At 32.3% G+C, this 144,179-nt stretch overlaps 25 protein-coding genes and 11 pseudogenes across 36 annotated transcripts in view, besides 13 other annotated features; 9 read left to right on the top strand and 27 right to left on the bottom strand.

Moving 5' to 3' along the window:
* TVAGG3_0728740 (UDENN domain-containing protein family) overlaps window positions 1-1,414 on the bottom strand; it is a gene marked incomplete at both ends in the record, with an annotated part of 1,804 nt that extends 390 nt beyond the window's left edge. The window contains one exon of the mRNA XM_001309831.1: window positions 1-1,404. This exon is cut by the window's left edge and continues 90 nt beyond it. Coding sequence (XP_001309832.1) covers window positions 1-1,404 — 1,404 coding nt within the window.
* Window positions 1,415-6,861: 5,447 nt separating this feature from the next.
* On the top strand, window positions 6,862-7,292 carry TVAGG3_0728730 (uncharacterized protein; the record flags this gene model as incomplete). The annotated part of the gene is made up of 1 exon (XM_001294328.2): window positions 6,864-7,292. A coding segment is annotated over one exon (429 nt), but the record flags the coding sequence as incomplete, so codon positions are not given.
* Window positions 7,293-11,888: 4,596 nt separating this feature from the next.
* Window positions 11,889-13,187: a mobile genetic element.
* Window positions 11,969-13,092, bottom strand: TVAGG3_0728720 (annotated as a pseudogene). The gene has a single exon. A coding segment is annotated over exon 1 (1,124 nt).
* A 7,210-nt stretch (window positions 13,188-20,397) lies between the features above and the next one.
* Window positions 20,398-21,699: a mobile genetic element.
* On the bottom strand, window positions 20,478-21,603 carry TVAGG3_0728700 (annotated as a pseudogene). Its single transcript has one exon. A coding segment is annotated over exon 1 (1,126 nt).
* Window positions 21,700-28,901: 7,202 nt separating the features above from the next.
* Window positions 28,902-30,201: a mobile genetic element.
* Window positions 28,982-30,106, bottom strand: TVAGG3_0728680 (annotated as a pseudogene). Its single transcript has one exon. A coding segment is annotated over exon 1 (1,125 nt).
* Window positions 30,202-37,412: 7,211 nt separating the features above from the next.
* Window positions 37,413-38,715: a mobile genetic element.
* Window positions 37,493-38,619, bottom strand: TVAGG3_0728660 (annotated as a pseudogene). The gene has a single exon. A coding segment is annotated over exon 1 (1,127 nt).
* Window positions 38,716-40,489: 1,774 nt separating the features above from the next.
* Window positions 40,490-41,344, top strand: TVAGG3_0728640 (synaptogyrin family; the record flags this gene model as incomplete). The annotated part of the gene is made up of 1 exon (XM_051244417.1): window positions 40,490-41,344. The coding sequence occupies one exon, from the start codon at window positions 40,490-40,492 to the stop codon at window positions 41,342-41,344; it is 855 nt and encodes a 284-aa protein (XP_051091004.1).
* A 1,723-nt stretch (window positions 41,345-43,067) lies between these two features.
* TVAGG3_0728630 (uncharacterized protein) lies at window positions 43,068-43,406 on the bottom strand (the record flags this gene model as incomplete). The annotated part of the gene is made up of 1 exon (XM_001294597.1): window positions 43,068-43,406. The coding sequence occupies one exon, from the start codon at window positions 43,404-43,406 to the stop codon at window positions 43,068-43,070; it is 339 nt and encodes a 112-aa protein (XP_001294598.1).
* A 209-nt stretch (window positions 43,407-43,615) lies between these two features.
* TVAGG3_0728620 (uncharacterized protein) lies at window positions 43,616-46,524 on the bottom strand (the record flags this gene model as incomplete). The annotated part of the gene is made up of 1 exon (XM_001291639.2): window positions 46,059-46,524. A coding segment is annotated over one exon (466 nt), but the record flags the coding sequence as incomplete, so codon positions are not given.
* A 2,091-nt stretch (window positions 46,525-48,615) lies between these two features.
* Window positions 48,616-60,030: a mobile genetic element.
* TVAGG3_0728610 lies at window positions 51,299-52,664 on the bottom strand (annotated as a pseudogene). Its single transcript has one exon. A coding segment is annotated over exon 1 (1,366 nt).
* TVAGG3_0728600 (uncharacterized protein) lies at window positions 55,088-55,648 on the bottom strand (the record flags this gene model as incomplete). Its single annotated transcript, XM_051244416.1, has 1 exon — window positions 55,088-55,648. A coding segment is annotated over one exon (561 nt), but the record flags the coding sequence as incomplete, so codon positions are not given.
* On the bottom strand, window positions 57,036-57,578 carry TVAGG3_0728590 (uncharacterized protein; the record flags this gene model as incomplete). Its single annotated transcript, XM_051244415.1, has 1 exon — window positions 57,036-57,578. A coding segment is annotated over one exon (543 nt), but the record flags the coding sequence as incomplete, so codon positions are not given.
* On the bottom strand, window positions 57,681-58,562 carry TVAGG3_0728580 (uncharacterized protein; the record flags this gene model as incomplete). Its single annotated transcript, XM_051244414.1, has 1 exon — window positions 57,681-58,562. A coding segment is annotated over one exon (882 nt), but the record flags the coding sequence as incomplete, so codon positions are not given.
* A 3,177-nt stretch (window positions 60,031-63,207) lies between the features above and the next one.
* TVAGG3_0728560 lies at window positions 63,208-64,061 on the top strand (annotated as a pseudogene). The gene has a single exon. A coding segment is annotated over exon 1 (854 nt).
* A 6,492-nt stretch (window positions 64,062-70,553) lies between these two features.
* Window positions 70,554-71,593: a mobile genetic element.
* A 1,475-nt stretch (window positions 71,594-73,068) lies between these two features.
* Window positions 73,069-74,222: a mobile genetic element.
* Window positions 74,223-97,370: a mobile genetic element.
* Window positions 74,870-75,106, bottom strand: TVAGG3_0728530 (uncharacterized protein; the record flags this gene model as incomplete). Its single annotated transcript, XM_051244413.1, has 1 exon — window positions 74,870-75,106. One exon carries the CDS (start codon window positions 75,104-75,106, stop codon window positions 74,870-74,872), a length of 237 nt encoding a protein of 78 aa, XP_051091000.1.
* On the top strand, window positions 77,696-77,908 carry TVAGG3_0728520 (uncharacterized protein; the record flags this gene model as incomplete). The annotated part of the gene is made up of 1 exon (XM_051244412.1): window positions 77,696-77,908. A coding segment is annotated over one exon (213 nt), but the record flags the coding sequence as incomplete, so codon positions are not given.
* Window positions 78,923-79,497, bottom strand: TVAGG3_0728510 (annotated as a pseudogene). The gene has a single exon. A coding segment is annotated over exon 1 (575 nt).
* TVAGG3_0728500 (organellar and viral DNA polymerase type B) lies at window positions 81,508-82,495 on the bottom strand (the record flags this gene model as incomplete). The annotated part of the gene is made up of 1 exon (XM_051244411.1): window positions 81,508-82,495. A coding segment is annotated over one exon (988 nt), but the record flags the coding sequence as incomplete, so codon positions are not given.
* Window positions 83,847-84,579, bottom strand: TVAGG3_0728490 (annotated as a pseudogene). The gene has a single exon. A coding segment is annotated over exon 1 (733 nt).
* On the top strand, window positions 84,687-85,061 carry TVAGG3_0728480 (uncharacterized protein; the record flags this gene model as incomplete). The annotated part of the gene is made up of 1 exon (XM_001579538.1): window positions 84,687-85,061. One exon carries the CDS (start codon window positions 84,687-84,689, stop codon window positions 85,059-85,061), a length of 375 nt encoding a protein of 124 aa, XP_001579588.1.
* TVAGG3_0728470 lies at window positions 86,018-86,574 on the bottom strand (annotated as a pseudogene). The gene has a single exon. A coding segment is annotated over exon 1 (557 nt).
* Window positions 86,630-86,982, bottom strand: TVAGG3_0728460 (organellar and viral DNA polymerase type B; the record flags this gene model as incomplete). Its single annotated transcript, XM_051244410.1, has 1 exon — window positions 86,630-86,982. A coding segment is annotated over one exon (353 nt), but the record flags the coding sequence as incomplete, so codon positions are not given.
* TVAGG3_0728450 (uncharacterized protein) lies at window positions 87,157-87,822 on the bottom strand (the record flags this gene model as incomplete). The annotated part of the gene is made up of 1 exon (XM_001304122.2): window positions 87,157-87,822. One exon carries the CDS (start codon window positions 87,820-87,822, stop codon window positions 87,157-87,159), a length of 666 nt encoding a protein of 221 aa, XP_001304123.2.
* Window positions 87,985-88,536, bottom strand: TVAGG3_0728440 (integrase core domain containing protein family; the record flags this gene model as incomplete). Its single annotated transcript, XM_051244409.1, has 1 exon — window positions 87,985-88,536. One exon carries the CDS (start codon window positions 88,534-88,536, stop codon window positions 87,985-87,987), a length of 552 nt encoding a protein of 183 aa, XP_051090996.1.
* Window positions 88,569-89,070, bottom strand: TVAGG3_0728430 (integrase core domain containing protein family; the record flags this gene model as incomplete). Its single annotated transcript, XM_051244408.1, has 1 exon — window positions 88,569-89,070. A coding segment is annotated over one exon (502 nt), but the record flags the coding sequence as incomplete, so codon positions are not given.
* On the bottom strand, window positions 90,977-91,825 carry TVAGG3_0728420 (annotated as a pseudogene). Its single transcript has one exon. A coding segment is annotated over exon 1 (849 nt).
* Window positions 93,482-93,780, bottom strand: TVAGG3_0728410 (uncharacterized protein; the record flags this gene model as incomplete). Its single annotated transcript, XM_051244407.1, has 1 exon — window positions 93,482-93,780. A coding segment is annotated over one exon (299 nt), but the record flags the coding sequence as incomplete, so codon positions are not given.
* Window positions 95,415-95,990, top strand: TVAGG3_0728400 (uncharacterized protein; the record flags this gene model as incomplete). The annotated part of the gene is made up of 1 exon (XM_001302736.1): window positions 95,415-95,990. The coding sequence occupies one exon, from the start codon at window positions 95,415-95,417 to the stop codon at window positions 95,988-95,990; it is 576 nt and encodes a 191-aa protein (XP_001302737.1).
* Window positions 97,370-97,418: a mobile genetic element.
* A 3,138-nt stretch (window positions 97,419-100,556) lies between these two features.
* TVAGG3_0728370 (uncharacterized protein) lies at window positions 100,557-102,378 on the bottom strand (the record flags this gene model as incomplete). Its single annotated transcript, XM_001302738.1, has 1 exon — window positions 101,092-102,090. One exon carries the CDS (start codon window positions 102,088-102,090, stop codon window positions 101,092-101,094), a length of 999 nt encoding a protein of 332 aa, XP_001302739.1.
* Window positions 102,379-105,173: 2,795 nt separating this feature from the next.
* On the top strand, window positions 105,174-106,385 carry TVAGG3_0728360 (epimerase-related family; the record flags this gene model as incomplete). Its single annotated transcript, XM_001302739.2, has 1 exon — window positions 105,187-106,260. One exon carries the CDS (start codon window positions 105,187-105,189, stop codon window positions 106,258-106,260), a length of 1,074 nt encoding a protein of 357 aa, XP_001302740.1.
* A 461-nt stretch (window positions 106,386-106,846) lies between these two features.
* TVAGG3_0728350 (transmembrane protein 53) lies at window positions 106,847-107,584 on the bottom strand (the record flags this gene model as incomplete). The annotated part of the gene is made up of 1 exon (XM_001302740.1): window positions 106,865-107,578. One exon carries the CDS (start codon window positions 107,576-107,578, stop codon window positions 106,865-106,867), a length of 714 nt encoding a protein of 237 aa, XP_001302741.1.
* A 1,003-nt stretch (window positions 107,585-108,587) lies between these two features.
* On the top strand, window positions 108,588-113,512 carry TVAGG3_0728340 (uncharacterized protein; the record flags this gene model as incomplete). Its single annotated transcript, XM_001302741.1, has 1 exon — window positions 108,608-113,512. One exon carries the CDS (start codon window positions 108,608-108,610, stop codon window positions 113,510-113,512), a length of 4,905 nt encoding a protein of 1,634 aa, XP_001302742.1.
* Window positions 113,513-114,084: 572 nt separating this feature from the next.
* Window positions 114,085-114,462, top strand: TVAGG3_0728330 (glycine-rich protein family; the record flags this gene model as incomplete). The annotated part of the gene is made up of 1 exon (XM_001302742.1): window positions 114,085-114,462. The coding sequence occupies one exon, from the start codon at window positions 114,085-114,087 to the stop codon at window positions 114,460-114,462; it is 378 nt and encodes a 125-aa protein (XP_001302743.1).
* A 14-nt stretch (window positions 114,463-114,476) lies between these two features.
* Window positions 114,477-115,399: a mobile genetic element.
* A 386-nt stretch (window positions 115,400-115,785) lies between these two features.
* Window positions 115,786-116,910, bottom strand: TVAGG3_0728310 (uncharacterized protein; the record flags this gene model as incomplete). The annotated part of the gene is made up of 1 exon (XM_001302743.1): window positions 115,786-116,910. The coding sequence occupies one exon, from the start codon at window positions 116,908-116,910 to the stop codon at window positions 115,786-115,788; it is 1,125 nt and encodes a 374-aa protein (XP_001302744.1).
* A 339-nt stretch (window positions 116,911-117,249) lies between these two features.
* Window positions 117,250-117,287: a mobile genetic element.
* Window positions 117,288-131,356: 14,069 nt separating this feature from the next.
* Window positions 131,357-131,578, bottom strand: TVAGG3_0728290 (uncharacterized protein; the record flags this gene model as incomplete). Its single annotated transcript, XM_051244406.1, has 1 exon — window positions 131,357-131,578. The coding sequence occupies one exon, from the start codon at window positions 131,576-131,578 to the stop codon at window positions 131,357-131,359; it is 222 nt and encodes a 73-aa protein (XP_051090993.1).
* A 181-nt stretch (window positions 131,579-131,759) lies between these two features.
* Window positions 131,760-132,680: a mobile genetic element.
* Window positions 132,681-140,447: 7,767 nt separating this feature from the next.
* Window positions 140,448-141,749: a mobile genetic element.
* On the bottom strand, window positions 140,528-141,654 carry TVAGG3_0728270 (annotated as a pseudogene). Its single transcript has one exon. A coding segment is annotated over exon 1 (1,127 nt).
* Window positions 141,750-144,179: the final 2,430 nt, after the last annotated feature.

Below are 144,179 nucleotides of genomic sequence, written 5' to 3'. Positions count from 1 at the left end.
GCACAGTTGTTCTCTTGCAGCAACGAAATACTGGGTTTCGTTCATTTTCTTCAAGAAAGGAAGATCTTCTTTGTCAAATACGGAATAAAACAGATCTGGAAGATACATCGTGCCCTCTGTATTCTTCTCATTAACCTTGGTGATCAATGCAGAGATAACTTGCTTCACAATCGTATCTATGATGAATTCCGAAATAATTCTAAGAATATTTTGAGCAATTCCAACATTCATTTGGCCAGCTTCATATATTGGGGCAAGCATATTCCGAAGGAACTTATGCTTTGGTAATTTAAGCATTGGTTCGTTCGGATACGAAATATGTTTTTTATCAATATCTATAATGACGTAATGCGATGGAATTAGTTTCCTAAATTTGCTATATATGCCGAGAATGGTAGGAACAGGTGAATCCAAGAGAGCTAAAAGATCTTTTGGAAGAATTGAAATAACAGGAGATGTCCAGAAGAAAGGAAGTATTAATTGAGGTAGTACTGTCGTAATTTTGCTGATTGCTTCGATATTTGTGCCAACAACTGCGAAATAATTCTCTAATAACAAAAATGAAAGTAAAGTAATTAAATCATCAAGAGAAATCCAGTCTAAAAGAGTACTTATTCCCCAACAAGCAAACTGTATGTCAATATCTTCTCTCTTTGGCATTCTCCAAAAAATAGGACGAGATCCGCTCATACATAAGCAAATTGTCTCTCCATACATTGGGAGAGAGGCCTGATAAAATGTTTCGAGGCATTCTTTTCGAAATTCAATAGTAGATTCTGGCCAAAAAACGATATCTGCTCCTTTTCCGCTTTTTCTGTAATATGATAGATGTGCTGCGCTGTTTAAGTTGTAAGATGAAATTCTGTATTTTGTTTCTATATCTAAAAGTAAATTAAGTATATGAAATAATAAAGAATGAAAAGGATGATAAGAAACTATACAAAACGCAAACATACATGATGGCATAACCTTTATCGATCTGTAAAAGTGCGCATCGTCTAGTAAATTTTCATTATTTACTGCCGGACGAGAAAAAGCTGATCCTCTGAAGCGAATACAGTATATATATGTTGTACGACCTGCTTCACCTCGAGTGATTACTATTTGCTCACGTTCGGGGTAATCACTTGAAAGTTCGATATCTGCTAAATGATCTGTAGAAATATCAATATTTCTGAAATTTTCACCGTCAACGAATAGAAATTTTGCTAAAGCATTGTGTTCAGTTTGAGAATCTTCCGGGAAATGATACAATACCTTAGGATGTGGATTTACAGCCAAATCTTCAGGGCCTAAAATCATAAATTCCTCAAATAAAGGTGCGTAAGCATGCCAACTTTCCCACTTGTCACCATCTTCTGCTGTAAAATTGAGAAGTTGGTTAGAAATTGACCCTTTTAACATTTTGTTGTCAAATCTGCTAAAAAATTTTTTGCATTGAATTGCATAAACTAATCACAGAAAAATTTCAAGTTATGTATCTTTGATTGTATATTAGGATTTTTTATTTTCAAATTCTGTCCCAAAAAAATTTCAATTGATGTTATCCCCAAGTTAACAATGCAAAAATAAAATATCTTCAACGGACATATTAGATATCACATTAGAAAATTGTAATTTATCCAAATTAAACCTAAAGGTTTACCATTGTTTCTTGTTCACAATAGTTCCTTCTTTTACCTCAAAATCCTATTCGTTTTTAATACTATTGCTTATTCTCAGGGTTTCGTTTTGCTAAAATTGTCACTTTTATAGCATATTTGTTTTTGGATGTTTTGCGAAACCAAAAAAAAAACTATGATATACAATGTGTGTGTAAAGAAAATACTTTATTTACTAGTTAAAAAATCATTTGGTATTGATCAAGTTATTTTTTCTGGATAAGATATTATATGGATAATTGGATAGAAAATACAATTATATAATCTTGTACCTGGTTTAATTAAGCTAATTGTCATCAGAAACTTGTAATTTTTATGAATTTCAGATTTTCTTTTCATTACTGCTTTTCTTAATAGGTCAAGTTCTTATTTACGTTATAAAGTATGATATTTACAAATATCAAGTTATCATGTTTTTTGAGAAATTATGAGAAACAAACAAAAATGAAATTGTCACTTTTATAGCAATGAATAGTGATGTGGGTATAGAAAATGTAAGAGATATGAATGCAAAGCAATCAGTATTTAGGATATTGACCATAGATTTCGAAAAAAAATGCTGCATATTGAGCGAAAACTATGATTATATTATAAGGCTGTCATTTAAAGCATAATGAAACTATTCCCTTTTCATTTTAATCGAATAAGATACCTCTACGTTCCCAACTCTGGAAAACGGTTTTTCACCCTTATGATCAGTTCAGACACTTTGGGAGTCTCCCAAACTTTGATATTTTGCATTATGATAGAGAAACGTGTCTAGTTTAACGCACAGTTGTTTTAAAAGGCAAATGATGATATCACATGAAATTATCAAATTATCAAATTTTGAAGTACCAGTCCAAAGGGTTAATTAGATCCTACACAGATGTGCGATAGTGAAACATATGTGTTCTTGATTTGAGAAGTCCTACTGATAGAGGTATGAATCTCACAGCTTTGTGTAGTGTGTCTGACACTTGTATAGAGTGGAATATGCGCCGACATATATTATATAATAACATGTAGTTGATAATTATGAAAAATAGAATTTGATGCGAATGATATTGAAAGTTGTTTTGTAATTTGATATTTTTCTTATATGTGTTAATATAGTAAATGGCTTGTTTGTTGTGATCGTACTGTGAAAAGAAAGGTATTTTAAATTAAAAAATTGAGATTTTGAGATATCTCTAGAATTAAAATTTATTATGTATTTGACTTTATATAACTATGTGTAAAGGATCTCGATGTCTATATGCTTTAAATTAAATAAAATGAGATAAAAAATTAAAATGGACAAGAGATATATGGAAATGTAATTTGTATTGTGTTGGTTGTTGGCAAAATGATTTTTAATACAGATTTAAGGATTTGGAATGGATTTGAAATTAAATGATTTTAATTCAAGGAGTAATAAGATTTTGAACTGGTTTTTATTTTGTGAATGTAAACTCCTTCCATAGGATATGTATTAGAAAGATCAATGTCAAACTTTTTGAAAGAATTGTTTTTTTGTTGAGTGATTTTCTCATATTTAATAATATATTTAAGTTGGTGTATCTTAAGCCCTTCCAAAAATATGTATTAGAAAGATAAATTTTAAACTTTTTGAAAGAATTGTTTTTTTGTTGAGTGATTTTCTCATATTTAATAATATATTTAAGTTGGCGTATCTTACGCCCTTCCAAAAATATGTATTAGAAAGATGACTTATAATTTCATAAATTATTTTGTCCGACGGTTTGAGCGGTTATCAGAATGGTTGCTTACACAATGCGTCAGCAAAATGTCGGTTGGGTGCCCTTCTTGGCCTCCTGAGTACTCACCAAGATACCCCAGCTCCCGCAAAACACCTCCCTTAGGTGCGCATTACCTGACGGCATTATTTTGCAATTATTTCAAATTTTTTAGATGTCTTTTGTTAAAGTTTGTTAACTAAAGACTTGAAAACAGCTTACCGCTTCAAGCTGCTCTCTTCCCGGTTCCTCTGCCGCAATCTTCTGTTTGATTGTGCGCAAAGCTCTCCTCCTTGTGAACTTTGCCTGACAGATACACCTGGAGACAGCATTCGGACATCTTACCGCTTCAAGCTGCTCTCTTCCCGGTTCCTCTGCCGCAATCTTATGTCTGATTGTGCGCAAAGCTCTCCTCCTTGTGAACCATGGCTGATAGAAAGAACTGAAAGACAGGATAGGAGGAACATGCCGGTTCAAGTTAACTTGCAATATGCTTCTGATTAGTGATTTTAGATGAAAGATTAGCGAAATCGCATTTAATTTGGATAGAAGGATTCAATTTTATGAAGCAGGCTCGTAGAAAATATGAATAGCACAATCTTCTGCAATCAGAATGTGGTTGCAAAACTTTGACCGACAAGAGTGCACAATACACTCTTGTCGGTCTGCATGTCTCATTCGGGAGACATTGTCACTGCATGTCTCCCAGAATGAGACAATCTTCCGCATTCATAACTTGAATGCGGAAGTTTGACCGACAAGAGTGCACAATACACTCTTGTCGATCTAAATGTATCTTACAATCAAAGACACTTTCATACAATCTTTTCGAAGTTAAAAAAAAAATTTAATTATTTCTTTCTTTTGTTTATTAAATCGCCTTACTCACGTACTAATCTCTTTTAGAGACTCTATCGAGCTATCCCCACATATAAACCTGTGACAATAATACATATTTACTCTCTTCATATTCTGATCTCATGACACATTATCGCAAAAACTATAATTATACAACACATCTCATAAAGTCTCATTTTAGCCCTATCTAAGCGTTCAAAACATATTTTCCACACGTAATCTGATTCTTCTGGCTCCGCTGATTCGATTTCTGCTGTCAGATCGTGAAAATATGCATCACATATAGAGATAAATGCAATTGCACAACTTAATATTTTCCTTAAAATTTCTCTTTCAGGTTCATACCTAAATAAGCTCTTTTTTTGAAAATTCAATTTTTTTCCAAAAATGTATGAATTCAAAAGTTCAGATTATATCTAGTCATTTTCCAACATTAATTTTGTGTTTTAGTTTTGAGATATTCATTTTATTATACGTATTATTCAGAAAATTAAAAGAATTTGTGAGGAAACGGAGGAGATAATAAATATGTAAAGATGGATGAATAGACAATTTGAAAAAAAAAGCAATAATTTTGAGTTGTGTTTATCTCTTTATGTGATGCATATTTTCACGATCTGACAGCAGAAATCGAATCAGCGGAGCCAGAAGAATCAGATTACGTGTGGAAAATATGTTTTGAACGCTTAGATAGGGCTAAAATGAGACTTTATGAGATGTGTTGTATAATTATAGTTTTTGCGATAATGTATCATGAGATCAGAATATGAAGAGAGTAAATATGTATTATTGTCACAGGTTTATATGTGGGGATAGCTCGATAGAGTCTCTAAAAGAGATTAGTACGTGAGTAAGGCGATTTAATAAACAAATGAAAGAAATAATTAAATTTTTTTTTAACTTCGAAAAGATTGTATGAAAGTGTCTTTGATTGTAAGATACATTTAGATCGACAAGAGTGTATTGTGCACTCTTGTCGGTCAAACTTCCGCGTTCAAGTTATGAATGCGGAAGATTGTCTCATTCTGGAAGACATGCAGTGACAATGTCTCCCGGAATGAGACATGCAGACCGACAAGAGTGCACAATACACTCTTGTCGGTCAAACTTGCATCAATTATGAATTGCGGAAGATTGTCTCATTCTGGGAGACATGCAGTGACAATGTCTCCCGGAATGAGACATGCAGACCGACAAGAGTGCACAATACACTCTTGTCGGTCAAACTTCCTAATACAAAATTTGATTCCCTTATTATCTTCTTAACAAAACTTAAGATTTCAATAATACATCATGAAAACATTCATTTACTACATTCACACTGTTATTCCTTTCTATAAATTAACTCATTTAATAGAATCTTGTTTTTATATCTTATTATTTTCTCATAATACTTCTAATTCCTCTATTTCCTCTTCCACATAAAATTTAATTTTGTAATGCTATCATATACACTTAATGTTTTCAAATTTTCAGATTTAAATTTAATCTTTATTTTCATCATCATTTATAATCTTGTTCCTATATAAAGTTATAATAAATTATCGTCAGATTCTAATATTTATGATTCTTACTACTCAATTCAATATAATTATGTTAGTCACTCATATTCAGGAGAATAATTTAAAAATCTATAGCTCATATTTTGATAGTTATATATTTAGATGATATATATTGCAATTCCGGTTTCAACACGATCAAATGCCAAACCAAGACAAAATATATATGAATTTTCAAAATATCGATTTACATTAGAATCTATATCTAATTTTATCAATACACAAGTAGGGAATGTTCAATACATCTTTGAGCAACGTGAATAGCACAATTTTATAGGATTATTTGTTGATTATATAAAATATAAGCCAAATCGAATCTGCTGTATAGTACTTTAGTTTATCATTGAATGTTAAATGTGTTCAGATAAATATTTGAGTCAGATATCGCATTTTCTAATTTCAAAATTTATCTCATGAAGTTAGAATTTATTTGATCATACAACATCATGTTAGTCAAACTAGAGTTCAATGGCGATTCTAAAATGGAACAAATGCTTGTTTTATCAAAATGTTAAAATATTAATCTAAAAAACTTAATATCTAACCAAACCATTCTAGAATTATTATATACAGGTATAGGCAATCTAAATGCACACGGAATTCGGAAAATTAAAAAGAATATTTATGAGATTATTAAATCTTATGTAATTCAATGAAAAGTAGATAATATGAATATCTATAGGCTATATATCAACATATGAGTTTTTGGTTTGACCAATACTATACTAATGTGATCAAATTAATCTGATTTCTTAGATTTTCATTTGAAGCATTTGCAGTAGTAGGGGTACCTTTATATATTAACATATTAAAAAATTGCGCTCCGATTCGCAGTTTCTTCATGATTTTGAGATTGCATTAGATTTCGCGATGCAGAAAAAAATCACTTTAGATTCCCGTCAAACTCTAAGTATAAGCATGTCTCTATATGTAGAAACTGTCTGCGCTATTTATTTCCCGGCTCAAAAAACCACGGTGTCTGTGTGAGGAAAATACCCATTTTAGGACCCTGGGTAGGGGGTCATGAAAATTTTCCAAGAGTTGGAAATATATGGTATTATATAGGACCACAAAGTAAGTCTAGGAGTCATATTTATTGTAAAAATAATAACAATGAATTATTACTATCAGAAGATTTAAAGGAATCAGAGATTTATTCATGTAGTCATACAAACTATATTAACATTTTATTAATTGACGGAAGGATCGAACTTTCTGATTTTAAATTTGATGATCCAAAGATATCAAATGAAGGCTATCCTCAGTATGATAATGGAAATTTGAAGCCATTATGGTTACCAAAAACACAAACATCGAATGAAACTTCAGGTACTGATAATCAGAAGAATAGTTCTAGTAATAAAGCTCCAGCTGGTGCAATTTCTGGAATCGTTATTGGTATTATTATTGAAATTGCAATATTTATTATTGCATTTATTGTTATCCGAAAATACAAATCATCAACAACAAATACTGATGTAGGTGAAGAAGTTTAAATTTTCTTATTGAATAAAAATTTACATTTGATTTTTCTATATGAACTTCTATAAAAAATATATTGTCTTACAGAAATCTCCAAATTTAAACCATTTCATATAGTTTGATTGTGCAAAACCTATATTCTTAATATAAAATCACTCCCATTTCACTTTATCAAGAATATTCTATTCAAAAGTTATTGCTCATATTGTAATTCAACTCCGCTGTTTTGCTGATAATATAGAATGATTCAAACATTCAAAATTAGTACTTGAAATTAATTTTAATTTTGAATTATAGGAAGGAAGTTCAATATGGTGTCACCCCCTTTCATTTTTAAAATTTAATTCGGGAGTCTTTTTGGCTCTAAACCAAGTTCAAATTAATTGCTTTTAGAAAACATGTTCATTGTGAGGAAGTTACAAATAGTATTTGGCGTCTTTATTATGAAGGAATTGATCCTCCTTCTTCAGTCATTACAGGTGAAGTTCAACAAGTCACTGCAACAGAAGACAAATGCTTTGCATACATCTGTAAATTTATCAACTTACAAGATAGAGCAGTTAAATTCAAAAATACAAATGATTACTCGATTTTACTTTGCGAAAACGTTTTTTCAAAAGGTCCAGGTACAGTATATATTGAAAATTCTAATAATACTGCCATTATTATTGATAAATTCTGTTCATTTGAAAGTAAATCTACTGTATATGGCCAATTTCTTCATTTCAAAGGAAAAATCAACAGTACAATCCTCCAAGGATCAATTTGTAATGGAGGATATAGTTCAGTATATTGTATGATTTGCCAGCAATATGGTTTTGGATCTCTTTCAAAAACAAACATTTCTAACTGTATTTCAGATCGATGTCCAGGTTTTGGTTATCAATATGTTAAATCAACAGTAAATGTTTCATTTTGTAATTTTGAGAATTTAAAAGCAACTGACGGATTGATTACTCATTTTTATCATTGTCCAGGAAGAATTGACCGATGTAATTATATAAATAATTCTCAAAAGTCAGAATATTATGGAATTGTTTCGACAACTGATAGACTTGATATTTTCGATTCATCTTTCCAAAACAATCCTCAGATTAACAAAGGAAAATTATTTAAAGCAGGTTGGGATGGGCAGATTTATATCCATCGATGTAGTATTGATTCTTATTCATCTATTGGACATGTTGATACATCAGAAAAAGGAGAAGTTTCATTTAAGAATATATTAAAATTCATTGATTTAAGTCCATGTGAAGGAAATCTTGAAATAATATTATTTGTACCAAAGAAAGAAAATAAAATTTGTTCTTCTTTTAAACTTATAAATTTTCTTTTTGGTAAATATCATATTTCTATTTTGTTTATTACTAAACGATAAAAATTAATAATTTTTCATATCTTCTGCATTTTTAAACAAATAACGAGAAAAATATAGAAATAATAATGATATCAATCGATCATAGTCAATGGTAACTTCATGTATAATGTTGTAAACCAAATAGAAATATTGTAAAAATTATTAAATTCTGTTTATAGTAGTCTTGGGAATTAATTCTAAATTAAAGGGATGATTTTGAAAGTCTGGCGTAGTTTGTATTTTAGAGATAAATCCAAAAATATCAATTCTTTCATAGGAGAAAAATATCTTCGGGTGTTAAGTTGTAAACTAATGCAGTGATCTTTTAACACATTATAATAAACTTTAAAATATTAAAAAAAATATTATGTTTTTAATCATACTCATTTTCATATGCACAAAATGATGACATTGGATCAACAATACCTTCATAAACTGTTTGATCGTCAATCATATCAACTTCGAAGTCTTTGCAGAACTTGTTGATCATTTCTGTGCAATCATCCAGATCGGATTTGATTTTATCGATTTCGTCACCGGATTCAAATTCAATCAAAAGTTCGTTCACTGCTCTTCGATGTTGTTTAAGTGCTTTAACAAGACATTCTGAGAACTTAGAAACGTTTTCTTCAAGAAGTTCTGGATACTTTTGTTTGATAAAACTCAAACAGTCACGTGCACAGTTAGGATGTTGCAATGTTGTATAAAGCATTTCTTTGTATCGACAAAGATCTTTTCCGAAAATAACCATTGGTGAATCCTTGAATGCACCAATGGGCATAGAAAGATATGGATCGAAGTCTTTCACAAGTTGATCAAGAGATGTGAATGCTCGGTTCAATGTATTAACACATAATTCTTTAACACGAACTTCCTGGATCTCGATCTTCTTGATAGAAACACCTTGATGATAAAATGGTAATTTTTCTGATGTTTCGATGTAAAGAGTTTTAATAGGATTCTTCAGTTCTTCAGATGATTTCTGTGATTGTTTATTGATAGAAACAACGGATCGGAACTTATCCCATGAATGAGGAGCTTCATCACCTTCGATTTTATCATCCGATGGCTCTAATTGGATCAAACAAATACCATCACCTTTGCATTCCTCATGATGATCGCAATAATCTGTTGGACAAACAATTCCTTCGCGATTCTTCAGTTGTTGAACAAAATGGATTGTTTCCGTCTTCTTGCAGCAGTATATTCGTTGATCTTTCTTGCCGCCTTGTCTTTTTCTACCATGAAGAATGACAATGGAACACTGACACCAACTGTGTTTCCTGTAGAAATACTAGACAAATAATTGGACAATTTAGAACAGATTTCTTTAGACCGGCCGTAATCGCGGTTCTGATAAAGAACACGTAATGCCATTGATGACAAACCGCGCAATGTATAATATAACTGTGCTTCTTCGCATAACCAAACAGATGAATTCAAATATTCAATCAAAAGATTTTCATTAAAATCAGACAACAAAATTTCGGCATCGGCATTCCTGCATCAACTTTAACTTTAGTTTCGACTTGAACTGAAGGAATGAAGAAGAATTCTTGATATGTTCTAGATCGGCCGTAATCATAGACATTGTTTGCCGTTCTGATTGGTTGTGTCGTTGATAAATGGAAACCGGGTGGTTTAGGCAATCGTTCGTTCTTCTTTTTATTTTCGAGTTTTTCATGTTTAGAACGATGTTCAACAACCGTAGCAATTAAACATGTACAATGTAATTGTGAAACAAACGCTGAGATATAATCACCGGATTCGATATTGATACGAACTAATTCACTCAACCACTTTAAGCGCATGTTTGGAAAGTCCATGTTTTCATCAGCCAATGACATTAATTGTTGACAACGAATGGACAATGCTTGTTTTGATGATTTCTGTTTTTCAACAATATCTGCAATGGATAAAGCAGAATCCATTCGATCACTAACTTTCTTTTTAAGTGATTTATTGTCTGGTGTAAGTTCTTTAATTATCAAAATATATTCTTTAAACATAGGAATCATTGAAACTTTGTTTTCTAAAAGAATTGTTGCGTATTCATCAATGAATGAAAGTGTGGAAACATTAACTTGTTCATATCGATTGTAATCTTGTTTGAAACTGTTAATAATCAATGCGGTACTCAATGCACGTGATTTTGCTTGTTTGTACATAATTAATTTAGTAGACATGATGATGAAATTACGTTCTAATGGATATGATTCGAATAATGAATCACAAAGTAAATACAAATACTTGTAGTTATCTGTTGGTTGGTATCGACACAACAAAACTTCAATTAACTGGATGACTTCGTTCATGCAAACACCTAATTCTGATTTGACGTCAAACAAAAATTTGATGTAAATATGTGTCAGCAAATCAAGAAGATTCAAGTTAATTTGTGGACATTCATATGTTGGTTTGATGACATCCAATGTGTCAATGATGATTTTTCCGGTCAATTTAAGGAATGAAATGAAATGACACTTGAATGAGATAGATAATGAATGGAAGAATGATAATAACTGCTTCTGTTCACTGTTCTTGATTAAGAATAAAACAAATGGAATCAATGCAATTTGCATTCGTTTGTTAGACATAAATAATGGGGATTCAAAATGATTAGAACATAAATCAATAAGAGGGAATAAAGCAAATGCGATTCGTTGTCGAATACTATAACAAATCTCATCTAAGTTAGATAACAATCGAGCTAAAAAGCCTGCACAAAGTGCAAATGTGTCGGGATCACGACCGCCAAAACATTGTTGTGTCGACAACAAAAATTGTGATGTAAGTTTAGAATAAGGTGAATACATAGCGTTCGTTGATAATGGTTTCATGTTGTTAGTCATGTTGATCAAGAAGTGCTTAGAAAGAGATAATGGAGATAAGAAAATCCATTGAACTCGTGTAGCAGACATTGGATGTGCAATTATGGGTCTGACCTTAGATATAGTTCGAAGGAATGTGTAAACGAATCGTACGATTTCTTCATTTCCAAGATCTGAAAGATTATGGAAGAAGAAGAGTCCCAATGACTCTGTAATGGAATTGCAATCAATATCCTTAGTCAATAAGAAGCAAATCAAGTCAAGAAGTGAGTTGTTAATTGTAATTAAGTCTTGAGCTGTTGATTGAAGTTTGCCATCGGAGAAAACAATCTGCATAATGTCAAGAATAAGTGGTAAAGATGTTGAAAAGTCTGGAATGATTGTTGTTTCGATCTTTCCTTCAATGATTTCATGACAAAATATAGGGTGTCCAAAGGTGTGTTTAGCACAAACCTGAATACTGCGAATAGAAATAAACAAGTTACATATATATAAAGTTTATTTAAATATAATCACCATTGGATTCAATCACGCGTTCGCAGCGATCGATCCAGGCTTCAAAGACACGCTTTAAATCATCATGAGAAAATTGCTCAAATTGCTCTCTTACAAAATTTTCAAGATCATCTGGACTCGCGAATTCGCGTCCTTCAGCTCTCTTTTTTAGCGTGCCGAATAAATAAAAGTCAGAGGGTGCAATATCAGGTGAATAAATTGGGTTTGGAACAACTTTGACATTGTTTTCCACCAAGTAATTCATTACCTTATGACTTTTGTGAACTCTTGAATTATCAAAATGAATTGCAAACTTTTGTTTTTGTTGTTTGGATTTCTCAAACTCATCAGAATTGATAATTTGAGTAAGAACATTGTCAATTAGATACTGAGCATTCATCGTATTAGGTTTTTGAAGAATATCAATTGCGATGATGCCATTCACGCCCCAAAAAACCGACAACATCATCATTGGTGTGTCAATTTTTTTCTTCGGGAATGTTTGCGGATTTTCATCCTTCGGGATCCACATGATTTTGGCTTCTGTTGCATATTGAAACCAAGACTCGTCCCCTGTTACTAAAAAGCGAAACTTCTTGGATTGATACGCACCCAATATAGAGAGGAGCTCTTTCGAAGATTGGACTCTAGATTTTTTTTGAACTGAATTAAGGTTGTGCGGAACCCAACGTGTATACGCTAGTTTGTAGTTCAAATAATTGTGCAGATAATAACTGACTGTTGTACGTGGTATCTTTGTCATCTCCTCTATCCTTCTGAGTGATGCTCTTGGGTCTTCATCTAGCGCTTGAAGAATTGCTTTGATTTTTCTTTGATCCGGCGATTTTTTGTCAATTTTTATGATGGGCGCCTTTTTGTTCATGAAGTGATACATCCTAACATGATACATTACAGTGGAATAGCTAGGAGCATCCATACCGAAGCATTTTACCAATATCTCGTAGATTTTTTTACAGTCTTTGCATTTTTTTGCAAGAGCGAGGATGTTTTCTTTATGATTCATTAAAAAAATGAAAAAATCCCGCCAAAATTTCCCGCGAAACCGCCTCCTGTCTCAAAATTCATTTTATATCCCGGCATGGCGCCAAAATACAACATACTCATATACATATATTCATATTTTTATTATATATTTATAATCAGCATATATCTCCTTTAATAGTCTCATATAGCGCGCTGTGCTAAACGCACCTTTGGACACCCTATACTTTAATCGCTTCTGGATAGAATGTTGGGAAGTCATCACCAATTGTTTGTGGATCGAAATGATTGAACAACCACTTTCGAAGTGATGTTCTACCGCCATCGCCAAATGTGATCAATAATTTAACCAATGTTGGGAGAACTTTAGAATCGCGCTTCTTAATAAGTCGGCAGAAAAGAGGGATGATGTAAAGATCAGCATATGACTCGTCAACTCCAGACAAACTTGGAATATCGAAATTATCAGTCAATGCGGTAGCCATGTTTTGAGGAGGGAAGTAGAATGGAGGGATAGTGATCTGTAATGACAAACCTTCTGATTTCTTTGGTGTTTGCAGAGTTACGTTGGCATCTTTAGAAACTTTGCCTGCTTCTGCGAAAAGCTCGACTTCTACAGATGTATTGTTATTACCTGAGATGCAACTTAATGGAATAACTGCTGTATCGATCGCTTTCTCTTTGATCTTAGAATTTTCTTCAACATGATAAAATTGAATCAGCAAATGACACTTTAAGATGTTTTCTGTAGGGACGATCGGTATGAAATCTGAATGGGTGTTTTGGATTGCCATTGAACATCGGAGAAACATAAAAATCTGTAAGACCTGTGCAATTCTTGTTTATGATTATTTTGAGAGTCTATAATCTTTTGTAGTTTGGTTTCTCACATACGCAAGCTTTGAAGTAAACTTTTCCTGATTTAAGATTCAACGTAGTCCAAATATCGCGAATTGTGATGATTGGATAAAACATTTTGATACATACTTATAAGATTGACCTAGCTGATTTGATATAATCTCCTATTAAATGTAAGCTCAATTTGATTCGTAAAGATTAACGCCTTATAAGCATAAGTATGTGAACATTTTCTCTTTGCTTCGTTAATATAGATATTTTCATCATCTGAATAATAAAATTATTCCTTATGATCTAAGATAAACTCAATTGTTTTTTTTCTTTGATCCGAATTCCAGTTTTACGATACGATATCGTAAATTCCTTTAAAATCTGAATCTGAATCTGAAAAATATTTATAAAAGCATTCTTCATTATAATTTCATTAATTTATAGATTGTAGTTTTCAATTATAACGGCGCTTTCAGAATTTTGATATAATCACGTATTTTAAAATTTTTGATGCTTCACCTACTATTTCATCATTCGTCATCGATCGAAGAAAATTATACACGGATACTGCATTCAATAAATCCGTCTCGGGGTATGCATAAACAAAAAATTAAATCAACAAATAAAATGAATGAAGCAAGAGATATCAGACAAATTGATGCTGTATTGCCTCCATATGTATCTGATGATGAATTAACTCTTCAATTTACAAACGATGAAGTAAAAACAATTCAAATTAGGGCTTGGTCTTCATATATAACAATTGCTGTATTTAGAAATGCAAATATGTTTATGCTCGAAAATGGAGAACCATTGAAGCCTGTTTATTCATTAATAAATGAAAATGAACATGAATATGAAAAATCAATTTTACTTAGAATAAAAGGTCGCCAGCCAAATTTAGTTCTTCAATATAATGGAATTTCGGAACGTTATTCATCTGATATGCATGTAAGTGTAGTTATCAATGTTAAAGATTTTACTTATGAATTGCCACAATTAACAAACTCACATTTAATAATTGCTTATGCAAATAAACCAACACATTATGTAAAAAGAATTAGTCAATCAAGTTATGGTTACTATCAAGGAAATCTATATTTTACTGATATCCATGAAAATTATGGGACTTGTGTTCATATTGATATGGAAAAAAGTGTTGAATATGAAATATCAGGAATATTGATGTTGATGGTTGTCTTCCTGCATTTAAAGATGCTAAAAAAGTTGAAGTCATTTTTTCAGATGACTTAAAACACTTAAAATTGATTCAACAATGATAAAAGTCATTTGTATGACAAAATGCGAACAGATTGTTGTTATGTCAAATGCTGAAGGGATCAAACGCGAAGATAATTACACAGATGATTCATCGATTCTTTCATCAACAAATGGACCACAAAATATATTAGTTTTCTTCATAAAGAAATCATTTTGGTCTTCCAAATATAATTATTCAGTTAACACAATTTCCGAAATGCAATCAGCATATTATTTTGAGTCTTCTAATACAAATCAATATATCTATTCTTACTCACCGTTTTCAGTGAAAGTAAGATATTATATAGGACCACAAAGTAAGTCTAGGAGTCATATTTATTGTAAAAATAATAACAATGAATTATTACTATCAGAAGATTTAAAGGAATCAGAGATTTATTCATGTAGTCATACAAACTATATTAACATTTTATTAATTGACGGAAGGATCGAACTTTCTGATTTTAAATTTGATGATCCAAAGATATCAAATGAAGGCTATCCTCAGTATGATAATGGAAATTTGAAGCCATTATGGTTACCAAAAACACAAACATCGAATGAAACTTCAGGTACTGATAATCAGAAGAATAGTTCTAGTAATAAAGCTCCAGCTGGTGCAATTTCTGGAATCGTCATTGGTATTATTATTGAAATTGCAATATTTATTATTGCATTTATTGTTATCCGAAAATACAAATCATCAACAACAAATACTGATGTAGGTGAAGAAGTTTAAATTTTCTTATTGAATAAAAATTTACATTTGATTTTTCTATATGAACTTCTATAAAAAATATATTGTCTTACAGAAATCTCCAAATTTAAACCATTTCATATAGTTTGATTGTGCAAAACCTATATTCTTAATATAAATTCACTCCCATTTCACTTTATCAAGAATATTCTATTCAAAAGTTATTGCCCATATTGTAATTCAACTCCGCTGTTTTGCTGATAATATAGAATGATTCAAACATTCAAAATTAGTACTTGAAATTAATTTTAATTTTGAATTATAGGAAGGAAGTTCAATATGGTGTTACCCCCTTTCATTTTTAAAATTTAATTCGGGAGTCTTTTTGGCTCTAAACCAAGTTCAAATTAATTGCTTTTAGAAAACATGTTCATTGTGAAGAAGTTACAAATAGTATTTGGCGTCTTTATTATGAAGGAATTGATCCTCCTTCTTCAGTCATTACAGGTGAAAACCAACAAGTCCTACAACAGAAGCAAATGCTTTGCATACATCTGTAAATTTATCAACTTACAAGATAGAGCAGTTAAATTCGAAAATACAAAAGATTACTCGATTTTACTTTGCGAAAACGTTTTTTCAAAAGGTCCAGGTACAGTATATATTGAAAATTCTAATAATACTGCCATTATTATTGATAAATTCTGTTCATTTGAAAGTAAATCTACTGTTATATGGCCAATTTCTTCATTTCAAAGGAAAAATCAACAGTACAATCCTCCAAGGATCAATTTGTAATGGAGGAATAGTTCAGATGTATGATTTACCAAAATATGGTTTTGGATCACTTTCAAAAACAAACATTTCTAACTGTATTACATATCAAAATCCAGGTTTTTGTTATGCTTATGTTGAATCAACAGTAAATGTTTCATTTTGTAATTTTGAGAATTTAAAGCAACTGACGGATTGATTACTTATTTTTGATAGTCCAGGAAGAATTGACCGATGTAATTATATAAATAATTCTCAAATCAGAAAAATTGGAATGTGTTTCGTTAATAGACTTGATATTTTTCGATTCATCTTTCCAAAACAATCCTCAGATTAACAGAGGAAAATTATTTGAAACAAATTGGGATGGGCATATTTATATACATCAATGTAGTATTGATGATTTATCAACTGATGGAACAGTTGATACATCAGAAAAAGGAGAAGTTTCATTTAAGAATAATTTGACATTCATGGATTAAGTCCATGTGAAGGAAATCTTGAAAATAATTATTATTTGTTCCAAAGAAAGAAAATAAAATTTGTTCTTGTCATTTTAAATGTATAAATTTTCTTTTTGGTAAATATCATATTTCTATTTTTGTTTATTACTACATAAAAATTAATAATTTTTCATATCTTCTGCATTTTTTAAACAAATAACGAGAAAAATATAGAAATAATAATGATATCAATTCGATCATAGTCAATGGTAACTTCATGTATAATGTTGTAAACCAAATAGAAATATTGTAAAAATTATTAAATTCTGTTTATAGTAGTCTTGGGAATTAATTCTAAATTAAAGGGATGATTTTGAAAGTCTGGCGTAGTTTGTATTTTAGAGATAAATCCAAAAATATCAATTCTTTCATAGAGAAAAATATCTTCGGGTGTTAAGTTGTAAACTAAGGCAGTGATCTTTTAACACATTATAATAAACTTTAAAATATTAAAAAAAATATTATGTTTTTAATCATACTCATTTTCATATGCACAAAATGATGACATTGGATCAACAATACCTTCATAAACTGTTTGATCGTCAATCATATCAACTTCGAAGTCTTTGCAGAACTTGTTGATCATTTCTGTGCAATCATCCAGATCGGATTTGATTTTATCGATTTCGTCACCGGATTCAAATTCAATCAAAAGTTCGTTCACTGCTCTTCGATGTTGTTTAAGTGCTTTAACAAGACATTCTGAGAACTTAGAAACGTTTTCTTCAAGAAGTTCTGGATACTTTTGTTTGATAAAACTCAAACAGTCACGTGCACAGTTAGGATGTTGCAATGTTGTATAAAGCATTTCTTTGTATCGACAAAGATCTTTTCCGAAAATAACCATTGGTGAATCCTTGAATGCACCAATGGGCATAGAAAGATATGGATCGAAGTCTTTCACAAGTTGATCAAGAGATGTGAATGCTCGGTTCAATGTATTAACACATAATTCTTTAACACGAACTTCCTGGATCTCGATCTTCTTGATAGAAACACCTTGATGATAAAATGGTAATTTTTCTGATGTTTCGATGTAAAGAGTTTTAATAGGATTCTTCAGTTCTTCAGATGATTTCTGTGATTGTTTATTGATAGAAACAACTGATCGGAACTTATCCCATGAATGAGGAGCTTCATCACCTTCGATTTTATCATCCGATGGCTCTAATTGGATCAAACAAATACCATCACCTTTGCATTCCTCATGATGATCGCAATAATCTGTTGGACAAACAATTCCTTCGCGATTCTTCAGTTGTTGAACAAAATGGATTGTTTCCGTCTTCTTGCAGCAGTATATTCGTTGATCTTTCTTGCCGCCTTGTCTTTTCAACCATGAAGAATGACAATGGAACACTGACACCAACTGTGTTTCCTGTAGAAATACTAGACAAATAATTGGACAATTTAGAACAGATTTCTTTAGACCGGCCGTAATCGCGGTTCTGATAAAGAACACGTAATGCCATTGATGACAAACCGCGCAATGTATAATATAACTGTGCTTCTTCGCATAACCAAACAGATGAATTCAAATATTCAATCAAAAGATTTTCATTAAAATCAGACAACAAAATTTCGGCATCGGCATTCCCTGCATCAACTTTAACTTTAGTTTCGACTTGAACTGAAGGAATGAAGAAGAATTCTTGATATGTTCTAGATCGGCCGTAATCATAGACATTGTTTGCCGTTCTGATTGGTTGTGTCGTTGATAAATGGAAACCGGGTGGTTTAGGCAATCGTTCGTTCTTCTTTTTATTTTCGAGTTTTTCATGTTTAGAACGATGTTCAACAACCGTAGCAATTAAACATGTACAATGTAATTGTGAAACAAACGCTGAGATATAATCACCGGATTCGATATTGATACGAACTAATTCACTCAACCACTTTAAGCGCATGTTTGGAAAGTCCATGTTTTCATCAGCCAATGACATTAATTGTTGACAACGAATGGACAATGCTTGTTTTGATGATTTCTGTTTTTCAACAATATCTGCAATGGATAAAGCAGAATCCATTCGATCACTAACTTTCTTTTTAAGTGATTTATTGTCTGGTGTAAGTTCTTTAATTATCAAAATATATTCTTTAAACATAGGAATCATTGAAACTTTGTTTTCTAAAAGAATTGTTGCGTATTCATCAATGAATGAAAGTGTGGAAACATTAACTTGTTCATATCGATTGTAATCTTGTTTGAAACTGTTAATAATCAATGCGGTACTCAATGCACGTGATTTTGCTTGTTTGTACATAATTAATTTAGTAGACATGATGATGAAATTACGTTCTAATGGATATGATTCGAATAATGAATCACAAAGTAAATACAAATACTTGTAGTTATCTGTTGGTTGGTATCGACACAACAAAACTTCAATTAACTGGATGACTTCGTTCATGCAAACACCTAATTCTGATTTGACGTCAAACAAAAATTTGATGTAAATATGTGTCAGCAAATCAAGAAGATTCAAGTTAATTTGTGGACATTCATATGTTGGTTTGATGACATCCAATGTGTCAATGATGATTTTTCCGGTCAATTTAAGGAATGAAATGAAATGACACTTGAATGAGATAGATAATGAATGGAAGAATGATAATAACTGCTTCTGTTCACTGTTCTTGATTAAGAATAAAACAAATGGAATCAATGCAATTTGCATTCGTTTGTTAGACATAAATAATGGGGATTCAAAATGATTAGAACATAAATCAATAAGAGGGAATAAAGCAAATGCGATTCGTTGTCGAATACTATAACAAATCTCATCTAAGTTAGATAACAATCGAGCTAAAAAGCCTGCACAAAGTGCAAATGTGTCGGGATCACGACCGCCAAAACATTGTTGTGTCGACAACAAAAATTGTGATGTAAGTTTAGAATAAGGTGAATACATAGCGTTCGTTGATAATGGTTTCATGTTGTTAGTCATGTTGATCAAGAAGTGCTTAGAAAGAGATAATGGAGATAAGAAAATCCATTGAACTCGTGTAGCAGACATTGGATGTGCAATTATGGGTCTGACCTTAGATATAGTTCGAAGGAATATGTGTAAACGAATCGTACGATTTCTTCATTTCCAAGATCTGAAAGATTATGGAAGAAGAAGAGTCCCAATGACTCTGTAATGGAATTGCAATCAATATCCTTAGTCAATAAGAAGCAAATCAAGTCAAGAAGTGAGTTGTTAATTGTAATTAAGTCTTGAGCTGTTGATTGAAGTTTGCCATCGGAGAAAACAATCTGCATAATGTCAAGAATAAGTGGTAAAGATGTTGAAAAGTCTGGAATGATTGTTGTTTCGATCTTTCCTTCAATGATTTCATGACAAAATATAGGGTGTCCAAAGGTGTGTTTAGCACAAACCTGAATACTGCGAATAGAAATAAACAAGTTACATATATATAAAGTTTATTTAAATATAATCACCATTGGATTCAATCACGCGTTCGCAGCGATCGATCCAGGCTTCAAAGACACGCTTTAAATCATCATGAGAAAATTGCTCAAATTGCTCTCTTACAAAATTTTCAAGATCATCTGGACTCGCGAATTCGCGTCCTTCAGCTCTCTTTTTTAGCGTGCCGAATAAATAAAAGTCAGAGGGTGCAATATCAGGTGAATAAATTGGGTTTGGAACAACTTTGACATTGTTTTCCACCAAGTAATTCATTACCTTATGACTTTTGTGAACTCTTGAATTATCAAAATGAATTGCAAACTTTTGTTTTTGTTGTTTGGATTTCTCAAACTCATCAGAATTGATAATTTGAGTAAGAACATTGTCAATTAGATACTGAGCATTCATCGTATTAGGTTTTTGAAGAATATCAATTGCGATGATGCCATTCACGCCCCAAAAAACCGACAACATCATCATTGGTGTGTCAATTTTTTTCTTCGGGAATGTTTGCGGATTTTCATCCTTCGGGATCCACATGATTTTGGCTTCTGTTGCATATTGAAACCAAGACTCGTCCCCTGTTACTAAAAAGCGAAACTTCTTGGATTGATACGCACCCAATATAGAGAGGAGCTCTTTCGAAGATTGGACTCTAGATTTTTTTTGAACTGAATTAAGGTTGTGCGGAACCCAACGTGTATACGCTAGTTTGTAGTTCAAATAATTGTGCAGATAATAACTGACTGTTGTACGTGGTATCTTTGTCATCTCCTCTATCCTTCTGAGTGATGCTCTTGGGTCTTCATCTAGCGCTTGAAGAATTGCTTTGATTTTCTTTGATCCGGCGATTTTTTGTCAATTTTTATGATGGGCGCCTTTTTGTTCATGAAGTGATACATCCTAACATGATACATTACAGTGGAATAGCTAGGAGCATCCATACCGAAGCATTTTACCAATATCTCGTAGATTTTTTTACAGTCTTTGCATTTTTTTGCAAGAGCGAGGATGTTTTCTTTATGATTCATTAAAAAAATGAAAAAATCCCGCCAAAATTTCCCGCGAAACCGCCTCCTGTCTCAAAATTCATTTTATATCCCGGCATGGCGCCAAAATACAACATACTCATCATATACATATATTCATATTTTTTATTATATATTTATAATCAGCATATATCTCCTTTAATAGTCTCATATAGAGCGCTGTGCTAAACGCACCTTTGGACACCCTATACTTTAATCGCTTCTGGATAGAATGTTGGGAAGTCATCACCAATTGTTTGTGGATCGAAATGATTGAACAACCACTTTCGAAGTGATGTTCTACCGCCATCGCCAAATGTGATCAATAATTTAACCAATGTTGGGAGAACTTTAGAATCGCGCTTCTTAATAAGTCGGCAGAAAAGAGGGATGATGTAAAGATCAGCATATGACTCGTCAACTCCAGACAAACTTGGAATATCGAAATTATCAGTCAATGCGGTAGCCATGTTTTGAGGAGGGAAGTAGAATGGAGGGATAGTGATCTGTAATGACAAACCTTCTGATTTCTTTGGTGTTTGCAGAGTTACGTTGGCATCTTTAGAAACTTTGCCTGCTTCTGCGAAAAGCTCGACTTCTACAGATGTATTGTTATTACCTGAGATGCAACTTAATGGAATAACTGCTGTATCGATCGCTTTCTCTTTGATCTTAGAATTTTCTTCAACATGATAAAATTGAATCAGCAAATGACACTTTAAGATGTTTTCTGTAGGGACGATCGGTATGAAATCTGGGAATGGGTGTTTTGGATTGCCATTGAACATCGGAGAAACATAAAAATCTGTAAGACCTGTGCAATTCTTGTTTATGATTATTTTGAGAGTCTATAATCTTTTGTAGTTTGGTTTCTCACATACGCAAGCTTTGAAGTAAACTTTTCCTGATTTAAGATTCAACGTAGTCCAAATATCGCGAATTGTGATGATTGGATAAAACATTTTGATACATACTTATAAGATTGACCTAGCTGATTTGATATAATCTCCTATTAAATGTAAGCTCAATTTGATTCGTAAAGATTAACGCCTTATAAGCATAAGTATGTGAACATTTTCTCTTTGCTTCGTTAATATAGATATTTTCATCATCTGAATAAATAAAATTATTCCTTATGATCTAAGATAAACTCAATTGTTTTTTTTCTTTGATCCGAATTCCAGTTTTACGATACGATATCGTAAATTCCTTTAAAATCTGAATCTGAATCTGAAAAATATTTATAAAAGCATTCTTCATTATAATTTCATTAATTTATAGATTGTAGTTTTCAATTATAACGGCGCTTTCAGAATTTTGATATAATCACGTATTTTAAAATTTTTGATGCTTCACCTACTATTTCATCATTCGTCATCGATCGAAGAAAATTATACACGGATACTGCATTCAATAAATCCGTCTCGGGGTATGCATAAACAAAAAATTAAATCAACAAATAAAATGAATGAAGCAAGAGATATCAGACAAATTGATGCTGTATTGCCTCCATATGTATCTGATGATGAATTAACTCTTCAATTTACAAACGATGAAGTAAAAACAATTCAAATTAGGGCTTGGTCTTCATATATAACAATTGCTGTATTTAGAAATGCAAATATGTTTATGCTCGAAAATGGAGAACCATTGAAGCCTGTTTATTCATTAATAAATGAAAATGAACATGAATATGAAAAATCAATTTTACTTAGAATAAAAGGTCGCCAGCCAAAATTTAGTTCTTCAATATAATGGAATTTCAGAACGTTATTCATCTGATATGCATGTAAGTGTAGTTATCAATGTTAAAGATTTTACTTATGAATTGCCACAATTAACAAACTCACATTTAATAATTGCTTATGCAAATAAACCAACACATTATGTAAAAAGAATTAGTCAATCAAGTTATGGTTACTATCAAGGAAATCTATATTTTACTGATATCCATGAAAATTATGGGACTTGTGTTCATATTGATATGGAAAAAAGTGTTGAATATGAAATATCAGGAATATTCGATGTTGATGGTTGTCTTCCTGCATTTAAAGATGCTAAAAAAGTTGAAGTCATTTTTTCAGATGAGCTTAAAACACTTAAAATTGATTCAACAATGATAAAAGTCATTTGTATGACAAAATGCGAACAGATTGTTGTTATGTCAAATGCTGAAGGATCAAACGCGAAGATAATTACACAGATGATTCATCGATTCTTTCATCAACAAATGGACCACAAAATATATTAGTTTTCTTCATAAAGAAATCATTTTGGTCTTCCAAATATAATTATTCAGTTAACACAATTTCCGAAATGCAATCAGCATATTATTTTGAGTCTTCTAATACAAATCAATATATCTATTCTTATTCACCGTTTTCAGTGAAAGTAAGATATTATATAGGACCACAAAGTAAGTCTAGGGAGTCATATTTATTGTAAAAATAATAACAATGAATTATTACTATCAGAAAGATTTAAAGGAATCAGAGATTTATTCATGTAGTCATACAAACTATATTAACATTTTATTAATTGACGAAGGATCGAACTTTCTGATTTTAAATTTGATGATCCAAAGATATCAAATGAAGGCTATCCTCAGTATGATAATGGAAATTTGAAACCATTATGGTTACCAAAAACACAAACATCGAATGAAACTTCAGGTACTGATAATCAGAAGAATAGTTCTAGTAATAAAGCTCCAGCTGGTGCAATTTCTGGAATTTATTGGTATTATTATTGAAATTGCAATATTTATTATTGCATTTATTGTTATCCGAAAATACAAATCATCAACAACAAATACTGATGTAGGTGAAGAAGTTTAAATTTTCTTATTGAATAAAAATTTACATTTGATTTTTCTATATGAACTTCTATAAAAAATATATTGTCTTACAGAAATCTCCAAATTTAAACCATTTCATATAGTTTGATTGTGCAAAACCTATATTCTTAATATAAAATCACTCCCATTTCACTTTATCAAGAATATTCTATTCAAAAGTTATTGCTCATATTGTAATTCAACTCCGCTGTTTTGCTGATAATATAGAATGATTCAAACATTCAAAATTAGTACTTGAAATTAATTTTAATTTTGAATTATAGGAAGGAAGTTCAATATGGTGTTACCCCCTTCATTTTAAAATTTAATTCGGGAGTCTTTTTGGCTCTAAACCAAGTTCAAATTAATTGCTTTTAGAAAACATGTTCATTGTGAGGAAGTTACAAATAGTATTTGGCGTCTTTATTATGAAGGAATTGATCCTCCTTCTTCAGTCATTACAGGTGAAGTTCAACAAGTCACTGCAACAGAAGAACAAATGCTTTGCATACATCTGTAATTTATCAACTTACAAGATAGAGCAGTTTAAATTCAAAAATACAAATGATTACTCGATTTTACTTTGCGAAAACGTTTTTTCAAAAGGTCCAGGTACAGTATATATTGAAAATTCTAATAATACTGCCATTATTATTGATAAATTCTGTTCATTTGAAAGTAAATCTACTGTATATGGCCAATTTCTTCATTTCAAAGGAAAAATCAACAGTACAATCCTCCAAGGATCAATTTGTAATGGAGGATATAGTTCAGTATATTGTATGATTTGCCAGCAATATGGTTTTGGATCTCTTTCAAAAACAAACATTTCTAACTGTATTTCAGATCGATGTCCAGGTTTTGGTTATCAATATGTTAAATCAACAGTAAATGTTTCATTTTGTAATTTTGAGAATTTAAAACGCAACTGACATTGATTACTCATTTTTTCATGTCCAGGAAGAATTGACCGATGTAATTATATAAATAATTCTCAAAAGTCAGAATATTATGGAATTGTTTCGACAACTGATAGACTTGATATTTTCGATTCATCTTTCCAAAACAATCCTCAGATTAACAAAGGAAAATTATTTGAAAGCAGTTGGATGGGCAGATTTATATCATCGATGTAGTATTGATTTATCACTGATGGAACAGTTGATACATCAGACAGAAGTTCAATTTCTGAATAATTGACATTCATTGGATTACGTCCATGTGAAGGAAATCTTGAAATAGTATTATTATTTTTACCAAAGAAGAAAAAAAAAATTTTTTTTCAAAAATATCATGAATTTGGTAAATATCATATTTCTATTTTGTTTTATTACTAAACGATAAAAATTAATAATTTTTCATATCTTCTGCATTTTTCAAACAAATAACGAGAAAAATATAGAAATAATAATGATATCAATCGATCATAGTCAATGGTAACTTCATGTATAATGTTGTAAACCAAATAGAAATATTGTAAAAATTATTAAATTCTGTTTATAGTAGTCTTGGGAATTAATTCTAAATTAAAGGGATGATTTTGAAAGTCTGGCGTAGTTTGTATTTTAGAGATAAATCCAAAAATATCAATTCTTTCATAGGAGAAAAATATCTTCGGGTGTTAAGTTGTAAACTAATGCAGCGATCTTTAACACATTTAATAAAACTTTAAAATATTAAAAAAATATTATGTTTTTATTCATTATCATTTTCATATGCACAAAATGATGACATTGGATCAACAATACCTTCATAAACTGTTTGATCGTCAATCATATCAACATCGAAGTCTTTGCAGAACTTGTTGATCATTTCTGTGCAATCATCCAGATCGGATTTGATTTTTCATCGATTTCGTCACCGGATTCAAATTCAATCAAAAGTTCGTTCACTGCTCTTCGATGTTGTTTAAGTGCTTTAACAAGACATTCTGAGAACTTAGAAACGTTTTCTTCAAGAAGTTCTGGATACTTTTGTTTGATAAAACTCAAACAGTCACGTGCACAGTTAGGATGTTGCAATGTTGTATAAAGCATTTCTTTGTATCGACAAAGATCTTTTCCGAAAATAACCATTGGTGAATCCTTGAATGCACCAATGGGCATAGAAAGATATGGATCGAAGTCTTTCACAAGTTGATCAAGAGATGTGAATGCTCGGTTCAATGTATTAACACATAATTCTTTAACACGAACTTCCTGGATCTCAATCTTCTTGATAGAAACACCTTGATGATAAAATGGTAATTTTTCTGATGTTTCGATGTAAAGAGTTTTAATAGGATTCTTCAGTTCTTCAGATGATTTCTGTGATTGTTTATTGATAGAAACAACGGATCGGAACTTATCCCATGAATGAGGAGCTTCATCACCTTCGATTTTATCATCCGATGGCTCTAATTGGATCAAACAAATACCATCACCTTTGCATTCCTCATGATGATCGCAATAATCTGTTGGACAAACAATTCCTTCGCGATTCTTCAGTTGTTGAACAAAATGGATTGTTTCCGTCTTCTTGCAGCAGTATATTCGTTGATCTTTCTTGCCGCCTTGTCTTTTTTCTACCATGAAGAATGACAATGGAACACTGACACCAACTGTGTTTCCTGTAGAAATACTAGACAAATAATTGGACAATTTAGAACAGATTTCTTTAGACCGGCCGTAATCGCGGTTCTGATAAAGAACACGTAATGTCATTGATGACAAACCGCGCAATGTATAATATAACTGTGCTTCTTCGCATAACCAAACAGATGAATTCAAATATTCAATCAAAAGATTTTCATTAAAATCAGACAACAAAATTTCGGCATCGGCATTCCCTGCATCAACTTTAACTTTAGTTTCGACTTGAACTGAAGGAATGAAGAAGAATTCTTGATATGTTCTAGATCGACCGTAATCATAGACATTGTTTGCTGTTCTGATTGGTTGTGTCGTTGATAAATGGAAACCGGGTGGTTTAGGCAATCGTTCGTTCTTCTTTTTATTTTCGAGTTTTTCATGTTTAGAACGATGTTCAACAACCGTAGCAATTAAACATGTACAATGTAATTGTGAAACAAACGCTGAGATATAATCACCGGATTCGATATTGATACGAACTAATTCACTCAACCACTTTAAGCGCATGTTTGGAAAGTCCATGTTTTCATCAGCCAATGACATTAATTGTTGACAACGAATGGACAATGCTTGTTTTGATGATTCTTTTTTTTCAACAATATCTGCAATGGATAAAGCAGAATCCATTCGATCACTAACTTTCTTTTAAGTGATTTATTGTCTGGTGTAAGTTCTTTAATTATCAAAATATATTCTTTAAACATAGGAATCATTGAAACTTTGTTTTCTAAAAGAATTGTTGCGTATTCATCAATGAATGAAAGTGTGGAAACATTAACTTGTTCATATCGATTGTAATCTTGTTTGAAACTGTTAATAATCAATGCGGTACTCAATGCACGTGATTTTGCTTGTTTGTACATAATTAATTTAGTAGACATGATGATGAAATTTCGTTCTAATGGATATGATTCGAATAATGAATCACAAAGTAAATACAAATACTTGTAGTTATCTGTTGGTTGGTATCGACACAACAAAACTTCAATTAACTGGATGACTTCGTTCATGCAAACACCTAATTCTGATTTGACGTCAAACAAAAATTTGATGTAAATATGTGTCAGCAAATCAAGAAGATTCAAGTTAATTTGTGGACATTCATATGTTGGTTTGATGACATCCAATGTGTCAATGATGATTTTTCCGGTCAATTTAAGGAATGAAATGAAATGACACTTGAATGAGATAGATAATGAATGGAAGAATGATAATAACTGCTTCTGTTCACTGTTCTTGATTAAGAATAAAACAAATGGAATCAATGCAATTTGCATTCGTTTGTTAGACATAAATAATGGGGATTCAAAATGATTAGAACATAAATCAATAAGAGGGAATAAAGCAAATGCGATTCGTTGTCGAATACTATAACAAATCTCATCTAAGTTAGATAACAATCGAGCTAAAAGCCTGCACAAAGTGCAAATGTGTCTGGATCACGACCGCCCAAAACATTGTTGTGTCGAACAAAAAAATTGTGATGTAAGTTTAGAATAAGGTGAATACATAGCGTTCGTTGATAATGGTTTCATGTTGTTAGTCATGTTGATCAAGAAGTGCTTAGAAAGAGATAATGGAGATAAGAAAATCCATTGAACTCGTGTAGCAGACATTGGATGTGCAATTATGGGTCTGACCTTAGATATAGTTCGAAGGAATGTGTAAACGAATCGTACGATTTCTTCATTTCCAAGATCTGAAAGATTATGGAAGAAGAAGAGTCCCAATGACTCTGTAATGGAATTGCAATCAATATCCTTAGTCAATAAGAAGCAAATCAAGTCAAGAAGTGAGTTGTTAATTGTAATTAAGTCTTGAGCTGTTGATTGAAGTTTGCCATCGGAGAAAACAATCTGCATAATGTCAAGAATAAGTGGTAAAGATGTTGAAAAGTCTGGAATGATTGTTGTTTCGTTTCCTTCAATGATTTCATGACAAAATATAGGGTGTCCAAAGGTGTGTTTAGCACAAACCTGAATACTGCGAATAGAAATAAACAAGTTACATATATATAAAGTTTATTTAAATATAATCACCATTGGATTCAATCACGCGTTCGCAGCGATCGATCCAGGCTTCAAAGACACGCTTTAAATCATCATGAGAAAATTGCTCAAATTGCTCTCTTACAAAATTTTCAAGATCATCTGGACTCGCGAATTCGCGTCCTTCAGCTCTCTTTTTTAGCGTGCCGAATAAATAAAAGTCAGAGGGTGCAATATCAGGTGAATAAATTGGGTTTGGAACAACTTTGACATTGTTTTCACCACCAAGTAATTCATTACCTTATGACTTTTGTGAACTCTTGTTATCAAAATGAATTGCAAACTTTTGTTTTTGTTGTTTGGATTTCTCAAACTCATCAGAATTGATAATTTGAGTAAGAACATTGTCAATTAGATACTGAGCATTCATCGTATTAGGTTTTTGAAGAATATCAATTGCGATGATGCCATTCACGCCCCAAAAAACCGACAACATCATCATTGGTGTGTCAATTTTTTTCTTCGGGAATGTTTGCGGATTTTCATCCTTCGGGATCCACATGATTTTGGCTTCTGTTGCATATTGAAACCAAGACTCGTCCCCTGTTACTAAAAAGCGAAACTTCTTGGATTGATACGCACCCAATATAGAGAGGAGCTCTTTCGAAGATTGGACTCTAGATTTTTTTTGAACTGAATTAAGGTTGTGCGGAACCCAACGTGTATACGCTAGTTTGTAGTTCAAATAATTGTGCAGATAATAACTGACTGTTGTACGTGGTATCTTTGTCATCTCCTCTATCCTTCTGAGTGATGCTCTTGGGTCTTCATCTAGCGCTTGAAGAATTGCTTTGATTTTTCTTTGATCCGGCGATTTTTTGTCAATTTTATGATGGCGCCTTTTTGTTCATGAAGTGATACATCCTAACATGATACATTACAGTGGAATAGCTAGGAGCATCCATACCGAAGCATTTTACCAATATCTCGTAGATTTTTTTACAGTCTTTGCATTTTTTTGCAAGAGCGAGGATGTTTTCTTTATGATTCATTAAAAAAATGAAAAAATCCCGCCAAAATTTCCCGCGAAACCGCCTCCTGTCTCAAAATTCATTTTATATCCCGGCATGGCGCCAAAATACAACATACTCATCATATACATATATTCATTTTTTATATATATATTTATAATCAGCATATATCTCCTTTAATAGTCTCATATAGAGCGCTGTGCTAAACGCACCTTTGGACACCCTATACTTTAATCGCTTCTGGATAGAATGTTGGGAAGTCATCACCAATTGTTTGTGGATCGAAATGATTGAACAACCACTTTCGAAGTGATGTTCTACCGCCATCGCCAAATGTGATCAATAATTTAACCAATGTTGGGAGAACTTTAGAATCGCGCTTCTTAATAAGTCGGCAGAAAAGAGGGATGATGTAAAGATCAGCATATGACTCGTCAACTCCAGACAAACTTGGAATATCGAAATTATCAGTCAATGCGGTTAGCCATGTTTTGAGGAGGGAAGTAGAATGGAGGATAGTGATCTGTAATGACAAACCTTCTGATTTCTTTGGTGTTTGCAGAGTTACGTTGGCATCTTTAGAAACTTTGCCTGCTTCTGCGAAAAGCTCGACTTCTACAGATGTATTGTTATTACCTGAGATGCAACTTAATGGAATAACTGCTGTATCGATCGCTTTCTCTTTGATCTTAGAATTTTCTTCAACATGATAAAATTGAATCAGCAAATGACACTTTAAGATGTTTTCTGTAGGGACGATCGGTATGAAATCTGGGAATGGGTGTTTTGGATTGCCATTGAACATCGGAGAAACATAAAAATCTGTAAGACCTGTGCAATTCTTGTTTATGATTATTTTGAGAGTCTATAATCTTTTGTAGTTTGGTTTCTCACATACGCAAGCTTTGAAGTAAACTTTTCCTGATTTAAGATTCAACGTAGTCCAAATATCGCGAATTGTGATGATTGGATAAAACATTTTGATACATACTTATAAGATTGACCTAGCTGATTTGATATAATCTCCTATTAAATGTAAGCTCAATTTGATTCGTAAAGATTAACGCCTTATAAGCATAAGTATGTGAACATTTTCTCTTTGCTTCGTTAATATAGATATTTTCATCATCTGAATAATAAAATTATTCCTTATGATCTAAGATAAACTCAATTGTTTTTTTTCTTTGATCCGAATTCCAGTTTTACGATACGATATCGTAAATTCCTTTAAAATCTGAATCTGAATCTGAAAAATATTTATAAAAGCATTCTTCATTATAATTTCATTAATTTATAGATTGTAGTTTTCAATTATAACGGCGCTTTCAGAATTTTGATATAATCACGTATTTTAAAATTTTTGATGCTTCACCTACTATTTCATCATTCGTCATCGATCGAAGAAAATTATACACGGATACTGCATTCAATAAATCCGTCTCGGGGTATGCATAAACAAAAAATTAAATCAACAAATAAAATGAATGAAGCAAGAGATATCAGACAAATTGATGCTGTATTGCCTCCATATGTATCTGATGATGAATTAACTCTTCAATTTACAAACGATGAAGTAAAAACAATTCAAATTAGGGCTTGGTCTTCATATATAACAATTGCTGTATTTAGAAATGCAAATATGTTTATGCTCGAAAATGGAGAACCATTGAAGCCTGTTTATTCATTAATAAATGAAAATGAACATGAATATGAAAAATCAATTTTACTTAGAATAAAAGGTCGCCAGCCAAATTTAGTTCTTCAATATAATGGAATTTCGGAACGTTATTCATCTGATATGCATGTAAGTGTAGTTATCAATGTTAAAGATTTTACTTATGAATTGCCACAATTAACAAACTCACATTTAATAATTGCTTATGCAAATAAACCAACACATTATGTAAAAAGAATTAGTCAATCAAGTTATGGTTACTATCAAGGAAATCTATATTTTACTGATATCCATGAAAATTATGGGACTTGTGTTCATATTGATATGGAAAAAAGTGTTGAATATGAAATATCAGGAATATTCATGATGTTGATGGTTGTCTTCCTGCATTTAAAGATGCTAAAAAAGTTGAAGTCATTTTTTCAGATGAGCTTAAAACACTTAAAATTGATTCAACAATGATAAAAGTCATTTGTATGACAAAATGCGAACAGATTGTTGTTATGTCAAATGCTGAAGGGATCAAACGCGAAGATAATTACACAGATGATTCATCGATTCTTTCATCAACAAATGGACCACAAAATATATTAGTTTTCTTCATAAAGAAATCATTTTGGTCTTCCAAATATAATTATTCAGTTAACACAATTTCCGAAATGCAATCAGCATATTATTTTGAGTCTTCTAATACAAATCAATATATCTATTCTTACTCACCGTTTTCAGTGAAAGTAAGATATTATATAGGACCACAAAGTAAGTCTAGGAGTCATATTTATTGTAAAAATAATAACAATGAATTATTACTATCAGAAGATTTAAAGGAATCAGAGATTTATTCATGTAGTCATACAAACTATATTAACATTTTATTAATTGACGGAAGGATCGAACTTTCTGATTTTAAATTTGATGATCCAAAGATATCAAATGAAGGCTATCCTAGTGATGAATGGAAATTTGAAACCATTATGGTTACCAAAAACACAAAACATCGAATGAAATTCAGGTACTGATAATCAGAAGAATAGTTCTAGTAATAAAGCTCCAGCTGGTGCAATTTCTGGAATCGTCATTGGTATTATTATTGAAATTGCAATATTTATTATTGCATTTATTGTTATCCGAAAATACAAATCATCAACAACAAATACTGATGTAGGTGAAGAAGTTTAAATTTTCTTATTGAATAAAAATTTACATTTGATTTTTCTATATGAACTTCTATAAAAAATATATTGTCTTACAGAAATCTCCAAATTTAAACCATTTCATATAGTTTGATTGTGCAAAACCTATATTCTTAATATAAATCACTCCCATTTCACTTTATCAAGAATATTCTATTCAAAAGTTATTGCCATATTGTAATTCAATCCGCTGTTTTGCTGATAATATAGAATGATTCAAACATTCAAAATTAGTACTTGAAATTAATTTTAATTTTGAATTATAGGAAGGAAGTTCAATGGTGTTACCCCTTTCATTTTTAAAATTTAATTCGGGAGTCTTTTTGGCTCTAAACCAAGTTCAAATTAATTGCTTTTAGAAAACATGTTCATTGTGAAGAAGTTACAAATAGTATTTGGCGTCTTTATTATGAAGGAATTGATCCTCCTTCTTCAGTCATTACAGGTGAAAACCAACAAGTTCACTGCAACAGAAGCAAATGCTTTGCATACATCTGTAAATTTATCAACTTACAAGATAGAGCAGTTAAATTCGAAAATACAAATGATTACTCGATTTTACTTTGCGAAAACGTTTTTTCAAAAGGTCCAGGTACAGTATATATTGAAAATTCTAATAATACTGCCATTATTATTGATAAATTCTGTTCATTTGAAAGTAAATCTACTGTATTGGCCAATTTCTTCTTTCAAAGGAAAAATCAACAGTACAATCCTCCAAGGATCAATTTGTAATGGAGGAAAGTTCAGCAAATGTATGATTTACCAAAATTATGGTTTTGGATCACTTTCAAAAACAAACATTTCTAACTGTATTTCATCAATAGATCCAGGTTTTGGTTATTAATATGTGAATCAACAGTAAATGTTTCATTTTGTTTTGTAATTTTGAGAATTTAAACGCAACTGACGGATTGATTACGTTTTGGAATGTCCAGGAAGAATTGACCGATGTAATTATATAAATAATTCTCAAAATTATAAAATTGGGGAATTGTTTATATTTTTTATAGACTTGATATTTTCGATTCATCTTTCCAAAACAATCCTGAGATTAACAAAGGAAAATTATTTGAAGCAGGTTGGGATGGGCAGATTTATATCTATCGATGTAGTATTGATGATTTATCAACTGATGGAACAGTTGATATCAGAAAGAAAGAAGTTTCATTTCAAGAATAATTTGACATTCATTGGATTACGTCCATGTGAAGGAAATCTTGAAATAGTATTATTATTTGTACCAAAGAAAGAAAATAAAATTTGTTCATGTCCATCAATGAATTTTCTTTTTGGTAAATATCATATTTCTATTTTGTTTATTACTAAACGATAAAAATTAATAATTTTTCATATCTTCTGCATTTTTCAAACAAATAACGAGAAAAATATAGAAATAATAATGATATCAATTCGATCATAGTCAATCAATGAACTTCATGTATAATGTTGTAAACCAAATAGAAATATTGTAAAAATTATTAAATTCTGTTTATAGTAGTCTTGGGAATTAATTCTAAATTAAAGGGATGATTTTGAAAGTCTGGCGTAGTTTGTATTTTAGAGATAAATCCAAAAATATCAATTCTTTCATAGGAGAAAAATATCTTCGGGTGTTAAGTTGTAAACTAAGGCAGTGATCTTTTAACACATTATAATAAACTTTAAAATATTAAAAAAAATATTATGTTTTTAATCATACTCATTTTCATATGCACAAAATGATGACATTGGATCAACAATACCTTCATAAACTGTTTGATCGTCAATCATATCAACTTCGAAGTCTTTGCAGAACTTGTTGATCATTTCTGTGCAATCATCCAGATCGGATTTGATTTTATCGATTTCGTCACCGGATTCAAATTCAATCAAAAGTTCGTTCACTGCTCTTCGATGTTGTTTAAGTGCTTTAACAAGACATTCTGAGAACTTAGAAACGTTTTCTTCAAGAAGTTCTGGATACTTTTGTTTGATAAAACTCAAACAGTCACGTGCACAGTTAGGATGTTGCAATGTTGTATAAAGCATTTCTTTGTATCGACAAAGATCTTTTCCGAAAATAACCATTGGTGAATCCTTGAATGCACCAATGGGCATAGAAAGATATGGATCGAAGTCTTTACAAGTTGATCAAGAGATGTGAATGCTCGGTTCAATGTATTAACACATAATTCTTTAACACGAACTTCCTGGATCTCGATCTTCTTGATAGAAACACCTTGATGATAAAATGGTAATTTTTCTGATGTTTCGATGTAAAGAGTTTTAATAGGATTCTTCAGTTCTTCAGATGATTTCTGTGATTGTTTATTGATAGATAGCAACGGATCGGAACTTATCCCATGAATGAGGAGCTTCATCACCTTCGATTTTATCATCCGATGGCTCTAATTGGATCAAACAAATACCATCACCTTTGCATTCCTCATGATGATCGCAATAATCTGTTGGACAAACAATTCCTTCGCGATTCTTCAGTTGTTGAACAAAATGGATTGTTTCCGTCTTCTTGCAGCAGTATATTCGTTGATCTTTCTTGCCGCCTTGTCTTTTCACCATGAAGAATGACAATGGAACACTGACACCAACTGTGTTTCCTGTAGAAATACTAGACAAATAATTGGACAATTTAGAACAGATTTCTTTAGACCGGCCGTAATCGCGGTTCTGATAAAGAACACGTAATGCCATTGATGACAAACCGCGCAATGTATAATATAACTGTGCTTCTTCGCATAACCAAACAGATGAATTCAAATATTCAATCAAAAGATTTTCATTAAAATCAGACAACAAAATTTCGGCATCGGCATTCCTGCATCAACTTTAACTTTAGTTTCGACTTGAACTGAAGGAATGAAGAAGAATTCTTGATATGTTCTAGATCGGCCGTAATCATAGACATTGTTTGCCGTTCTGATTGGTTGTGTCGTTGATAAATGGAAACCGGGTGGTTTAGGCAATCGTTCGTTCTTCTTTTTTTTTCGAGTTTTTCATGTTTAGAACGATGTTCAACAACCGTAGCAATTAAACATGTACAATGTAATTGTGAAACAAACGCTGAGATATAATCACCGGATTCGATATTGATACGAACTAATTCACTCAACCACTTTAAGCGCATGTTTGGAAAGTCCATGTTTTCATCAGCCAATGACATTAATTGTTGACAACGAATGGACAATGCTTGTTTTGATGATTTCTGTTTTTCAACAATATCTGCAATGGATAAAGCAGAATCCATTCGATCACTAACTTTCTTTTTAAGTGATTTATTGTCTGGTGTAAGTTCTTTAATTATCAAAATATATTCTTTAAACATAGGAATCATTGAAACTTTGTTTTCTAAAAGAATTGTTGCGTATTCATCAATGAATGAAAGTGTGGAAACATTAACTTGTTCATATCGATTGTAATCTTGTTTGAAACTGTTAATAATCAATGCGGTACTCAATGCACGTGATTTTGCTTGTTTGTACATAATTAATTTAGTAGACATGATGATGAAATTACGTTCTAATGGATATGATTCGAATAATGAATCACAAAGTAAATACAAATACTTGTAGTTATCTGTTGGTTGGTATCGACACAACAAAACTTCAATTAACTGGATGACTTCGTTCATGCAAACACCTAATTCTGATTTGACGTCAAACAAAAATTTGATGTAAATATGTGTCAGCAAATCAAGAAGATTCAAGTTAATTTGTGGACATTCATATGTTGGTTTGATGACATCCAATGTGTCAATGATGATTTTTCCGGTCAATTTAAGGAATGAAATGAAATGACACTTGAATGAGATAGATAATGAATGGAAGAATGATAATAACTGCTTCTGTTCACTGTTCTTGATTAAGAATAAAACAAATGGAATCAATGCAATTTGCATTCGTTTGTTAGACATAAATAATGGGGATTCAAAATGATTAGAACATAAATCAATAAGAGGGAATAAAGCAAATGCGATTCGTTGTCGAATACTATAACAAATCTCATCTAAGTTAGATAACAATCGAGCTAAAAAGCCTGCACAAAGTGCAAATGTGTCGGGATCACGACCGCCAAAACATTGTTGTGTCGACAACAAAAATTGTGATGTAAGTTTAGAATAAGGTGAATACATAGCGTTCGTTGATAATGGTTTCATGTTGTTAGTCATGTTGATCAAGAAGTGCTTAGAAAGAGATAATGGAGATAAGAAAATCCATTGAACTCGTGTAGCAGACATTGGATGTGCAATTATGGGTCTGACCTTAGATATAGTTCGAAGGAATGTGTAAACGAATCGTACGATTTCTTCATTTCCAAGATCTGAAAGATTATGGAAGAAGAAGAGTCCCAATGACTCTGTAATGGAATTGCAATCAATATCCTTAGTCAATAAGAAGCAAATCAAGTCAAGAAGTGAGTTGTTAATTGTAATTAAGTCTTGAGCTGTTGATTGAAGTTTGCCATCGGAGAAAACAATCTGCATAATGTCAAGAATAAGTGGTAAAGATGTTGAAAAGTCTGGAATGATTGTTGTTTCGATCTTTCCTTCAATGATTTCATGACAAAATATAGGGTGTCCAAAGGTGTGTTTAGCACAAACCTGAATACTGCGAATAGAAATAAACAAGTTACATATATATAAAGTTTATTTAAATATAATCACCATTGGATTCAATCACGCGTTCGCAGCGATCGATCCAGGCTTCAAAGACACGCTTTAAATCATCATGAGAAAATTGCTCAAATTGCTCTCTTACAAAATTTTCAAGATCATCTGGACTCGCGAATTCGCGTCCTTCAGCTCTCTTTTTTAGCGTGCCGAATAAATAAAAGTCAGAGGGTGCAATATCAGGTGAATAAATTGGGTTTGGAACAACTTTGACATTGTTTTCCACCAAGTAATTCATTACCTTATGACTTTTGTGAACTCTTGAATTATCAAAATGAATTGCAAACTTTTGTTTTTGTTGTTTGGATTTCTCAAACTCATCAGAATTGATAATTTGAGTAAGAACATTGTCAATTAGATACTGAGCATTCATCGTATTAGGTTTTTGAAGAATATCAATTGCGATGATGCCATTCACGCCCCAAAAAACCGACAACATCATCATTGGTGTGTCAATTTTTTTCTTCGGGAATGTTTGCGGATTTTCATCCTTCGGGATCCACATGATTTTGGCTTCTGTTGCATATTGAAACCAAGACTCGTCCCCTGTTACTAAAAAGCGAAACTTCTTGGATTGATACGCACCCAATATAGAGAGGAGCTCTTTCGAAGATTGGACTCTAGATTTTTTTTGAACTGAATTAAGGTTGTGCGGAACCCAACGTGTATACGCTAGTTTGTAGTTCAAATAATTGTGCAGATAATAACTGACTGTTGTACGTGGTATCTTTGTCATCTCCTCTATCCTTCTGAGTGATGCTCTTGGGTCTTCATCTAGCGCTTGAAGAATTGCTTTGATTTTTCTTTGATCCGGCGATTTTTTGTCAATTTTTATGATGGGCGCCTTTTTGTTCATGAAGTGATACATCCTAACATGATACATTACAGTGGAATAGCTAGGAGCATCCATACCGAAGCATTTTACCAATATCTCGTAGATTTTTTTACAGTCTTTGCATTTTTTTGCAAGAGCGAGGATGTTTTCTTTATGATTCATTAAAAAAATGAAAAAATCCCGCCAAAATTTCCCGCGAAACCGCCTCCTGTCTCAAAATTCATTTTATATCCCGGCATGGCGCCAAAATACAACATACTCATCATATACATATATTCATATTTTTTATTATATATTTATAATCAGCATATATCTCCTTTAATAGTCTCATATAGAGCGCTGTGCTAAACGCACCTTTGGACACCCTATACTTTAATCGCTTCTGGATAGAATGTTGGGAAGTCATCACCAATTGTTTGTGGATCGAAATGATTGAACAACCACTTTCGAAGTGATGTTCTACCGCCATCGCCAAATGTGATCAATAATTTAACCAATGTTGGGAGAACTTTAGAATCGCGCTTCTTAATAAGTCGGCAGAAAAGAGGGATGATGTAAAGATCAGCATATGACTCGTCAACTCCAGACAAACTTGGAATATCGAAATTATCAGTCAATGCGGTAGCCATGTTTTGAGGAGGGAAGTAGAATGGAGGGATAGTGATCTGTAATGACAAACCTTCTGATTTCTTTGGTGTTTGCAGAGTTACGTTGGCATCTTTAGAAACTTTGCCTGCTTCTGCGAAAAGCTCGACTTCTACAGATGTATTGTTATTACCTGAGATGCAACTTAATGGAATAACTGCTGTATCGATCGCTTTCTCTTTGATCTTAGAATTTTCTTCAACATGATAAAATTGAATCAGCAAATGACACTTTAAGATGTTTTCTGTAGGGACGATCGGTATGAAATCTGGGAATGGGTGTTTTGGATTGCCATTGAACATCGGAGAAACATAAAAATCTGTAAGACCTGTGCAATTCTTGTTTATGATTATTTTGAGAGTCTATAATCTTTTGTAGTTTGGTTTCTCACATACGCAAGCTTTGAAGTAAACTTTTCCTGATTTAAGATTCAACGTAGTCCAAATATCGCGAATTGTGATGATTGGATAAAACATTTTGATACATACTTATAAGATTGACCTAGCTGATTTGATATAATCTCCTATTAAATGTAAGCTCAATTTGATTCGTAAAGATTAACGCCTTATAAGCATAAGTATGTGAACATTTTCTCTTTGCTTCGTTAATATAGATATTTTCATCATCTGAATAATAAAATTATTCCTTATGATCTAAGATAAACTCAATTGTTTTTTTTTCTTTGATCCGAATTCCAGTTTTACGATACGATATCGTAAATTCCTTTAAAATCTGAATCTGAATCTGAAAAATATTTATAAAAGCATTCTTCATTATAATTTCATTAATTTATAGATTGTAGTTTTCAATTATAACGGCGCTTTCAGAATTTTGATATAATCACGTATTTTAAAATTTTTGATGCTTCACCTACTATTTCATCATTCGTCATCGATCGAAGAAAATTATACACGGATACTGCATTCAATAAATCCGTCTCGGGGTATGCATAAACAAAAAATTAAATCAACAAATAAAATGAATGAAGCAAGAGATATCAGACAAATTGATGCTGTATTGCCTCCATATGTATCTGATGATGAATTAACTCTTCAATTTACAAACGATGAAGTAAAAACAATTCAAATTAGGGCTTGGTCTTCATATATAACAATTGCTGTATTTAGAAATGCAAATATGTTTATGCTCGAAAATGGAGAACCATTGAAGCCTGTTTATTCATTAATAAATGAAAATGAACATGAATATGAAAAATCAATTTTACTTAGAATAAAAGGTCGCCAGCCAAATTTAGTTCTTCAATATAATGGAATTTCGGAACGTTATTCATCTGATATGCATGTAAGTGTAGTTATCAATGTTAAAGATTTTACTTATGAATTGCCACAATTAACAAACTCACATTTAATAATTGCTTATGCAAATAAACCAACACATTATGTAAAAAGAATTAGTCAATCAAGTTATGGTTACTATCAAGGAAATCTATATTTTACTGATATCCATGAAAATTATGGGACTTGTGTTCATATTGATATGGAAAAAAGTGTTGAATATGAAATATCAGGAATATTCGATGTTGATGGTTGTCTTCCTGCATTTAAAGATGCTAAAAAAGTTGAAGTCATTTTTTCAGATGAGCTTAAAACACTTAAAATTGATTCAACAATGATAAAAGTCATTTGTATGACAAAATGCGAACAGATTGTTGTTATGTCAAATGCTGAAGGGATCAAACGCGAAGATAATTACACAGATGATTCATCGATTCTTTCATCAACAAATGGACCACAAAATATATTAGTTTTCTTCATAAAGAAATCATTTTGGTCTTCCAAATATAATTATTCAGTTAACACAATTTCCGAAATGCAATCAGCATATTATTTTGAGTCTTCTAATACAAATCAATATATCTATTCTTACTCACCGTTTTCAGTGAAAGTAAGATATTATATAGGACCACAAAGTAAGTCTAGGAGTCATATTTATTGTAAAAATAATAACAATGAATTATTACTATCAGAAGATTTAAAGGAATCAGAGATTTATTCATGTAGTCATACAAACTATATTAACATTTTATTAATTGACGGAAGGATCGAACTTTCTGATTTTAAATTTGATGATCCAAAGATATCAAATGAAGGCTATCCTCAATATGATAATGGAAATTTGAAACCATTATGGTTACCAAAAACACAAACATCGAATGAAACTTCAGGTACTGATAATCAGAAGAATAGTTCTAGTAATAAAGCTCCAGCTGGTGCAATTTCTGGAATCGTCATTGGTATTATTATTGAAATTGCAATATTTATTATTGCATTTATTGTTATCCGAAAATACAAATCATCAACAACAAATACTGATGTAGGTGAAGAAGTTTAAATTTTCTTATTGAATAAAAATTTACATTTGATTTTTCTATATGAACTTCTATAAAAAATATATTGTCTTACAGAAATCTCCAAATTTAAACCATTTCATATAGTTTGATTGTGCAAAACCTATATTCTTAATATAAAATCACTCCCATTTCACTTTATCAAGAATATTCTATTCAAAAGTTATTGCTCATATTGTAATTCAACTCCGCTGTTTTGCTGATAATATAGAATGATTCAAACATTCAAAATTAGTACTTGAAATTAATTTTAATTTTGAATTATAGGAAGGAAGTTCACCGTGGTGTTACCCCCTATCATTTTTAAAATTTAATTCGGGAGTCTTTTTGGCTCTAAACCAAGTTCAAATTAATTGCTTTTAGAAAACATGTTCATTGTGAAGAAGTTACAAATAGTATTTGGCGTCTTTATTATGAAGGAATTGATCCTCCTTCTTCAGTCATTACAGGTGAAAACCAACAAGTCACTGCAACAGAAGACAAATGCTTTGCATACATCTGTAAGTTCATTAAGCTACAAGATAGAGCAGTTAAATTCGAAAATACAAATGATTACTCGATTTTACTTTGCGAAAACGTTTTTTCAAAAGGTCCAGGTACAGTATATATTGAAAATTCTAATAATACTGCCATTATTATTGATAAATTCTGTTCATTTGAAAGTAAATCTACTGTATATGGCCAATTTCTTCATTTCAAAGGAAAAATCAACAGTACAATCCTCCAAGGATCAATTTGTAATGGAGGAGATAGTTCAGCAAATTGTATGATTTACCAAAATTATGGTTTTGGATCACTTTCAAAAACAAACATTTCTAACTGTATTTCATCAATAGATCCAGGTTTTGGTTATTATAATGTTGAATCAACAGTAAATGTTTCATTTTGTAATTTTGAGAATTTAAACGCAACTGACGGATTGATTACTCAGTTTTGGAAATGTCCAGGAAGAATTGACCGATGTAATTATATAAATAATTCTCAAAATTATAAAAATTGGGGAATTGTTTATATTTTTGGTTATAGACTTGATATTTTCGATTCATCTTTCCAAAACAATCCTGAGATTAACAAAGGAAAATTATTTGAAGCAGGTTGGGATGGGCAGATTTATATCTATCGATGTAGTATTGATGATTTATCAACTGATGGAACAGTTGATGTATCAGATCAAGGAACAGAATCATTTCAGAATAATTTGACATTCATTGGATTACGTCCATGTGAAGGAAATCTTGAAATAGTATTATTATTTGTACCAAAGAAAGAAAATAAAATTTGTTCAAAATGTCCATCAATGAATTTTCTTTTTGGTAAATATCATATTTCTATTTTGTTTATTACTAAACGATAAAAATTAATAATTTTTCATATCTTCTGCATTTTTCAAACAAATAACGAGAAAAATATAGAAATAATAATGATATCAATCGATCATAGTCAATGGTAACTTCATGTATAATGTTGTAAACCAAATAGAAATATTGTAAAAATTATTAAATTCTGTTTATAGTAGTCTTGGGAATTAATTCTAAATTAAAGGGATGATTTTGAAAGTCTGGCGTAGTTTGTATTTTAGAGATAAATCCAAAAATATCAATTCTTTCATAGGAGAAAAATATCTTCGGGTGTTAAGTTGTAAACTAATGCAGTGATCTTTTAACACATTATAATAAACTTTAAAATATTAAAAAAAATATTATGTTTTTATTCATACTCATTTTCATATGCACAAAATGATGACATTGGATCAACAATACCTTCATAAACTGTTTGATCGTCAATCATATCAACTTCGAAGTCTTTGCAGAACTTGTTGATCATTTCTGTGCAATCATCCAGATCGGATTTGATTTTATCGATTTCGTCACCGGATTCAAATTCAATCAAAAGTTCGTTCACTGCTCTTCGATGTTGTTTAAGTGCTTTAACAAGACATTCTGAGAACTTAGAAACGTTTTCTTCAAGAAGTTCTGGATACTTTTGTTTGATAAAACTCAAACAGTCACGTGCACAGTTAGGATGTTGCAATGTTGTATAAAGCATTTCTTTGTATCGACAAAGATCTTTTCCGAAAATAACCATTGGTGAATCCTTGAATGCACCAATGGGCATAGAAAGATATGGATCGAAGTCTTTCACAAGTTGATCAAGAGATGTGAATGCTCGGTTCAATGTATTAACACATAATTCTTTAACACAAACTTCCCTGGATCTCAATCTTCTTGATAGAAACACCTTGATGATAAAATGTAATTTTTCTGATGTTTCGATGTAAAGAGTTTTAATAGGATTCTTCAGTTCTTCAGATGATTTCTGTGATTGTTTATTGATAGAAACAACGGATCGGAACTTATCCCATGAATGAGGAGCTTCATCACCTTCGATTTTATCATCCGATGGCTCTAATTGGATCAAACAAATACCATCACCTTTGCATTCCTCATGATGATCGCAATAATCTGTTGGACAAACAATTCCTTCGCGATTCTTCAGTTGTTGAACAAAATGGATTGTTTCCGTCTTCTTGCAGCAGTATATTCGTTGATCTTTCTTGCCGCCTTGTCTTCTTCAACCATGAAGAATGACAATGGAACACTGACACCAACTGTGTTTCCTGTAGAAATACTAGACAAATAATTGGACAATTTAGAACAGATTTCTTTAGACCGGCCGTAATCGCGGTTCTGATAAAGAACACGTAATGCCATTGATGACAAACCGCGCAATGTATAATATAACTGTGCTTCTTCGCATAACCAAACAGATGAATTCAAATATTCAATCAAAAGATTTTCATTAAAATCAGACAACAAAATTTCGGCATCGGCATTCCTGCATCAACTTTAACTTTAGTTTCGACTTGAACTGAAGGAATGAAGAAGAATTCTTGATATGTTCTAGATCGGCCGTAATCATAGACATTGTTTGCCGTTCTGATTGGTTGTGTCGTTGATAAATGGAAACCGGGTGGTTTAGGCAATCGTTCGTTCTTCTTTTTATTTTCGAGTTTTTCATGTTTAGAACGATGTTCAACAACCGTAGCAATTAAACATGTACAATGTAATTGTGAAACAAACGCTGAGATATAATCACCGGATTCGATATTGATACGAACTAATTCACTCAACCACTTTAAGCGCATGTTTGGAAAGTCCATGTTTTCATCAGCCAATGACATTAATTGTTGACAACGAATGGACAATGCTTGTTTTGATGATTTCTGTTTTTCAACAATATCTGCAATGGATAAAGCAGAATCCATTCGATCACTAACTTTCTTTTTAAGTGATTTATTGTCTGGTGTAAGTTCTTTAATTATCAAAATATATTCTTTAAACATAGGAATCATTGAAACTTTGTTTTCTAAAAGAATTGTTGCGTATTCATCAATGAATGAAAGTGTGGAAACATTAACTTGTTCATATCGATTGTAATCTTGTTTGAAACTGTTAATAATCAATGCGGTACTCAATGCACGTGATTTTGCTTGTTTGTACATAATTAATTTAGTAGACATGATGATGAAATTACGTTCTAATGGATATGATTCGAATAATGAATCACAAAGTAAATACAAATACTTGTAGTTATCTGTTGGTTGGTATCGACACAACAAAACTTCAATTAACTGGATGACTTCGTTCATGCAAACACCTAATTCTGATTTGACGTCAAACAAAAATTTGATGTAAATATGTGTCAGCAAATCAAGAAGATTCAAGTTAATTTGTGGACATTCATATGTTGGTTTGATGACATCCAATGTGTCAATGATGATTTTTCCGGTCAATTTAAGGAATGAAATGAAATGACACTTGAATGAGATAGATAATGAATGGAAGAATGATAATAACTGCTTCTGTTCACTGTTTTTGATTAAGAATAAAACAAATGGAATCAATGCAATTTGCATTCGTTTGTTAGACATAAATAATGGGGATTCAAAATGATTAGAACATAAATCAATAAGAGGGAATAAAGCAAATGCGATTCGTTGTCGAATACTATAACAAATCTCATCTAAGTTAGATAACAATCGAGCTAAAAAGCCTGCACAAAGTGCAAATGTGTCGGGATCACGACCGCCAAAACATTGTTGTGTCGACAACAAAAATTGTGATGTAAGTTTAGAATAAGGTGAATACATAGCGTTCGTTGATAATGGTTTCATGTTGTTAGTCATGTTGATCAAGAAGTGCTTAGAAAGAGATAATGGAGATAAGAAAATCCATTGAACTCGTGTAGCAGACATTGGATGTGCAATTATGGGTCTGACCTTAGATATAGTTCGAAGGAATATGTAAACGAATCGTACGATTTCTTCATTTCCAAGATCTGAAAGATTATGGAAGAAGAAGAGTCCCAATGACTCTGTAATGGAATTGCAATCAACATCCTTAGTCAATAAGAAGCAAATCAAGTCAAGAAGTGAGTTGTTAATTGTAATTAAGTCTTGAGCTGTTGATTGAAGTTTGCCATCGGAGAAAACAATCTGCATAATGTCAAGAATAAGTGGTAAAGATGTTGAAAAGTCTGGAATGATTGTTGTTTCGATCTTTCCTTCAATGATTTCATGACAAAATGCTTTAATCGCTTCCGGATAGAATGTTGGGAAGTCATCACCAATTGTTTGTGGATCGAAATGATTGAACAACCACTTTCGAAGTGATGTTCTACCGCCATCGCCAAATGTGATCAATAATTGAACCAATGTTGGGAGAACTTTAGAATCGCGCTTCTTAATAAGTCGGCAGAAAAGAGGGATGATGTAAAGATCAGCATATGACTCGTCAATTCCAGACAAACTTGGAATATCGAAATTATCAGTCAATGCCGTAGCCATGTTTTGAGGAGGGAAGTAGAATGGAGGGATAGTGATCTGTAATGACAAACCTTCTGATTTCTTTGGTGTTTGCAGAGTTACGTTGGCATCTTTAGAAACTTTGCCTGGTTCTGAGAAAAGCTCGACTTCTACAGATGTATTGTTATTACCTGAGATGCAACTTAATGGAATAACTGCTGTATCGATCGCTTTCTCTTTGATCTTAGAATTTTCTTCAACATGATAAAATTGAATCAGCAAATGACACTTTAAGATGTTTTCTGTAGGGACGATCGGTATGAAATCTGGGAATGCGTGTTTTTGATTGCCATTGAACATCGGAGAAACATAAAAATCTGTAAGACCTGTGCAATTCTTGTTTATGATTATTTTGAGAGTCTATAATTTTTTGTAGTTTGGTTTCTCACATACGCAAGCTTTGAAGTAAACTTTTCCTGATTTAAGATTCAACGTAGTCCAAATATCGCGAATTGTGATCATTGGATAAAACATTTTGATACATACTTATAAGATTGAGTTAGCTGATTTGATTTCATCTCCTATTAAATGTAAGCTCAATTTGATTCGTAAAGATTAACGCCTTATAAGCATAAGTATGTGAACATTTTCTCTTTGCTTCGTTAATATAGATATTTTCATCATCTGAATAATAAAATTATTCCTTTGCTTCTAGGGTAAACTCAATTGTTTTTTTTTCTTTGATCTGAATTCCAGTTTTACGATACGATATCGTAAATTCCTTTAAAGTAGTATATGTTGATGGGTTGTGTGACTTTTTTTGTAAACGTAAGAATTCATACAATATTGAACGATTTTGTATCATTTTTTTTAACATATGAAGTAAAAAAATGTATGATTCTTACGGTTTTTATTCTTACGTTTTTGAATAAATCAAGATTTAAAAAATTTTCAAAATTGTAAGACATTTACACTCAGCCCATACATAATGAAATAAAAAATAATTTATTTTATCTTTTATAAAAGAAGCTATATATAGATGATGTCAGGTATTCCGCGATTAATTAAAACAAGTGTTTAAATCATGAATGGAATCAATGAAGTCATAATCAAAGACCTCATAAACGAGAAAAAGAAATTGAAACTAATGATTATTTGAATTTATGAAATCAATAATTTGATTTATTCGCTCTTCAATAATTTCTATTCTTTTTGTTAAATCATCTATTTTCATTAATGAGGTGATTCTTGATTGAGGAATAGATTTCAAACTAACCACTCCTTTTATTTTTGAAATTTTGAATCCATCAACTTTAAACATTTTATTCAATTTACACGTTGTCAATTCTTCAAATAATTTTTTATTATTAGCATAATAGTCATTAAAAAATATATTTCATCACTTATATTCTAATTTTTATTTAGATATAATAAATGATAAATTGATATTTGATGGTCAGAATATTAATTTACAACTTAAAAATGGGTCAATGACTCGCTTAACAATTGGTAAGACTGCATTAACAGGAGCACACACTAAGGCTGTATGTTGTGAAAATGGATGTTGTATGCCATTTATTTAATAAAATACCACAGAAGAGACAAAAGGAACCGTTAATGATGGTTTTGATACTATGATTCAAAGAGGTGGGCACCCTTAAAACATTGATTTTATTTTTATATAAATGGATAACACAGATTTAAAAAATTTAATTGATGATTTAGTACTTAATCAAAAATTTCTTAGTTATTATGAATTAAAATCATATCTCCAAAAATATAATAATAATATAACGGGTGATGATATGGAATATTATTATCCATATTATAAAAATGAAATTTTGAAATATCATAATAAAATAATTTCTGAAATTAAAGACAAAATTAAAAATAATGAATATCAAAGGGAAAAACAAATCACAGCTTAAACAGTTGAAAGATTTCAAAAATAAAGTATTAACAGAAGAAGATATTGATGAATTATATAAATTATATAATCCTGAGCCACAAAAACAAAAGGAACAAAACACCCAGGTCCTTCAGACCATAAATGATGCACAAGCTTTAATTTATGATTCATTAGTTAAACCATATTCAGCCCGACTTTTAAATGAAGATCAACTTTTGGAATTCATCCTTCAACATAAACTCGAAGCGGAAAGTATATCAAACCTTTATATACAGCATATTTAAAACAAATGAATAGAATACATCCAGAATTAATGAAGGAAGGAATGAAATCCAAAATCAAAGCAGATAAAATTAAACCACTTGCAACACCAAAACCTCCAACGACAGTACCTCCTCCTCCTTCAGTTAATCCTTCATCATTCACTTTATTATATCCATTTCAAACATTAAAGAAAGCAAAAAGATTTTAAAAAGGATTTCAAGATATTAAATAAACCAATTGACCCGAAAATTCAACCGTTAAAGGAAAAATTTAGTCGCCCTTCATTTGCTCCATATCCATATTCATACGAAATCGATCATCTGGAATATTCAAAAGGAAACGTTACTTATTTATTTGCCATTAACATTAACACTAGATATTTATATTGCATTCCGGTGAAAGGGAAAACAGAACAGGAAACACGAAGAGCTATTCAATACTTACTAGATCATGAAAGAGTAGATAATATCAGGGGTGATGGTGATAAAGGATTTCAGGCAGCTATGACTCATTATTTCCCACAAATTAATTTTTTCTTTTCATCCTCTCCATATACGTTTCATAATAAAATAGTTGATGCGGTAATGAGAACTCTTAGAGATGCGTTAGGGGTTAACGGTCAGATATACTGGGATGGAAATCATGACTCCATCATACAACAGTTAGTATATTATTATATAATACATGGCATAGAACAATAAACATGAAACCGGTGGAATGAAAAATGATATTTCAAAAAAATGGGAATATATTAGAAAGCAAATGGAAAGGTTGAATGATGTTAAACGTGAACAAATTAATTCGGGGCTCATGAATTTTAAACAAGGGATAAAGTTTTAATTCATCTCGATTATGGAAAAACTGATTAAATCAATGACAAAAAGAAGACGAAGATTTGACACAATAGCTGAATTTGTTAGATATATTAACGGCAATGCATTAGTTGAAGTTGACAATAAATTAATAGAAATTCCGATTTATTTTATTACTCCATTATATTTAAATAATATTTAATTTTTTTTATTTCGTAAGAAATGAGTGACAACGAAGCAGTCAAGAGTCCAGACGATGAATATAAAAAGAAACTAAACAGAATTAAATCAAAAAATATGCTATTACAAAAAGAAGCCACAATGCGGTGGGGTTGAAAACGATAAAGAGAGGAAAGAAATAATCGAAAAATTAGAAACTTATCGTTCAATCATTAAACTGAGTGAAGCAAAAATAAAAGAATTTAATAGAATAAATAAATTGATTGGAAGAGATGAATTTAATAAAGATGAATTTTTAAACTCAATCCAAATTTAATTTTTATTCCTCTTCGACAACGTCTCTCTTTCCATCATTACTGCATAACCACATTTTCTCAGTTTTAGTGGTTTGTTATTTTTAACATGTTCTTGCATCATTTTTATCATTTCCTCCCTTGTTATGATTCGTGGTAAATTTTGAGCTTGTGGGGTATCCATTTATGATAAAAATAAAAATTTAAATTATGCCGTTCTAAAGTTTGTGACAACATGACATTTTGACAACAGTCCCGGAAATGATTTGTCATGACTTCATCGTAATGAGTGTAAATGACCCAAAAATAATGTTTTCATTAATGGTTTCAGGTTATTCAATAATTAATTATTTTTGAAGAACTGAAGGTGTCACTACGTCACCATGTGTCACTCGGTTATTTAACTTCTCTGAAAAAATGAGACAACATGACATTTTGACAACACAGGAGGATTAATGAGGAAGGCACTTATGAAGCATTTTTGAAGAACTGAAGGTGTCACTACGTCACCATGTGTCACTCGGTTATTTAACTTCTCTGAAAAAATGAGACAACATGACATTTTGACAACACAGGAGGATTAATGAGGAAGGCACTTATGAAGCATTTTTGAAGAACTGAAGGTGTCACTACGTCACCATGTGTCACTCGGTTATTTAACTTCTCTGAAAAAATGAGACAACATGACATTTTGACAACACAGGAGGATTAATGCAAAAATAAATTCCAATCATACTTTATAAAGCATCATTTACAGGTATTTCATCGTCAGTAAATGAATCCTCATTATCGTTTGGTTCAACCTGTTTATATAATCCTTTCATTTCTTCTTTCAAAACATAACACCATGTTTGTTTACCATCTATTCTTACCTGTTTCTTATCACATTTATCCTTAATGCTCATTTGGAAATTCTTGTCTTTCATGTCTGATGGTTTGCAGAATAGAGCATTTTTACACGTCATACCTGCACTCAATTCATCATAATGTGTATTTATCCATACATCTAAAGGATTTGTTGATAACTCGATTAAATCTTGTTTGGCTTCAGTCATCTATGATTCGTACATTAAATGATGAAAGGTCATATTGCATAAAATATTAAAAGGTTATCATAAAATTCCTTAGTGCATGAATCCATTAAATTCTTGAAGTAATCAAATTGACCCTTGAATTTACCATTAACCCTTAAAACTACGTATCTTCTGTCTCCAACTTCAATTTTGACGGGGTAGACGTTATTAGTTACGAAAATGAAATTGGCAACATTCTGAGCTGTTCTTCTGATTCTTTTCATTAATTCTAATCTCATTATCCGTAATAATTGATTTCAAAAGCGTTGAAGTTTGCGAGTCTATCTTCACCTACATTCTTGAGTTCATTAAGTACAAGAAACATTTTATTTTCAACTACTGAGTTGAAATTACCCGTTAGCTCACTTATTTCAGTAATGTTTTTACATGAATAACCTGCGAGAAGTTCAGAATAATGTCTGTAAATCTGTTTTTACCTGTTCCTTGAAGTCCTTTCAAAATAATTGCTGTTTCATTCTTGATTCCAGGATGTTGAATCATTGATGCAATCCAGCCGAGAAGGTATTTATACACTTCATCGTTATTATCACAAATGGCTTCTTTAATGAAATTCATAAACATCTCAATTTTTGAGTAATCAAGCTTTTCAAGAATGTTGTATTTATAACCCTGAAACGTTGAGAAAAACATCTGGAGAATCAGATTTAAAGCAAACACCCTTAACGGTTAATGAAGACAATTGATTTAATAGTACGTCCCATGCTGTTATGGTTTTACCTTCTTCTTTAAATAATTTAATCATTTTGAGTGACTCTTTCATGTTTGACTGAAGAACAAATGATATTTGATTCATTTTGTCGTGGATATTATAGTCCTTTTGAATGAAATATTTGTTTCCACAATCTACAAAACGGATTACACGTGATAAATCCTCAATTACTTCAGAACTGTTTTTATACTGATGATTTTCAGCCCTGCGTCTAATATCTGTTATCAAAAACGAGTCATCAAGTTTGATATCAAATGTTATTTTTGGCTTACGTAATAAAGGTAAAACATATTCATCATAATATTCCTTTTGATAAAGTTTTAGAATCTTCACCAAAACAAATGGAGAAATCATTAAATGTGCATATCTACTACGTGCTTTTTCAAAATTACTTTTTGCATTTTCAGTTAAATTGCAGAAATTATAAACGTTATCGTATGCTTCATTAATTAAATGATTAGGTAACGAATTAATTGCTTGAAACAGTGTGAATAATGTAACTTCTTTTTCTAAATTCATGTTTCCACCATCATTATGTACTTCAAAATCACAGATGCCATCAACTATGCTCTGGGCAAGTTTATCGTCAATGTTTACATCTTTGTTTTCATTCATTATACTCTTTATTTCTTCGCTCTTCTGTTCAACTCTTACCTTAATATTCAAATCATTTAATATATCGTTTACTGTTCTGGTTAATGTTGAATCATAACTTCCACGAATGAATGAGTATGTATTGATTGGTTCTGATGCATTCTTGCGAACTCTTGAATCAGCCATAACTACTAATGAACGCTTTGAATCATCAATAGAAGTCATTATGTCAATATCATAATCATTGCAGGAATAACATTTAATCATTCTGTTCGAAACTGCATAGAAGAAATTAGTGTTGCAATAAATGTGAAGACCTCCTGATGCGGTTTTAACGATAACATCTTTATCCGAAAGTTTTGATAAAATGTCTTTTCTAACTGTTTCTTTAAGTTCATCATTGTATGATTTATTGATATCAACATCTATAATCGTTAAATTTGAAATTTTATTTAGTAATAAAGCCACACCAGTTTTCCTTCCTCTTCCTCCATCATGTTTGAGGTAGTTATGTAAATCAATCTTGTTTTCACCAATTCTTTCGTTGAGGGTTTTAGTTTCTGCCACAACTAATTCCTCAACTAATGAATCAATAACTTGTTCATCAGAAACGATAAAGTTACTGTTGCTGTTTGTTGCTGTCATTTATATAGGAATAAAAAAATAAAAATAATTTTAAAACTAACTTTATTTTTGGGCTGCATCAAATTTTCGTAAATGTTGTCAAAATGTCATGTTGTCTCATTTTTTCAGAGAAGTTAAATAACCGAGTGACACATGGTGACATAGTGACACCTTCAGTTCTTCAAAAATAATTAATTATTGAATGACCTGTGTTGTTGTCTAAATGTCATGAGTTAAATAACCGAGTGACATAGTGACACCTTCAGTTATTCAAAAATAATTCATAACTACCTTCCTCCTGTGTTGTTGTCTAAATGTCATGAGTTAAATAACCGAGTGACATAGTGACACCTTCAGTTATTCAAAAATAATTCATAACTACCTTCCTCCTGTGTTGTTGTCAAAATGTCATGTTGTCTCATTTTTTCAGAGAAGTTAAATAACCGAGTGACACATGGTGACATAGTGACACCTTCAGTTCTTCAAAAATAATTAATTATTGAATGACCTGTGTTGTTGTCTAAATGTCATGAGTTAAATAACCGAGTGACATAGTGACACCTTCAGTTATTCAAAAATAATTCATAACTACCTTCCTCCTGTGTTGTTGTCTAAATGTCATGAGTTAAATAACCGAGTGACATAGTGACACCTTCAGTTATTCAAAAATAATTATAACATAACTACTTCCTCCTGTGTTGTTGTCTAAATGTCATGTTGTCTCATTTTTTCAGAGAAGTTAAATAACCGAGTGACACATGGTGACATAGTGACACCTTCAGTTCTTCAAAAATAATTAATTATTGAATGACCTGAAAACATTAACATAAACATTAACGTAAACATTTATTTCTGTAGTTCATCCATTACTTCATTACCTAATTAATTACAGACATAAAATATATTTAGTTCATTCAATAAACACGGTACCATGCGAATATAGTCACAAATGGTGGCATGTAATCTTTACCCAAGCCTGTTGGATTTGTTGTGAAAGTGTGTGACTGATTTCCTCCTGGTTCAGTTGGTCGAAAAGTCTTTTTTGCTGAATGGTTATAATCTGGAGATAAAACATCATTGCCAGCTTTATAGTCTGAGTTGTATAATGGGTGGTCTCTTAATGAGTGGCTATGGTCACCAGAAAAGTTTGTAGTTCCTGTATGAGTGTGCGGTGGAAGGTTTGCTTCAGTAATTTTCTTCGAACCTCCTGTTTGCTTTGAATATCTAGCACAATAGAGGAATTTATCTACAATCTGTTCCCACATACCGAAACCTAAAACTTCTGAAGGATTTGTTGAGTTCATTGACGTATAAATAGAACCAATGGGGTAAATCATCTCAAGAATTGTATTTAATCCATTATGAATATTGAATTTATTATATAATATTGAATTTGGGTGAGTATTTAAAACTGGTCTTGTTATCAATATTAACGTATTATTTTTGAAAATTGCTTTTCTAACATCTTGAAATTTTGTGATTTCAGACCAGTTTCTTCCATCACTACTGATATTTACTAAATCACCACATCCTAAAGCAATGAAATACCCATCAATATAAAATAAATTTGTAAATCTATAATTTTGAGTAAGTTTTGGAGTGAATGAATAAACCAATTCCCAATTTGATAAATCCTGTGATAAATAAATATGTCTGTTATAACTTACAGGATATGAATAGACCATTTCACCTGAAACGAGAACATAAACATTTGATCCATAACATAAAGCTTCAATGTCTCCATCAGCTTGAAAAATTTGTTCAAATTGACCTTGTGATATTGAAGATGATCTATAAATTTTATCATTTTGTAGGATAAAATACATGTTGTTAATGTAATACCACTTACTTGTATAATCAATTTTCAAATCTGATGACATCATACTAAACATATAATAATTTATCCCATCCTCACTAATGAAAATTTGATTGACTTCATAAATTAGTACCCATTTATTATTAACACATCTAATAGGATTATTTGAATATTTAAATTTAGCATCTTGATTTAAATTACATTTGAACCATTGGATACAATCGAATGAATAACAAGGGCAAAAATCATCTTCAACCGTTATCATTCCCATAAATTTACCGTTATTATATTCAACATATAAAATTCTTGGATTAATGATTGGCTTTCGTGTATCAGGATTCAAAACAGATGGAGTAAATGATTCATAGTTTTTAAAATCATTTGTTTTAAAATAATAAAGCACTCCAGCTGTATAAAATAAATACATGGTCACTCCATCGAAACATATCCATTCAAAAGAATCTATATCAAAGGTTTTATCTGATGATTTCATAAAATTTAAAAATGGCGGAGTAAAAATAGACCTCTGATTGTTTATTTCTTCATTAACAAATGATATATTAGCTTTCTTATTTAACTCACTATCCACATATTCCTTATCTGCTTTCTTATTTAACTCATCGTTAACATATTCCTTATCCGCTTTAAGGTCTAAACATCCTGAAACCCATCCTGTATCGGCTTTAGTTTTTAAAATCTTTGATGTCCATTCATGATACCATTCAACCATTTCTTTAATTTCATTATCTTTTTCGTTAACATAAACCAAATTTGCCTTCTTCATTAACTCACTATCCACATATTCCTTATCTGCTTTCTTCATTATGTCATTTAGGAAACCTTTTATGAATTCCTCATTTAAATTAAATCTTCCAATCTTCAAAACTTTAGGAAATGCATTTAATGCGTAATATCTTTGTTCTTCTGGTGGAATTGATGTTATATCATCCGTTATACCTTTAATTTTTGAATTCATAAATAAAATTTCTTTTATATTTGATATCACCGCACCACCTTTGCAAACGAATTCGAAATGGTCATTTTTCAATACTATCTCCAAATCTCCATATTTCAACCTTTGCGTTTGTTCTGCCGTCTTTGAATTATATGCATATATGGCGTATGTAATGGTCTGAGGGACCTGGGTGCTTTGTGCCTTAAGTTGCTGTGGTTGCTGTTGTTTAATCATTTATTATGATTTAAAAATAAATATTTAATCAGTTATCTCATCACCTATTTTTTCTATTTGAAATTGCCATAATATTTCATTCATGAATTCTAAATCACAATCAAATAGGTCAGTTATTCTAAATTTAATATTTGATAAATCTTTTGAATGAAGAATAAATGAATTCCCAGACAATTGAAACGGATATGATAAAGAAAATGTGTTTAAGTTGATGGATAAAATGTTTTGTATTGATGGGTAAGAGTTAGGGTCTAATGTTTGATGTGAAAATCTCATTGGGGTATTAACTTTATCACATTTGATTAAAATGAAATTGGAACCAGTGTCAGAATACAAAACATCCCCAACATCTTTTTCAAAATTTAATATCCCCAACAATGAACGAAGATGAGGAGTACAAAATTTAATTTTCAGCGGAAATTTAATAAGGTTATTTATTTCATCAAGTTCAAAAAGTTTATCGGGTTTTGATTTAAAATTTTCTTCATACCATACGATAAATGATTCATTTAAATAACTTAAAATCGTGTTAATATCCCATTTCGCTATCACATTATTTATATACATATCATACGTTTTTTCATGGTCATCTTTAATAAATGATATATAATCTGAAGGGTCTAAAAGAATGGGATTAAATTTCCCACTCACAGAAACGAGAGTAACATTATAAATTCCGCTAACTGTTAAATTTAATTCACAGTTATTATTCGAAATAATATTGATAATTGACATTTTTATTACGATTAAAAATATGGTAAAGCGTTATTTTCCAGTGATAAATAAAACTAGAATAAGATTACCTCAAGAATTCATAAATTCAACGAATAAGAAATTCATTCATGTTATAAATTTTAGTGTTTTCAGAAAATATGAGTCAATGTCATATTCATCAACAGGTTATATTTCACTTCATTCAAATTTAGTTCAATCAAACCCATATAATGACCATTTCATAAGATTTTCAGATGGTATTAAAAATGTAATTGATAGATTAAAATATGAACAGATTGACAATATCGAATTTTTGGAATTTTGGTTTAAATATCCTGATGGAAAAAAAGATTGAAGTTAAAGATAAAGCTGATACTATAACAAAAACAATTACAATGACCGATCCAGATAGTGGGGAACAAAAAGAAATAAAACAAACGATAGAAACCGGTGAAAGGTCAATTATTATCGATTATGATTCAAAGGATTATTATTCGATAATGTTAATGCTTGAATATTAAATAGCCTTAACAAAGAATTTTTCAAGTGATATTTTATATTCATCAACTATTTTATTATAAATATCATTATATGTTAAATGAAGTTCAGTTGTTGTTCCGTTCTTTGATATCTTAATTGTGCTAATATCCTTTATAGGATTTATTTTTGCAACTGTTCCGCAGCATGAAACCTCATCATCTATGAAAAATTGAATCTTAACGTCTGAATCTTGAACATCACAAAGAATGGCGATAATGTGAATTAATGATTCATAAGGTAAAATAATTAAACCTGATTGGTCAATTAAATTTATTATTGAATCATAATTATTAATTATTATATCACGGTAAATTTTCATTAATTCAGAATTAATGTCTATTTTATATGGCGCATTGCGACTGGAATCGTAGATTCCTGGGTTCTCGATGTTTGATGAAAGAGGTGGGGGGTATGTTGGATAAGTGGGAATTTCAACAGGTTCTTTACCAGGTTCAGATAAAATGATTGGGTCTCCATCTTCTTTATTTTGCTCCTCCTCCTTTTTCGGTAAGTCACGAGTTAATAAATTTGGTTGAGTTGCTGACCTTGTTAATTCAGGGCTAACATTAACTTTAACATTTTGAATAATTCGTGATTTATCATCATTTACGTTATAACCAACCGTAATCTCTGCTTTTGCGTTTGTGTTCTTTTGACTTGTGAAACGTCTTCTCATTTATAATTGAATAAAAAAAAGAAAAATATATTTAAAGTTTTATTTAGTTGTTACGGTAATATCCCAAGGTTCATCATTGTTTGCTTATACTTTCTTTGTAACTGCACCAATTATGTTATTGATATTGCTTTGAGTTTCTTCCAGTCTTATTTTATCATTTACAATATCTTTAATCATTTCATTACATGCATTCTTAAAACCATCTGATTTTTCTAATTTACATCTATCACTTTCTTTAATTAAATCAAAGTTATAACCTTGTTGAGAATAAAGTGGTTTCTTTATCAATTCCTTGAACGCTTCTGAAAGTGAAGATGAAGAAATTCTTGCCACTTGAATTGGTTTAAATTCTGCTTTCATTGCTTCTTTCTGTTCATTGAACACTGGATCGAATAAAGCAACTTTAAAGAATTTCTTAGCTGGAATTTCAGGTCTCAAATTTGCATATTGACCATCAAACTGATTAACATATCGTGGTAATCCATCCGGTCCCTCTTCAATAGCATTTAATTCTTCATTGAAATAAGAATATGGATTATAACGGTATGAATTAATTGGACCATTTTCACCTTCTCCAATGTATTGTTTAACAGCTTTTCCATTTTCATCAAATTGTATAGGATAACGTTCATTATATGCTTTACGTTTAGGATAATCAGTTATCGTTAATTTGTAACCATTTATGACTTTAATATTACCTTGACCATCAGTAACGAAAACTTCATTTATACCATCAGGTTTTCCATTTGGACCCGTAATGTCTGCTTCGTGTGCTTCCCAATTTGGTCCATGACGTTTGGCATATGCTTGAGCTTCTGGTAATGTTAAAACGTTTCTCATTTGTTTAACATCTTTTTGAAGACCAGCAACAATATGAACTAATTCTTTCATTCCGTCTGGAACTTTCATAGTTCTATTATATGCACCCTTTTTGTTTGTCCCTTGTTTTAATGGAACCTGTAGAAGATTTGCTATTTCTGTCATGTTTAATTATAAATAAAAAATAAAAATTAATTATAAAAAGTTAATCAAATTTAACACTTCCTTTATTTAAATCAACTATTATTTTTCCATGTTCACCTAATTGCTGATATTGTGTGTAAAGTTCATTAATGCTCATTGGTAAATTCACTTGATAAAGCATAACGTTCAACTGTTGACGACTAAAACCACTGAAAATGAAAAGGGTGGACAGGTTTGATTTAATGTTTGTGCTTAATGCTTTGAAATATTGAACAGCCATAAAGAATGAACACTGAATGTGTCGACATTGAGTTAATAACTGATTAAAATATGATTTCTCATTAGTTATTAGTTTTGATTTCACGGCATCATCTAGAAAAATTAGTGAATGCAAAAATTCTTTATCAAAATTTGAAATAGAAAGTGTTTCAAATAATTCATCCCGTTGTTTATCAATAATTTTATCCTCTAATCCTTGCTTCTTGATTGTATTATATAATTCTTTATACATTAAAAAGTTTTTTAAATAATCTTCTGCTTCTTCTTGTGATAAATAAATAATTGGAATTTTGATTAAATGCTTTAAAGATTCAAATGTATCATCTGAAGGTGAACCTGAACGGTTGATATAAATTAACACGTGTGAATAGGGTGAAGTGTTAGCAATAATGATAATTTGTTTTAATATCGTTAATGTTTTACCTTTATTCTGTTTACCAATTGCTGCAGTGATTGAATTTAAATAACATTCAGAATATGGAATTTTCATTAATTTTTCCTTAGATAGAGCATTTCTATTATCACTCAATGCTTCATTAATCATATCATCTACGTATGTATTATATACTCCCGCTAATTCTTCATAAGGGGTGGATGAATTTAAATCCATTTAATCAAAAATAAATTTATAATTTTAAACATTTCTATTCATCAATATTTCATCATATGAACTTCTATACTGTGGTGGTGTACCTGTTGGATGATATTTCAAACCTTCATCCGGTGTCCATGTCCAATATGTAGTCCTAGTAAACCAAACCTGAGGAGGATTTGTCACCTTTGAACAGTAAGTGTCATTTTCACCCTGAATGATTGGATAAGCTTTCACTTGTACTGTAACTTGTGAGTTGAAAGTTTCTAATCCATCAAAGAATATACCCGCTCCATCACGTTGAACTGGAATAGTGCATAAGAATGAAGTTTGGTCTTTCCATGTTCTAGCTAATGGCGTGCCATTATCATCATTCAGTGGTCTAGTTAATGAGTCCTCGTATTCTTCTGTGCATTCATTCACTCCATCTAAATCAGAAGCTTGAAGCATACGTGTAAAGAATATGTCGCCCACTGTGGTCATCGCTTGATCGGGGAAGTTTCTGGAATCTATAGTGACCTGAAGACCTCGAAGCATTGGATTTTCTAAAACTGTTCTTTGCATTGCATTCTTCGGAAATGTTAACACAACATCTGTAACATTATGAAGAGCGTATGAGAAATCTGAGCTAATACCTTCAGGAGTGATGCAACCTCTATTTAGTGAACGAACGTCAATATGTTGAGCTGGAATCATGAATGGATCTTCCTTACTAAATAAACGTGGTATTGCTTTAACTGATTCTTCAATTAAACCGTATCCTGGTGTAATGCATTTATCCTCTAAAACTTCCATCTTTGTGCATGAAATAATAACGTCATCAACTGTTGCGTCAGCAGATGTAGCGGCTAAGCTTGTAATTAATTTGGCAGGAAGTCCGATTTGTTGGAATTTGCGATCATATTTATAAACATGATTCATAATCTTTTCATAATTTTCATCAGTTATCTTTTCATAAACGTAATTTTGTAAATCAGCAACTCTTAACGGGTCAACCTGACAAAATACTAAAGTATCCCTGAAAACATAATATTTAAGAATGATTTCACCAAATGATTTAGGATAATCATCGAACGCCTGAAATGCTAACAAATCATTTACCGGAATAATCATATCAAAAGTGACATCAACTTCTTCATTTGCTTTCTTGAAAACTTCTGAAGGGTCAATATATTTACCACATACTGAGTTATCATATTTTTGAACATTATTATATAACGAATGAACAAACTTTTTAACTTTCCTTTCTGATTTTGGTTTATATGTTGCAAATGCGAAAGATTCACGGGCGCAATCCATCTGAAGATAACCGGCATCACCTCTTTCGGTTTCTACTTCTAATTGTTTAAAGCTTTGATTTGATGATTTGTAACCAACGAATAAACGCATGCATTTAAAAGCGGCATCACATGTGAAAGCTTTATTTGAAACTAGAGTTGCTTTAACTTTGCGTTTAATATATGTGTCACCTAATTGGTTCACATCATGAGCCGGATTTGTAATTCTTAAATGAGTTTGTTTATCATCAAAATATGGAGCATCAGAGTCATAGCATGAACTTTCAAGTTCTCTATAATATCTTCTACCGTCATTCTTTGCGAATATTTCATTTATCTTTTCGAATGAATGAAACACATTTCCATTAATCGGTTTAGTGTTTGGCACCAAATAGTTAGTCGTCATTTATTAATAAATAAAAAATCAAAATTAAAAGATGAAAATGAATTTTTAATTTTAATGAAATAATCAACTATGGCTGCAGGATTCTTTAAAAAATTATGGGATAAAGTAAAAAGAGGAGCGCATAAAGTTTGGGAAACAATGAAAAAAGGAGCAAATTGGATATTTAAGAATAAAGAAGCAATTAGTGACGTTGCTGAATCAATAACACCAAAAGCCGCCCCAATAAGAGAAATATTAAATAAAGGAGAAAAAGTTTATCAAAGACTACAACCGATACTAAGATAAAAATAATATTTATTTATTTTTCCACTATCTACCTCCTATTTTATTAAGTATTCCTTCAGCAATTCCACCAATTGCGTTACCTGCTTGTGCTCCCATTGCCGGATTACCTGCTTTAGTACCTAATACTCCACCTATGATAGTTCCTGCCATTTTCGCTACTGGTGCCAAAAAGTTTGCAACGGGTTTAATAATATTTTTATGACCCCAACCCGCAGCTTTCTTAATTCCTTCCCATAATTTTTTAAAGAATCCTGCAGCCATAGTTGATTTAATATTAATTAAAAAATATATTTCATCACTTATATTCTAATTTTTATTTAATGATAAATGAAACCAATTTTAAAAATAAATGAAACAGAGGAGGAAGAAATAAATGAAAGTAAAGATGATAAACAAAAAATAAACATTATTAAACCAATTACTGAAATAAAAATTTTTTCATCTGTTGAAGAATTTAATGACTATTATGCTAATAATAAAAAATTATTTGAAGAATTGACAACGTGTAAATTGAATAAAATGTTTAAAGTTGATGGATTCAAAATTTCAAAAATAAAAGGAGTGGTTAGTTTGAAATCTATTCCTCAATCAAGAATCACCTCATTAATGAAAATAGATGATTTAACAAAAAGAATAGAAATTATTGAAGAGCGAATAAATCAAATTATTGATTTCATAAATTCAAATAATCATTAGTTTCAATTTCTTTTTCTCGTTTATGAGGTCTTTGATTATGACTTCATTGATTCCATTCATGATTTAAACACTTGTTTTAATTAATCGCGGAATACCTGACATCATCTATATATAGCTTCTTTTATAAAAGATAAAATAAATTATTTTTTATTTCATTATGTATGGGCTGAGTGTAAATGTCTTACAATTTTGAAAATTTTTTAAATCTTGATTTATTCAAAAACGTAAGAATAAAAACCGTAAGAATCATACATTTTTTTACTTCATATGTTAAAAAAAATGATACAAAATCGTTCAATATTGTATGAATTCTTACGTTTACAAAAAAAGTCACACAACCCATCAACATATACTACTCTTTAAAATCTGATTCTGAATCTGAAAAATATTTATAAAAGCATTCTTCATTATGATTTCATTAATTTTCTGTTTGTAGTTTTCAATTATAACGGCGCTTTCAGAATTTTGATATAATTACGTATTTTAAATTTTTTAATGCTTCACTTACTATTTCATCATTTGTTATCGATCGAAGAAAATCATACTCATACACTTCATTCAACCAATTTGTCTCGAGATATGCATAAACAAAAAATTAAATCAGCAATTAAAATGAATGAAGCAAGAGATATCAGACAAATTGATGCTGTCTTGCCTCCATATGTATCTAATGATGAATTAACTCTTCAATTTACAAACGATGAAGTAAAAACAATTCAAATTTGGGCTTGGCCTTCATATATAACAATTGCTGTATTCAGAAATGCAAATATGTTTATGCTCGAAAATGGAGAACCATTGAAGCCTGTTTATTCATTAATAAATGAAAATGAACATGAATATGAAAAATCAATTTTACTTAGAATAAAAGGTCGCCAGCCAAATTTAGTTCTTCAATATAATGGAATTTCAGAACGTTATTCATCTGATATGCATGTAAGTGTAGTTATCAATGTTAAAGATTTTACTTATGAATTGCCACAATTAACAAACTCACATTTAATAATTGCTTATGCAAATAAACCAACACATTATGTAAAAAGAATTAGTCAATCAAGTTATGGTTACTATCAAGGAAATCTATATTTTACTGATATCCATGAAAATTATGGGACTTGTGTTCATATTGATATGGAAAAAAGTGTTGAATATGAAATATCAGGAATATTTGATGTTGATGGTTGTCTTCCTGCATTTAAAGATGCTAAAAAAGTTGAAGTCATTTTTTCAGATGAACTAAAAACACTTAAAATTGATTCAACACCGATAAAAGTCATTTGTATGACAAAATGCGAACAGATTGTTGTTATGTCAAATGCTGAAGGGATCAAACGCGAAGATAATTACACAGATGATTCATCAATTCTTTCATCAACAAATGGACCACAAAATATATTAGTTTTCTTCATAAAGAAATCATTTTGGTCTTCCAAATATAATTATTCAGTTAACACAATTTCCGAAATGCAATCAGCATATTATTTTGAGTCTTCTAATACAAATCAATATATCTACTCTTATTCACCGTTTTCAGTGAAAGTAAGATATTATATAGGACCACAAAGTAAGTCTAGGAGTCATATTTATTGTAAAAATAATAACAATGAAATATTACTATCAGATGATTTAAAGGAATCAGAGATTTATTCATGTAGTCATACAAACTATATTAACATTTTATTAATTGACGGAAGGATCGAACTTTCTGATTTTAAATTTGATGATCCAAAGATATCAAATGAAGGCTATCCTCAGTATGATAATGGAAATTTGAAACCATTATGGTTACCAAAAACACAAACATCGAATGAAACTTCAGGTACTGATAATCAGAAGAATGTTTCTAGTAATAAAGCTCCAGCTGGTGCAATTTCTGGAATCGTATTGGTATTATTATTGAAATTGCAATATTTATTATTGCATTTATTGTTATCCGAAAATACAAATCATCAACAACAAATACTGATGTAGGTGAAGAAGTTTAAATTTTCTTATTGAATAAAAATTTACATTTGATTTTTCTATATGAACTTCTATAAAAAATATATTGTCTTACAGAAATCTCCAAATTTAAACCATTTCATATAGTTTGATTGTGCAAAACCTATATTCTTAATATAATTTCACTTCCCATTTCACTTTATCAAGAATATTCTATTCAAAAGTTATTGCGCCATATGTAATTCAACTCCGCTGTTTTGCTGATAATATAGAATGATTCAAACATTCAAAATTAGTACTTGAAATTAATTTTAATTTTGAATTATAGGAAGGAAGTTCAATATGGTGTTACCCCCCCTTTCATTTTTAAAATTTAATTCGGGAGTCTTTTTGGCTCTAAACCAAGTTCAAATTAATTGCTTTTAGAAAACATGTTCATTGTGAAGAAGTTACAAATAGTATTTGGCGTCTTTATTATGAAGGAATTGATCCTCCTTCTTCAGTCATTACAGGTGAAAACCAACAAGTTCCTACAACATCGAGCAAATGCTTTGCATACATCTGTAAATTTATCAACCTACAAGATAGAGCAGTTAAATTCGAAAATACAAATGATTACTCGATTTTACTTTGCGAAAACGTTTTTTCAAAAGGTCCAGGTACAGTATATATTGAAAATTCTAGTAATACTGCCATTATTATTGATAAATTCTGTTCATTTGAAAGTAAATCTACTGTATTTGGCCAATTTCTTCATTTCAAAGGAAAAATCAACAGTACAATCCTCCAAGGATCAATTTGTAATGGAGGATATAGTTCAGTAGTATGTATGATTTTCCAAAATCAATGTTTTGGATCACTTTCAAAAACAAACATTTCTAACTGTATTTCATATCAAAGTACAGGTTTTATGTATAGAGATATTGAATCAACAGTAAATGTTTCATTTTGTAATTTTGAGAATTTAAAAGCAACTGACGGATTGATTACTTATTTTTATCATTGTCCAGGAAGAATTGACCGATGTAATTATATAAATAATTATCAAAATTATGAAGATTGGGGAATTGTTTATATTACATCTTATAGACTTGATATTTTCGATTCATCTTTCCAAAACAATCCTGAGATTAACAAAGGAAAATTATTTAAAGCAGGTTGGGATGGACAGATTTATATCTATCGATGTAGTATTGATTCTTATTCATCTATTGGATTTGTTTATACATCAGAAAAAGGAGAAGTTTCATTTAAGAATAATTTAAAATTCATTGATTTAAGTCCATGTGAAGGAAATCTTGAAATAATATTATTTGAACAAAAGAAAGAAAATAAAATTTGTTCATTATGTCCATCCATAAATTTTCTTTTTGGTAAATATCATATTTCTATTTTGTTATTGATTAAACGATAAAAATTAATAATTTTTCATATCTTCTGCATTTTTTAAACAAATAACGAGAAAAATATAGAAATAATAATGATATCAATTCGATCATAGTCAATGGTAACTTCATGTATAATGTTGTAAACCAAATAGAAATATTGTAAAAATTATTAAATTCTGTTTATAGTAGTCTTGGGAATTAATTCTAAATTAAAGGGATGATTTTGAAAGTCTGGCGTAGTTTGTATTTTAGAGATAAATCCAAAAATATCAATTCTTTCATAGGAGAAAAATATCTTCGGGTGTTAAGTTGTAAACTAAGGCAGTGATCTTTTAACACATTATAATAAACTTTAAAATATTAAAAAAAATATTATGTTTTTAATCATACTCATTTTCATATGCACAAAATGATGACATTGGATCAACAATACCTTCATAAACTGTTTGATCGTCAATCATATCAACTTCGAAGTCTTTGCAGAACTTGTTGATCATTTCTGTGCAATCATCCAGATCGGATTTGATTTTATCGATTTCGTCACCGGATTCAAATTCAATCAAAAGTTCGTTCACTGCTCTTCGATGTTGTTTAAGTGCTTTAACAAGACATTCTGAGAACTTAGAAACGTTTTCTTCAAGAAGTTCTGGATACTTTTGTTTGATAAAACTCAAACAGTCACGTGCACAGTTAGGATGTTGCAATGTTGTATAAAGCATTTCTTTGTATCGACAAAGATCTTTTCCGAAAATAACCATTGGTGAATCCTTGAATGCACCAATGGGCATAGAAAGATATGGATCGAAGTCTTTGACAAGTTGATCAAGAGATGTGAATGCTCGGTTCAATGTATTAACACATAATTCTTTAACACGAACTTCCTGGATCTCAATCTTCTTGATAGAAACACCTTGATGATAAAATGGTAATTTTTCTGATGTTTCGATGTAAAGAGTTTTAATAGGATTCTTCAGTTCTTCAGATGATTTCTGTGATTGTTTATTGATAGAAACAACGGATCGGAACTTATCCCATGAATGAGGAGCTTCATCACCTTCGATTTTATCATCCGATGGCTCTAATTGGATCAAACAAATACCATCACCTTTGCATTCCTCATGATGATCGCAATAATCTGTTGGACAAACAATTCCTTCGCGATTCTTCAGTTGTTGAACAAAATGGATTGTTTCCGTCTTCTTGCAGCAGTATATTCGTTGATCTTTCTTACCGCCTTGTCTTCGTTCAACCATGAAGAAGGCCAATGGAACACTGACACCAACTGTGTTTCCTGTAGAAATACTAGACAAATAATTGGACAATTTAGAACAGATTTCTTTAGACCGGCCGTAATCGCGGTTCTGATAAAGAACACGTAATGCCATTGATGACAAACCGCGCAATGTATAATATAACTGTGCTTCTTCGCATAACCAAACAGATGAATTCAAATATTCAATCAAAAGATTTTCATTAAAATCAGACAACAAAATTTCGGCATCGGCATTTCCTGCATCAACTTTAACTTTAGTTTCGACTTGAACTGAAGGAATGAAGAAGAATTCTTGATATGTTCTAGATCGGCCGTAATCATAGACATTGTTTGCCGTTCTGATTGGTTGTGTCGTTGATAAATGGAAACCGGGTGGTTTAGGCAATCGTTCGTTCTTCTTTTTATTTTCGAGTTTTTCATGTTTAGAACGATGTTCAACAACCGTAGCAATTAAACATGTACAATGTAATTGTGAAACAAACGCTGAGATATAATCACCGGATTCGATATTGATACGAACTAATTCACTCAACCACTTTAAGCGCATGTTTGGAAAGTCCATGTTTTCATCAGCCAATGACATTAATTGTTGACAACGAAGGACAATGCTTGTTTTGATGATTTCTGTTTTTCAACAATATCTGCAATGGATAAAGCAGAATCCATTCGATCACTAACTTTCTTTTTAAGTGATTTATTGTCTGGTGTAAGTTCTTTAATTATCAAAATATATTCTTTAAACATAGGAATCATTGAAACTTTGTTTTCTAAAAGAATTGTTGCGTATTCATCAATGAATGAAAGTGTGGAAACATTAACTTGTTCATATCGATTGTAATCTTGTTTGAAACTGTTAATAATCAATGCGGTACTCAATGCACGTGATTTTGCTTGTTTGTACATAATTAATTTAGTAGACATGATGATGAAATTACGTTCTAATGGATATGATTCGAATAATGAATCACAAAGTAAATACAAATACTTGTAGTTATCTGTTGGTTGGTATCGACACAACAAAACTTCAATTAACTGGATGACTTCGTTCATGCAAACACCTAATTCTGATTTGACGTCAAACAAAAATTTGATGTAAATATGTGTCAGCAAATCAAGAAGATTCAAGTTAATTTGTGGACATTCATATGTTGGTTTGATGACATCCAATGTGTCAATGATGATTTTTCCGGTCAATTTAAGGAATGAAATGAAATGACACTTGAATGAGATAGATAATGAATGGAAGAATGATAATAACTGCTTCTGTTCACTGTTCTTGATTAAGAATAAAACAAATGGAATCAATGCAATTTGCATTCGTTTGTTAGACATAAATAATGGGGATTCAAAATGATTAGAACATAAATCAATAAGAGGGAATAAAGCAAATGCGATTCGTTGTCGAATACTATAACAAATCTCATCTAAGTTAGATAACAATCGAGCTAAAAAGCCTGCACAAAGTGCAAATGTGTCGGGATCACGACCGCCAAAACATTGTTGTGTCGACAACAAAAATTGTGATGTAAGTTTAGAATAAGGTGAATACATAGCGTTCGTTGATAATGGTTTCATGTTGTTAGTCATGTTGATCAAGAAGTGCTTAGAAAGAGATAATGGAGATAAGAAAATCCATTGAACTCGTGTAGCAGACATTGGATGTGCAATTATGGGTCTGACCTTAGATATAGTTCGAAGGAATGTGTAAACGAATCGTACGATTTCTTCATTTCCAAGATCTGAAAGATTATGGAAGAAGAAGAGTCCCAATGACTCTGTAATGGAATTGCAATCAATATCCTTAGTCAATAAGAAGCAAATCAAGTCAAGAAGTGAGTTGTTAATTGTAATTAAGTCTTGAGCTGTTGATTGAAGTTTGCCATCGGAGAAAACAATCTGCATAATGTCAAGAATAAGTGGTAAAGATGTTGAAAAGTCTGGAATGATTGTTGTTTCGATCTTTCCTTCAATGATTTCATGACAAAATGCTTTAATCGCTTCCGGATAGAATGTTGGGAAGTCATCACCAATTGTTTGTGGATCGAAATGATTGAACAACCACTTTCGAAGTGATGTTCTACCGCCATCGCCAAATGTGATCAATAATTGAACCAATGTTGGGAGAACTTTAGAATCGCGCTTCTTAATAAGTCGGCAGAAAAGAGGGATGATGTAAAGATCAGCATATGACTCGTCAATTCCAGACAAACTTGGAATATCGAAATTATCAGTCAATGCGTAGCCATGTTTTGAGGAGGGAAGTAGAATGGAGGGATAGTGATCTGTAATGACAAACCTTCTGATTTCTTTGGTGTTTGCAGAGTTACATCTTTAGAAACTTTGCCTGCTTCTGAGAAAAGCTCGACTTCTACAGATGTATTGTTATTACCTGAGATGCAACTTAATGGAATAACTGCTGTATCGATCGCTTTCTCTTTGATCTTAGAATTTTCTTCAACATGATAAAATTGAATCAGGAAATGACACTTTAAGATGTTCTCTGTAGGGACGATCGGTATGAAATCTGGGAATGCGTGTTTTGGATTGCCATTGAACATCGGAGAAACATAAAAATCTGTAAGACCTGTGCAATTCTTGTTTATGATTATTTTGAGAGTCTATAATTTTTTGTAGTTTGGTTTCTCACATACGCAAGCTTTGAAGTAAACTTTTCCTGATTTAAGATTCAACGTAGTCCAAATATCGCGAATTGTGATGATTGGATAAAACATTTTGATACATACTTATAAGATTGAGTTAGCTGATTTGATATAATCTCCTATTAAATGTAAGCTCAATTTGATTCGTAAAGATTCACGCCTTATGAACATAAGTATCTTAACATTCTCTCTTTGCTTCGTTAATATAGATATTTTCATCATCTGAATAATAAAATTATTCCTTATGATCTAAGATAAACTCAATTGTTTTTTTTTTTTCTTTGATCCGAATTCCACTTTTACGAGACGATATCGTAAATTCCTTTAAAATCTGAATCTGAATCTGAAAAATATTTATAAAAGCATTCTTCATTATAATTTCATTAATTTATAGATTGTAGTTTTCAATTATAACGGCGCCTTCAGAATTTTGATATAATCACGTATTTTAAATTTTTTGATGCTTCACCTACTATTTCATCATTCGTCATCGATCGAAGAAAATTATACACGGATACTGCATTCAATAAATCCGTCTCGGGGTATGCATAAACAAAAAATTAAATCAACAAATAAAATGAATGAAGCAAGAGATATCAGACAAATTGATGCTGTATTGCCTCCATATGTATCTGATGATGAATTAACTCTTCAATTTACAAACGATGAAGTAAAAACAATTCAAATTAGGGCTTGGTCTTCATATATAACAATTGCTGTATTCAGAAATGCAAATATGTTTATGCTCGAAAATGGAGAACCATTGAAGCCTGTTTATTCATTAATAAATGAAAATGAACATGAATATGAAAAATCAATTTTACTTAGAATAAAAGGTCGCCAGCCAAATTTAGTTCTTCAATATAATGGAATTTCAGAACGTTATTCATCTGATATGCATGTAAGTGTAGTTATCAATGTTAAAGATTTTACTTATGAATTGCCACAATTAACAAACTCACATTTAATAATTGCTTATGCAAATAAACCAACACATTATGTAAAAAGAATTAGTCAATCAAGTTATGGTTACTATCAAGGAAATCTATATTTTACTGATATCCATGAAAATTATGGAACATGTGTTCATATTGATATGGAAAAAAGTGTTGAATATGAAATATCAGGAATATTTGATGTTGATGGTTGTCTTCCTGCATTTAAAGATGCTAAAAAAGTTGAAGTCATTTTTTCAGATGAACTAAAAACACTTAAGGGTGCACCCGTATGTACGTTTATTTGAGAGGAGGAGGATTACCCTCTCAATTTTGAGGGATTCGTTAGTTTATTTTCTCGATGAATATGCAATAAAATTTGATTTTTACCTTATCAATATACTTCATATAATATACACATGTTCATGTAAAAACTTTTTTCCAAAATCCTCAGGAATTAAGGGATTTTTGAATTTTAAGAATTTTTTTCGAATTTTTTCGAAAAAAAATATTTTCAGAACAGCCTTAACGACTAAGATTTAGGAACAATGTTAAGTATCAAAAAGAAAGGAGGTCTGATATAGACAACATATATCGTTGAAGGTTGAAAAAATCTCTAATATTTGAGCCCAAAATTTCAAATTTTAATTTTTTGAAAAAAGAGGCCACCCGTATGTACGTTTATTTGAGAGGAGGAGGATTATATTTTTGAAAGGGTGAAACATTATGAATATGTTAATTATATAATAATATGTATTATTATAAAAAAGAAAAAATAATGCACGTTAAAATTTTTCTTTCTTGATTTTTTACAAAATCTACTTAGAATTATGCAAAATATGACTAAATAATTATAAATTTCAAGTTAAATTTTAATTTTGATAAATAATTTAAATTTCAAAATATCAAGTTCAGTTCGACTATGTATGTAGTAATTCCTCAATAAAGTGCCAAAACCCTATTAAAATATATGAACATTTTCAACATTTTAATGTTTTTATTTAAAAATTTGTTGGAATATGAGCTTCAAACAATTATTATGTAAATAAAAATAATTAAATATATGTATTTATTCGTATTACAACCGTAGTAAGTCGATTCTTCCTTTCTTCTACTGAGGTTTGAATTTGATTTCGAATTGTAAAGAGATTCAAAGGGAAAATACTAGCGGATAAAAACTACCTTCATGAAAGGGTCATAATGGAGTCAAGTTGTATTTTTTGATATTTTTTGCTTTTCGAGCCTAAATAGGTAGCCAAGATAATGCCTAAAAATAAGGTTCTAAATTCTGAAGTTTACATGATCCTCTCGTGTGCACCCTTAAAATTGATTCAACACCGATAAAAGTCATTTGTATGACAAAATGCGAACAGATTGTTGTTATGTCAAATGTTGCAGGAATCAAACGCGAAGATAATTACACAGATGATTCATCGATTCTTTCATCAACAAATAGACCACAAAATATATTAGTTTTCTTCATAAAGAAATCATTTTGGTCTTCCAAATATAATTATTCAGTTAACACAATGTCTGGTCAACAATCAGCATATTATTTTGAGTCTTCTAATACAAATCAATATATCTATTCTTACTCACCGTTTTCAGTGAATGTGAGATACCCTACGTTCCCAACTTCTGGAAAACGGTTTTTCACCCTTATGATCAGTTTCAGACACTTTGGGAGTCTCCCAAACTTTGATATTTTGCATTATGATAGAGAAACGTGTCTAGTTTAACGCACAGTTGTTTTAAAGGCAAATGATGATATCACATGAAATTATCAAATTATCAAATTTTGAAGTACCAGTCCAAAGGGTTAATTAGATCCTACACAGATGTGCGATAGTGAAACATATGTGTTCTTGATTTGAGAAGTCCTACTGATAGAGGTATGAATCTCACAGCTTTGTGTGAGTGTGTCTGACACTTGTATAGAGTGGAATATGCGCCGACATATATTATATAATAACATGTAGTTGATAATTATGAAAAAATAGAATTCGATGCGAATGATATTGAAAGTTGTTTTGTAATTTGATATTTTTCTTATATGTGTTAATTAGTAAATGGCTTGTTTGTTGTGATCGTACTGTGAAAAATGAAAGGTATTTTAAATTAAAAAAATGAGATTTTGAGATATCTCTAGAATTAAGAATTTATAATGTATTTGACTTTTATATAACTATGTGTAAAGGATCTCGATGTCTATATGCTTTAAATAAAATTAAATAAAATGAGATAAAAAATTAAAATGGACAAGAAGATATATGGAAATGTAATTTGTATTGTGTTGGTTGTTGGCAAAATGATTTTAATACAGATTTAAGGATTTGGAATGGATTTGAAATTAAATGATTTTAATTCAAGGAGTAATAAGATTTTGAACTGGTTTTTATTTTGTGAATGTAAACCCCTTCCATAGGATATGTATTAGAAAGATCAATGTCAAACTTTTTGAAAGAATTGTTTTTTTGTTGAGCGATTTTCTCATATTTAATAATATATTTAAGTTGGCGTATCTTACGTCCTTCCAAAAATATGTATTAGAAAGATAAATTTTAAACTTTTTGAAAGAATTGTTTTTTTGTTGAGTGATTTTCTCATATTTAATAATATATTTAAGTTGGCGTATCTTACGCCCTTCCAAAAATATGTATTAGAAAGATAAATTTTAAACTTTTTGAAAGAATTGTTTTTTGTTGAGTGATTTTCTCATATTTAATAATATATTTAAGTTGGCGTATCTTATGCCCTTCCAAAAATATGTATTAGAAAGATGACTTATAATTTCAGAGTGGGGGACAAACTCGCCCATTGTCACTTTTTCGTTAACCTTAAACTTGTAATTTTCATTATTTTTAATTAACCTTACTTCTTTCCCAATTCCTGATTTATTTTATTCACTTACTATTAAAAGTCACATTTTAATAAAATATAATAATTTATTTATAGCATTTTTTACTATACTGTAATAAAAAATTAATTATAATAAATTAAATGTTTATTAAATCAAATGTTTTCTTTGCAATAATATTTTTAATGTTGAGTAAACAATGTTGGGATCAAGTGTATCATTTTTCAGACCTTTCTGAACAGCTTCAAGCATACTGATGCATTCGACTTTTTTAAATTGTGTCATTTCTTCGAAATCTCTTGTGACTTTTTTGATAACTTTAACACTTCTCTCTGAATCCAGACCTTTAATTTGCAACTTAATCAGGAATGAAGGAACAACACTGGAATATAACTCGATGACAAGTTCATCGAGTCGAAGATTTGGTTGTACACCACTTGTATGTGCCGGATACCATTGTGTCAAATTTTTTCTGAAATTAACTTTAAAAGTACTAAGTAAGATCATGAGATATAGCAATATATGTTTAAACCAACTTATATTTTGGTTGTACACCACTTGTATGTGCCGGATACCATTGTGTCAAATTTTTTCTGAAATTAACTTTAAAAGTACTAAGTAAGATTATGAGATATAGCAATATATGTTTAAACCAACTTATATTTTGGTTGTACACCACTTGTATGTGCCGGATACCATTGTGTCAAATTTTTTCTGAAATTAACTTTAAAAGTACTAAGTAAGATCATGAGATATAGCAATATATGTTTAAACCAACTTATATTTTGGTTGTACACCACTTGTATGTGCCGGATACCATTGTGTCAAATTTTTTCTGAAATTAACTTTAAAAGTACTAAGTAAGATCATGAGATATAGCAATATATGTTTAAACCAACTTATATTTTGGTTGTACACCACTTGTATGTGCCGGATACCATTGTGTCAAATTTTTTCTGAAATTAACTTTAAAAGTACTAAGTAAGATCATTTATTTTTGCATAATATAATGCCAATATGGTTTCTTTTGATTTTATTTCATTTATAAGCAAATCAGATTTACCCAAAAACTCCACTCCATAAGCGTTCATTAGTTAGTATACATATCATGTGTACGGCGACACTGCGTTCCACCTTACCCAAGATAACGGTTTGACACTTTACAAAACTACTAACGTATATTTTACAACACAAACGACTTCACTAATGAAAAATAAACGTTCTCACTAACGTTCCCACTAATGTTCTCACTTACAAAAGTATTGCAGCGCTTCCCATTGCTGTGCTTCACACAATAGTTCATATTCTTCAGTATCGCTGCTGTCACTCCAATCGTCAGAGTCAAAGTCACTGTCAAAATAAATGTTAGTAAGTTTTGACAAAGCTAATGAAACACGCTTACCGTTTGTATCTATTGCTTTTATATATCTCCCATTATGTTTGTTGTCATAAACGCTCAAACTAACTTTACCCTTTCTCCCTCGTATCTGATAGAATGTATTTTCACGAGGAACGAAGAACAAATTCTTGAACTCATGACCGTTGTAGTTTGTTATCTCAATAGTTTTCGTCATTTACATCCAAATAAAATAAAAAATAAAATAAAAAAATAAAATAAAAAATTAATGATATCACCACCCTCACACGTATGAAAACATAGCACAAAAATAAATTTAGGTGAAGCGGTGAGATCTCACCTCTTTTTTCACCTGTTTTTTCACCCTGTTGAATTCATTGCTTTATAACTCTCTTCCTTTCTCCAACTCTTCTAACTTCTTCCTAAGTTCAGCAATGTTGTCCTCATGAAGTTTAATCTTTCTCAAAATTCCTTCTTTATCTAATGGTTGCTTTATCTTTCTAAACTGAACTCTACCATCCTTCATAGTATGAATGTAAAAACCTTCTGGAATAGTTCCTGATTTAATGTATTCTACCAAAAACTTTTGTTTCATTGCTTCAGTGACTTTATTTGTCATTTCAATCAAATAAAAATTTTAATATTAAATAAAAATAACGTTATTTTTTCAGTAAGGAAACGCAGGAGTTTTACGATTTATTTGAGGAGTAGGTTCTGGTTTAAATGTTGGAGTCGGTTTAGGAGTTGACTTTTGAACAGGAGTTTGTACTTCCATAGGTTCAGGAGTCATTGAAGGTTTTGCTTGTGAAGGTTGAGTTTGTTTAACTTCAGCTACTTCAGTATTATTTACAACATTTGCTTTATTTCTTTTCAACATCAACTGCTCCTGCTGTAGCTAGCAAACCTAGTGGGAGACCATATTTTATATAAGGACTTGACCAAATGCTATTTTTGACAGGAGCTGGTGGAACACCTAACCTTGGTGAAACTGCTCTTTGCCATTGTGCAGCTCGTAAGAAATATTCAATAGGTGCTCCATAATCGTTTGGTAAAGTTTGTTTCATAGATGGTGAAGGTTCACGAGAGCTTGATGAAGAACTCATTTATAAGCTTTAAAAATAAACGTTCATCCTTTATTCCTCACTGTCGTCCGTAGCTAAGTTATAGTCATCTAATCTTATTATGGGGATTCCATTAGCACGCACCTGAATGGCAAAGCAACAATCCCTCATAAATCCAATAAGTGGCTTTGGTACATTTTCAGTTGCTAGTTCAATAGGTCCTTTAACAGACAATTTGTATGTTATTGGAGCAGTAGATGTTTGACCTTGCTGGAAGCAAAAGTCCACTTCTGTTGGAAAACCACATAAGAAATGTGTGTTGTCATAACTATCCCATTTATGTTCCACACTACCATCATCCACCAATGACCTCATAACATCTTCATTAAATCCTATCATATCATTGTTTGTATTGCAAGCGTTCGCAACCATTTCATAAAATACAGGTCCATATGATTTTTCGGGTTCTGCAGGCATATTTCCATAAGCTCCCATGGAAAGCTAAAGAAATATTTAAACTTAGGGTTCTCAAAATTAACATAATAGTTGTCTTTCTTTCTAAATAGTGCCCAAATACTTTTAACATTAATAGGCGTATAAGCTGCTGTAAATGTTGCACTTGAACTATCTGTATTCTTTGAGAATGAACCGTCCATAGGAATCCAATCCATAACTTTAACAGGAAAACATAAAGCCTCGTTTGTATAATGTTCTACAAGTTCTGTATAAATGTTAGGGTCTAAAGAGAATGACTTTGGATGAATGAAACATTCATTAAAATCCATCTTTGTTCGAAATAGTTGCTGGGTTACAGTTGTAATAGTAACTGTTCCACTAGCTTCTACTGCCTTCGTTATCATAGTGAATGGTTCATTCCATGGAACAAATTTATTTGTCGGTGGATTTGAATCTGAAGCAAATGCAACTTTAAGAGTTGGATTGAAAGCAATGATATCATTTACAGATATAGATGTGCATTGTAAGGCGTCGCTACTGAACTTTACTTTAAGCTGAATGTTTCCTGCAAAAGCTGGAATAAATCGAATAGCTTCTAATGGAAGGAATCTTCTAACAGGAATTCTTAAACGAAGCTTAAAATCAAATGATTTTCCTGCTGTAATTGGACCACTAACAATTTGTCCTGTTCTGCATGTTCCCGAATGACTCCATACATCTTCATGTCGAGTCTTTGAGAAAACATCTACTTTCTTTATTTGTTCGGTAGTTTGTGAGTTTGAAGTTATATATGCTTCTTCTCTTGCGTTGTCTTGAGAATATACGATACGACCATTTGCAAGGATTTGATATCCAGCAACTGCATAGAAAGCGTCATCGAAACCAATCCAAAATCCTGGTGGGTTTGTTTTATTGGAACCTGAACCAATTTCTTTATCTACAATAAATTGACCTTCCATTTTATACGTAATGAATGTATTGTAAAGGTCCAACATATTTTCACCAGGAGGTGAGAGATTGAATGTTACCCATGTGTTATCTTTAGCAGTTCCAGGTTGTGATGGAATCTTTGCGTCAGAATATTTTCTATTAGTGTCACCAATTTGAACTGCATTGTCTATGATATCGAAATATGAGCGAATCTGATGAATATGCTCTGCTGGAGTAAATTCGTTTAACTGTTCGTTCTGCATGTATTTACTTCGGATAAAAATATCTATTTACTTCATTATTCTCACTCTTCTTCTTGGCATTCGTGGTGGAAGTTGTTTCTTGACATTTTCAATGAACTGTACATTCTCTTTTGTCTCAACTTCTTTCACTGGTGGGTCAGGGTTCTTTGACTCGGTTTGCTTTTCAATGAAATTCACAAACTTTGCAATAAGCTCTTGGTTCGTTATTGAAAGTACATCTGGCTTCTTTTCTTCTTGTTCTATTGACTTTTCAGTTTGAATAGAAGGCTTAACGTGGACTTCACCCTTGCCATACACCTTAATGTTGTCGCTTTCTGCATTCGCTAATGGAACCTTTCTTTTTCTTACGTATATTTTACCATCTTTACTCTGACTTACGTAATAGAAAGGATGTTGTATTCCTCTGGCGTCATTTAATATAATAGACTCTCGCTCTGATTTTGACAAGCTCATTTTACATCGGTTAAAGTTTTAATTTTGTTTTTTATCTGCAGTCAAATGACTCAGACAAGCCCTACGGACAAGACCCAAGGGGTCATAGATGTTGAAGCATTGAAGAAAGAAATTCGTGAGCAAATTTTATCCGAACTGAAGGAACAAAAACAAGAACAAAAGCCAGAGAGACCAAAGAGAAAACTTAGTGAAAAACAACTTGCTGCATTAGCTGCTGGAAGACAAAAGAACCCACGTTTGCTGGCGAAGAAAGCTAGAGAAGAAGCTGAAGCAAAAGCTAAAGAAGCTGAAGCAAAGAAAGAGTAAATGGTTTATTTTTATCCGAATTAAATGTATAGACAAATACCTTTATCTGTTGCGTTCAGTAGTGAAAACCCTGACGTCAAAATAAAGGGGAACAGAGTAACGTTTAAGTTTCCAACAGACTGGATTGTGAACATAAATGAAGAGAAGTACATTGCATAACATCTATGATATAACACGTGCTTTCAGAAAGGTTGACTTTATACTTCAAGTCGAGATTAGAAAATGACGAACAGTCTTTAAGCGCCCAAAACATTCACATATACAAATACTTTAAAGACGATACAACATTGTTGCAATGTATGATGATTTCATTTAATGAGATGTTCGAGAAAAAAGTTCAACATTGAAGTACAAACTTTACAGCCTTTACGTGAGTTTCTTGCACAACTGAAGGAAGAAGGTAGTCGGCCACAACTTATAGACTTTCATTATGAATTTAATGAAAATGAAGATGGAACTCATGACTGTCAATTCATTGTATTCTCACCATTCAATGAAGTAGCTAAAAGAAGAAAAAAATCCATTACGTATAAGATTTCAAATCTCTGAACCAAATGATGACTTCAAAAATGTTTTCAATTATTATGCAATGCTTCCGAGGAAAAATGAATTTTCAAAGATTGTAACACCTGGCATTTGGGATAGAAAGCAAGCTATATTATATTCAAACTTAAGTAAGGGAGTTGAAAATGAGTTCATTGGTCATACAAGAACTTCACCACTGCCAAATCCTAAGTATTACAAGCTTACTGGCTTCAATCGTGAGTTTTGGATAGACATGTTCTCCACTCATGACCATAAAGCACCTTTTTGCTACCTCCAGACCATAAGGACTGTCTCTACATTGAAGCACAACTCTTAAACTCTACCATCGCAGTATTGTAAATGACCTCATGGGCTTCGCCCTTGCCGCTAGCGGCTTATTTTTATCACGAATGACCTCATTGCTGACAAAAATAAATGACCTCAGAACTTCAACTTACGAATAAAGCTTGTTTTAGTCGTTATTGAGAAGTTAAACTTCTCGTCAAATGCAGGTGTAGCAGACTTACATAAGTCAAATCCAATCTCTTGACCGTCATAAAGTGCTTTGTAAGTTTCATTAAACTGAACTCAGAGTCTTTGTCAAATTTTCCTTGCGGAACCATTAAACCTTTATCTTCATCATAGAAACACTGAACAGAGTCAGGAAACATTTCATTAGCGGTTAAAGCAATAACATCTTGCTTCACGCCTTTCATTCTGCAGTGAAATGCAACTTCATTTAAATCATTCGTGAGTAAGTCTATGTAAGTCTTCTTTCCACAAAATATTGACTTGTATGCTAAACTTTGTTTTCCAGGTGTGATTTCTGCAAAGTCGCTATGAAATTGACCAAGGTTTTTACCAATGAGAACTCTTCCATAACGTTTCTCAAACTCTTCAGCTAAACGAGGGATATCTTCATTGTAGAGATGCATACTGTCGGTATCGCTATAAAAGATGTCCATTCCTAAGTCCTCAGCAGTACAGAATACTTCACACATTATTCTCTTCGACATAGACAGAATGTTAACACCAAGTGGACAGAAGTTAAAGTGTCTGCAAATACTTTTCGTTAGCTTGAAAATAGTTTTATCTGAACCATCCAAACCTTCGAACTTCACTATATGGTTGTAGTTTCTGATGGCATATCTTATAGCATCTTTGTCATTTACTATGGTTATTTTTGACTCAATAGGAGATAGAATAGTTTTGCCATAAATACTGTTCAGAATGAGCTTTATATTTTCTTGCAAAGGATTTCCTTCTTTCTTATACTTTAACCTTAACTCAAACAACTTCTTTACTTCATCTCTTATTCTAATATCTCTGTTTCCATCGTAATAGTATCCTTGCAACACTTCACATTTGACACCTTGATATTTTATGAGGTCTTGTAATGTTATATGGTCAACATACATTAAACAGCAAGTGTTTGAACTTCTGGGAACATTAAGTTCTGGATTTAGTTCAGGGTCACAAACTATTAAAGGAAAGTGTCTATGTATTCCAATCTCTGTTATCTTAATGAGAACAAAGAAGCCAGACATAAACTTTTCACCAATGGGTTCCTTTTGGTCGTCATCGAATAAATGTCTCATGAGATACTCTGTGCTTAACATTTCTTTCTTCATAACCTTTGGAATACCTTCTAAAGTATAAAGTCTTGCTATAGCGGATGGATATAATGAAACAGCGTCGAAATCAGCAATGAGTTTCTTTTCGCTCTTTTGTTTAATGTTATCTGACAACATACATCTTCCACCTTGAATGCATCTCGAAATAAATTCTCTTGGTTTATTTGAGAGGTCATATAAATTTCCATTCGGGAAGTACACTCTGTTCTCAAACAATTTGTTAGCAATAGAACAAATACTAACGTAGTCATAAACGTTTAAATCAAATTCTTTCAATATGTCATTGCGGAACTTAACAAAACCTTCTCTTAAAATTCTTACATCTTGTTTGCAATAAAATGTGCTATACTTTTCTAAGTCGAAGTGGTTCTCATCTATTCTGCAACCTTTGATGGAATCTATGTTCTTCATGAACGTATCTGCATCCTTGAAACTTACATGCTTCAGAAATGACACCAGTTCTGTTGTCATTTGCTAACAAAACACTGCTGTAGTAGTTATATGGAAATACTTCTTTCGGTCCTGTTTGTAAGTTAAACATAGCAGGAAATAGTTTAAGCTTCTTATTTATAACACTGTAAGAGTCTTTTATAATAATTGCCTCTTCCTTATATAAGCCAGTTATTTGCATTGTTCGTGAACCTTTAATGATTGGGAGTTTCCTTTCACTTCTGTCATGTGTCTTAAGATGAAGTTTATATCATAACTGAGGTTATGGAAAATATATTAAACTCTTGTCAGGAAGTCGTTCCAAAAATTCTGTTGCACAGTTCTGACCCCAAATGCTTTCACTCACTGAACCATCTTCACTGTCGTACATATGTTAAAGCTTTATGAAAGCCGTCTGGTACTCACACAAAGTCAGCAAAGAAAACATGCTCAGGAATGAACTTGCACTTATTTTTATTTACTTCTTTTGACTCTGCTTTCTTCTTCAGTTGTACACAATACTTTGGAGCATATGTCAAATCTTTAAATGGTGCAAGGTTCTGTTTATATAAGTCAGTCGTATATGTGAAAAGTTCTCCATAAGAAATAGGTTCGAAATATTTGCACTCCCACAATGTTTTCATAACATTCCATAACGGTGTTGTTCTATCATAACGAACTACATATTTGTTCTCTCTCTTTGTATATATTTTCATCTGTTTTCAATGTTCATTCCACCACAAGCTTTGAGAATTTCTATATAGTTGCGAATGAAATATGTTGTCATTGGTAATCTTTCGTTTAGCATGTAGTGGTCTTCAACAAGAAGTAAGTCAATAGTTCGAACAGTTTCACATTCTTTTGGTATGTATCTCTTTATTTCATTATGTCTTGAGTCATTGAAGTAACCAATGGTAACATTAAATGCTATACCTGTTGCGTCAGAAATTTCTTGTACTTTACTTTGAGGAAAGTCTCTAACACGAATGACTTCTCTCATGTGGTCAATAGTTTCTTCATCTACTCCAGCCTGAATGCAAGCATAAACGAAACAATTGTCTTCTGTCATAAGTGTTGCAGTTCTTTTGTTCAGTTCATTGAAGATTTGGTAGCGTTCAAGATTTATAGGTAATGTGCAAAGATACTTCCAGAACTGACCGCTTCTCTTCTTATAAAACTTCTTTTCACCATTATCTTTCCAAAAGCTTTCTATAAGTGCTGGGTTTCCTGTTTGCTTAAGAGCTTCCAAAATGGCTTTCTGGTCATTTGTCAGTGTGCTTTCATCTCTATATGGTCTCTTTTTTGGTTTGCCTTTCTTTACATCTGACATCGTTAAGCCTTCATATTCTGTTAAATCATACATCTTTATTTCGGTAAGATTCTTTATGTTTGTCAAGAAGAAGTCATAGTGCATTTCAACAATACCTGCAGCATTTGCTTCTATCTCTGATATAAAGTTCTCCTTCAAGAGCTGATGTAGTAGTGTTCCAATATTATTGAGGTTTAACGTAGAACATTCATACTTTCCACCAAGTTTATAACATACCATCCATCTCTGTTGTGAGTTTATTTTAATTTTCTCTAAGAGTCTCATGAAAACCTTACCGAAATGTTTGTGTAAGTAGTCTCTGTTTGGTTCATCTAAAGCTTCGATGTTAAAGTCAATGAGTCTATTGCCTGACTTCACATTTCTCTTCCTATTCTCTTCATCTTTCTTTAACCATCTCTCACCTTCTTTTGGTTTGTCGTCAATGGAACGAATGACATCGTTAGCTTTACGAACTTGTTCTATAGCACTTTTAAACATCTCTCTTCTCTGTTGTTTCAGTGTGTCGTCTCTTCTTCTTGTTTCACCAACGTTTGCATTTGTTATGTCAAACATCTCTTGACGAACATCATGCGAAAGAGCTTTACGAGTATGACCAACGTTTGCATTTGTTATGTCAAACATCTCTTGACGAACATCATGCGAAAGAGCTTTACGAGTATGACCAACGTTTGCATTTGTTATGTCAAACATCTCACGCCTTACTTCATGAGGTATTGAACGTCTATGATATAAGTCAATAGCAACGTCATTTAAAGGAAATGTTTTGTTATTAATGAACTCATGAATTCTATCATAACTTATTGCACCATTGTAGTCTTTAATGAAGTCAGCGAGTGCTTTTTTGTTTGTTGCGTAATGCTTTGCAACATCTATGTTAGCTTCTGTAAGAAGTTGTTTTATTTCCGAGTGTTCTAACTTAGACAACTTCCGATACATCTTTAGTAGGAAATAAAAAAAATATTTTTGAAAAAATTAGATTAGATTTTTTTTAAGTTATTTTTCAAAATAATTTAATATTTTTATTTTAATGAAACACATGCAAGATTGCAAGTTCTTTTCATACAATGCTCTCGCTAATGCCATCAAGAATGAGTTCAATAATGCTTCAAATGTTAATGTTATCTTTAACAAGAAGTTTGTGAAAGAATCTAAGTTTGGTCAGTATGTCAGACCATTAGCTATCGTCATTGACCGCAAACGTTATACTTCACAAGAGTTAGCAGTAGTTTTGAAACAAAAGAGTTTCTTCGTGAATGTCAAAGATACTCATTATACTGTCATAAAGAACTCTAACATTGACTTCTTCAGTATTGCTATGAATCTTTCCGAACAGAAAGAATATAAGAAGGGTGAAACAAATGTGAAATATTATCCTTCATCTCTGAAGACAATAACGAACAAAGATGTTATACAGAAATTCTTACCAAAGGTTGAAGAAGCTTCAATTGACATTGACGAAGGAAGTGAAATGGTTGAAGAAATAGACCCTGAAGCTATTTAAGCAAAAATATATTTTTGGTTAGTCTTCATATCGATATTTTACAACAATTCCCCAATGTATAAACTTTTCATACGCTTTTTCATAAGCTTTATATACCTTCAGAAATTTTGCATAATCTTTAGAAGCATTTAGATATTGTTTAAATGCTTTGTATGTCTTCATAAATTTTGCATAATCTTTTACATGCTGTTCGTTCTCCTCTTCTGTCATGAGTTCCGAATATTCTAAATTCATGTTCTTTCATATGAGATAAAATTTTATAAAAAAAAAAATAAAATTAGCTTAGATTTTTTTATTCTTCCTCTTTGAAGTTGTCGAAATATTCTGTTATTTTTTCCTTTAACAATGGTAAGTCTTCTTTGAATGTAAGTATTGTACAACCTTTGATGTCATAGTGTGTTTGAGGAAGAGTATTTTTGACAATTTCCTTTATTTGCTCATTCGGTGTCATTGAAATCGGTAAGTTTTCACGATAGAACCAGTTTCTGTCAGATTTGTAAATCTTAGCAAGGTCATAAAAGCTTTTGTTGTTTCTTCTGACTAAATGCAACATAACCATATCTTTATCTTCTTCATTTTCCATCTCTTCAGTATATATCATATACTTATAACTCTTTTCCTTTCCTTTTGGTACTGAACGCGGTATTCTTTTCTGTATGCTTTTGTCTTTGGATTCAATGACTTCATCTTTTGCTTGAAGTTTCTTTTCCATCTGTTCACGTTCTTGTCTGTGAATTTCGTCAAGAAGTTTACAAACATACCAAGCATAACGAGGCGAAGCCCACATTGCAACAGCATTTACAAGAAGTCTATGTACATAATATCCTCTTAAATTTATTGGCAAATTTTTACGATTTTCATGTGTTTTATGCATGGCCGATAAAAGTCGGTCTAGAGAAATTTCACTGTTTTCATGAGTTTTAGGCGACCCTGAAGGAAGTCGGTCTCGCTGTTCTTCACTGTTTTCAGAAAAAAGTATGTCTCGCTGTGCTTCGCTCAAAAGTTCTTGTGTGCTTTGGTTTTTGAACCAATCGTCTGCGTGTTTGGTATCTGGAGCAAAACATGCTGTCAAAATACTTTGCATTTGGTACATATCGTCTTTGACTGAACGAATGAGACAACTGTTTGTTATACTGTATGTACTCGTATTCTTCATTTATGGCTTCATGAACGATAGCATTGTTGTGTTCTCTGATGTTGTCATTACTGTCTTTACATACAAAATAAAAAAATAAATAAAAATAAAATTAGCGTTATTTTTTCTGAGATAAACACTATTTCTTCACAACATTAAATTTTATCCTGTATGAAATGACTTTAAAAAGATTATTGACTGACTTCGAATACTATCTCATTGACGCACTGACAGACCCTCAAAACTGTGTTGAAAGTTCTTTAAGCTTTAAGATTGAAGGTACGACGCATTTTGTCTTCACTTACGTATTGAAAGAATATGACCGTTATCATAACGAAGTGAATCAAACACTAATAAAATTTGTAGATAAAAAATTGGTTAACAATGAATATTTTAAACGTGAAGACCCAAACACTGCTGGAGATGATGAAGAATACAGACAAGCTATTGAAAAAAATAACGCAAGATTAGATGCAATAGAAAAGAATTTTAATGAATGTCTTACAAACACGTATGAATATCTTATGCGGTGGGAAGCTAGATGGAAATAAATTTACGTCAAATATGCAATTTATAAAATCTTATGTCGACAGGCTACGTAGCACAGTGGTCTAAGGTGGTGTTATGGAGGGGTCAGAGTCTGTGGTTCGAACCGCGACAGCGCCGTATTTTCTTATTTTCTTTGTTTGTCTTGTTTGTCGTGAATAAAAAGTGTCATAAAAGTGCTCTATCTTCCACGGGAATAAATAAAAAATTTACTTTATTTCTTCTTTATTTCTTTATTCCCGTGGAAGAAGGGTTTTGCTGTTTTTTCTCAGCCGAAATCAATGATTTTTTCATTTTTGGAATCCTTAGCGAATGAGGAATCTTTTCTCTCGTGGAAGCTTTGAACAAAAATATAATTTAGGTGAAGAGGTGAGATCTCACCTAATTTTTCACCTAATTTTTCACCCCTTGAACTTTTTATAACATTCGGTCATAACTTCATCAATTTCATTTAAATCACGATTTAAAAACTCATTGACTTCATCTTCAACCGTGTCATCTTGTAATAAGAATATTTTCTTTAGTTTCATGTCAACATCCCGAACAGCACAAAGGATAAAATCATATTCATTTCTTCCGTTAAACATACTTTTTCTTTCTCGTTCATCGTTAAATAAATTATTGAAAATATAAACAGCGGTGTAAAAGTTATGTACTGTGTTAAATGTTGAAGCTTCACCTATTTTAGATTTTAGGATTCTTTTAGTAAGTAAATTGTTATCGTTCTTTCTCTTTTCCTTATCGTTCATGTCGAATCTGTCGAACCACATATCCTGTATTTCATCGAATTTACGAACTATAGAATCCGTCATTTCCCTGGTTAATGAGGGGTAATCATTATTAATTTTTTCATATAATTTGTCCATATGATTTTCATCGACGTTTCCGGAAAGCATTTAATTAAAGCAAAAATATTTAGGTGAAGAGGTGAGATCTCACCTCTTTTTTCACCCCAGTTTTTTCACAAGCGTTTTACATGAATTGTACGATGTATATTTGAAATCCTAAACAATTTCGTAGCTTCTATTTCTTCTGTCAGTATGTCAAAAGTTTTAACAATACCGAAGGTTTCTTTATACTTCTTCTTGACGTCAGATAGAAGGAAATCTTCTGCTGTTGGATAGTTTTTGTTCAGAAATTCTAACATGTTCATTTTATCTTCTGCTGGCTTTTCTGCTTCTTTCTTTAAGTCTGCATAGTCGTTTCTATTCTTTCTATCTCTTTGACTGAGTAGTTATATTTCCTAATTGCTGCCTTACATTTTGAACATTGCGGGTTCATTTTTGCGTTATACATTGAAATAAAACCAGCTAAAACAACTAAGGCGTCAATGGTTTTCTTCATCTCAAACATAGCGGGTCTTATTTGTTCGTTCCATACTTTGCCTCTTCTATCTTTATCTCTTATTTCCCAAACACATTTTGCAACTAATGAAACAAAGTTGTCGTAGGTCTTAAATTCTTCAGATTTATATATGTCAGAAACATTCTTATATACCATGTCGCAATCTTTGTCCATAACCTTATGGTTGCAATGAAAACCAAGGAATTCATAATTTACTTTACGTATGAACTTCTTTATTTCTACTGAGTCAGTTGGTTTCACTTCAATTTCGTCGAATTCAGGAATAGTGAGTTTTTGTTGTTGGATTTCAGGCAATTTGGGTAAATGGTCAATAATGTCCTGCATTTCATAAAGATATTCTTCATTTTCTTCATCTTTCGCACTACAGTCTAAATTACTTGTTAAAAGTTCTTGCTTTATCTTCTGGATTTCTGTTTCAAAAGTATATGAAGAAGGAATGAAGTTTTTCATCTCTACTAACATTGACGTAGGATTCATGACTAACGAGTTTGGTGCTGTTGTTGTGGACAGAGTCCCGCCGTTCGCGGCTTGAATTGTTGTTGTGCCGATTGTTGAAATCATATCTTTTATACAAAATAAAAAAATAAAAAAAAATAAAACTAACTTTATTTTTGGTCTTTTGTGAAAATTCATGAAAATTCAAGAGGTTAGAAATGAGGTGAAAAAACAGGTGAGATCTCACCTCTTCACCTAAAATATATTTTTTGGTGAATTCAATAAAAATAAATGGTTCATTTACTCACAATATTTTTTTACAAAACGACCCCAAACTTTTAACTTCTTTTCTGCAGCTTCAAATGCTATCTTAGCGAGTTCATATTCTCTAAATTCTCTCTTTAAATCTTCTTGTTCCCATTGGTCTAGTTCGTATGGAGAATCTCTATAACCATAATATATCTCACGTTCATGTTCTAATTGTTTTTCACACATTTTTCCAACTTCTTCTTCAAACAAATGTTTAGCATTCTCTACTGTATCTTCGAGTTCTTTTTCATCTAACTTCTCATGAACTTTCTTGTCTATGGAGTCCATAATATCTTTGACATAAAATGCATACTTTACAGAGCACCATTCAGCAACAAAATGAACGAGGTCAGCATGTATGTAAATACCTTTGAATTCATTCATAACGCCCTTAGTAAGCTCATAAAATGCTTGTTTTGAGGTTGAGCCACTTTTGGCTCGACCGTATTCTTTCAACCAAAACTCAAGAATTTCCTGCATTTTAGCACTATTGAGAAATCTGTTTAAATGGTTTAACTTTCCTGCTTCTCTTGCCATCTTTGTTGCATTAATGTAACCATCCTTGTCTCTACGTAAGACTTCAATACCGTTATAAGTGCCTTTTGTGAATGTTTCGCCATTAGATTTGTTCGTGAATGTTTTTGCTTCGACTGACATTTCTGTTCTTACATACAAAATAAAAAAAATAAAAAAAAATAAAACTAACTTTATTTTTTATTTCGGGAAAATTCATGAAAATTCACGGGGTGAAAAAAGAGGTGAGATCTCACCTCTTCACCTAAACATTATTTTTGTCTGATTTACATCTAATGAAAAAGTTTAGAAGAATTTTCTTATTCTTTCTGGCATATTTTTGTCTTTCCAGTACTCCCGCTCTAATGGTCCCAGATGTGTTGGCTTCGACTCTCTCAAGTTCTTAGATGGTATAACATCTTCAACGCCTCCTTCATATCTTACTTTATAAGTGTCATCGTTTGTGTTATAGCCAAGTATTTCAATAACCACTCCTCGCTTTGCTTCGTCAATGGTTTCAGCAAGTTTGCCATTACTACTTTCGACTAATTTATGTCGAGGATAAAACGCAATAGAGTCGTCGGCAGCTTTTATAAGATATCCATTACCTTGCGTAGAGTCTACGATATAATAATTTCGACTTAACCTTAAACGTTTCTTTGTCAACGGTTTGTCGTCAAGAACTACACGAACTTTTGTACCAGGAATGAGGGTAAATTGTGTTGAATTTCTGATATTTTGTGTTTGGCTTCGTTTCTTTTGTATATACTTTTCTTCTTGTTGTTGTGTCATTGAATTTGGTGTATGTCCTGTTGTAGAATGTGTTGAGGAATTATATACTTCGAGAAAATGTTTCATTGTTTCTTCGGTAAAGTCTCGCTCTTGGTTTAAATCTCTGAGAGTCCTTATGAAGCGGTTTATGATGCCGAGTATGTTATGGTTATGGTCTTCAGTAGTGTAGTGAGTTATGTTATGCTTAATGAGAAATTCTGTGATTTCATTGCTGAGGTATGCACTGTCTTGGTCTGATGTTAAAGTACTTGGGTTATGTTCTGCTACAAACTTTTGTAAAACTCTTAACACTTCACGAGTTCCTTTATTTTTCATTGGATATGCATATGCTTTACGAGTGTTAACATTTATGAAGATGAGGAATGGTTTATGTCCTCCTTTTCTGCTTTGAATGAGAGTGTCAAATTGGTATGCGTCAGGAGTGTTGGAGTAAATTGGTAAAAAGTAGTCGTAAGGGTTTATTTTTGTTTGATGTACAACATTTTTGTCAAAGAACCTTTTCACTTCAGCTCTGTTAGTAAATCCCCGACTCTTTGCAGCTTCATTGAACTTCTTAAATGACCTCCATGGATGTTGTTCGAATACTTCTTTCAAGCTCATTTATGTAAAGTTAAAGAGTTTAACCAACTCGTATCCAAGCGTGCATTGTTATATAAGGAGGCATATAATCTTTTCCATTACCTGCTGGGTCTGTAATACCAGCTACAACATGTGTATGATTTCCTGCAGTTCCACAGAAAATACCTGTGCTTGAATCTGGGTCAGTTGAAATATCATATCTGCATTCCCTGTCTATCCGAACCCGCTGCAAGATTTGTATAACCTCTTTTTGTTATTGAATGTGAATGGTTTCCTTCCACAGATGTTCTTCCACTGAACCTATGCATATGTGAAGGAAGGTTTTCAATACCTATTTTCTTTGAACCTCCCATCTTCATTGACTGCGTATTAGTGTAGAATGGAAAACTGTCAACTATTTCATACCATCTACCACCAAATAAAGTGTTTGGATTTATTGGATTCATAGACGTATAAACAGCTCCTATAGGATATATTAAATCATATATGCTCATAACTCTATAAACATATTCTAAAGAACTTATGTCATTAAATACCATTTGGAATGTATCTCCCGGATGAAATGTTGCATTTGTTCCACTTTTATAATGTAATGTTAGTTCAATAGAATTATCCAAGAAAAATTCAAAAGTATCTGGTTGAAGACCTCTAACAAATTCAAATGGAGTTGCTGGTTCACCATTTATAATTTCTGTTGTAAATGTCATTGTATCTGGTTTCGAAAATTTCTTTGTTAGTTCTGCATCCACATAAGTTTTATCTGCTTTCTTATCTAACATTGTTGGTAGTTCATGTGCTTCAAAGTTTCTGGCATGACTTTCAATGTTCAACTGTTATCTAAAGTTTAGAGTATCTTTTACGCTTGTACTTGGATTTCTAATGGTGCACTTGAACCAAGGTCAAAGTTCAATATTATGTCGTCTGCTCTAACAGTAGTGAAGGATTTATGTGTATGGTTCTTGTCAGCTTTACTGTCTAATGTAGCTTGAAGTTCATTTATATCGGAGATGTTGTGTTTATGAGATTTCAAAACTTTGTTCATTGCTTCGAGTTCAACTTTGTCAGCTTTACTTTTAATAGCATCTTCAAACGTTATTTTTGCCTTAACTCTCAAAGTAAATCTTGGTTCAACTAATACACCGTTAACATTGAAAGTAGAGGCATAAATTTCACCGGTATAACCAAATGCTTCTGGTGCTTTAGCTACATCATACTGTACAGTACAGCTTATGTCATAACCTTTAGCACGAATGTATTTATATCTTCTTTCATTAACATTTTTTGTCTTCGCTTCATCACTTCGTGTTAAATATCCATGGTAGTCCGTTATAATCTGTTCGTCTGAAGTTATATAATGAACATGGTTCTTGTCCGCTTTACTATTTAATGTAGCTTGAAGTTCATTTATATCGGAGATGTTGTGTTTATGAGATTTCAAAACTTTGTTCATTGCGTCAAGTTCATTTTTGTCCGCTTTACTATTTAATGTAGCTTGAAGTTCATTTATATCGGAGATATTGTGTTTATGTTCTTTATCTGCTTTTTCGGCTAATTTCTCTTCTATCTCATTTATTTCAAGTTCATGCCTACCACCACCTCCCGAAGAAGTATTTTTCTTCAGCTCTTGAAGAACGTCCACTTCGCCATCTTTGGTGTCAATAATGAGACTTTGTGTTAAAACCTTTCCTGTCTTAATGGATGTTTGTAAAACTTCTTCTTCACCGTGTTCGGGGTCATGGTCGTCATCATATCTTGTGAAATCAGATATGTTGTCATACATTAACATATCTGTCTCAAAAGTTCTGCTATTTGAAACTGGAACGAAAGATATACAGAACTTTCATCATCTCCTAAAGTCAAGTCTGCTTTCTTAAGTATTTCTTGAATGTATGCAATGAGAACAGAGTACCTTGGAAAATATTCGAACAATATTTCATTAGCTGTTGGTTTTGGTGGTTCTTCTGGAGTTTCTGTTGTTTCAGTTCCTTCTGTAGGTTCTGTTGGAGTTTCTGCATCTCTTGACTTCAATGCTCTTGCTCTCAAAGACCTAAATGTTAGAGCACCGGGTTTTACAAAGGACTTTATAAATGCTTTAATAGTTCCTGGTAAGTTATTGTTAGCATTAAGTAAGTTCCTTATGCTTCCATCATGTACGTCCATAGCACTATGTAAAAAATCTATACTTTTCTTGTAGTCAGCAATAGACTGACTGTGATTTTTTAAAGATTTGTCAATACCTTTAAGCCAATCTTCATGCATGTCTGATACTGAGCCAAGAATATCATTTGCTTCCTTTAGTGTATTTTGTGCTTGTCGTAAAGTATCCAATCCCGTACGTGCATTGTTTGCTATACGTCTTACAGTATCTATTTGACTCCTTGTTTCTTGCATCCAACCAGATAAAGTTTTAATAGTATCCGAACCATTTGAAATGAAGTTCAAAGCATTTTTAACGTCATTTAAAACTTCTTCACCAAGTACCGCCCATATCTTTCCGATTTGGTATTGAAGAACTCCATATGAAGCAGCTGTTAAACCAGTATTTATAAGGTCCCATATCCATGATTTAGCAGTTTTTCCATCCTTTCCATCCTTTCCATCCAAACCGTTTTCGCCTTGAGGTTCCTTGTATTCCTTGTATTCCTTGTGGTCCTTGAGGTCCGGTGTCACCCTTCTCTCCTTTCAGTTCATCTTTATGTTCGTTATAATATTCTAATGTCATAAGGTGTACATCATTACTGCTACCAGCAACGCCAAGAATTTGTTTCTCATTCATGACTAAATTCTTTAGGCATTTAATGTTGTCGTCAAATCGAAAGCTCTTTAACAATTCAATGAGAACATTTAATACTTTCACTAATGAGGCATCTACTGTAGAATTTATATATTGCACCGTTCCATCATTTATGATAGGAACCTTGCTTGTTGTAATGAATGGGTCATAAGTGTTAAAAGTATCGAAATCAATGACTTTTTTAGTTTTTCCATCGTCAATGACTAAATCATTGCCTTCAATGGTTAAAGTTGAGTTTTCGTTTACTAGTTCATGTGCTCTTCTTGCTTCATTTGTTTCATACGCATATGCAGCAATAGTCATATTTTAATGAGAATAAAATGTTGTTCTATTTGCAAAGTACAGACCCAAACGAATATGGAACAGTAAAGCTTCAAACAAACTTAGGTCTACAGAATGAAGCACTTGCTTTCAGAGTTGTTGACTTCAATACTATCGCAACTTTTGTCATAACAGATGAAACAGATTTCATGGAGTTTGAAATAGATGGAAAGAAGCACGAAATAAGATTTCACAATAATGTAGAATATAAGATGGAAACATTAGCTGGAGTGTTAAATGCTCTCATAAATACTACAATAAACAAGGATAACGAAGAAAACTTAATGAATGTTAAACTTATTGCAGGAGTTTTGAAGTTCAGTTATGTGAAGGAGTTTAAGATAACACGAATGAGTCATAGAGTTCAATTGCTTCTGGGAGCATACCATATGACATTTCCTTTGAAAAGTGTTGACAAAACGATTGAGATGAAATCTGTTCCATACGTATGTTATGGTAATTGTTTGTACATTGAGTCTAAAATAGCTAATGTCACAGGTATTTCAGGAGTTAATAGTAAAGGTTCAGTAGAATATAAGTCTTTCTGTTATGCAGTCAATTCAATGTTCATTCCAAACGTTCCTGTCATAGCAACTCATTTAGGTAAATGGTTCGCATTAGTCCTCATAATTTGAAAGACATGCAATTCAGACTTGTTGACTTTCAAGGAGAGCCTGTAGAACTGAAGGCACCAGTGCGAATGACTGTTGAAGTTGACTTTTTAGAAAATATTAAATGCAACAGCTTACAAGAGAACTCAGAGCTAAAAATATAAAGTATGAATGTTATGTATTAGGTCATGAACTTTGGTTGTTGCTGTTTGATGAAACAAATGAATTAGTTATGTCAGTCAAGAGAACAGAAAAAGGCGTCAAAGGCGCCGAGCGCAAAGCGCTATATTGTGTTAGTGAAAACTGCACCAAGTCAATAAGATTAGGTTTGCATTATGAAGATGAGTTCGATACTGTTGAAGAAGTTTTGGATAGATATTACAAATTGCTTTAATTTACTAAAACATATTTCAAGCAAAGTTTATATTCTGTTGAAAGTTTTGTATATTCATTCGAATATTTATACTTAAACTCAACTCCTGTAGTTCCTGGTGTTTCAATGATGCGGATGTTACCTATTTTCATGAATGGTGGCGTTTGACCACAGCATTCGATTTCAGGGTCGAGATAGTCAATGACACATTGTTTCCCTGTTATTCGTGATATAACATTTTCAAGGTCCTCCTTTGTTAGAATTATTTGGTTCTTGCTTATAAGATTTGTCAAAAGCTTCTTATCGTCTTTGAGTAAAATTGTTTGGTATAACTGAAGAAGGTAATGGTCTACGTTATCTGAAGGATTTGTTTGAACATTTATGTAAGGATTGTCGTTGGCTTCTCTTGAAAGAATTTGGTCCAGTGGTGGATACTCTAACTTAACATCTGATGTAGCGTTAGCGTTTGAAGCTGAGTTTAAATTCACGGATTTCAGTTCTGGTTCTTTTTCTTTCAAACACTCTGAACTATAGTTCTTTATGACAATATTGTTTGTCGTTCGTGAGTCAACATTTGATGTTGGTTCAATTGGAACATTAACGGCACCAGCTAAGATGGATTTGCTTCTCATTTCATATAGAATAAAAACCTTTTATATGTATGAAATGAACAATATACTCGACAAGGGTTTGAATGTAAAGCTAACGAATGAAAATATTGTTGAATTCACTGAGACAGGAGCTGTGTATAAAGATGTAGAACTACTGAACAAAAGAGCTAAGGGAAGAAGCAGGAACATGAACAAAGGGTGGAAGCCTATAAAAATTTATGTCAATGATGGCTCAGGAGGTTCAAACATAAAGTATGCAGAAAGTTATAGAGTTTATGCTCTCAAGGGAGAGAAGCCTTCATTTAAGAACAGCTATTCTAACACATATCCTCAAAAGCTAACGGATGGAGAAGTGGATGATATGAATGACAGCAAAAATATTAACAGAAATGGCGACAGAGATGCATGGAATTTGTTTACCATCAGTCAATTGAAGGTTAAACTTTAAAACAATGTTGGTCGTTCCCATGGAATATTTTTGACTTTAATGGTATTAGTCATGATATGAATCTCAAGGTATGAACGAGGAGAGATGAGAGACTTATATGCTTCCCAAATTTCTTCAAAAGGTAATGTTATACCTGACTGTTTCCAAATGAGTTCAATATCATAACGTGAGAAACCTTGAAAGATAACGAAGTCAGTTATGAGACGTTTTATGTTTAAAGCTAAAAACCTCCATGTTTGCATAAGTATTGCTACAGTTAAATGGTAATGTCTGACTTTAGTAATGATATTAGCTAATGGTGAGTCTGGTTTTGAAACTAAACCTTTTCCGGCGAAGTCGTCGCAAACTAACAAAGTATTTGAAGGATATTTTTTGAAGGGGTATTTTGAAAGTTTTGATAGAATGTAGTTTGTCAGTCGTTTCATATCGTAAACTCCTGAGTACTGACGTAAGTGGTGTTTGTCAATAATTCTTTCCATCTCCTCAGAAGTCTTTTGCATTCCTGACTGTATAAATTCAACGATGGCATAATATTTCCTCTTACGTCGAATGTAACGTTGAAGAAATTCAATGAGTTCACTGTCTGGAACTTTAACGACAGAGGCTTGAACTTTTGACATAAATGTTTTCGCTGTTGAATCCATAGAGTCTGAAGTTGCTGATATAATGATTTGGTCATAGTAAGAGTCGTTTCCTAAACGCTCTGTTATGAGTATATGACGAATTAAATTAAATGTCTTACCTGAACCCATCTTTCCACAATAGAAATAAACGCCATTTGAACAGAACTCATAGTCCTTACTGAAAGGAAGAATGAGAGAAGAGTTAAGTTTGTCTGTAGTTTTCATTCATGTCTTCATCTACGTCATGTATTAAATGCTTCATTTTATCTCCATTAAAAATGCAAGTCAGAAATATTCAGAACATAGCACCGAGTCTAACTGACAAGAGTATAAAGATATACTATGAACACGTTATGATGAAACCAACCAAAATTCAAGAAAGTCAGTATACTTATGAATATCCAAGGCACTGGGTAGAGTATGTAGGAGGTGAGAAAGCTATTGAAATCAGACAGGTTCGAAGTATTCCAGCAGGAAGAACAATATTATTGAAGAACTTTAATGTTTTGAGATATAATGATGAAACAAAGAAGCAAGATAGTTTTCCTGTTGCTGTGTATGTGAACCTAGACACAGGAGATGACATGAAAGTTTTTAACACAAAGCTTCAAACGGTAGTGAGAGAACAACTGACTGCGGAAGGGCATCCATTACCTTCAGAAGTTACCATAGCATATAATTTTGAAACAAACTCAATAGATTTTAAAGTCATCTCTGCAAATAAGTCAGGTTTTACATTTAATGAAGCAGATGTATATTCGAATGAAAACTTCAAAGCTATTGCATGGTTAGATAATGACGATTGCTTTAAGAAAATATTTAAATTCAGTGACTCAACGATGTCAATAGATGACCTTCGTGGAATGTTACCATCGACGTTTACAGTTGAAGGTTCAGCAGGATTGCTTACAAGATTGTCAATTGGTGGTATTTGGTCTCGTGAGAACATTGTTATAAAATCCAGTATAAGTGAATTTGCTGAAGAATCTATATTATGTCTTTCAAACTACATGTATTCGCCACCGAAGCATTATAGTATAACAAACTTTGTCAGTAAGTTTAACATAAGACTTGTCGAACCTTCTTCAATGAAAGATGTTGTGCTACCTAAAGATGGAAAGGATGGACTCATTATTGAGATGATTTTAATAGCATATTAAATGAGCTTGTTCTTGAAGGTCATTCATGATGAAATAACTGTTGTAGAAGATGTTAGCAATTGTTCAGACATTTTGAAGCGTATAGATGATATAAGAAATAAGTTAGATAGACCGCAAAGCGGTGAGGGCGAAGTCCGTGAGAACGCTTATGTTTCATTGACTTTCTCCAGTAACGAGAACTTTTATGAGATAATATTGAAGAGAGATGATTTTAATATGGTGTAAATGGTAGCTTGGGCAGTTTTAGGCGCAATGGGAACAAAAGCATTAGCATTTGGAGCAAAAGCACTTGGAGCTTATGACGCAGTAAATAAAATGAGTGGAGGAAGGGTTTCGAAGACATTAGATGCAAATAAAGGGAAGATTGGAGGCTGGGTTGCAAAGAAGTTAAGATTAAATAAAATAGGGCTCATAAATAAAGCATCCAATTTGGTTGCGACTGAGTCAGAAAATGCTTTAGGAAAGGACGATGAGTTTGCAAAACACGCAAAAGACTTTAATGACCAGATGAAAGGTGAAACAATGCATTTAAATAGAGTCGATGGAACTCTTCCTCCATCAGTAGTTCTTCCGTATGGTCCCTATGGAATGTATGGAAACCCTTACGAAAGACCATTTAACCCATTGACTGGTGGAAGTAACTGGTATCATTACGGCCGAAGAAGAAAGACAGTCAAGTTGGAGACAGACGTGAAGAAAGCAACTAAAAAGAAACCAAGGAAGAGAGTTATAAAGCAATGAATTCAACAGGGTGAAAAAAGAGGTGAAAAAAGAGGTGAGATCTCACCGCTTCACCTAAATTTATTTTTGTGCTATGTTTTCATACGTGTGAGGGTGGTGATATCATTAATTTTTAAGTTTATTTTTTTATTTTATTTTTTATTTTATTTGGATGTAAATGACGAAAACTATTGAGATAACAAACTACAACGGTCATGAGTTCAAGAATTTGTTCTTCGTTCCTCGTGAAAATACATTCTATCAGATACGAGGGAGAAAGGGTAAAGTTAGTTTGAGCGTTTATGACAACAAACATAATGGGAGATATATAAAAGCAATAGATACAAACGGTAAGCGTGTTTCATTAGCTTTGTCAAAACTTACTAACATTTATTTTGACAGTGACTTTGACTCTGACGATTGGAGTGACAGCAGCGATACTGAAGAATATGAACTATTGTGTGAAGCACAGCAATGGGAAGCGCTGCAATACTTTTGTAAGTGAGAACATTAGTGGGAACGTTAGTGAGAACGTTTATTTTTCATTAGTGAAGTCGTTTGTGTTGTAAAATATACGTTAGTAGTTTTGTAAAGTGTCAAACCGTTATCTTGGGTAAGGTGGAACGCAGTGTCGCCGTACCCAAGATATGTATACTAACTTCATTTGCTAAATTAAAAAGTGACAATGGGCTAGTCTGTCCCTTTCTCGAGTGATTTTCTCATATTTAATAATATATTTAAGTTGGCGTATCTTATGCCCTTCCAAAAATATGTATTAGAAAGATGACTTATAATTTCATAAATTATTTTGTCCCGACGGTTTGAGCGGTTATCAGAATGGTTGCTTACACAATGCGTCAGCAAAATGTCGGTTGGGGTGCCCTTCTTGGCCTCCTGAGTACTCACCAAGATACCCCAGCTCCCGCAAAACACCTCCCTTAGGTGCGCATTACCTGACGGCATTATTTTGCAATTATTTCAAATTTTTTAGATGTCTTTTGTTAAAGTTTGTTAACTAAAGACTTGAAAACAGCTTACCGCTTCAAGCTGCTCTCTTCCCGGTTCCTCTGCCGCAATCTTCTGTTTGATTGTGCGCAAAGCTCTCCTCCTTGTGAACTTTGCCTGACAGATACACCTGGGAGACAGCATTCGGACGTCTTACCGCTTCAAGCTGCTCTCTTCCCGGTTCCTCTGCCGCAATCTTATGTCTGATTGTGCGCAAAGCTCTCCTCCTTGTGAACCATGGCTGATAGAAAGAACTGAAAGACAGGATAGGAGGAACATGCCGGTTCAAGTTAACTTGCAATATGCTTCTGATTAGTGATTTTAGATGAAAGATTAGCGAAATCGCATTTAATTTGGATAGAAGGATTCAATTTTATGAAGCAGGCTCGTAGAAAATATGCAGGAATAGCACAATCTTTTGCAATCAGAATGTGGTTGCAAAACTTCGACCGACAAGAGTGTATTGTGCACTCTTGTCGGTCTGCATGTCTCATTCCGGGAGACATTGTCACTGCATGTCTCCCAGAATGAGACAATCTTCCGCATTCATAACTTGAATGCGGAAGTTTGACCGACAAGAGTGCACAATACACTCTTGTCGATCTAAATGTATCTTACAATCAAAGACACTTTCATACAATCTTTTCGAAGTTAAAAAAAAAATTTAATTATTTCTTTCTTTTGTTTATTAAATCGCCTTACTCACGTACTAATCTCTTTTAGAGACTCTATCGAGCTATCCCCACATATAAACCTGTGACAATAATACATATTTACTCTCTTCATATTCTGATCTCATGACACATTATCGCAAAAACTATAATTATACAACACATCTCATAAAGTCTCATTTTAGCCCTATCTAAGCGTTCAAAACCTATTTTCCACACGTAATCTGATTCTTCTGGCTCCGCTGATTCGATTTCTGCTGTCAGATCGTGAAAATATGCATCACATAAAGAGATAAATGCAAATTGCACAACTTAATATTTTCCTTAAAATTTCTCTTCAGGTTCATACCTAAATAAGCTCTTTTTTTGAAAATTCAATTTTTTCCAAAAATGTATGAATTCAAAAGTTCAGATTATATCTAGTCATTTTCCAACATTAATTTTGTGTTTTAGTTTTTGAGATATTCATTTTATTATACGTATTATTCAGAAAATTAAAAGAATTTGTGAGGGGAAACGGAGGAGATAATAAATATGTAAAGATGGATGAATAGACAATTTGAAAAAAAAAGCAATAATTTTGAGTTGTGTTTATCTCTTTATGTGATGCATATTTTCACGATCTGACAGCAGAAATCGAATCAGCGGAGCCAGAAGAATCAGATTACGTGTGGAAAATAGGTTTTGAACGCTTAGATAGGGCTAAAATGAGACTTTATGAGATGTGTTGTATAATTATAGTTTTTGCGATAATGTGTCATGAGATCAGAATATGAAGAGAGTAAATATGTATTATTGTCACAGGTTTATATGTGGGGATAGCTCGATAGAGTCTCTAAAAGAGATTAGTACGTGAGTAAGGCGATTTAATAAACAAAAGAAAGAAATAATTAAATTTTTTTTTAACTTCGAAAAGATTGTATGAAAGTGTCTTTGATTGTAAGATACATTTAGATCGACAAGAGTGTATTGTGCACTCTTGTCGGTCAAACTTCCGCATTCAAGTTATGAATGCGGAAGATTGTCTCATTCTGGGAGACATGCAGTGACAATGTCTCCCGGAATGAGACATGCAGACCGACAAGAGTGCACAATACACTCTTGTCGGTCAAACTTCCGCATTCAAGTTATGAATGCGGAAGATTGTCTCATTCTGGGAGACATGCAGTGACAATGTCTCCCGGAATGAGACATGCAGACCGACAAGAGTGCACAATACACTCTTGTCGGTCAAACTTCCTAATACAAAATTTGATTCCCTTATTATCTTCTTAACAAAACTTAAGATTTCAATAATACATCATGAAAACATTCATTTACTACATTCACACTGTTATTCCTTTCTATAAATTAACTCATTTAATAGAATCTTGTTTTTATATCTTATTATTTTCTCATAATACTTCTAATTCCTCTATTTCCTCTTCCACATAAAATTTAATTTTGTAATGCTATCATATACACTTAATGTTTTCAAATTTTCAGATTTAAATTTAATCTTTATTTTCATCATCATTTATAATCTTGTTCCTATATAAAGTTATAATAAATTATCGTCAGATTCTAATATTTATGATTCTTACTACTCAATTCAATATAATTATGTTAGTCACTCATATTCAGGAGAATAATTTAAAAATCTATAGCTCATATTTTGATAGTTATATATTTAGATGATATATATTGCAATTCCGGTTTCAACACGATCAAATGCCAAACCAAGACAAAATATATATGAATTTTCAAAATATCGATTTACATTAGAATCTATATCTAATTTTATCAATACACAAGTAGGGAATGTTCAATACATCTTTGAGCAACGTGAATAGCACAATTTTATAGGATTATTTGTTGATTATATAAAATATAAGCCAAATCGAATCTGCTGTATAGTACTTTAGTTTATCATTGAATGTTAAATGTGTTCAGATAAATATTTGAGTCAGATATCGCATTTTCTAATTTCAAAATTTATCTCATGAAGTTAGAATTTATTTGATCATACAACATCATGTTAGTCAAACCAGAGTTCAATGGCGATTCTAAAATGGAACAAATGCTTGTTTTATCAAAATGTTAAAATATTAATCTAAAAAACTTAATATCTAACCAAACCATTCTAGAATTATTATATACAGGTATAGGCAATCTAAATGCACACGGAATTCGGAAAATTAAAAAGAATATTTATGAGATTATTCAATCTTATGTAATTCAATGAAAAGTAGATAATATGAATATCTATAGGCTATATATCAACATATGAGTTTTTGGTTTGACCAATACTATACTAATGTGATCAAATTAATCTGATTTCTTAGATTTTCATTTGAAGCATTTGCAGTAGTAGGGGTACCTTTATATATTAACATATTAAAAAAATGCGCTCCGATTCGCAGTTTCTTCATGATTTTGAGATTGCATTAGATTTCGCGATGCAGAAAAAAATCACTTTAGATTCCCGTCAAACTCTAAGTATAAGCATGTCTCTATATGTAGAAACTGTCTGCGCTATTTATTTCCCGGCTCAAAAAACCACGGTGTCTGTGTGAGGAAAATACCCATTTTAGGACCCTGGGTAGGGGGTCATGAAAAATTTCCAAGAGTTGGAAATATAGGGTAGTAAAGATTTTTGAATTAGCTAGAAACTGATGAGATGTTTTCACAAATCAGATTTTTAATCTCTATAATGCATAATTCACTCAATATCTCAATTTTGATATTGCGAGATATTTTTGCTTAGAAAGAGATAATGGAGATAAGAAAATCCATTGAACTCGTGTAGCAGACATTGGATGAGTAATTATGGGTCTGACCTTAGATATAGTTCGAAGGAATATGTAAACGAATCGTATGATTTCTTCATTTCCAAGATCTGAAAGATTATGGAAGAAGAAGAGTCCCAATGACTCTGTAATGGAATTGCAATCAATATCCTCAGTCAATAAGAAGCAAATCAAGTCAAGAAGTGAGTTGTTAATTGTAATTAAGTCTTGAGCTGTTGATTGAAGTTTGCCATCGGAGAAAACAATCTGCATAATGTCAAGAATAAGTGGTAAAGATGTTGAAAAGTCTGGAATGATTGTTGTTTCGATCTTTCCTTCAATGATTTCATGACAAAATGCTTTAATCGCTTCCGGATAGAATGTTGGGAAGTCATCACCAATTGTTTGTGGATCGAAATGATTGAACAACCACTTTCGAAGTGATGTTCTACCGCCATCGCCAAATGTGATCAATAATTGAACCAATGTTGGGAGAACTTTAGAATCGCGCTTCTTAATAAGTCGGCAGAAAAGAGGGATGATGTAAAGATCAGCATATGACTCGTCAATTCCAGACAAACTTGGAATATCGAAATTATCAGTCAATGCGGTAGCCATGTTTTGAGGAGGGAAGTAGAATGGAGGGATAGTGATCTGTAATGACAAACCTTCTGATTTCTTTGGTGTTTGCAGAGTTACATTGGCATCTTTAGAAACTTTGCCTGCTTCTGAGAAAAGCTCGACTTCTACAGATGTGTTGTTATTACCTGAGATGCAACTTAATGGAATAACTGCTGTATCGATCGCTTTCTCTTTGATCTTAGAATTTTCTTCAAAATGATAAAATTGAATCAGCAAATGACACTTTAAGATGTTTTCTGTAGGGACGATCGGTATGAAATCAGGGAATGCGTGTTTTGGATTGCCATTGAACATCGGAGAAACATAAAAATCTGTAAGACCTGTGCAATTCTTGTTTATGATTATTTTGAGTGGCTCTGGTTTTTTGTAGTTTATGCATAAATGAAGCAAAAGAAGTCAGATAAATTGATGCTGTATTGCCTCCATATGTATCTGATGATGAATTAACTCTTCAATTTACAAATGATGAAGTAAGGGTTTCGTTTTGCGAAAAAAACGTACAATACGCAATTTCGCTAAAAAAACATTTAGCTAGCAATTTCGACCTTTGACTCCACTCAAGATGTCACTTTTTTAATTTTGCGGTATCATATTTTTGGAAAATCTTTATGAATAATATATAAAAAGTCTCTTTAATATCTATATTTCATATTTTTATCGATTTTTAAAGTTTTTGCGAAAAGTATTCAATTATTTTTGCTATTTGGTCGGGTAAATGTCAGATTTGCGACATTTTCTGATATGATATTCAGATTCTACGTTGATAATAATGCTTATAGAACCTTCTTGCTATTGTGTCAAAATTGCGAAACCGATAGCAAAAATATCTCGCAATATCAAAATTGAGATATTGAGTGAATTATGCATTATAGAGATTAAAAATCTGATTTGTGAAAACATCTCATCAGTTTCTAGCTAATTCAAAAATCTTTACTATCTTATTCGATTAAAATGAAAAGGGAATAGTTTCATTATGCTTTAAATGACAGCCTTATAATATAATCATAGTTTTCGCTCAATATGCAGCATTTTTTTTTCGAAATCTATGGTCAATATCCTAAATACTGATTGCTTTGCATTCATATCTCTTACATTTTCTATACCCACATCACTATTCATTGCTATTCCTATCTTTTTCATTTTTGTTTGTTTCTCATAATTTCTCAAAAAACATGATAACTTGATATTTGTAAATATCATACTTTATAACGTAAATAAGAACTTGACCTATTAAGAAAAGCAGTAATGAAAAGAAAATCTGAAATTCATAAAAATTACAAGTTTCTGATGACAATTAGCTTAATTAAACCAGGTACAAGATTATATAATTGTATTTTCTATCCAATTATCCATATAATATCTTATCCAGAAAAAATAACTTGATCAATACCAAATGATTTTTTAACTAGTAAATAAAGTATTTTCTTTACACACACATTGTATATCATAGTTTTTTTTTGGTTTCGCAAAACATCCAAAAACAAATATGCTATAAAAGTGACAATTTTAGCAAAACGAAACCCTTAGATGAAGTAAAAACAATTCAAATTAGGGCTTGATATTCATATATAACAATAGCTGTATTTAGAAATGCAAATATGTTTATGCTCGAAAATGGAGAACCATTGAAACCTGTTTATTCATTAATAAATGAAAATGAACATGAATATGAAAAATCAATTTTACTTAGAATAAAAGGTCGCCAGCCAAATTTAGTTCTTCAATATAATGGAATTTCAGAACGTTATTCATCTGATATGCATGTAAACGTAGTTATCAATGTTAAAGATTTTACTTATCAATTGCCACAATTAACAAACTCACATTTAATAATTGCTTATGCAAATAACCCAAAACATTATGTAAAAAGAATTAGTCAATCAAGTTATGGTTACTATCAAGGAAATCTATATTTTACTGATATCCATGAAAATTATGGAACATGTGTTCATATTGATATGGAAAAAAGTGTTGAATATGAAATATCAGGAATATTTGATGTTGATGGTTGTCTTCCTGCATTCAAAGATGCTTAAAAAGTTGAAGTCATTTTTTCAGATGAAATTAAAACATTTAATTTTGAATTATAGTAATGAAGTTCAACATGGTGTTACCCCCTTTCATTTTTTATATTTTATTAGAGAGTCTTTTTGACTCTAAGCCAAGTTCAAATTAATTGCTTTTAGAAAACGTGTTCATTGTGAAGAAGTTACAAATAGTATTTGGCGTCTATATTATGAAGGAATTGATCCTCCTTCTTCAGTCATTACAGGTGAAGTTCAACAAGTCACAACAGCAAAAATAATTGAATACTTTTCGCAAAAACTTTAAAAATCGATAAAAATATGAAATATAGATATTAAAGAGACTTTTTATATATTATTCATAAAGATTTTCCAAAAATATGATACCGCAAAATTAAAAAAGTGACATCTTGAGTGGAGTCAAAGGTCGAAATTGCTAGCTAAATGTTTTTTAGCGAAATTGCGTATTGTACGTTTTTTTCGCAAAACGAAACCCTTACTTATTCAAATTATACAATCGTGCATAAATTTTATTTGATAAAGGAAAATAGAACTAGATCAACTATTTATTTTAATAAAAATTGCACACAAAAGACAATTGTCATGATCACAACAACAGAAAGAAAAGTAATCAAAAATATTTTATTGATAGTAAATATAATAAACTTTGTAAGAAGTATTCCTGTTACCCACTGGCAAAACCTAAGTTGTGGAGTTAATTCGACTTTCAATGAACTTTATATGAAAAGGGAAGAAATATGAGATAGTGATGAATTGAGTTATTTCACTCTAGGGATAGATGTATTATTTAAACTGGAAAGAAAGATTAATTTTGATTTTTGATAAAATATCAGATCAATGGTATATTCAGAGTTGGATTGTAATTTTTTTCTCCAAAACACCATTTTTCTATTTCTAAAATTGATTAATAAGATCAGAAATAATTTTAAATATGAAATCCATCGAGCTTTTTAAAAACAAATGATATAGAGTGCCTTGATAGCTTTAATACATCATTTATTCTTTGACTCGATGATTATCGGGGTTTTCATGCGAGTTTTCGAACCTTTGGGAAAAATATTTCCGATCGAGTTGATCGTTTATGGTTTTTATCTAAGAGTGAAGTGAATTTTGACAATAATGTTGATAATCTTATGATGTTTAATATCACAATGGAATATCTCAAATTCAATGTATCTGACATATGAATTGAAAGGAGAAATATTTTTATTTAGAAATGCATACAATTTCATAACAATTCATATTTGAGAAATTGGTAGTCCGCTTATAAAGCTCTCAAAAAACGCTCCTCAGAATTTTTGAAAAGTTTGAGTATTGAGAAGATTCTACTTCATTTATCTCAGAGATGTCTGAAGAAAAGATTCGCGTCTGCATTGGTGGTGGTGCTGGTTTCATCGGCAGCCACATGGGAAAATTCCTCCGTGCTAAGGGCTATTGGGTCCGTGCTGTTGACTGGGCTGAAAACGAATTCTGGAAACCAGAGGAATTCTGCGATGAATTCTTACAACTTGACCTCCGTACCTACGAAAACTGCGCTAAGGCCTCCGCTGGCTGCAAGTGGGTTTTCAACTTTGCCTGCGATATGGGTGGCATGGGATTCATTCAGTCAAACCACTCTGTTATTATGTACAACAACCTCCAGATCTCCTCCAACATGCTCGAGGCTGCTCGCCGTAATGGTGTTGAGAGATTCTTCTATTCCTCTTCTGCTTGCGTTTATCCAGAGTTCAAGCAGTTAGAAATTGACAACCCAGGACTTCCAGAAGACTGTGTTTGGCCAGCTCAGCCACAAGATGGCTATGGCCTTGAGAAGCTCTGCACAGAAGAGCTCGCACAGCATTACTCCAAGGACTTCCCAACAATGAAGACAAGAATTGCTCGTTTCCACAACATTTACGGACCATGGGGAATCTGGCGTGGTGGCAGAGAGAAAGCTCCTGCAGCTTTCTGCCGTAAAGCTATTTGCTCCAAGGAGAAGTTCGATATCTGGGGCGATGGCTTGCAGACACGCTCATTCACATACATCGATGACTGCCTTGAAGGTGTCTGGAGACTCTTCAACAGTGACTGGGATAAGCCAATCAACATCGGATCTGAAGAAATGGTCAGCATGAACCAGCTTGCTGAACTCGCACTCTCATTCGAAGGCAAGAAGATGCCTTTAGTCCACGGCCCAGGCCCAGAAGGTGTCAGAGGCAGAAATTCTGATAACAGATTGATCAGAAAGGTTTTGGGCTGGGAACCAAAGATCCCACTTGCTGAAGGCCTTAGAAAGACATACGACTGGATTAAGACCCAAGTTGAAAAGGAAGCTGCAGAAGGTGTCGACGTTTCTAAATACGCTGAATCACACGTTGTTCATCTTAAGGACATCCCACAAATCGGAACTGTTAGAAAGGATTTAAGAGAAATTCAATAAATTAGTCGAAATTCAATACGGTAAAGATACTTTTTACATGAAAAATTAATCGTGATTTTTTACTTTATACGGATTGGGACATTAAATTTGGGATCTTCAGTATATTTCTAATAATCATAAAAATTATTATATCTGATTGAGCCAGGGGATGTGTAAATTCTTTGTATCTTCGACATTGCTCTTTTGTTCTTTTGAAATGAACTTTATTCTTCCTTTCATATTTGTTTTATGAGAATTTGAAGGAGTTTTGTAATAACTGTAAACGAAGAAATCATTAAGCAAAAGGCAATATGTTATGAATTTAGCACAATTGCATTGCGTTGTGCCTGATTAAATGAGGAAAGAAATTTATTTTGTATATATGATAATTTTAATGATCGAATTGTATTTATTGCCTATAATCATGCCTAAGTTTCGTTTATAATTTTTGAAAAATCTTCTAAAAAATGTTTAAAATCTAATTTTTGAAATAAAATTTAAAAATTTTTATTATCAAAATTCAAATTTCGCAAAAAATTTGGAAAAAGGATGTGAATCAAGTGGCTTTAAAACGAATCACTAGAGTTCAAAAAAGCTATATTTAGTTCAAAAAACATAATTTTACTTATTGTTGAAAACAATTTTTGGCAAAATCAAGTATTAAGCGAGAGTATTCATCTCTATGACTATGGTAAAGCATAACATGATCAGAGTCATCATAAATTTTTGTTGAAATGTCAATTCCTCTGCTCTTAGCAATTTCAACGTATTCCATCATTTCTTTATACTTGATAACGCGATCATGCTTTGAGGCAATTAATAATTGCTTGAATGGAAATGGATCTGTGTACATAGAGTTAATTCTCATATCTCTTAAACGTCTGTGGTTTTGAGAGAATAAGTAGAAGAACTTAAATGGTGGAATCAAAGCAAATCGAAGTATGTGATACATGAATTCTGATCTATTTGCGATGGCTCGTGCAAAAGGTTTATAATATTTATCACCTGCACCTCTTCCTGGTGCGGAATCCCATATTATTCCCTTTATTTTCAAATTTGGTTTGAATTCTTTATAATCGTTTTGTTTCATAGAATTTAGGAAAGCGAAGGCTCCATTCAAAGAAAAGATATGACATATTGCTTCCCTATTCTTAGCTAATTCATACATCTCATTGAATTTTTTCGTATCTGGCTTCATGTCTAGACATGAAAAAGGACTTTGGATCATGTACTTAAAATCATAACCTTCTTTCGTATATATCTTTTCGAAGGAATGCATATTGTAATTTCTTGATCCTAGCCAACCAAAACCAAGAACTAATGGCTTTTTAGCGATCATTTTTTATCTATTTTACCTGACCATCTCAAAATTTTTCGATCAATTCAATTATATTTTCGTTGAAAAATGACGCACTAATTGTTCCTAATTATATTTTAATTTCTCGTGTCAGGTTTTAACCTCAAAATTGTGAGAAATGTAATTTTATATCTAAATTACTTTATAATCGATATATGATTCTTATGGAATATAAATCCATAAGATTTACAAACCATTCGATCAAATTTTATGGGTTTGATTTTATAAAATCGTATATTTTAAGATAATTTTAGACTTTTATGATTCTACATAACCCATAGCTAACAAATATCGATGATAGACTCCGAAAAACCATAACATTTTTATTGAGAAATTTCAATTTATACAAGAATGGTAAATAACAGATAAATTTAACAATAGTACACGAATAAAATAACACGAGTTTTAACGTTATATCCTAAAACGTGTAATTATTTTCCCATATTTTGCAAAAAATTAGAAAAACTGAGTTTGCATTACGAACATTAATATCCTAAAATAGAGATTGGGCCTAATATTATCATTGAGATAGATTTAAATAGACTTTTAGCTGTTCATTCTTCAGATCTGATATAAAACCTATAAATTGAATTGAAAATAATCGGTTTTATGCATGAGGTGAAGTGGCTCGAAACGATATTTCAAAACAAGCAATCCCGAAAATTCGTCATCGGTTAATAAGCCCAATATAGAGTGCATGTGGAACTATCATTTTCTGGCATATACAAATTTTTGATCTCGAAAGACCAGTCAAAATTGAATTATACACATTAATTATAGGTAATATTCTTGTTCAAATCAAAAATGCAACCTACTGTTGAAATACCACAACTCAAATAGCATACGCCCCCGAAGAAATCTCAAACAAATTATTTTTACAACAGTTTTACATGCAAAATGTGTTTACGATATGTCTGAGGTATATTATCAAGGTTTCATCAGTCCGGAAAAAAACCTATAATCATAAAAGAATTTTATTTATTTGTAAAGTTGTCAATAATTTTTTTCTAGATGTCGCAGGATAAAGTAACCTTTACGCATACAAATACGGAAGGTTCTGGTGTCAACATGACCCAGTCTGGCGATATAGTTACGATAAATGGAAGACAATTTGCTAAAACTACTACAACTTCCACAGAATCATTTCATGCTTCGAGAACAACAGTTACAAGAACTACAACAATAACTCGTAAAAGAACAAGTGCAACATTAATTGTTATTAAACTTACATTTAAAGATTTTTACGGCTTTGCTTCATTTCATCCATTCATGGCTAACATTCGTCCAACAGGCATGGACTTGAGACCAAACAAAGATCTCATCATTGAAGAAGTGAATAAACTTTCTCCCATGCTTAGAGAAACCGCCACAGAGCCAATCCCATTCCCAGAAAACCAGGAAGATACAATCTACAATTTCTGCTGGAAGTACGCTTCACCACTTTACTACTGCTCAATCCTTATATTAGAAATGAAGGCAGCTAAAGTAGATTTAAATACAATTAATGAATTTTCTGTGACTCACGATACCATCATACAGTTCCTCAAAGATGAATACGGATTTAACAAGGAAAAGAATCCAAATCTCTTCCAGCCACAAGGATACATGGTTGTCGCTAAAGCAATCAAACAAGCCTGCAAGGACATCAAATTGATGATGAAGGCTGTTAACATGCAAGAAGTCAATGATGCAAGAGTACAGCCTATCATGGCAGAGCTTGAAGCTCAAAGGAAAGCTGTAAAAGCTGCAGTTAAACCTGTCATCGAAAAAGAGAAAGAGCCAACAATGGAAATATTCAGAACATGCAGGAGATCTTACATTACAGCTATGAGACTTATTAACAACTTAGTTTACAAAGTCTCAATTGTAGATCATGCGATGGACTTCAAGACAAACTTAGCCTACTACGTTGGTATATTAGCCGAGAACGTACAGCTCTTCCTCGACGGAAAACAAATGGCAAAGGATTACGTCATGCAGGTAAATCCGGACTCAGAGACTCATAAGAGCAGAAGAAGAAGCGATGGAAAGGATCCTGCTGAAGAAGGATCTCCAAAGAGCAGAGAAGTCAAGATTTCTTTGGCAGAATCAAAGCCACAGAAAGAAAAGCCAGTGGAAGAAACAGCTCCGATATCGTTATCGGAATTACGATCAGGTCCACGCGAAGATGACTCGAAACCGATCGGAAATTGGGCAACTTCTACAGATGCGCTTATGAAGAACAAGAAGGAAGGCCAAATCAAGCTCAGACCAAACGAGCTTGGTTCGCAGTCCGTTTCGCTCTTCATGCTTAAGCAAAAGCGTAAATCAATTTTATTAGATTCAAATGATGACCAAGTTTTGCTTCTCCATCAGCCATCCTTACCACACGTCACATTCAACTTCGAACACGCGGGTCCTTTGGAGAACGAACAGTCCCAAATGGTCGAAGAAGCAGAAGTATCGCCATTATCTTCAGAATCATCATCGCAACAGCCAGTTTACGACAGGGATCACATTAATCCTGATCTCTACCCACAAACGATTAAGATTCCGAACTTTAATTCGTGGCATCCACAAACAATTTCGAAATCTATCAAACAACCACGTGTTCCAGCCGTATCTCTTGATAAGCTTAAGAGCCATTCCGCTAAACGTTCTAAACTCGGCTTCCTTTCCGTATCTATGTCGAATATCTTCTCTTCTTCTCACGATTTCAAGTCAATGAGGATCAAGAAGATCGAAGATGTCCTTGTAGCTCCAGAAATTTCATCGTACCACCCAGATTACGTCGAAGAACAGTTAGATGATGCAATTGTCCAGCTCCAGAAGTGCAAAGAAGAATACCAGGAGATCGAGAACTCATCCATCGAAGAAAAGGCTTTCTTCTTCTGCAAGTGGCATAAGACTTTCGATGAAGCTCCTCAACTTGTAAAAGTGACACAAGAAAAGAAACCACAGTCCGAGTCGCTCAAGCTTGCCATTGACCTTCTTGCCTCACTCAGTCATGCTAATGATGAGGTCATGGAGCAGTTGCAAGAGAAAGAATGGGAATCTCCAAGAGATGCAATCAATCATATCACAGATCTCTTAAGAATCCTCATTATTTCACTCAACTACGCTGAAGAAGATCTTAAGACTCTCAAGTTGCCCAATATTAATGCACAAGAAGTTGCAGATTGGAAGAGATATTACACAGATATGCTCCAGAACATCGAAATCATCAATTCTGCTCACGATAACGTCGTGGTATTACAGAACTTGAAGTATATCGGTGAAGCTCGTTCCCATTGGTCTTCATTTGGCGCAACAGCTCAATCAATCGACAGAGAGACAAATCGTTCGATCTTGGTCATCACACACAAGACACTTATCAACACGGCCGATCTCATTATCTTGTACATTAAGTCCGCAGAACTTACAGATCTTACTACAAGACCACAAATGGTCCAATACCTCGAAGCAGCCAGAACAAAGTTACAGGCTGTCAAGAAGGCAAGGATTATGGCTGTTGCAAGCATCGTCGGAGTTACAGATACCTTGATTACCCAAATTATTTCGGAAATCAACGTCGAAAACGCCAATCTCGGTGCATGCGATGCAGATAGATTCTGCCAACAGCTCGGAGATATCACAAACAAGGTCGAAGCAGCTATCCACAACGTTAAAAACCAAGATCAAACAAATATCCTTTTAGAATTCCACGAATATACCACCGCCGCCCGCTACAACCTTCTCAACATGCGTGTCCAAGACAACGAGAAGGAGCCAGACCTTCTCCCTCTTCTCAAAGCGAATGCCGAAGATTTAGATGCACTTGAGAAGCAATTCAGATCGGCTGCCCAGGACACAAGTTCTACTCCGACCTCAGCGGCCTTCTGTCTTCAATGGGCCGACCAAATTGAGAAGTTCAGATTATCATTAATCTCAATTGAAGAAGTTTCGGACATAATTCTTCGCAATCCTTCAAGATACGATGCTGCCGATGTCCATCTCATCAATATCGGCAAGAACATCCGTGTTTTCGAACGATCAGATTTCACATCTCTTGTTCCTGTTACCGCAAACTACACAAAGACCACTACTAACCTCCAAGTAACAATTGACTACCTTACAGATACACCCAACAAGCTCAGAAGGCAAGGATTGGAGTCAACAAAGGCATCTCAGTCACCATTATTCTCCGGATTGCAGCCAATCTCCATGAAACCGATTTCAGGAGAGCAGATGCCACAGAAGACAACGATCATCATCGATCTCAAACCTTACATGAACGGTTTCATTGAAAATCCAAGTGAAATCAAGTCCCAGATTTCGGAAGCTATGCCAGCAGATGAAGCACAGGATAAGACAATCACTGATAAGCTCAATCGCCAGATATTGAGATTGTCAAGTGCTCAGACCGATGCTTTATCGAGAAACTACAATTTGTCAACAAAATCTACTGATGTTCTTTTCAATTTGATTGTCACTTTTTGTCAATCATTGATTCAACTGAATCCATTGATAGAAGATGCTATTGAGTTGAACGACATCAGTGAGATCAAGAAGGTTGTATCACAGAACATCAAGAAGTTGAATTCTATACAATCAAGTTACAATGATAAAGCAGTTTATTCCGAATTCGCACAAAAGAGACTGATGATCTTCGCACAGACCCTCAAAGTACTTTCCCATATTACAGAGCTCAACCTCAGCCACTTAACTACCGATCTTTCCTTCAATGAGTCCTCATTGAATTCAGATATGAGACAACTTACAGTCAACATCGCTTTCTTCCCCAAGTTCCCATCAACACCAGCTGCAATGACCCTCAAAGACGTCATAAGAGTCAACAAACAATCTCATGACGATATACAATTCGAACTTCTCCCAATAATTCAGTCGGAATCGAAGTTCCTCACAAGAATGCTCGACATCATACAGAACTTTTACGCTGAAGCTGATGTAAGATTCTTCAGACTCGAGCAAGAATACACCGACAAACTTGAAGAAGCAATTGTAGTGGTCAGGGAAGTGAAATTAGACCCATTCTCAGACCAGAAGACACAAACAGCTCAGGTCAAGAGAAATCTCGATGTCGTATCCGATACTTTCCTCGAATACTCTACAATGCTACAGGAAGGTGATTACAACCCTGAAAAATTGTGTAATCTGATACTTTTGTTATCGTCTCATGTTGTCACTTTTTGTCAATATGCCCTTACAATTGAGAACCGTGACGATTATTTCCTACAACATGTATTCAATTTACAGAACTTCTACATTGAGTTAATTGCCACTATTAAGCTTCATGCAGAGATTGGCTCACAGAGGCTTTATAGTACACAAGCAAGACATTGTTTGCAAAAGGTAAGGACAGCGATAAGTACAGCGAACAGACATCTTGCATTGATGGAACAATTGGATTCACAGGCATGTTTGGATTCGCAACAAACAGCCATGGAAACATCACTTTCTATTCTCGCGAGATTGGCTAAATTACTTTACATCGCAAGAGACAATTTGAGAGTAGAAACAGACAAAAGTAAGTGTACAGGACCAAGAAGAGTTTTAGTTCAGTCCATCTGCTCTTCATACGAATGCTCTGCACAGACATTGTTGACTGTTAAAAACAAAGTCCAGCAGTTGACAATCAAACCAAAGGCAAGAGATGTTAGATCTCTCATTTGGGCTGCACAGAGTTTACTCAACGCAAGTGACTATTTACTTGTGGAGATAAGAGGAACAGCACTTGATGACATAGAGTCAATTGAGTTCTGGATCGGAGCTGCTTCTGAACCAATTATCAAGGCTTTGGGTTCAATCGCTTCTTCTATCCCTGCTTCCGTTCCTCAGGCAGCAATAATGAGAAGGAAGGTATCAGTAATTCACCACAAGTGTGAGATTTGCGTGGAACCATTCCAGGAATGTCGTGCATTCACTGTATCTCAATAAAAAAGTTTTTTTAATATTTTTATTAAAAAAATAGAATTTTTTTATAATGTGATTTTTTATATCAATTCACGCCTGTAATATTTTTTTGATGCGTTTTATGAATGGTTGAATAAAATTCATTGTTTAATAGTCAGACATATCTTTGCACAAATACTTTCCAGCAACTAACACTCCCTGTAGGAAAGTATAATTTTTCTTTGTGGGGAGCCTCCGGAGGAGATGCTCCAAACACAGACGGACACATCGGTGGAAAAGGCGGCTTGGAAGGTTTCATTAGTGGTGAGATTGATTTAAAAGAACAAACTCTTCTGACTATTGTTGTAGGAGGTAAGGGCCAAACTGCAGATAAAATTGTCAATAATTTACCCGGCGGGTACAATGGAGGGGGAGTCACCATATATAGTAAAGGGTGTGTAGGGACTGGAGGCGGGGCAAGCGATATAAGGATTGGAGGAACTGCATTAGAGAATAGAGTAATAATTGCAGGTGGTGGAGGAGGGTCTGCAGTCGAATCAGATGGCGGTGTAGGAGGGAATGAAATAGGAGGTAACGGGATTAATAATAGTCCATATATGGAACAACCTGGTAGAGGTGGAACGCAAAGTAAAGGTGGAGATGCATATCATGGTCTTGAGTTATATCCTGATTATTCTGGGCGTCTAGGATTTGGAGGAGATGGAAAGTCTTATGCTTACGGCGGCCCATCGGGGGGTGGAGCGTATTTCGGCGGTGGCGGCGGGTGTCAGGAACATGCTGGAGCTGGTGGTGGGTCTAGTCATGCTTCCTCTTTGTTTAAGAATGTTCAAATGCAAAGAGGAATAAATTGGGGAGATGGAAGAATCATCATTACCGTGATTAGTGCAATCAAAGTGAATAAAATTAAATCATGCATCTGTTTCAATTTTCATTCAGATACAGTCCCATTATTATATATCCTTTTTGTTTCTTGAATAAAAAAAAATAAAAAGGTGACCAAACTATTTTTTGAAAGTCCGCCATAACTTTAATGGTACTATTTCAGCGTGTACAATGAATACAAAAATTCTAAGAGTGCCACATAAAATAGTACTTTAGACTTGAGTTAATGCTACCAAGCAAATGTTAAAAAGATGACTTTAGTGTTTTGATAATCAAAGATTAAAATCATTATTGTCTAAATCAATAATCATAACGACAGAAGTTAATGTTTTTTCATCAGTGCTTTAAATCCACTTTTAAAAGTATACCTCAAAAATCAAAATATCAAAAAAAATTGGCCGATAGGTTTGGCTTTAATTTTTGTCTGCTTTTATGATTTGATATGGATGTTATAATTTTAAAAGTTGAGCCAAATTCACCAATAGATTTTTGAGATTTGCAAATACTCAATAATTTTCAGCGTGTTATCTTTTATTAAAAGAACTATTTGGTTTCAGTATCATATAAATTGATATTTACTTTCTATTTGAACCTTCATTTAGCTAATGATTTAGTAATACAGATTTCATCTAATCCTTATAAGAGAATTTTGAATTTGTTATAATAAAAAAACAAACAGATATAGCTTACACTTCTATAATAAAGATACCTTTTATAGAAATCAGTATGAAATGTGTTTTGGCTTATTGGAAGCATATCAGACATAATCGCCATAATCAAGAAATCTATATACCCAATAAGTAATAAATTTGTCGATATAGATTTTTCATAAAATTAGTTTTTAGTCTGATCTTAAAATAAATTTAATTTTTTATAAAAAAAAATCACATTTAAAAGTACCTTTTTAGTAGCTCGAAATCCTGTTGGTGGATTTGGGGCGTACTTCAAAATTAGCTTTTCTTCTACATATGCAAGCTATATTTTAAATATGGGGCAAATCGGATCGGCGAAAGGAGTTTAGTTACCTTTAAAAATAATTGATACTTAAATTAAGAAATTGAAATAAGCATACTCGAATGTTATTTTTGAATTTAAATACATTTCATCTCCCATCAGATAATACTTTAATAGTTTGAATTTCAATTTACTTTTTGTATTTGATTTTGAGGAAATTACTCTATATAGACATCATGTATTTTTATGGCACACATTTTCTTCTAAATGTTACATAGCGATAATTAAGTTCCAAATATAAAATAATTAAATTTGCAAATTAATGTGAGAGTTTCGATTGTTGAGTAAACAATGTGATTGAAAGTTTATATGTTTAGGCTAAAATATATGAAATTAAGTTTTGTGAAAATTTATTTAGAAAAATACAACTTATGACATGCATAATATAATACAAATACGCATTAATCATCATCCTCTTCTTCCTCGTCCTCGTCGCTTGATACTTTCCTTCGAGATGCGACAAATCTCTTCAAACCCTTCTTTGGAGGCTTTTCACTACTCTCTTCGTAGTAAGAAGACTCATCCTCCTCTTCGTCGTCATCGTCATCGTCATCTTCTTCAGTTGCCATGTAACTTTCGTCAGATGAAACACTGTAACCTTCAGAATCAATGACTTCTTGCCTTACAGGGGCCAAATCATCCAAAGAAGTCTGGTTAGCGATATGCTTGCTTCGTCCTGACCTGTGGTGAGTCAAAGCTGGGAAATAATAAACAAAAATGTGAACTAACGTAATTGAGAGGCTGTAAAATATATTGTTATCGGCATTCATGGTCGACCAAAAGTTGAACAAACAAGAAGCAAAAGCAATGAACTGTAAAACGATATTTTGTAATTCGCGTTCTTTAATGATCCTCATGAGCAATCCGTAGAAGAATCCAATGCAGTATAATATGTAGAAGCAGGTTTTGTTGAATCTTGGAATTACTTGGAAGAGGAATCCTTCATTAAATTCTCCGGAGACTAATTCGCAAGAATAAGACGTAGTTGTGTAGAAAACCGTAGAAGCAAATAATGCGGCTATGATATAATCAACATATGTAGCTCCTTTCTTGATAATAACGCCATAAAAAACTGCAACAGAAACTAAGCAGTCTCTTGTAATGATCGAGAATATATATGAAACGTATGATGGTAAAAATGGAGTAATTGGCTCAGTGGCGAAGAGAGAATAGATAGATAAAACTAATCCTGCAATTACGCGGTATTTTGATGTATGAATTGTCAAGAACATGTAAATATATGCGATACTGATAATGAAATATGTTGTTTTGACTAAAATTGAGCGAAGACTGTAATAAAAGTTTCCGTAGAGAATATGCATTGTAACAATATCGCCAGCACCGAGTTCTGTATTTATACAAACAATGACTTTGAGAGAGTCAATCATTTCGGTAGAGATAGGAGCTAATTCTTTAATTTTATCGTCGAAAAATTGCTCTTGGTCTGCCAAATCTTCTGATTTACTCGAAGAAGCTTGAACAGCTCCTTTGTAGTAAGTCATTACAGCTATTCTCGCATTGACCATTTTTGGTTTAGATATTAAATAATAATTGTAAAAGACGGAAACTAATGTTGTTTTGTATGGTAATCGATAATTCCACTCAATAACTTTTTGGTCGCCTTCTTTGTTCTCTGGGAGTGTGATGTTATATTTGTATGTTTGGTATAAACCTTCATTTGGGAAGAATTTCGAATCAATGAAGATGATTGCGATTCCTATTGCAAGGGAGATAATAGGAATGCTTGTAAATTTCTTAAGACTAGACTTTTGCTTCATAGAATCCTACGTAAAAAAAATTACTATTTTCCAGATCATTGAACCAGATGAATAAAATAACAAATTGATTATATAAGATAATTACACTGTTGTAAACAGAAATTCATCAAAAGTGACACCTCAGAAAAGCTAAAATATTGAATTTTTGGAACTTTTGATAGAGCACGTTTTTAAATATTAATTAAAGTAAATGTATATTTTGTAAAGATTCTTTTTAATAAAAAAATAAAATTTTGAAGAAGAACACAAAATCTTCTGAAAAAGAATATCACATAAACTCATATTATTTTCTAATATATAACTATTTTATATAAAAATCAAATTCAATGATCTTAAAAGCGAAGGATAAACCTCAAAATTTACGAATATAATGAGTGGGAATATAATGCTTATCTATCATAAAACCATATGAAATATCAATTTTTGCTTTACGCCTAATTTTTGACGACAATTAGCAAAAAATGTTAAATGTTAACACTCAGTCCATTTGAATATGAAAAATAAAATTGACTTTGATTAAATGTTTTTATTTATCATGCAATTCTTCTTGCGACCAAAGATTTGAATAAAAGTTCAAAAAATAAGATAGCTTAAAAAATAATATACGGTAGTGTTTACTAATAGATGAATAGTATATAAATTCTATTAAAATGGATTTGATCCAAAAAAATATAAAACCAAAAATAATTGTTATAATTTAAATGAAGAAGTAATTTAAAACGATTTTATTTATGATCAAATTTTATATATTTTTTTGGATCAAATCCATTTTAATAGAATTTATATACTATTCATCTATTAGTAAACACTACCGTATATTATTTTTTAAGCTATCTTATTTTTTGAACTTTTATTCAAATCTTTGGTCGCAAGAAGAATTGCATGATAAATAAAAACATTTAATCAAAGTCAATTTTATTTTTCATATTCAAATGGACTGAGTGTTAACATTTAACATTTTTTGCTAAACGGAGAAAGATTTTGAAAATTAGCTTAGAAACTGATGAGATGTATTCACAAATCAGATTTTATCTCTATTAATGCATAATTCACTCAATATCTCAATTTTGAATATTGCCGAGATCAAAATTTGCTTAGAAAGAGATATGATGATAAAGAATAATTACATTGAACTCGCATGTAAGCAACATTGATGATATGTAATATTATGGTACTGACCTAGATATAATTCAATTAGGAATGTGTAAACGAAATCCGTAACCGATTCCTCATTTCCAAGAATCTGAAAGATTATGGAAGAAGAAGAGTCCAAGACTCTTTATGGAAATTGCAATTCCAATATCCTTAGTCAAATAGAAGTGCAAATCAAGTCAAGAAGGATTGGTTAAAGTGTAATTAATCTTGAGGCGTTGATGAAGTTTGCCATCGGAGAAAACAATCTGCAATAATGTCAAAATAATGGTAAGAATTGTTGAAAGAGTCTGGATGAATTGTTGTTTCGAATCTTTCGTCAATGATTGTCATGACAAATGGACTTTAATACGGCTTCCGGATAGAATGTTGGGAAGTAATCACAATTGTTGTGGATCGAAAGATTGAACAACCCTTCGAGTGATGTTTCTACCGCCATCCGCCAAACTTTATAAAATATGAAAATTGTTGGGAGAACTTTAGAATCCGCGCTTCTTAAATAATCGTCCAGAAAGAGGGATGATGTAAAGATCAACATATGACTCGTCAATTCCAACAAACTTGGAATATCGAAAAGTCAATGCGGTAGCCATGTTTTGAGAGAAGAGAATGGAGGATGGTGATCTGTAATGACAACCTTCTGATTTCTTTGGTGTTGCAGAGTTCATTGGCATGCTTTAGAAACTTGCTGCTTCTGAGAAAAGCTCGACTTCCTTACAGAATGTGTGTTATTACCTGAGATGCAACTTAATGAAAACTGCTGTATCGATCGCTTTCTCCTTTGACTTAGAATTTCTTCAAAATTGAATAAAAATTAATCAAGCAAAATGAACACTTTGAAGATTTTTCTGTAGGCGATCGGTATGATCAGGGAAATGCGTGTTTTATGGATGGCCATTGAACATCGGAGAAACATAAAAATTCTGTAAGACCTGTGCAATTCTTGTTATGATTATTTTGAAGTGGCTTCTGGTTTTTGTAGTTTAGCATCAATGAAGCAAAAGAAGTCAGATAAATTAAATGCTGGTATTGCCTCCATAAATGTATTGATGATGAATAACTCTTCAATTTAACAAATGATGAAGAAGGGTTTCGTTTTGCGAAAAAAAACGTAACAATACGCAATTTCGCTAAAAAAACAATTTAAGCCTAGCAATTTCGAATCCTTTGACTCCACTCAAGATGTCACTTTTTAATTTTGCGTATCATATTTGGAAAATCTTTATGATAATATTATTAAAAATCTCTTTAATATCTATATTTCATATTTTAATCGGATTTTTAAAGTTTTTGCGAAAAAGTATTTCAACTTATCTTGCTAATTTGTCGGGTAAAATGTCAGATTTTGCGACTTTCTGATATGTATCAGATTCTACGGTTGAATAATAATGCCTATAGAAAACCATTCTTGCTATTGTGTCCAAAATTGCGAAAACCGAATAGCAAAAAATCTCGCAAATATCACAAATTTGAGATATGATGAATTATGCATTATAAGAGATTAAAAAATCTGATTTGTGAAAACATCTCATCAGTTTCTACTAATTCAAAAATCTTTACTATCTTGAATTCGATTAAAATGAAAGGGAATAGTTTCATTATGTTAAATGACAGCCTATAAAATATAATCATAGTTTCGCTGCAATAATGCAGCATTTTTTTTTTCGAAATTTCTATGGTCAATATCCTGAATACTGATTGCCTTGCATTCATACTTTACATTTTCTAATGACCACATCACATATTCATGTGCTAATATGACCTAATCTTTTCCATTTTTGTTTGTTTCTCAAATTTCCTCAAAAAACATGAGTAACTTGATATTGTAAAGTATCATACTTTGATAACGTAAATAAGAACTTGACTATTAAGAAAAGCAGTAAATGAAAAGAAAATCTTTGAATTCAATAAAAATTACAAAGTTCTGATGACAATTAGCTTACATTAAACCGGTACTAGAGATTTAATATAATTTGTAATTTTCTCAAATCCAATTATCCCATAAGTAAATATCTTATCCAGAAAAATAACTTGATCAAAACCGAATATGGTATTATTTTAACTAGTAAATAAATATTTTCTTTACACACACATTGTACTATCAAGTTTTTTTTTGGTTTCGCAAAACACCAAAAACAAATATGCTAATAAGAAGTGACAAATTTTAGCAAAAACGGAAACCCTGAGATAGCAATGAGTAAAAACAATTCAAAATTAGGGCTTGATATTCATATAGAACAATAGCTGTATAGAAAAGCAAAATATGTTATGCTCGAAAATGGAGAACCATTGAAAACCTGTTTAATCATTAATCAATGAAAAAGAACAGAATATCGAAAAGATCAATTTTAACTTAGAATAAAGGTCGACAGCAAATTTAGTTCCTTAAATATAATGGAATTTCAGAACGGAATTCATCTGATAGTCATGTAAACGTAGTTATCAATGTTAGATTACTATCATTGCCACATTAACAAACTCACATGTTAATTATTGTGCTTATGCAATAACCAAAACATTATGTAATAAAGTTAGTAATCAAGTCTATGGTTACATATCAGGAAATTATATTTTACTGAATCCTGAAAATTATGGAACATGTGTTCATGTCGATAGGAAAAAAAGTTGAATATGAAATATCAGGAAATTTGATGTTGATGGTTGTCTCATCTGCATTCGAATTAATGCTAAAAAGTTGAAAGTATTTTTCAGAGAATTAAAACTCTTAATTTTGATTAAGTATTATGAAGTCAAACATGGTGTTACCCCTTTCATTTTTATATTTTTATAGAGAGTCTTTTTGACTCAAGCAATGATTCAAATAATCTTGCTTTTAGAAAACGTGTCTCATATCGGAATGCTGATGAAGTCTACGTTACAAATAGACTAATATATGGGGTCGCAGTATGACCTATATATTGTGCTTGAAGTGTGACATTGTTATCTTTCATGTAGTGAGTTCTTAAATGGGCTCTTCGTAGATTCAGCTAAGTAAAGACGCAAATATGACTAATATTTGGTCTGCAAATCGTGTCAAAAAACCGATATAAAAGTACTAATTACAGAAAAGGAGACATTGTTTATATGAGTTAGCCTAAAGAGCGAGTAGTGATCAGGTAGAATACAGACGTCTATGCTAAGTCTAGTATATTCTAATGGCTGATGATATATTGATGTTAGATTGAATGTTCTTATTGCAATGCGTCCAAGAATAACTTGTAGACGATTATTGCAGTGGAGTCTAAGAGCGTCGAGATCGGAATGAAAGGTATCAGGCAGCACTTTCGCAGCATTAACAGTGACCTTGGAGTAGAATGTTATTCTAGCTAATTTTTAGCGAAATTGCGTATGTACGTTTTTTCGCAAAACGAAACCTTACTTATTCAAATTAACAATCGTGCATAATGTTTATTGATAAGGAAATAGGCTAGACTGAGAATAACTACATAATTTTAAAAAAAATGCACACAAAAGACAAATTGTCATATCACAAAACAGAGAAAAGTAAATCAAAATGTTTTACTTGATAGTAAATATATATAAACTTTGTAAGAAGTAATTCCTGTTACCCCCACTGGCAAAATAAGTGTGAGTTAAATTCGACTTTAAATGACACTATTATGTAAAAAGGAAAAATATTGACATAGTGATGAAGTTGAGGTTATTCACTCTTAGGATGATGTATTTTTAAACTGAAAGAAAGATTATTTTGATTTTTGATAAACTTCAGATCATGGTATATTCAGAAGTGGATTTGTAGATTTTTTCTCAAAACACCATTTTTCTGATTTCTAAAATTTGATAATGTAAGTACAGAAATAATTTTGTAAATAAGTGAAATCCATCTGAGCTTTTTAAAAAACAAAATGAATAGTACTGTGCCTTGATAGCTTTAATACATAATTAATTTTGACTCGACTGATTATCGGGGTTTTCTATTGCGATTTTTCGAACCTTTGGGTAAAATATTCCGATGAGTTGAATCGTTTATGGTTTTTGTATCTTAAGAAGTGAAGTGAATTTCGAACAATTAATGTTGATAAATCTTATGATGTTTAAAACAATGGAATATCTCAATCATATTATCTGACATATGAATTGAAAGCGAGAAATATTTTTTATTTAGAAATGCCATACGAATTTCATAACATTCATATTTGAGAATTGGTAGTCCGCTATAAAGCTCTCAAAAAACGCTTCTCAGAATTTTTGAAAAGTTTGAGTATGAGAAGATTCTACTAGTCATTTATTCTCAAGAGATGTCTGAAGAAAAGATCGCGTCTGCATTGGTGGTGGTGCTGGTTTCATCGGCAGCCACATGGGAAAATTCCTCCGTGCTAAGGCTATTGGGTCCGTGCTGTTGACTGGGCTGAAAACGAATTTCGGAAACCAGAGGAATTCTGCGATGAATTCTTACAACTTGACCTCCGTACTACGAAAACTGCGCTAAAGGCCTCCGCTGGCTGCAAGTGGTTTCAACTTTGCCTGCGATAGGGTGGCATGGGATGTCATTCAGTCAAACCACTCTGTTATTATGTACAACAACTCCAGATCTCCTCCAACATGCTCGAGGCTGCTCGCCGTAATGGTGTGAGAGATCTCTATTCCTCTTCTGCTTGCGTTTATCGAGTTCAAGCAGTTAGAAATTGACAACCAGGATCCAGAAGACTGTGTTTTGGCCAGCTCAGCACAGAGATGGCTATGGCCTTGAGAAGCTCTGCACCAGAAGAGCTTCGCACAGCATTACTCCAAGGACTTTCCCAACAATGAAGACAAGAATTGCCTCGTTTCAACAACATTTCGGACATGGGGAATTGGCGTGGTGGCAGAGAGAAAGCTCCTGCAGCTTTCTGCGTAAAGCTATTTGCTCAAGGAGAAGTTCGATATCTGGGGATGGCTTGCAGACACCGTCATCACATACATCGATGACTGCTTGAAGGTGGTCTGGAGACTCTTCAACAGTGACTGGGATAACAATCAACATCGGATCTGAAGAAATGGTCAGCATGAACAGCTTGCTGAACTCGCACTCTCATTCGAAGGCAAGAAGATGCCTTTAGTCCACGGCCCAGCCCAGAAGGTGTCAGAGGGCAGAAATTCTGATAACAAGTTGAAGAGGTTTTTGGGCTGGGAACCAAAGATCCCACTTGCTGAAGGCCTAGAAAGACATACGACTGGATTAAGACCCAATGTTGAAAAGGAAGACTGCAGAAGGTGTCGACGTTTCTAAATACGCTGAATCACACGTTGTTATCTTAAAAGGACATCCCACAAATCGAACTGTTAGAAAGATTTAAGAGAAATTCAATAATTAGTCGAAATTCAATACGAAAGAATACTTTTTACATGAAAAAAATTAATCGTGATTTTTACTTTATACGGATTGGGACATTAAATTTGGGATCTTCAGTATATTCTAATAATTAATAAATTATTATATCTGATGAGCCAGGGGATTGTGTAAATTCTTGTATTTCGACATTGCTCTTTTGTTCTTTTGAAAATGAACTTTATTCTTCCTTCATATTTGTTATTTATGAATTTGAAGGAGTTTTGTAATAACTGTAAACGAAGAAATCATTAAGCAAAAGGCAAATGTATGAATTTTAGCACAATTGCAATTGGCGTTGTGCCTGATAAATAGGAAAGAAATTTATTTGTATATATGATAATTTTAATGATCGAATGGTATTTATTGCCTATAATCATGCCTAAGTCGTTTTAATTTTTGAAAAATCTTCTAAAAAAGTTTAAAATTCTAATTTTTGAAATAAAATTTAAAAATTTTTATTATCAAAAATTCAAATTTCGCAAAAAATTTGGAAAAAGGATGTGAATCAAGTGGCTTTAAAACGAATCACTAGAGTTCAAAAAGCTATTATTAGTTCAAAAAACATAATTTTACTTATTGTTGAAAACAATTTTTGGCAAAATCAAGTATTAAGCGAGAGTATTCATCTCTATGACTATGGTAAAGCTAAACTGAATCAGAGTCATCATAAATTTTGTTGAAATGTCAATTCCTCTGCTCTTAGCAATTTCAACGTATTCCATCATTTCTTTATACTTGAAAACGCGATCATGCTTTGAGGCAATTAATAATTGCTTGAATGGAAATGGATCTGTGTACTAGAGTTAATTCTCTATCTTCTTAAACGTCTGTGGTTTTGAGAGAATAAGTAGAAGAACTAAATGGTGGAATCAAAGCAAATCGAAGTATGTGATACATGAATTCTGATCTATTTGCGATGGCCTCGTGCAAAAGGTTTTAATATTTATCACGCTGCACCTCTTCCTGGTGCGGATCCCATATTAATTCCTTTATTTTCAAATTTGGTTTGAATTCTTTATAATCGTTTTGTTTCATAAAGAATTTAGGAAAGCGAAGGCTCCATTCAAAGAAAGATATGACATATTGCTTCCCTATTCTTAGCTAATTCATACATCTCATTGAATTTTTTCGTATCTGGCTTCATGTCTAGACATGAAAAAGAGATTTGGATCATGTACTTAAAATCATAACCTTCTTTCGTATATATCTTTCGAAGGAATGCATATTGTAATTTCTTGATCCTAGCCAACCAAAACCAAGAACTAATGGCTTTTAGCGATCATTTTTTATCATTTTACCTGACCATCTCAAAATTTTTCGATCAATTCAATTATATTTTCGTTGAAAAATGACGCACTAATTGTTCCTAATTATATTTTAATTTCTCGTGTCAGGTTTTAACCTCAAAATTGTGAGAAATGTATTTATATATCTAAATTACTTTAAATCGATATATGATTCTTATGGAATATAAATCCATAAGATTTACAAACCATTCGATCAAATTTTATGGGTTTGATTTTATAAAATCGTATATTTTAAGATAATTTTAGACTTTTATGATTCTACATAACCCATAGCTAACAAATATCGATGATGATTCCGAAAAACCATAACATTTTTATTGAGAAATTTCAATTTTATACAAGAATGGTAAATAACAGATAAATTTAAACAATAGTACACACGAATAAATAACACAGTTTTAACGTTATATCCTAAACGTGTAATTATTTTCCCATATTTTGCAAAAATTAGAAAACTGAGTTTGCATACGAACATTAATATTCTAAAATAGAGATTGGGCCTAAATTATCATTGAGATAGATTTAAATAGACTTTTAGCTGTTCATTCTTCAGATCTGATATAAAACCTATAAATTGAATTGAAATAATCGTTTAATGCATGAGGTGAAGTGGCTCGAAACGTATTTTCAAAACAAGCACCCGAAAATTCGTCATCGGTTAATAAGCCAATATAGAGTGCATGTGGAACTATCATTTTCTGGCATATACAAATTTTTGATCTCGAAAGACCAGTCAAAATTGAATTATACACATTATTATAGGTAATATTCTTGTTCAAATCAAAAATGCAACCACTGTTGAAATACCACAACTCAATAGCATACGCCCCCGAAGAAATCTCAAACAAATTATTTTACAACAGTTTTACATGCAAAATGTGTTTCGTACATGAGGTATATTATCAAGGTTTCATCAGTCCGGAAAAAAACTATAATCATAAAAGAATTTTATTTATTTGTAAGTTGTCAATAATTTTTTTCTAGATGTCGCAGGATAAAGTAACCTTTACGCATACAAATACGGAAGGTTCTGGTGTCAACATGACCCAGTCTGGCGATATAGTTACGATAAATGGAAGACAATTTGCTAAAACTACTACAACTTCCACAGAATCATTTCATGCTTCGAGAACAACAGTTACAAAACACACAATACTCGTAAAAGAACAAGTGCAACATTAATTGTTTATTAAACTTACATTTAAAGATTTTTACGGCTTTGCTTCATTTCATCCATTCATGGCTAACATTCGTCCAACAGGCATGGACTTGAGACCAAACAAAGATCTCATCATTGAAGAAGTGAATAAACTTTCTCCATGCTTAGAGAAACCCCACAGAGCCAATCCCATTCCAAACCAGGAAAGATACAATCTACAATTTCTGCTGGAAGTACGCTTCACCACTTTACTACTGCTCAATCCTTATATTAGAAATGAAGGCAGCTAAAGTAGATTAAATACAATTAATGAATTTCTGTGACTCCGTACTCATCATACAGTTCCTCAAAGATGAATACGGATTTAACAAGGAAGAATCCAAATCTCTTCCAGCCACAAGGATACATGGTTGTCGCTAAAGCAATCAAACAAGCCTGCAAGGACATCAAATTGATGATGAAGGCTGTTAACATGCAAGAAGTCAATGATGCAAGAGTACAGCCTATCATGGCAGAGCTTGAAGCTCAAAGGAAAGCTGTAAAAGCTAGTTAACCTGTCATCGAAAAAGAGAAAGAGCCAACAATGGAAATATTCAGAACATGCAGGAGATCTTACATTACAGCTATGAGACTTATTAACAACTTAGTTTACAAAGTCTCAATTGTATTCATGCGATGGACTTCAAGACAAACTTAGCCTACTCATTGGTATATTAGCGCGAACCGTACAGCTCTTCCTCGACGGAAACAAATGGCAAAGGATTACGTCATGCAGGTAAATCCGGACTCAGAGACTCATAAGAGCAGAAGAAGAAGCGATGAGAAAGGATCCTGCTGAAGAAGGATCTCCAAAGAGCAGAGAAGTCAAGATTTCTTTGGCAGAATCAAAGCCACAGAAAGAAAAGCCAGTGGAAGAAACAGCTCCGATATCGTTATCGAATTACGATCAGGTCCACGCGAAGATGACTCGAAACCGATCGGAAATTGGGCAACTTCTACAGATGCGCTTATGAAGAACAAGAAGGAAGGCCAAATCAAGCTCAGACCAAACGAGCTTGGTTCGCAGTCCGTTTCGCTCTTCATGCTTAAGCAAAAGCGTAAATCAATTTTATTAGATTCAAATGATGACCAAGTTTTGCTTCTCCATCAGCCATCCTTACCACACGTCACATTCAACTTCGAACACGGCGGGTCTTTGGAGAACGAACAGTCCCAAATGGTCGAAGAAGCAGAAGTATCGCCATTATCTTCAGAATCATCATCGCAACAGCCAGTTTACGACAGGGATCACATTAATCCTGATCTCTACCCACAAACGATTAAGATTCCGAACTTTAATTCGTGGCATCCACAAACAATTTCGAAATCTATCAAACAACCACGTGTTCCAGCCGTATCTCTTGATAACTAAGAGCCATTCCGCTAAACGTTCTAAACTCGGCTTCCTTTCCGTATCTATGTCGAATACTTCTCTTCTTCTCCAGATTTCAAGTCAATGAGGATCAAGAAGATCGAAGATGTCCTTGTAGCTCCAGAAATTTCATCGTACCACCCAGATTACGTCGAAGAACAGTTAGATGATGCAATTGTCCAGCTCCAGAAGTGCAAAGAAGAATACCAGGGATCGAGAACTCATCTTCGAAGAAAAGGCTTTCTTCTTCTGCAAGTGGCATAAGACTTTCGATGAAGCTCCTCAACTTGTAAAAGTGACACAAGAAAAGAAACCACAGTCCGAGTCGCTCAAGCTTCCATTGACCTTCTTGCCTCACTCAGTCATGCTAATGATGAGGTCATGGAGCAGTTGCAAGAGAAAGAATGGGAATCTCCAAGAGATGCAATCAATCATATCACAGATCTCTTAAGAATCCTCATTATTTCACTCAACTACGCTGAAGAAGATCTTAAGACTCTCAAGTTGCCCAATATTAATGCACAAGAAGTTGCAGATTGGAAGAGATATTACACAGATATGCTCCAGAACATCGAAATCATCAATTCTGCTCACGATAACGTCGTGGTATTACAGAACTTGAAGTATATCGGTGAAGCTCGTTCCCATTGGTCTTCATTTGGCGCAACAGCTCAATCAATTCGACAGAGAGACAAATCGTTCGATCTTGGTCATCACACACAAGACACTTATCAACACGGCCGATCTCATTATCTTGTACATTAAGTCCGCGAACTTACAGATCTTACTACAAGACCACAAATGGTCCAATACCGAAGCAGCCAAACAAAGTTACAGGCTGTCAAGAAGGCAAGGATTATGGCTGTTGCAAGCATCGTCGGATTCAGATACCTTGATTACCCAAATTATTTCGGAATCAACGTCGAAAACGCCAATCTCGGTGCATGCGATGCAGATAGATTCTGCCAACAGCTCGGAGATATCACAAACAAGGTCGAAGCAGCTATCCCAAAACGTTAAAAACCAAGATCAAACAAATATCCTTTTAGAATTCCACGAATATACCACGCCGCCCGCTAACAACCTTCTCAACATGCGTGTCCAAGACAACGAGAAGGAGCCAGACCTTCTCCCTCTTCTCAAAAGCGAATGCCGAAGATTTAGATGCACTTGAGAAGCAATTCAGATCGGCTGCCCAGGACACAAGTTCTACTCCGACCTCAGCGGCCTTCTGTCTTCAATGGGCCGACCAAATTGAGAAGTTCAGATTATCATTAATCTCATTGAAGAAGTTTCGGACATAATTCTTCGCAATCCTTCAAGATACGATGCTGCCGATGTCCATCTCATCAATATCGGCAAGAACATCCGTGTTTTCGAACGATCAGATTTCACATCTCTTGTTCCTGTTACCGCAAACTACACAAAGACCACTACTAACCTCCAAGTAACAATTGACTACCTTACAGATACACCCAACAAGCTCAGAAGGCAAGGATTGGAGTCAACAAAGGCATCTCAGTCACCATTATTCTCCGGATTGCAGCCAATCTCCTGAAACCGATTTCAGGAGAGCAGATGCCACAGAAGACAACGATCATCATCGATCTCAAACCTTACATGAACGGTTTCATTGAAAATCCAAGTGAAATCAAGTCCCAGATTTCGGAAGCTATGCCAGCAGATGAAGCACAGGATAAGACAATCACTGATAAGCTCAATCGCCAGATATTGAGATTGTCAAGTGCTCAGACCGATGCTTTATCGAGAAACTACAATTTGTCAACAAAATCTACTGATGTTCTTTTTCAATTTGATTGTCACTTTTTGTCAATCATTGATTCAACTGAATCCATTGATAGAAGATGCTATTGAGTTGAACGAAATCAGTGAGATCAAGAAGGTTGTATCACAGAACATCAAGAAGTTGAATTCTATACAATCAAGTTACAATGATAAAGCAGTTTTATCCGAATTCGCACAAAAGAGACTGATGATCTTCGCACAGACCCTCAAAGTACTTTCCATATTACAGAGCTCAACCTCAGCCACTTAACTACCGATCTTCCTTCAATGAGTCCTCATTGAATTCAGATATGAGACAACTTACAGTCAAACATCGCTTTCTTCCCCAAGTTCCCATCAACACCAGCTGCAATGACCCTCAAAGACGTCATAAGAGTCAACAAACAATCTCATGACGATATACAATTCGAACTTCTCCCATAATTCAGTCGGAATCGAAGTTCCTCACAAGAATGCTCGACTCATACAGAACTTTTACGCTGAAGCTGATGTAAGATTCTTCAGACTCGAGCAAGAATACACCAGACAAACTTGAAGAAGCAATTGTAGTGGTCAGGGAAGTGAAATTAGACCCATTCTCAGACCAGAAGACACAAACAGCTCAGGTCAAGAGAAATCTCGATGTCGTATCCGAATACTTTCCTCGAATACTCTACAATGCTACAGGAAGGTGATTACCCCTGAAAAATTGTGTAATCTGATACTTTTGTTATCGTCTCATGTTGTCACTTTTTGTCAATATGCCCTTACAATTGAGACCGTGACGATTATTTCCTACAACATGTATTCAATTTACAGAACTTCTACATTGAGTTTAATTGCCACTATTAAGCTTCATGCAGAGATTGGCTCACAGAGGCTTTATAGTACACAAGCAAGACATTGTTTGCAAAAGGTAAGGACAGCGATAAGTACAGCGAACAGACACTTGCATTGATGGAACAATTGGATTCACAGGCATGTTTGGATTCGCAACAAACAGCCATGGAAACATCACTTTCTATTCTGCGAGATTGGCTAAATTACTTTACATCGCAAGAGACAATTTGAGAGTAAAAACAGACAAAAGTAAGTGTACAGGACCAAGAAGAGAGTTTTAGTTCAGTCCATCTGCTCTTCATACGAATGCTCTGCACAGACATTTGTGACTGTTAAAAACAAAGTCCAGCAGTTGACAATCAAACCAAAGGCAAGAGATGTTAGATCTCTATTGGGCTGCACAGAGTTTACTCAACGCAAGTGACTATTTACTTGTGGAGATAAGAGGAACAGCACTTGATGACATAGAGTCAATTGAGTTCTGGATCGGAGCTGCTTCTGAACCAATTACAAGGCTTTGGGTTCAATCGCTTCTTCTATCCCTGCTTCCGTTCCTCAGGCAGCAATAATGAGAAGGAAGGTATCAGTAATTCAACAAGTGTGAGATTGTGCGTGGAACCATTCCAGGAATGTCGTGCATTCACTGTATCTCAATAAAAAGTTTTTTTAATATTTTTATTAAAAAAATAGAATTTTTTTATAATGTGATTTTTTATATCAATTCACGCCTGTAATATTTTTTTGATGCGTTTTATGAATGGTTGAATAAAATTCATTGTTTAATAGTCAGACATATCTTGGCACAAATACTTTCCAGCAACTAACACTCCCTGTAGGAAAGTATAATTTTTCTTTGTGGGGAGCCTCTCCGAGGGAATGCTCCAAACACAGACGGACACATCGGTGGAAAAGCGGCTTGGAAGGTTTCATTAGTGGTGAGATTGATTTAAAAGAACAAACTCTTCTGACTATTGTTGTAGGAGGTAAGGGCCAAACTGCAGATAAAATTGTCAATAATTTACCCGGCGGGTACAATGGAGGGGAGTCACCATATATAGTAAAGGGTGTTAGGGACTGGAGGGCGGGCAAGCGATATAAGGATTGGAGGAACTGCATTAGAGAATAGAGTAATAATTGACAGTGGTGGAGGAGGGTCTGCAGTCGAATCAGATGGCGGTGTAGGAGGAATGAAATAGGAGGTAACGGGATTAATAATAGTCCATATATGGAACAACCTGGTAGAGGTGGAACGCAAAGTAAAGGTGGAGATGCATATCATGGTCTTGAGTTATATCCTGATTATTCTGGGCGTCTAGGATTTGGAGAGAATGGAAAGTCTTATGCTTACGGCGCCCATCGGGGGTGGAGCGTATTTCGGCGGTGGCGGCGGGTGTCAGGAACATGCTGGAGCTGGTGGTGGGTCTAGTCATGCTTCCTCTTTGTTTAAGAATGTTCAAATGCAAAGAGGAATAAATTGGGGAGATGAAGAATCATCATTACCGTGATTAGTGCAATCAAAGTGAATAAAATTAAATCATGCACTGTTTCTATTTCATTCAGATACAGTCCCATTATTATATACCTTTTTGTTTCTTGAATAAAAAAAAATAAAAAGGTGACCAAACTATTTTTTGAAAGTCCGCCATAACTTTAATGGTACTATTTCAGCGTGTACAATGAATACAAAAATTCTAAGAGTGCCACATAAAATAGTACTTTAGACTTGAGTTAATGCTACCAAGCAAATGTTAAAAAGATGACTTTAGTGTTTTGATAATCAAAGATTAAAATCATTATTGTCTAAATCAATAATCATAACGACAGAAGTTAATGTTTTTTCATCAGTGCTTTAAATCCACTTTTAAAAGTATACCTCAAAAATCAAAATATCAAAAAAAATTGGCCGATAGGTTTGGCTTTAATTTTTGTCTGCTTTTATGATTTGATATGGATGTTATAATTTTAAAAGTTGAGCCAAATTCACCAATAGATTTTTGAGATTTGCAAATACTCAATAATTTTCAGCGGTGTTATCTTTTATTAAAAGAACTATTTGGTTTCAGTATCATATAAATTGATATTTACTTTCTATTTGAACCTTCATTTAGCTAATGATTTAGTAATACAGATTTCATCTAATCCTTATAAGAGAATTTTGAATTTGTTATAATAAAAAAAACAAACAGATATAGCTTACACTTCTATAATAAAGATACCTTTTATAGAAATCAGTATGAAATGTGTTTTGGCTTATTGAAAGCATATCAGACATAATCGCCATAATCAAGAAATCTATATACCCAATAAGTAATAAATTTGTCGATATAGATTTTTCATAAAAATTAGTTTTTAGTCTGATCTTAAAATAAATTTAATTTTTTATAAAAAAAAATCACATTTAAATTACCTTTTTAGTAGCTCGAAATCCGTTGGTGGATTTGGGGCGTACTTCAAAATTAGCTTTTCTTCTACATATGAGCAAGATTTTAAATATGGGGCAAATCGGATCGGCGAAAGGAGTTTATTACCTTTAAAAATAATTGATACTTAAATTAAGAAATTGAAATAAGCATACTCGAATGTTATTTTTGAATTTAAATACATTTCATCTCCATCAGATAATACTTTAATAGTTTGAATTTCAATTTACTTTTTGTATTTGATTTTGAGGAAATTACCTCATATAGACATCATGTATTTTTATGGCACACATTTTCTTCTAAATGTTACATAGCGATAATTAAGTTCCAAATATAAAATAATTAAATTTGCAAATTAATGTGAGAGTTTCGATTGTTGAGTAAACAATGTGATTGAAAGTTTATATGTTTAGGCTAAAATATATGAATTAAAGTTTTGTGAATTTTCCACACGTAATCTGATTCTTCTGGCTCCGCTGATTCGATTTCTGCTGTCAGATCGTGAAAATATGCATCACATATAGAGATAAATGCAATTGCACAACTTAATATTTTCCTTAAAATTTCTCTTTCAGGTTCATACCTAAATAAGCTCTTTTTTTGAAAATTCAATTTTTTTCCAAAAATGTATGAATTCAAAAGTTCAGATTATATCTAGTCATTTTCCAACATTAATTTTGTGTTTTAGTTTTGAGATATTCATTTTATTATACGTATTATTCAGAAAATTAAAAGAATTTGTGAGGAAACGGAGGAGATAATAAATATGTAAAGATGGATGAATAGACAATTTGAAAAAAAAAGCAATAATTTTGAGTTGTGTTTATCTCTTTATGTGATGCATATTTTCACGATCTGACAGCAGAAATCGAATCAGCGGAGCCAGAAGAATCAGATTACGTGTGGAAAATATGTTTTGAACGCTTAGATAGGGCTAAAATGAGACTTTATGAGATGTGTTGTATAATTATAGTTTTTGCGATAATGTATCATGAGATCAGAATATGAAGAGAGTAAATATGTATTATTGTCACAGGTTTATATGTGGGGATAGCTCGATAGAGTCTCTAAAAGAGATTAGTACGTGAGTAAGGCGATTTAATAAACAAATGAAAGAAATAATTAAATTTTTTTTTAACTTCGAAAAGATTGTATGAAAGTGTCTTTGATTGTAAGATACATTTAGATCGACAAGAGTGTATTGTGCACTCTTGTCGGTCAAACTTCCGCGTTCAAGTTATGAATGCGGAAGATTGTCTCATTCTGGAAGACATGCAGTGACAATGTCTCCCGGAATGAGACATGCAGACCGACAAGAGTGCACAATACACTCTTGTCGGTCAAACTTGCATCAATTATGAATTGCGGAAGATTGTCTCATTCTGGGAGACATGCAGTGACAATGTCTCCCGGAATGAGACATGCAGACCGACAAGAGTGCACAATACACTCTTGTCGGTCAAACTTCCTAATACAAAATTTGATTCCCTTATTATCTTCTTAACAAAACTTAAGATTTCAATAATACATCATGAAAACATTCATTTACTACATTCACACTGTTATTCCTTTCTATAAATTAACTCATTTAATAGAATCTTGTTTTTATATCTTATTATTTTCTCATAATACTTCTAATTCCTCTATTTCCTCTTCCACATAAAATTTAATTTTGTAATGCTATCATATACACTTAATGTTTTCAAATTTTCAGATTTAAATTTAATCTTTATTTTCATCATCATTTATAATCTTGTTCCTATATAAAGTTATAATAAATTATCGTCAGATTCTAATATTTATGATTCTTACTACTCAATTCAATATAATTATGTTAGTCACTCATATTCAGGAGAATAATTTAAAAATCTATAGCTCATATTTTGATAGTTATATATTTAGATGATATATATTGCAATTCCGGTTTCAACACGATCAAATGCCAAACCAAGACAAAATATATATGAATTTTCAAAATATCGATTTACATTAGAATCTATATCTAATTTTATCAATACACAAGTAGGGAATGTTCAATACATCTTTGAGCAACGTGAATAGCACAATTTTATAGGATTATTTGTTGATTATATAAAATATAAGCCAAATCGAATCTGCTGTATAGTACTTTAGTTTATCATTGAATGTTAAATGTGTTCAGATAAATATTTGAGTCAGATATCGCATTTTCTAATTTCAAAATTTATCTCATGAAGTTAGAATTTATTTGATCATACAACATCATGTTAGTCAAACTAGAGTTCAATGGCGATTCTAAAATGGAACAAATGCTTGTTTTATCAAAATGTTAAAATATTAATCTAAAAAACTTAATATCTAACCAAACCATTCTAGAATTATTATATACAGGTATAGGCAATCTAAATGCACACGGAATTCGGAAAATTAAAAAGAATATTTATGAGATTATTAAATCTTATGTAATTCAATGAAAAGTAGATAATATGAATATCTATAGGCTATATATCAACATATGAGTTTTTGGTTTGACCAATACTATACTAATGTGATCAAATTAATCTGATTTCTTAGATTTTCATTTGAAGCATTTGCAGTAGTAGGGGTACCTTTATATATTAACATATTAAAAAATTGCGCTCCGATTCGCAGTTTCTTCATGATTTTGAGATTGCATTAGATTTCGCGATGCAGAAAAAAATCACTTTAGATTCCCGTCAAACTCTAAGTATAAGCATGTCTCTATATGTAGAAACTGTCTGCGCTATTTATTTCCCGGCTCAAAAAACCACGGTGTCTGTGTGAGGAAAATACCCATTTTAGGACCCTGGGTAGGGGGTCATGAAAATTTTCCAAGAGTTGGAAATATATGGTATTATATAGGACCACAAAGTAAGTCTAGGAGTCATATTTATTGTAAAAATAATAACAATGAATTATTACTATCAGAAGATTTAAAGGAATCAGAGATTTATTCATGTAGTCATACAAACTATATTAACATTTTATTAATTGACGGAAGGATCGAACTTTCTGATTTTAAATTTGATGATCCAAAGATATCAAATGAAGGCTATCCTCAGTATGATAATGGAAATTTGAAGCCATTATGGTTACCAAAAACACAAACATCGAATGAAACTTCAGGTACTGATAATCAGAAGAATAGTTCTAGTAATAAAGCTCCAGCTGGTGCAATTTCTGGAATCGTCATTGGTATTATTATTGAAATTGCAATATTTATTATTGCATTTATTGTTATCCGAAAATACAAATCATCAACAACAAATACTGATGTAGGTGAAGAAGTTTAAATTTTCTTATTGAATAAAAATTTACATTTGATTTTTCTATATGAACTTCTATAAAAAATATATTGTCTTACAGAAATCTCCAAATTTAAACCATTTCATATAGTTTGATTGTGCAAAACCTATATTCTTAATATAAATTCACTCCCATTTCACTTTATCAAGAATATTCTATTCAAAAGTTATTGCCCATATTGTAATTCAACTCCGCTGTTTTGCTGATAATATAGAATGATTCAAACATTCAAAATTAGTACTTGAAATTAATTTTAATTTTGAATTATAGGAAGGAAGTTCAATATGGTGTTACCCCCTTTCATTTTTAAAATTTAATTCGGGAGTCTTTTTGGCTCTAAACCAAGTTCAAATTAATTGCTTTTAGAAAACATGTTCATTGTGAAGAAGTTACAAATAGTATTTGGCGTCTTTATTATGAAGGAATTGATCCTCCTTCTTCAGTCATTACAGGTGAAGTTCAACAAGTCACTCAACAGAGACAAATGCTTTGCATACATCTGTAAATTTATCAACTTACAAGATAGAGCAGTTAAATTCAAAAATACAAATGATTACTCGATTTTACTTTGCGAAAACGTTTTTTCAAAAGGTCCAGGTACAGTATATATTGAAAATTCTAATAATACTGCCATTATTATTGATAAATTCTGTTCATTTGAAAGTAAATCTCTGTTATGGCCAATTTCTTCATTTCAAAGGAAAAATCAACAGTACAATCCTCCAAGGATCAATTTGTAATGGAGGAAATAGTTCAGTATATTGTATGATTTGCCAGCAATATGGTTTTGGATCTCTTTCAAAAACAAACATTTCTAACTGTATTTCAATCGATGTCCAGGTTTTGGTTATCAATATGTTAAATCAACAGTAAATGTTTCATTTTGTAATTTTGAGAATTTAAAGCAACTGACGGATTGATTACTCGTTTTTAATGTCCAGGAAGAATTGACCGATGTAATTATATAAATAATTCTCAAAAGTCAGAATATTATGGAATTGTTTCGACAACTGATAGACTTGATATTTTCGATTCATCTTTCCAAAACAATCCTCAGATTAACAAAGGAAAATTATTTAAAGCAGGTTGGGATGGGCAGATTTATATCCATCGATGTAGTATTGATTCTTATTCATCTATTGGATGTTGATACATCAGAAAAAGGAGAAGTTTCATTTAAGAATATATTAAAATTCATTGATTTAAGTCCATGTGAAGGAAATCTTGAAATAATATTATTTGTACCAAAGAAAGAAAATAAAATTTGTTCTTCTTTTAAACTTATAAATTTTCTTTTTGGTAAATATCATATTTCTATTTTGTTTATTACTAAACGATAAAAATTAATAATTTTTCATATCTTCTGCATTTTTAAACAAATAACGAGAAAAATATAGAAATAATAATGATATCAATTCGATCATAGTCAATGGTAACTTCATGTATAATGTTGTAAACCAAATAGAAATATTGTAAAAATTATTAAATTCTGTTTATAGTAGTCTTGGGAATTAATTCTAAATTAAAGGGATGATTTTGAAAGTCTGGCGTAGTTTGTATTTTAGAGATAAATCCAAAAATATCAATTCTTTCATAGGAGAAAAATATCTTCGGGTGTTAAGTTGTAAACTAAGGCAGTGATCTTTTAACACATTATAATAAACTTTAAAATATTAAAAAAAATATTATGTTTTTAATCATACTCATTTTCATATGCACAAAATGATGACATTGGATCAACAATACCTTCATAAACTGTTTGATCGTCAATCATATCAACTTCGAAGTCTTTGCAGAACTTGTTGATCATTTCTGTGCAATCATCCAGATCGGATTTGATTTTATCGATTTCGTCACCGGATTCAAATTCAATCAAAAGTTCGTTCACTGCTCTTCGATGTTGTTTAAGTGCTTTAACAAGACATTCTGAGAACTTAGAAACGTTTTCTTCAAGAAGTTCTGGATACTTTTGTTTGATAAAACTCAAACAGTCACGTGCACAGTTAGGATGTTGCAATGTTGTATAAAGCATTTCTTTGTATCGACAAAGATCTTTTCCGAAAATAACCATTGGTGAATCCTTGAATGCACCAATGGGCATAGAAAGATATGGATCGAAGTCTTTCACAAGTTGATCAAGAGATGTGAATGCTCGGTTCAATGTATTAACACATAATTCTTTAACACGAACTTCCTGGATCTCGATCTTCTTGATAGAAACACCTTGATGATAAAATGGTAATTTTTCTGATGTTTCGATGTAAAGAGTTTTAATAGGATTCTTCAGTTCTTCAGATGATTTCTGTGATTGTTTATTGATAGAAACAACGGATCGGAACTTATCCCATGAATGAGGAGCTTCATCACCTTCGATTTTATCATCCGATGGCTCTAATTGGATCAAACAAATACCATCACCTTTGCATTCCTCATGATGATCGCAATAATCTGTTGGACAAACAATTCCTTCGCGATTCTTCAGTTGTTGAACAAAATGGATTGTTTCCGTCTTCTTGCAGCAGTATATTCGTTGATCTTTCTTGCCGCCTTGTCTTTTTCTACCATGAAGAATGACAATGGAACACTGACACCAACTGTGTTTCCTGTAGAAATACTAGACAAATAATTGGACAATTTAGAACAGATTTCTTTAGACCGGCCGTAATCGCGGTTCTGATAAAGAACACGTAATGCCATTGATGACAAACCGCGCAATGTATAATATAACTGTGCTTCTTCGCATAACCAAACAGATGAATTCAAATATTCAATCAAAAGATTTTCATTAAAATCAGACAACAAAATTTCGGCATCGGCATTCCTGCATCAACTTTAACTTTAGTTTCGACTTGAACTGAAGGAATGAAGAAGAATTCTTGATATGTTCTAGATCGGCCGTAATCATAGACATTGTTTGCCGTTCTGATTGGTTGTGTCGTTGATAAATGGAAACCGGGTGGTTTAGGCAATCGTTCGTTCTTCTTTTTATTTTCGAGTTTTTCATGTTTAGAACGATGTTCAACAACCGTAGCAATTAAACATGTACAATGTAATTGTGAAACAAACGCTGAGATATAATCACCGGATTCGATATTGATACGAACTAATTCACTCAACCACTTTAAGCGCATGTTTGGAAAGTCCATGTTTTCATCAGCCAATGACATTAATTGTTGACAACGAATGGACAATGCTTGTTTTGATGATTTCTGTTTTTCAACAATATCTGCAATGGATAAAGCAGAATCCATTCGATCACTAACTTTCTTTTTAAGTGATTTATTGTCTGGTGTAAGTTCTTTAATTATCAAAATATATTCTTTAAACATAGGAATCATTGAAACTTTGTTTTCTAAAAGAATTGTTGCGTATTCATCAATGAATGAAAGTGTGGAAACATTAACTTGTTCATATCGATTGTAATCTTGTTTGAAACTGTTAATAATCAATGCGGTACTCAATGCACGTGATTTTGCTTGTTTGTACATAATTAATTTAGTAGACATGATGATGAAATTACGTTCTAATGGATATGATTCGAATAATGAATCACAAAGTAAATACAAATACTTGTAGTTATCTGTTGGTTGGTATCGACACAACAAAACTTCAATTAACTGGATGACTTCGTTCATGCAAACACCTAATTCTGATTTGACGTCAAACAAAAATTTGATGTAAATATGTGTCAGCAAATCAAGAAGATTCAAGTTAATTTGTGGACATTCATATGTTGGTTTGATGACATCCAATGTGTCAATGATGATTTTTCCGGTCAATTTAAGGAATGAAATGAAATGACACTTGAATGAGATAGATAATGAATGGAAGAATGATAATAACTGCTTCTGTTCACTGTTCTTGATTAAGAATAAAACAAATGGAATCAATGCAATTTGCATTCGTTTGTTAGACATAAATAATGGGGATTCAAAATGATTAGAACATAAATCAATAAGAGGGAATAAAGCAAATGCGATTCGTTGTCGAATACTATAACAAATCTCATCTAAGTTAGATAACAATCGAGCTAAAAAGCCTGCACAAAGTGCAAATGTGTCGGGATCACGACCGCCAAAACATTGTTGTGTCGACAACAAAAATTGTGATGTAAGTTTAGAATAAGGTGAATACATAGCGTTCGTTGATAATGGTTTCATGTTGTTAGTCATGTTGATCAAGAAGTGCTTAGAAAGAGATAATGGAGATAAGAAAATCCATTGAACTCGTGTAGCAGACATTGGATGTGCAATTATGGGTCTGACCTTAGATATAGTTCGAAGGAATGTGTAAACGAATCGTACGATTTCTTCATTTCCAAGATCTGAAAGATTATGGAAGAAGAAGAGTCCCAATGACTCTGTAATGGAATTGCAATCAATATCCTTAGTCAATAAGAAGCAAATCAAGTCAAGAAGTGAGTTGTTAATTGTAATTAAGTCTTGAGCTGTTGATTGAAGTTTGCCATCGGAGAAAACAATCTGCATAATGTCAAGAATAAGTGGTAAAGATGTTGAAAAGTCTGGAATGATTGTTGTTTCGATCTTTCCTTCAATGATTTCATGACAAAATATAGGGTGTCCAAAGGTGTGTTTAGCACAAACCTGAATACTGCGAATAGAAATAAACAAGTTACATATATATAAAGTTTATTTAAATATAATCACCATTGGATTCAATCACGCGTTCGCAGCGATCGATCCAGGCTTCAAAGACACGCTTTAAATCATCATGAGAAAATTGCTCAAATTGCTCTCTTACAAAATTTTCAAGATCATCTGGACTCGCGAATTCGCGTCCTTCAGCTCTCTTTTTTAGCGTGCCGAATAAATAAAAGTCAGAGGGTGCAATATCAGGTGAATAAATTGGGTTTGGAACAACTTTGACATTGTTTTCCACCAAGTAATTCATTACCTTATGACTTTTGTGAACTCTTGAATTATCAAAATGAATTGCAAACTTTTGTTTTTGTTGTTTGGATTTCTCAAACTCATCAGAATTGATAATTTGAGTAAGAACATTGTCAATTAGATACTGAGCATTCATCGTATTAGGTTTTTGAAGAATATCAATTGCGATGATGCCATTCACGCCCCAAAAAAACCGACAACATCATCATTGGTGTGTCAATTTTTTTCTTCGGGAATGTTTGCGGATTTTCATCCTTCGGGATCCACATGATTTTGGCTTCTGTTGCATATTGAAACCAAGACTCGTCCCCTGTTACTAAAAAAGCGAAACTTCTTGGATTGATACGCACCCAATATAGAGAGGAGCTCTTTCGAAGATTGGACTCTAGATTTTTTTTGAACTGAATTAAGGTTGTGCGGAACCCAACGTGTATACGCTAGTTTGTAGTTCAAATAATTGTGCAGATAATAACTGACTGTTGTACGTGGTATCTTTGTCATCTCCTCTATCCTTCTGAGTGATGCTCTTGGGTCTTCATCTAGCGCTTGAAGAATTGCTTTGATTTTTCTTTGATCCGGCGATTTTTTGTCAATTTTATGATGGGCGCCTTTTTGTTCATGAAGTGATACATCCTAACATGATACATTACAGTGGAATAGCTAGGAGCATCCATACCGAAGCATTTTACCAATATCTCGTAGATTTTTTTACAGTCTTTGCATTTTTTTGCAAGAGCGAGGATGTTTTCTTTATGATTCATTAAAAAAATGAAAAAATCCCGCCAAAATTTCCCGCGAAACCGCCTCCTGTCTCAAAATTCATTTTATATCCCGGCTGGCGCCAAAATACAACATACTCATCATATACATATATTCATATTTTTATTATATATTTATAATCAGCATATATCTCCTTTAATAGTCTCATATAGAGCGCTGTGCTAAACGCACCTTTGGACACCCTATACTTTAATCGCTTCTGGATAGAATGTTGGGAAGTCATCACCAATTGTTTGTGGATCGAAATGATTGAACAACCACTTTCGAAGTGATGTTCTACCGCCATCGCCAAATGTGATCAATAATTGAACCAATGTTGGGAGAACTTTAGAATCGCGCTTCTTAATAATTCGGCAGAAAAGAGGGATGATGTAAAGATCAGCATATGACTCGTCAATTCCAGACAAACTTGGAATATCGAAATTATCAGTCAATGCGGTAGCCATGTTTTGAGGAGGGAAGTAGAATGGAGGGATAGTGATCTGTAATGACAAACCTTCTGATTTCTTTGGTTTGCAGAGTTACGTTGGCATCTTTAGAAACTTTGCCTGCTTCTGAGAAAAGCTCGACTTCTACAGATGTATTGTTATTACCTGAGATGCAACTTAATGGAATAACTGCTGTATCGATCGCTTTCTCTTTGATCTTAGAATTTTCTTCAACATGATAAAATTGAATCAGGAAATGACACTTTAAGATGTTCTCTGTAGGGACGATCGGTATGAAATCTGGGAATGCGTGTTTTGGATTGCCATTGAACATCGGAGAAACAAAAAATCTGTAAGACCTGTGCAATTCTTGTTTATGATTATTTTGAGAGTCTATAATTTTTGTAGTTTGGTTTCTCACATACGCAAGCTTTGAAGTAAACTTTTCCTGATTTAAGATTCAACGTAGTCCAAATATCGCGAATTGTGATGATTGGATAAAACATTTTGATACATACTTATAAGATTGAGTTAGCTGATTTGATATAATCTCCTATTAAATGTAAGCTCAATTTGATTCGTAAAGATTCACGCCTTATGAACATAAGTATTAACATTTTCTCTTTGCTTCGTTAATATAGATATTTTCATCATCTGAATAATAAAATTATTCCTTATGATCTAAGATAAACTCAATTTTTTTTTCTTTGATCCGAATTCCACTTTTACGAGACGATATCGTAAATTCCTTTAAAATCTGAATCTGAATCTGAAAAATATTTATAAAAGCATTCTTCATTATAATTTCATTAATTTATAGATTGTAGTTTTCAATTATAACGGCGCTTCAGAATTTTGATATAATCACGTATTTTAAATTTTTGATGCTTCACCTACTATTTCATCATTCGTCATCGATCGAAGAAAATTATACACGGATACTGCATTCAATAAATCCGTCTCGGGTATGCATAAACAAAAAATTAAATCAACAAATAAAATGAATGAAGCAAGAGATATCAGACAAATTGATGCTGTATTGCCTCCATATGTATCTGATGATGAATTAACTCTTCAATTTACAAACGATGAAGTAAAAACAATTCAAATTAGGGCTTGGTCTTCATATATAACAATTGCTGTATTCAGAAATGCAAATATGTTTATGCTCGAAAATGGAGAACCTTTGAAGCCTGTTTATTCATTAATAAATGAAAATGAACATGAATATGAAAAATCAATTTTACTTAGAATAAAAGGTCGCCAGCCAAATTTAGTTCTTCAATATAATGGAATTTCAGAACGTTATTCATCTGATATGCATGTAAGTGTAGTTATCAATGTTAAAGATTTTACTTATGAATTGCCACAATTAACAAACTCACATTTAATAATTGCTTATGCAAATAAACCAACACATTATGTAAAAGAATTAGTCAATCAAGTTATGGTTACTATCAAGGAAATCTATATTTTACTGATATCCATGAAAATTATGGGACTTGTGTTCATATTGATATGGAAAAAAGTGTTGAATATGAAATATCAGGAATATTTGATGTTGATGGTTGTCTTCCTGCATTTAAAGATGCTAAAAAAGTTGAAGTCATTTTTTCAGATGAACTAAAAACACTTAAAATTGATTCAACACCGATAAAAGTCATTTGTATGACAAAATGCGAACAGATTGTTGTTATGTCAAATGTTGAAGGAATCAAACGCGAAGATAATTACACAGATGATTCATCGATTCTTTCATCAACAAATGGACCACAAAATATATTAGTTTTCTTCATAAAGAAATCATTTTGGTCTTCCAAATATAATTATTCAGTTAACACAATTTCCGAAATGCAATCAGCATATTATTTTGAGTCTTCTAATACAAATCAATATATCTATTCTTATTCACCGTTTTCAGTGAAAGTAAGATATTATATAGGACCACAAAGTAAGTCTAGGAGTCATATTTATTGTAAAAATAATAACAATGAATTATTACTATCAGAAGATTTAAAGGAATCAGAGATTTATTCATGTAGTCATACAAACTATATTAACATTTTATTAATTGACGGAAGGATCGAACTTTCTGATTTTAAATTTGATGATCCAAAGATATCAAATGAAGGCTATCCTCAGTATGATAATGGAAATTTGAACCATTATGGTTACCAAAAACACAAA

Source organism: Trichomonas vaginalis, chromosome III (assembly GCF_026262505.1).
Source record: "Trichomonas vaginalis G3 chromosome III, whole genome shotgun sequence".
Lineage (NCBI taxonomy): Eukaryota > Parabasalia > Trichomonadida > Trichomonadidae > Trichomonas > Trichomonas vaginalis.
Note: the sequence above shows the minus strand (reverse complement) of the source record. Positions and strands in the feature narration are given on the sequence as shown.